The 125981-nt window shown below is 36.5% G+C and overlaps 10 protein-coding genes, 2 long non-coding RNA genes and 4 pseudogenes across 18 annotated transcripts in view; 8 read left to right on the top strand and 8 right to left on the bottom strand.

Annotated features, from left to right (window-relative positions):
- Positions 1 to 12403: 12403 nt before the first annotated feature.
- Positions 12404 to 15430, bottom strand: LOC143548989 (tRNA dimethylallyltransferase 2-like). Its single transcript, XM_077040010.1, has 9 exons — positions 15189 to 15430; positions 15043 to 15097; positions 14871 to 14951; positions 14528 to 14595; positions 14335 to 14407; positions 14145 to 14266; positions 13942 to 14016; positions 12633 to 13200; positions 12404 to 12565 (listed from the first exon to the last, which is right to left on the bottom strand). Exons 1-8 carry the CDS (start codon positions 15363 to 15365, stop codon positions 12715 to 12717), a joined length of 1137 nt encoding a protein of 378 aa, XP_076896125.1. The 5' UTR covers positions 15366 to 15430; the 3' UTR covers positions 12404 to 12565; positions 12633 to 12714.
- A 1112-nt stretch (positions 15431 to 16542) lies between these two features.
- On the top strand, positions 16543 to 23301 carry LOC143549006 (histone deacetylase 9-like). Its single transcript, XM_077040026.1, has 14 exons — positions 16543 to 16677; positions 16951 to 17063; positions 17277 to 17394; positions 17459 to 17533; positions 17632 to 17851; positions 18425 to 18488; positions 19023 to 19115; positions 19208 to 19316; positions 19418 to 19467; positions 19549 to 19639; positions 21379 to 21449; positions 21739 to 21837; positions 22029 to 22095; positions 22999 to 23301. Exons 1-14 carry the CDS (start codon positions 16641 to 16643, stop codon positions 23082 to 23084), a joined length of 1293 nt encoding a protein of 430 aa, XP_076896141.1. The 5' UTR covers positions 16543 to 16640; the 3' UTR covers positions 23085 to 23301.
- Positions 23302 to 24398: 1097 nt separating this feature from the next.
- On the bottom strand, positions 24399 to 25656 carry LOC143548988 (large ribosomal subunit protein P2-like). Of its 2 annotated transcripts, none has more exons than XM_077040009.1 (4): positions 25514 to 25575; positions 25330 to 25422; positions 24695 to 24918; positions 24399 to 24588 (listed from the first exon to the last, which is right to left on the bottom strand). In XM_077040009.1, exons 2-4 carry the CDS (start codon positions 25415 to 25417, stop codon positions 24562 to 24564), a joined length of 339 nt encoding a protein of 112 aa, XP_076896124.1. In that variant the 5' UTR covers positions 25418 to 25422; positions 25514 to 25575; the 3' UTR covers positions 24399 to 24561. The 2 variants fall into 2 exon arrangements, with proteins under 2 accessions (XP_076896124.1, XP_076896123.1); XM_077040008.1 differs by having other exon boundaries at positions 24400 to 24588; positions 25330 to 25418; positions 25513 to 25656.
- Positions 25657 to 31292: 5636 nt separating this feature from the next.
- LOC143548986 (putative arabinosyltransferase ARAD1) lies at positions 31293 to 32965 on the top strand. The gene has a single exon (XM_077040007.1). The coding sequence runs from the start codon at positions 31438 to 31440 to the stop codon at positions 32824 to 32826; it is 1389 nt and encodes a 462-aa protein (XP_076896122.1). The 5' UTR covers positions 31293 to 31437; the 3' UTR covers positions 32827 to 32965.
- An 848-nt stretch (positions 32966 to 33813) lies between these two features.
- LOC143549003 (protein SUPPRESSOR OF K(+) TRANSPORT GROWTH DEFECT 1) lies at positions 33814 to 40092 on the bottom strand. Its single transcript, XM_077040023.1, has 8 exons — positions 39463 to 40092; positions 37174 to 37279; positions 36380 to 36578; positions 35603 to 35671; positions 35452 to 35526; positions 34865 to 34963; positions 34205 to 34360; positions 33814 to 34079 (listed from the first exon to the last, which is right to left on the bottom strand). The coding sequence occupies exons 1-8, from the start codon at positions 39935 to 39937 to the stop codon at positions 33954 to 33956; spliced, it is 1305 nt and encodes a 434-aa protein (XP_076896138.1). The 5' UTR covers positions 39938 to 40092; the 3' UTR covers positions 33814 to 33953.
- A 5330-nt stretch (positions 40093 to 45422) lies between these two features.
- On the top strand, positions 45423 to 48323 carry LOC143549004 (patellin-3-like). Its single transcript, XM_077040024.1, has 4 exons — positions 45423 to 45965; positions 47024 to 47148; positions 47343 to 47493; positions 47559 to 48323. Exons 1-4 carry the CDS (start codon positions 45561 to 45563, stop codon positions 47811 to 47813), a joined length of 936 nt encoding a protein of 311 aa, XP_076896139.1. The 5' UTR covers positions 45423 to 45560; the 3' UTR covers positions 47814 to 48323.
- A 787-nt stretch (positions 48324 to 49110) lies between these two features.
- Positions 49111 to 51226, top strand: LOC143549005 (large ribosomal subunit protein uL1z-like). The gene is made up of 5 exons (XM_077040025.1): positions 49111 to 49130; positions 49517 to 49736; positions 49834 to 50016; positions 50673 to 50873; positions 50965 to 51226. Exons 1-5 carry the CDS (start codon positions 49126 to 49128, stop codon positions 51016 to 51018), a joined length of 663 nt encoding a protein of 220 aa, XP_076896140.1. The 5' UTR covers positions 49111 to 49125; the 3' UTR covers positions 51019 to 51226.
- A 4056-nt stretch (positions 51227 to 55282) lies between these two features.
- On the top strand, positions 55283 to 57385 carry LOC143548985 (ferredoxin, root R-B1 pseudogene; annotated as a pseudogene). The gene is made up of 2 exons (XR_013138058.1): positions 55283 to 55381; positions 56745 to 57385. The product of XR_013138058.1 is annotated as a ferredoxin, root R-B1 pseudogene (transcript).
- An 8901-nt stretch (positions 57386 to 66286) lies between these two features.
- On the top strand, positions 66287 to 68839 carry LOC143548965 (malonyl-coenzyme A:anthocyanin 3-O-glucoside-6''-O-malonyltransferase pseudogene; annotated as a pseudogene). The gene is made up of 2 exons (XR_013138049.1): positions 66287 to 67317; positions 68332 to 68839. The product of XR_013138049.1 is annotated as a malonyl-coenzyme A:anthocyanin 3-O-glucoside-6''-O-malonyltransferase pseudogene (transcript).
- A 21-nt stretch (positions 68840 to 68860) lies between these two features.
- Positions 68861 to 70960, top strand: LOC143548984 (uncharacterized). The gene is made up of 3 exons (XR_013138057.1): positions 68861 to 69121; positions 69219 to 69309; positions 70793 to 70960. It is a non-coding gene; the product is annotated as an uncharacterized LOC143548984 (long non-coding RNA).
- Positions 70961 to 77006: 6046 nt separating this feature from the next.
- LOC143548964 (uncharacterized) lies at positions 77007 to 89599 on the bottom strand. The gene is made up of 14 exons (XM_077039994.1): positions 88234 to 89599; positions 87119 to 87244; positions 86815 to 87008; positions 86519 to 86729; positions 86173 to 86410; positions 85944 to 86091; positions 85545 to 85856; positions 81086 to 82397; positions 79659 to 79784; positions 78575 to 78768; positions 78159 to 78369; positions 77841 to 78078; positions 77614 to 77761; positions 77007 to 77526 (listed from the first exon to the last, which is right to left on the bottom strand). Exons 1-14 carry the CDS (start codon positions 89525 to 89527, stop codon positions 77209 to 77211), a joined length of 5070 nt encoding a protein of 1689 aa, XP_076896109.1. The 5' UTR covers positions 89528 to 89599; the 3' UTR covers positions 77007 to 77208.
- Positions 89600 to 94352: 4753 nt separating this feature from the next.
- LOC143548963 (G-type lectin S-receptor-like serine/threonine-protein kinase RKS1) lies at positions 94353 to 99073 on the bottom strand. The gene is made up of 8 exons (XM_077039993.1): positions 98879 to 99073; positions 97325 to 98621; positions 96961 to 97089; positions 95901 to 96091; positions 95417 to 95627; positions 95084 to 95321; positions 94855 to 95005; positions 94353 to 94773 (listed from the first exon to the last, which is right to left on the bottom strand). Exons 1-8 carry the CDS (start codon positions 99071 to 99073, stop codon positions 94465 to 94467), a joined length of 2721 nt encoding a protein of 906 aa, XP_076896108.1. The 3' UTR covers positions 94353 to 94464.
- A 1616-nt stretch (positions 99074 to 100689) lies between these two features.
- On the bottom strand, positions 100690 to 106471 carry LOC143549002 (malonyl-coenzyme A:anthocyanin 3-O-glucoside-6''-O-malonyltransferase-like; annotated as a pseudogene).
- A 2373-nt stretch (positions 106472 to 108844) lies between these two features.
- Positions 108845 to 113763, bottom strand: LOC143549001 (G-type lectin S-receptor-like serine/threonine-protein kinase RKS1). Of its 3 annotated transcripts, XR_013138060.1 has the most exons (8): positions 112298 to 113763; positions 111020 to 111145; positions 110397 to 110590; positions 110101 to 110311; positions 109758 to 109995; positions 109526 to 109673; positions 108983 to 109437; positions 108845 to 108880 (listed from the first exon to the last, which is right to left on the bottom strand). XR_013138060.1 is itself a non-coding variant. In XM_077040021.1 (7 exons), exons 1-7 carry the CDS (start codon positions 113589 to 113591, stop codon positions 109123 to 109125), a joined length of 2526 nt encoding a protein of 841 aa, XP_076896136.1. In that variant the 5' UTR covers positions 113592 to 113763; the 3' UTR covers positions 108930 to 109122. The 3 variants fall into 3 exon arrangements, 2 of the variants coding, with proteins under 2 accessions (XP_076896136.1, XP_076896137.1); XM_077040021.1 differs by lacking the exon at positions 108845 to 108880 and having other exon boundaries at positions 108930 to 109437; XM_077040022.1 differs by lacking the exons at positions 108845 to 108880; positions 108983 to 109437 and having other exon boundaries at positions 109524 to 109673; positions 109754 to 109995.
- A 3991-nt stretch (positions 113764 to 117754) lies between these two features.
- Positions 117755 to 121372, bottom strand: LOC143548983 (G-type lectin S-receptor-like serine/threonine-protein kinase RKS1; annotated as a pseudogene). The gene is made up of 7 exons (XR_013138056.1): positions 120088 to 121372; positions 119669 to 119794; positions 119026 to 119219; positions 118726 to 118936; positions 118393 to 118630; positions 118160 to 118307; positions 117755 to 118069 (listed from the first exon to the last, which is right to left on the bottom strand). The product of XR_013138056.1 is annotated as a G-type lectin S-receptor-like serine/threonine-protein kinase RKS1 (transcript).
- A 4225-nt stretch (positions 121373 to 125597) lies between these two features.
- The window catches only part of LOC143548982 (uncharacterized), a 1212-nt gene continuing 828 nt past the window's right edge, over positions 125598 to 125981 (top strand). The window contains exon 1 of the long non-coding RNA XR_013138055.1: positions 125598 to 125981. This exon is cut by the window's right edge and continues 38 nt beyond it. This is a non-coding gene — a long non-coding RNA (uncharacterized LOC143548982).

The following is a 125981-nucleotide window of genomic DNA, read 5'->3' as shown; positions in this document are numbered from 1 at the left end:
ACATCAATTCTAGTTATCAAATCACAATCAATACATCATCTAATCAAACAAATCATATGAGCACCATATATGAAAATTTTCGGAACCTAGGGTTCACAATTAACCCATTAAAAATCGAAATTAAGAAAGAAGAATGCATAGGATAGTTGTTTATACCTTCCTAGCACCTTAATCTTCGATCAAACTTGAAAGATCTTGTGTATATGTGTGTGTGTGTGAGGCTGCCGATCGCGAGAGAGGGGAGGGGGAGGGCTGCCGTCGGGTAGAGTGAAAGGGAGAAGAGAGAGTTAGGGTTTATTGTTATTAATAATAATAACATGTTACACTTTAGTCCCTCAACTTCCAAATGTTACTTTTCTAGCTTAATTAACTAGTTCTAGCACATTGAGTTAACGTTTATAACAATGTTATCACATAACACATAAGTCTAACACATAATTATCACATAATTATTGTTTTGACGTTTTTCGTTTATTCACCAATCGTTTGCGTCAACTCGTTTGCGTTTCGGTGCAATTCCCTAAAGACTACACATGTAGTAATTGTTAAGCGTCATTTAAACCCTAGTTTAAATGTAATGAGGTGTGCGTTATAGATTCAGTGATCTTTAAGTTTGAATTGACGGAGTTGAGTTAACGGAGTTAACCTGAAATTGACGATTGTCACAGTTCAGTTGCTTATACTGTTGAAGCGACTGTTCCGGTTATGATGTCATCTGTCATGGCTGTTGTGCCGACGATGGCGTCCACTTTAGTTGCTGCGTTGAGCAGTTCAACTTCTCCGCCGGCCGTCAGTGCCATCTTTACTACATCATTCACCGGACCGGCGGTGACTTTTTCTGTGAGCTCATCCGCAGCGTCTACCACGGTTATGAGTTCATCTCAAATGAGTTCATCTCCGATGGTCTCTACCTCAGTGGCTTCTACAGTGTCACATTCGGCGTCAGTGACTACCTCGTCCTTGGCCGGTTCTTCAGGTATGTTTAGAGTTGGGACCTCTAGACTTACCTCTGTTGATGAGGGAGTCCAATTTTTGCCTCCTTCTCATCTCCTTGACCTCTTGGATGGATATCCTTTAGGTTCAGGTGATGGGTTTAGCGGCTATCGGCCTGTTATCGACCTTACAGGTGCGTGGGGTTATTTTGGCCTGTTATCCATCCTTGTCATTTTTTCCTAACTGTTTTCTGTTTTCGCAGTTTCGGATCCCAATGAGGTCTATGCCCCAAGGTGGAATATCCGGCGAGGGACAACTCTCAGGACGGCTGCAGACTGCGTCGACTGGGCGCGCCATGCCGCTCCAAGTGGTGCATTGGGGGAGGCCATGGTTAGTTACCAGGAAGGCCGGTTGTCCACCGAGCTCCGAATTCTACTCGCCCGGATGCAGCCGCGTGTCGAATTACTTTGTCGTGAAAACGATAAGTTAAAGACTGCGCGTAGCTTGGAGGGGGCTCAGGTGCGATCGCTGCGGGAGGAGAACAAGAAGCTTGCCGCCACCGCTGCTGAGAAAGAGAAGGCCTTCAAGGATCTTGAGGCCGAAATCCAAGCCAGGCATGAGGCCCGTTCCAAGGCTACTCAAGTTGTTAATGAACAGCTTAGGTTGGCTAAGGAAACTGCGCGCAATGCTACTGAAAGGGCCTCCAAAGCTGAAGCTGTTGTTGAGCCTCTACGCGCTGAAAATGAAGAACTGAAAGCTAAACTGGAGAAGCTTCAGCAGGCTTATGAGGCTTTGGCTCTGGAGGACGCCAAGAAGCTACAGGAGCTCTTGGATCAGAGGGGTGTGCTTGATCGCACTGAGCGCAAGCTTAAAGGCATTGAGGAGGCTGCCGCAAAGGAGGTGTTGCTAGCCAACCTTAGCAAGAATGAGGCCGAACGCGCCCGCGATCAAGCTCAAGCTACCCTTCAGGAGGCTCTGTCCAATAAGGATTGGCTTTTACGAGAAGCGTTGCCGCAGGTACGCATAGCTCCATTATCCTTTGCTTTTTGCTCTTTTTCTTTATACTTAGAAAAGTTTTTTTTTTTGTAGGTTGTGCATCGGATTTTCGCGAACACATCCTATGATGATGCCATGAGTGCAGCCCTCAACGCTTCTCATGAGGATGGAGAGAAAGCTGGTTTCATGCTTGGTCTAGGATTTGCAGAGAAAGGCATCCTGCCTTCCAAATTTCCTCTACACGATGTTGACACTGAAGCTGCCTATGACCAAGCTGTGAACCAGTATGCTGCTTTCTCTCATCCGGTTGTGGAGAAGGTTAATGAAGTTGCTGCTGCTGATGACGGGCTAGCTGTTCTCAAAGCTTTCCTCGAACCGCCGCAGCCGACTGATGGTGCGGGTTCAAGTGGGTTTGGAGGAAGTGGTCCCGAAGCATGAATCTTCAGAATCCTCCAAGTTGTTAGGATAAATTTGTACTTTTTGTAGGCGGGTAGATACCTAGCCATTTTGTAATGTTTGAACAGCTTTTAATGTGAATATAAATGTTTTGTTAACGCCTTGCCTTGTAAACATTATATGATTTGCTCATGCATATTTTAGTTTAACTTAGCAGTTTTCTAAGTGTTTTGAATAAGTTAACCTTTCGACGCGTGTCAGATAATAGGTTAATGTTCTGTTTCCTCTATCATGATTGTGCGGGTAGGACCGTCACTTTCACTTAGTAGGATGACCAAACTTCATCTATGTCTGGCCTGCGTGAAGGTTTTCCTCATCTTCCCCTTAGAAATTTTTACTGTTTTTTGTGTTTATGCGGGTTGTGCCGCTTTCCACACGCAACGACTTACTTCCTCCCTCACTTATTTATGCGGTGAATACCGGCATATCAGTGTGGTCAGTTCATAAGTATAAAGGTAAGGCTATCAACATCAATGTGATAAGGAGAATCATTTCCATTAGAAGTGGCTCTAGGCCTGTTCGTTACAAGTTTGGAATTGATCTACATGTAGCATCTGCGTAATTGAGCTCCATTCCATGTTCTTGGGATGGGGGTGCCATCGAGCCTTTCGAGCCGGTATGCGCCATTTCCCAGAACTTCTTTAATAATGTATGGCCCTTCCCAGATCGAGGCCAGCTTTCCTGGGCGCTCCTGGTTCGAAGCCTCGTTGTTACGCAGTATGTAGTCTCCGACATTGAAGTTGCAGAGTTTCACCCGCGTGTTGTAGTACTTTTGCATTTGTCGCTTGTAGTTCTCTTCACGCGCTGCGGCTAAGTCTCTGCGCTCTTCGGTTAGCATAAGGTCTAACCGTCTTTCCGCATCATTGTCTTCTGGTTGAGTTATGACTCTTGGTGAGGGTAGACCAATCTCGATTGGAACCATGGCTTCAGTGCCATAGGTGAGGCTGAACGGGGTTTCGCCCGTGCTTGCTTTTTTCAGCGTTCTGTTTGCCCAAAGGACATGTGGAATTTCGTCCACCCAGCCGGATCTATGCTCCAAGAGTCTTTTCTTTATGCCGTCGACGATGCTCTTGTTTGCTCTTTCCACCTCACCATTACCCTGCGGGTGTGCCACTGAGGCAAAGGTGTGGGTGATTTGAAGCTCTTTCAGCCACTTTTGTAGCTTCTGGTCAACAAAGTTGGTGCCGTTATCGCTCACCAAATTCTGTGTAAGTTCAAAACGACAAATAATAAATTCCCAAATAAATTTTTTGATATGTTTTGCGGTTGTTTGGGCTAAGGGTTTTGCTTCTATCCACTTGGTGAAGTAGTCGATGGCTACCACTAGGAACTGAACGTTCCCTGCTGCTGTGGGAAATGGGCCCGTCACATCGATGGCCCACTTCTGGAATGGTCATGAAGAAGTGACTGGAACAAGTTCGTTCTTCGGGCGATGCGTGTTGGGTGCGTAGAGCTGGCAGGACCTACATTTTCTGATGTAGGCCATCGCATTCGTGTGCATCCCCGACCAAAAGTATCCCGCGTTGTTTAGCTTAGCTACAACTGCGCGTGGACCTGCGTGTATCCCACAGATGCCTTCGTGTACTTCCCTTAGGAGGTAGTCGGCATCTTGGTCGTCAACGCATCTGAGGAGTGGGCCAAGAAAATTACGCCTGTAAAGTATGTCATCAACGAGTTGATAGTTTAGTGATTTACAGCGTATCTTTCTTGCCTGTGTCTTTGACTCTGGTAGTACACCCATCGCAAGGTAATTTATGATTGGCGTCATCCATGTTTCCGTACCGGTTTGGATGATACAAATTTCCTTGTGCGGGACTGATGGTGCTCCAAGGAGTTCAACGCGGATGTCCTTTCCCTAGTGGGTGAAGGCTAACGATGCAAGCTTGCTTAACGCATCTGCAGATTTGTTTTCGCTTCGCTTGATGTGCACAAATTTGCAATCGTTGAAATCGCGCATAAGGGTTTTGCTTGTGCGAGGTACAGGGCCATTGTGTCGTTCACGGCTGTGTACGTCCCGTTTATCTGGTTGGCTACTAGCATGGAATCCACGTGGGCTTCCAAGTTTTTCACCCCCATCTTACGCGCAATTCTTAATCCGGCCAAGAATGCTTCGTACTCCGCTTCATTATTTGTACTTGGGAAATCCAGCCGAATAGCGTAAGTGTATTCTTGGCCTGATGGGTTAGTTAGTTTCAACCCTGCGCCTGAACCTTCGTTGTTGGCTGCTCCATCAGTATAGAGTCGCCAGACATCGTTAATGTCTTGTGTTGGAGAGGGTTGAGCCTCTTCCTGGCACTCCTTTTCCCGCGAAGTGGGGACTTCTGCAATAAAGTCGGCCAAGACCTGGCCTTTTATGGCTGGTCTTGGCTTGTACTTTATCGCGTATTCTCCCAACTAAATTGCCCATTTGGCTAGGCGCCCTGACAACTCGGGTTTGCCTAGAACGTTTGCAAGTTTGAAGTTGGTGAGAATGGTGATTGGGTGGCCTTGGAAATATCGTCTTAGCCTGCGTGAAGCCTGTACAAGCGCTAAGACTAATTTCTCCAGGGTGGAGTACCGGGTTTCCACGTCTGTTAAGACGCGGCTTACATAGTAGATGGGCATCTGGATGCCTTTTCGTTCTACTAGTAAGACTGCCCCGGTTGCTCTGTCTGTGGCGGAGAGGTAGAGAATTAATTCCTCCCCCACTTCTGGTGCTGTGAGCGTTGGGAGTTCGATCAAGCGTGACCGAATCCCTTGAAAAGTTGCTTCCGCTTCTGGTGTCCAGCGGAAGTGCGTTTTCTTCAAGCAATTTCTCAATGTTGACACGAATGGGAAAGACCTATCCGCATGGTTTGCCAAAAAGCGGTTAAGTGCGACTAGTCGTCCATTCAGTGTCTGAGCCTGTTTGATGGTAGCAGGTGATTCCATTTTCATAATGGCTTCGACCTTTTCAAGGTTCGCTCTGAAGCCATCTTTGGTAACGATGACTCCTAAGAACTTCCATTCTTCCATCCCAAAGGAACACTTGCTCGGGTTGAGCTTCATGTTTATCTTTTTGAGCGTGTTGAAAGTTTCTTCGATGTCTTTCAACATCGCCTCTGGCTCGAGGCTTTTGATGACCAAGTCATCCATGTAAACTTCCAAGTTCCTCCCGATTTGGGCAAGAAACTCTTTGTCCATCAGGCGTTGGTATGTGGATCCGGCATTCTTTAGTCCGAATGGCATCATTTGGTAACAAAATGTGCCATCGGGCGTCCGAAATGCGGTTTTATCCTGATCGTCAACAGCCATGTGGATTTGATGGTACCCTTTATACGCATCAAGGAAACATTTAAGGCGAAACGGTGCTAATGAATCTACCTTAAGGTCAATTTCGGGTAACGGGTAACAATCATTGGGGCATGCTTTGTTTAGGTCTTTAAAATCTATGCACATGCGCCATTGTTTGTTGGATTTTGGTACCATGACGGGATTTGCAACCCATGTTTGATATTTACTAACGCGTACGATGCCTGCGTCAAGGAGTTCCTTGACTTGGGTTCTACACGCGTTAGCCTGCTCAGCACCCATTACGCGACGCTTTTGTATGACCGGTGTAAACGCCGGGTCACACTTGAGCTTATGCTCAGCCTTACTTCGAGGTACACCAGTCATGTCAGCTGGTGTCCACGCGAAGATGTCGGCATTTTTTTGCAACAAGCGTTTGAGTAAGGTGCGTGTGGGATTAGTGATCGTTGGGCCAATGGTAACAGCCTGGTCAGGGTATTTGCCATTGAAGGCCCATTCTTCTGGCTCAGAGATGGTTGGTTTAGCCATTTTTGGTTTGGGTTTAGATGAGACGGATGCGATGCATACCTGGGGAATGCCCGTGATCATCGCGACGCCCTCAGCTGTTGGCCATCCCATCATACCATGGACCGAAGACACCACGGCATTAAATCTTGCCATCCCGTCTCTCTCGAAGAGAATGTCGTATGTGTGGTGTGGCTTCCTCATTACAACGAAGTCCACGTCTTCCGTGCGGGAGTACTTCCCGTCCGTGAGAGTGACGGGGAAAGATAAGGTTCCCAAGGGGGTGTTTGTACTGCCGTCGAACCCTTCTATCGAGGCGTAAACTGTTTTTAGGCGTTCCTTGTCTTCGTCGTCTAGCTTGTCGAAGAACTGCCTATACATGACCGTTGAGGAAGCGCCATTATCAGCAAGGGTGCGGGAGGTGATGTAGTGCCCTAGCTGGCTTTTGATGACTATGGGGCCTTATTTGTTGGGCCCCCCTGGCACACGCGGGAAGCGCACTTCTGCTTCCTTCCACGCACTTGGCTTTGTTGTTCGTCGTTTTCTTCCGCTGATGTTGCCGTGAACCATGTGAATGCTGATGTCGACGGGCTTCCTTCCATTGCCCTTGTATCGATTGTCTTTCCTCCCTCCGTTCTTGATTGACGCCACGAGGTGTGTGAGTTTCCCATCCTTGACGAATGTTTCGACGACATCCTTCAAGGATGTGCATTCTTCAGTGGTGTGGCCTTTTGTCCCGTGGAAGTCACAGGATTTGCTCTGATCAGCGTTTTGACGTTGTCGGATTATTGGAGCCTTTGGCCATGGGAGCCTCTCGAAGGCAAATATCTCGGTGACGCTTTTGGTGAGTGGCGTCCATCTGGGATTCCGGTTCGACGAGTGCATGTTGTCTCTTCCGCCTAAGAGAGGGCGAGAGCTGGATGAGGTGTCAAAGTTTATCCTTGACTGCCAAATACCAAGCTTCCTCTTTTTATTTTGTCGGGCGGTACGGACGTTATTTTCTCTTGTTCTCTGCGTGTAGAGGTTTGTGCTCTGGGGAAGATTTCTACCCAGTTGCTTCTCCGTTTCGGCAAAGTGTTTAGCTGCCGTCATGATGGCATCCCACGTGGATGGCATGCCATCTTTACCTGTCAACGTGCGGATGAGCTCTAGGTACTCAGCGCCCTGGATGAAAGCGGCGCGAACAAGATCTTCGCTTATAGTGCCCAGACTTAGCTTCTTTGAGTTGAAGCGAGTGATGAAGTCTAGCAAAGATTCGTCTTCCTCTCGGATGCAGTTGAGGATCGTCCATTGCTCTTCAGTATATTTTCTTTGTTGACTGAAGTGCTGGCTGAACTTGTGCTGGAAGTCTGCCCAATAATAGATGTGGTGGACCGGTAGACGATCAAACCATGCTCTGGCTGCCCCGACGAGCGTCATCTGGAACATGTAACACCATGTGGGTTCTGTCCAATTACTGACGGTTGCCCCTGCTATAAATCTGTTCAAGTGGTCGTCCGGGTCAGATATGCCATCATAAGTGCCTATGTTGGAAATTTGTTTGGCACTCTTTGGAGCGATCGCTTCCGCAATGTCCCTTGCAAATTTGGACGTTCCCGCATTCGCAACAGTTGGTCTGAAAGTTTTGGAGAAGTCACGTGGGTTTCCCCCCGTGTTCTTTGGTTTGAATGTTTCCTCGAAATTTCTTCTCGAGTGGAAGTCTGCTTCTCTACGCTTCCCTTTCGCCTTATGACGAGGGTTTGCGTCACTGTCAGATTCTTCCCAATCTTCATCATCCACATACTCGCAATCATTGCTCATGTTGAGCTGTTGTCGAGTGCTTCCGAATTCGTCATTGGCCTGTTGGAGTGAACGTAAACGTTCGTCCAACTCGGCTTGGAATTCTTTCTGACGTGCTTCCGCCCAAGCTTTAACTTGTTCTGGTGTTTGTCGCGGAAGTCTCGTCTGTTGTTTCCCCAACTGGGTATCAATGAATCCCAGGAGGGGATTGTTTACTGCACTTGCCCCGGCTTGGGTAACCAGGGTTGTGTTTGTAACAATCGTGTATTCACCGGTGTTTCCCCCAGTAGCTGGGGTTGTGGTTACCGGAGTTTCTTGGTTACTCGGTGGTTTTGGCATCGGAGTAACCTTAACCATCTTTCCAGAAGTTTGAAAAAACTGAGAAAAAGAAGAGTAAGTTCTAGCTTAATGCACGGATGGCGCCAATGAAGAAACACTAAATGACCCCGGCAGATTGAGGATAATCTTAGGGTAAATAGATGTTTCCCACGAGGGTTAGGTCCGGCAAAGATGGTTATTCTTCTCAACCTGCAAAACAGACACCGTAAGCTCGTCACTGAGAAGGGGGGGTTCCTCCTTGTGACCACCCTCCGGCGTGAGAATCAGACTATGTTGCTCCGAATATAAGTGTATATAGAGAGAAATAGCCAGAGAGAAGATGATGATACCGTTCCAAGGTGTTGGAGTATTTATAGCCGAAGGTAGGTTTCCAAGCAGGTACGGCCAGCTGTATAATATTCCTTTTCCACCAACTACGGGCTACGTTCGTGCCACGATGGGAGTTGGTGGGTAGGCAGCGGCTGATAGTGACATTTTGTACTGGAGCGTGCTCCTCCTCGTACTATTGTCAGTGAGCTGTCACCCTGTGATTGGTTCATGGGCTGCTTTTGTCAGATCTTGTCTATTTGTCCATACCTTGGTAGGTATAGTACAAAAGATCTTCTGGAAGCGTACGGACTGGCTCTTTTGGGCGGGAATATTCCCGCCCTGCTCATTATTTCTTCAGGTGACATTGCTGAAGTATAAGAGTTAGTGCCTTATGCGTGTAGCCTTACTGTTAGTGCGGGTAGCCTTCCTTCTTGGCTTGTACCCACAGCTGCGGGGACAGGCAGGGTACTGTACCAAGGGAGGCTTTCCTACGGGAACAGCTGGCTTACTGCGTGTAAGGTCTTCATCTCTCTGAGCATGGTGGGTCCTGCGGATCCAGTTGGTCTTTGCGCAGACGTACCTCTTCAAGGTGAGTCTTGCGGGTCCAACTGGGCTTTGCGGGGACCTACCTCTTCATATACCGTGTATGTATGTATATATGTATGTATGTATGAAGATTGTTACATTTATTGTTGGAGAGAACATTTTGATCGTTGTTAGAAATATATGAAATTGCTCCCAAACGAGTCTACTCTAACTATTTTAGATGTCAAATTATTATTATTTACTTTCAATCTGTAGCCTATTAAATTTATTAAAATATCTAATGTGATACTAACTCTCCTGGTAGAGTCTTTTGCCCCAAGTTGAAGATTTTGGGTTCTAAATGAAATGAACTCAGATGGTCTTTTTGTAGTTGTATAATGTTTGTTTATTGAATTGTTACACCAAATGAAATGAACTCTGATATTCTTTTACACTTGTAAGAATTGGTATTTTAGATAGTTACTATTTAAATCTAGTCTGATAATTAATTTTTAATATAATGAAGACATAATTATAAATTTTGTCCTTTAAATATATACGATTTATGCATCAGGTCATTTAAAAAGTTTATTTGCGGTGGGTGTTCTTTAAATGACAAAATACATTCGTTTTTTGTCATTTACACTAACTGTCATCCAAAAACTCATTTAAATCCAAAAATGTCAAGATTTAACGAGTTTTGTTTAACATATTTTATTTAGTTTCTTTTTCTAAAAATATGTTTAATTTGCTTTTTAATTATAAATATTTAAATAGTATGCGTAAAAAGACTTAAATACCCTCACATGCCAAGACAAACAACGATTTTGTGTTTGTAATTTAAAATATGTAAAATCCCTAAATAGAAGTATTGTCTTTTGGGTTTTTATAATTTTAGCTAGGCTTAAATACATAAATTTTGTTCTACCACAAGTTTTATGTTTATTATTTAATAATGCACAACATCTTTTTTATATTTTTATCAAGAAAACGATAATTTGGACCATAATATTCAGTGAATGAGGCAGCTAACGTGGGAATGCGTTCTTGTCAATCTTTTCTTCATTTCTTCTTTTCGTTTACGTATTGCAGGTCCCAAAATTTAATATTATTGCAACTTTGAAAAGAAAAAGATTTTGTTTGCATAGTTATATTTTCTTATTATAAAAGAGAAAAATAAAATGTTAATAACATTAATTTGTCTACAATAGTCTTAGCTTGAAGTTTCATTATTAAGGGCGATCTCTATAGCATAATAGATTAATTGTTATTTAACTACATCTGGTTTTGCTTTGATCCACTCACAATGATGATTATGAACCAAATGAAGATAATATATGCAGGTGAAAATAAGGTGGAGATAATATATAAATCGATTGTAATTTTATGATTATTATGCTACTAAGATTGCTTTTTGCAACGAATATGCAAGTTAAAACTATAAGTGGTTAAACTGATAGTATGGTTTATTAAAATATAATTTCCTCTAAGAAAAAACGTATATTTGGTTTGTTTTTAGAAAATAAATACGATAATTTATTTTGTTTTAACGGTTACTCATACTAATATTTAACCAAACTTTTAAATCTATACATTTGTCCATCACAAAACTAAACCCCCGATCACGTAGATTCTAAAGAGTGAGGGTTAACATCTCGTAGGTAACAAAAACAAAATTTTTTTAAAAAATTATTTTGAAAGAAATAACGTTATGTACACATCTTGTCATATTGATGCCGCTAAACCACAAATCCTTTGACATTATACTTCACTATTATAGAGATCGTCCACCTTTATCTCTTAACAGGTCAATGAAATTATATATTGCTCACTATGACCGACTCACCCGCTTGGTGATTACAAAAATACTGCATATGACACAACCTTACGCTTTATTCAACCCGTGCTATACTCGATACTTTAAAAACATGTGAAGAAAGATGAAGTAACACGTATGATTACAAGCATAAACGTTTGTGTAACAATTTATGAAATATAAAACTTATTGTATACAAATATTATATAATGAATAAAATTGAATTATTGGGTGAACCTGCAAACGTATTCGTGCCATAATTTGAAATGGGGTCATCTCTGAATTCTAATTTATTCTGCCTCCCACAAACAAAAGTGAAAATCTTTGGAAGACCATTACCCATAGTTTCACTAGCGATGTGTTTTTATTTTTCTCTAGAAAACTTTTTACTAGTATCACTCCTTTGACATCTATACTTAATAGGTAAAAATTATTTTAACAACCAACAAATTTTTTAAATGGGCTATTGGCTAAATTCATCATATCGAGATACACTCGTCTTTCGATCTTATTTGTTTTTAATTCTAAATTTTTATTTTTAGGGTTTTTAAATAAAATTTTTAATTCAACGATAATTCGTAAAAATTCAAAGGCGAATTATCTGGTGGCCCTTCAAAAATTATATATCTGGTTATAATTTTGAAGGGCTAGATGTTATGGGGTGACCCTTCAAAAATTACATAATTCTAATAAACTATAGTTACTTGTACAAAATAACATATCCTGACATTTTTACCAACAATAAATACCAACTCTAAAATTTACCCATAACACACTTTCATTTTCTTTTAACACCTTAGCTTTGCTTCTTTTTCCTTTTCTTTTACCAAATATGTTGTTACATATAGGGATGTTTACGCTTCGGTTTAGACGGTTACTCATCCAAGCCGGAGACCCTTGACTTTCTTAACCGGCAAATTCTTTTGCGATGACTCCTCCCTTGTTTATGTTGTTCCCACTCGTACGCTCCTCTAAGCACCTTATTCCCGCATGCCTACAAGTAAATATTGGTTATCATGTAGTATCCACTCTGATTTTGATCCATTTAAATGAGTTCATTTTAATGTATATATGTGTGAACCCTCAGGTGGGCAAAAGTAAAATTGCACTAATTTTGACATTATTTTACTAATCTCATGAAAATAACGTTAAAAGTGGCGGAAGGTTAATCAGGCATCATGTGGTGGCGTTGATAGCCGAAAGACAAGGGCACATGCACCAATCAGCCGGTGTCCCGATGATTGAGTGCTATGTGCCTTATGTCCAAGGCTTGATGCAAAACTACTATCGAGCCGGGGGTCTCACCGGAAGCAGTCTCTATATCCCTATGGGATAGAGGTAAGGCTGTCTACATCTTACCCTTCTCAGACCCTACCATAGCATTGCTATTGGTGGGATATACTGAGTACGATGATGATGATGATGAAATGAGTTCATTTTAAAGAAAATAAACAGCTCAAGAGAGCATGAAACTAACCTTGCATATGTGTTGTGTCCATAAATCCCTTTCCATCAATTTTACGCCGTTACTAACATTTCTTGCATCAAAATCAAACTTTATATCTTTCTCAAAATGAGATTGGATTATTTGGATTGATGGTTTAACCACATTTTTTGTCCATGACTCTTCAGTGAAACCTGAAAATAAAATAAACACAATGTTATTTAAGTCAACACAATCAAACGAATATGATGACTATTTTACCCTTTTATTGAAAAGCGAAAGGACATACATGAGAGACATTCGGTTGCATCAACATAATGTATGTTCCAGCCAAACAATGTATCTAGCCGATTAAGCCTTCTTTTCTGGTAAATAATAATATTAGTATTTCTAAATTATATACAACGATTGCAAGAGCAAAACAAAATATATAAATAATTTGAATATTATTCACCTGTCGACGAACAAGCCTTCTGGTGTTCAATTTAACTTTATCAATAGCATCTTCAATAAGCTGTTTGAGCGGGTTCTCGCTAGACGAACACAATATTGTGTCCATGTTCTCTTTTAACTTTTCAATAGATGTAATTGTCAACTCTTGAGAATAATAAACTTTTAAAAAATCCTCAAACTCCCTAACACCAATGGCTTGCCTTAAACCTCGAGTGTAAACAGCATCAGGGTTAAAAATGTCATAAACTTCCTGAAGTAAACCTGAGTTGACCATCTGATCTACCCTTTGATCCACATATGTGTCTATAACAGGGAGTGAAGCGTCCACACATATAAAACAACAATTGTATCTCAGATTATCACCATCTCCCCAGTTCTGCTCAGCCAAATGTGAGATTATTATAACAGTTAAATAAATTTTACATAAAAAATGGGATTTTTCCGGTTCAGTGAAGGAAGTCAATGCCCGTTAGGAGTGTAAACAATATGAGCCGAGCGACAAGCACTAATTCTAAAGCTAGAGCACTGCTCGTGAGTAGTTTTTCAAGCTCGAGACCGACTCGTCTATTATTTATTAATTAATTTATATACATTTATTTTATTTTGGTTATATAAATTTTAATTATAACTTTTGTATATAACAATATATATTATTTAGCTATTTTTATTTAATACATTAAATAAAAATCACATATAAATAGGAGGCTTGGACCCGTTTAAGATCGGCTTGATTTGAGCCTTTAGCAAGCCGATTTCAAGTAGCTCACGAGCGTATTGGCTGGTTTACACCCTTAATTCCAATTATTCATGGTATGTAGAGCTGCCAATTACAGCCCATTTACTTATATATGGACTGATTTAGATTATCTTTTATCTCTGTCAGTCAGATGCGTATAAAGAGGAAAAAAAGATAAAGAAAATGGGTCAAACGGGTCGAAAGTCACATAGAGTGTGCTTCTAATGCATAAACCAATTACCAACTAAATCATTTTTTTTTTATTTTTAAATAATTAATTTATTATTGAAATTATATAACTGACTAACTATTTCAAAAATACAAAAACTTAGGACCTGAACCCATATTGACCCATTAAAATTATGCTTCAGAAGAATATACCTCCATAGTTTTCTCCTGAAGATATTTGCTAGGAAGAACACCACACGAAGTATATAACCGAAGGTATTGACTTATCTGCAGAAGATAATACATGATTAACGTGTATGCCTGATTTGCAAAATCAAGGATGTGTGAATAAAAATTTATTATACATAAATCATGAGCCACGATATTCAAACATTTTTAGGAACTTATCCACTTACCTTTCTATGGTCATTTGGATGAATTCTGTTTGCAGCAACTGGATCAATAGCCTTGAGACTTTCATAACTATAACTAAAATTCTGTTGATCTAACATAAGTTGCGTATGCGGTTCTTTATCTCCTGTTCACAATTCATGTCTACCTGTTAAAAGCAAGCATAAAAATTTTTAGTCAATAAATGCTGCTCACCATTAGTTTCATCAAAGCAACCGTCATCAGTATCTCCAAGTGACTCATCTAAAAGAAATCGGCTCACAAGTGCCTGAAAACAACAAAGGACAAAAAAAGCACAAATTTACAAGTTACACTAATATTAAAGAAGAAAATGCAAATCAAACAAACGCATAAATTGAAGTCACAAAAACCAATATATACAATTTACCTGAATATAGTAATTTGTGCCTCCAACAATGACTGGTAAGTGATTCCTGGATGTTATATCATTGATAAGCTGAAAATCATTTTAAGAAATGTTTTCATTATTAAACCAATAAAGAATGTTGCATCTGAGAATTAAAATCCCGCAGTATACAGTTCAAAACAGGTGCAATCATATTAATATCAATCATCAAACTGCAGAGCTGAATGGTTACACCAGTTGATTACTAGTAATACTAGAAGTAGTTTTATACTCTTTGTTATGAACACAAAGGCTGACAATAAATGGCAGTTTAAATCAAACACAAAAATATATATGTAGCATATACAGAGGCGAAAACTACTCCCAGGAACCGCGTAGTCCCTAAAATCCTTTGCAGTAAACTCGACTTCAGGGCTAATTGTACCCAAAAGATGATGTGGCACTCCTACATAGACATAGAATTCCAAAATCAATAACAGGCATTGATATTACACGCATAATATTAATATTAATAATAAAAATTAGGTCAAATTAACCTTTCTGATCATGAAGTGGAACTTTATTAGTGAGAACATCCAATCCTTCATAAACCTGATTGATTGATTGATTCAAAATTAGATTATGCAGCAATAAATGAAGCTTTAAACTGTTTTGTGTATAAATAATAATAATAATAATAAACCTGCATAGAATTGGCGTTGATGATTTCAATAGGGAGTTGTAATTGTAATTGTGAAGCTGCTAGGTCAATGGCGAGACGTAATTTGCCGGAACCAGTTGCTCCCATTATCACTACTACTGTTGGCTTTGAGTTTAAAGTGTTAGGGTTTATGAGACGATTACTACTGTCAGTTTCCATCTCTTACCACCACCGTCTTCCGATGCGGCGGCCGGAGATGAATACAACGATATTATTAAAAGAGGAGTCTCAGATTTTTTGGACTGCCCCTAAAGTTTCACTTTTTTGTATTCAAGGCTCTATACTTCTAAGTAGTTCTAAAACATCCGGTTATCGTTTTTTTAAAAATTGCTTGACGAAGTCGTCTCGTGTTACAACATCACATAACATATATCATTCCCTTTGTATCTAATTTATTTTTTGGCTTGAATTTCCACCAACCATGTTGAAATTACGATATTAACATACTGGTTGGACTTATGACTTTGAAAACTGGTTTGAATGTGATATAGCTTGGTCCCCCTCTTAGTTTTTGGTAAGAAACTTGAGCGAAGCATACATATATTTTACGCCTTTATGTCAACTTGAAACTACTGGAAACAAAGATCTTTGTTGCTCTTCACGGTTGCTTCGTCAACTAAACGGGCTCTATTTTGATCTTCTCTCTAGCAAATGTTTCTTTCAAAACACTTTGGGCTTATGAGTTATGACTCTAACTTGACAATTCTCCAAAGGCTTGAACCTGCTTTTATCCCATTTGTCACATGGCTCGTATATCAAAGACCCGCGTGATTCTTTCATACGGTGTTAGAGAACAAGCCATTTCATCTTGCTTATTGATACAACTCACTAGTTTTTGTCTTGCCATGTATTAATCAAAAGACTGACCAAAACCTCCAATCAATAGTACGCAAGAAGCGCAAGCACTTATATTGTACGACTTTCTTTAATCGTCAAAACTACTTCAAAGAATCTTATGAATAGCTATCCTGGTTAACCTAAACATCCAAACTCCCAAAGGAATGTTTGAGTAGCCGGTCAACTCTAACACAATTTTAACTTAATTAGAGGTTATCTCCGAACATTTGGTACTTCAAAACTAGCTTTACAACTAAAAGCCAATAATAAAGTTTAGAAAGATGTAATATTATATTATAGGAACCAAAAAACTCAACATACCGAAAGATATTATTAAGGGAGTGTTTGGGATTCCTTATTTTAACTCCTTGTAACTTTTTATTAAGTTAATAAGTTACAAAAGTTATTAAACTTTTTCTCAAGCAATCCTAAACATAAACACCTTATTATTTTTTTAAAAAGTTAATAAGTTATCCATAACTCCCTCGCGTCAGTCAGTATATGATAACAAATCGAACGACCGCCATTGTTACACAGCAACAGACCTCAGCTCCATTTTTTATATCTTACTGATTTATATCTGAAATTTTGGATAACATGCGTTCAAAAGACCGAATTTCATACTTTTACGATGGTACGTGTGTGTGTGTGTATCATATCCTCTTCCGATTATTCAATCTGTATATGTGCACACAAATGTTTACGAAACATCTCGCAATATCCTAACTTAATTCTACTGGATCCATCCTTTTTATTTGTTTTTGCCTAATAATATCAAACCCTAGAAACTATATGTTGTTAACTGTTGAGATAGGTTTACGTTTCGTGTAATAGATATAAATATATAATTGGTTGGCTTATAAAATTGAGAATGGATTGTGAAATTTAGGGTAATTGACTTGTGCAGGAGATGTTGGCAATGTTTACTTTGGGCCGAACCATCCAATGAAGCCGCACCGGTTATGCATGACTCATCATTTGGTGCTCTCGTACGATCTTCACAAAAAGATGGAAATTTATGTTAGTTTTATTGTTTTTTGGCCTTTCACTAGGTTTCTAGTAGGAGTGTAAATGAGCCGAGCCGCTTGCGAGCTACTTCGAGTTTGTAATGAGCTGATCTCGAGTGGCTCGCGAGCAGCTCGGCTGGTGTACACACCTAGTTTTTACTTTTTAGCCATATGGCTGATACTCTTCGTTAATAATATATAACATAATCTATGATTTTTATTTCAGAGGCCTCACAAGGCATATCCAGTTGAGCTAGCGCAGTTTCACTCAGCTGATTATGTGGAGTTCCTGCAGCGGATTAACCCCGACACGCAACATTTGTTTCCAGAAGAAATGGCAAAGTGTAAGTACCTTGTTTGAGGACACCTATGACTGATTTAAATTCTAACACTTAAATTTATGTTTAGTTAAACTTGGGGAAGATTGCCCTGTTTTTGATGACATGTTTGAATTTTGCCAAATATATGCTGGTGGAACAATTGGTAAGCTTTATCTTAAATAATTAGCTACATTTTATTAATTTATTTAAAATTCTGGTTTTGTACATACACCGTGTTTAACTATTTGTGATTGCTAATAGATGCTGCACGAAGATTAAATAATCAGCTTTGTGACATTGCCATAAATTGGGCTGGTGGATTGCATCATGCTAAAAAGTGTGAGGCGTCTGGATTTTGTTACATTAATGATTTGGTTTTGGGCATTTTGGAGCTTCTAAAGTATCATGCACGAGTTTTGTATATTGATATTGATGTGCATCATGGTGATGGTGTAGAAGAAGCCTTTTACTTCACCGACAGGTAAGTAAATAACAACAATATAAACGAACAGAGCGTGTTCGTGTATGTTCTTTTAACTTTTGCTGAACAAGCGATTGAACATAAACAAGTAAACAAACAGGGTTTTCTTGTTTGTGTTGGGCTAAAAAGTTATTAAAACTAGACTAAATTGTAATGCGTCCAAAAAATTTATTTGAATATATTAACACACGTAAACAAATGTTTAAGGGCTTTAACAAACGTAAATTAATTAACGTAAATGAACACAAAGGAGCGAGCATAAGCAAATTAAATGAATGAACTTAAACGAATGTTTACGAACATGATGAGCAAATTAGACACGTGTTCATGTTCGTTCGTTTAATAAATAAAAGAGCATAAACGAAGTAATGAACTTCCTGCCGAATGTTGGTTCGTTTACAGGCCTAAAATATCCCTTTTCATTTTTCAAACAATGTCTACAGAATTGTAGAATAGGTTTTTTGGTTTACTCTAGAAACACATTGGAAGTTTAGATGACTGACTATATGCTATGTAATTACTATTAAACGTATGTTGCACTCCTTTTGACCGTATGATGCTTTAACGTGTCAGGGTGATGACAGTTAGTTTTCACAAATATGGAAATCTGTTCTTTCCTGGATCAGGTGATGTTAAGGTATTTTACATTCGACACTTCTCTCTGTTTATCTGTATGACTGATAATTAGATTATAAACAGTTAAACGAACGGGCTTTTCTTGTTCGTTTCCGTCCATGAAAAAAGTGAACGTGTTCATGTTCGATTGTCAATAGTATAAACGAACGGTTCACAAACGAATATAAATGAACATAGATGAACAAATATGAACGAATAACTGAGCAAGCACTAATTAAAAGTAAAGGTGGATATCAATCTGTTGGGCTTAAAAAATTAATAAACTAGACTAATGGGCCTTAACACTTTAAATGAATACATAAATGAACAAGCTTAAATAAACGTGAACTAATGAACCTAAACTAACAGAAATGAATGAACTAGACTTGTGTTCATCTCCGTTCATTTTATGTAAATGAATGGACAGTTTTGCTCATGTTCCTTCATTTGTTAAATAAACAAACTTCCCAGGGAACGGTTGACTGGCCATTCGGTTCGTTTACAAGCTTAATTAGCATGATACTCGTGTATTTATTTGATACTTTTGATTTTGTAGGAAATTGGGGAACAAGAAGGAAAGTTTTATGCAATTAACGTCCCTTTGAAGGACGGCATAGACGACACCAGCTTTACACGATTGTTTAAAACAGTATGTTATAAAAGCTAAATGTCTTGTCTTTTTGATATATTTTATGGTGTGGGAACTGGTTTTATACTTGTATTCAATATTTCATTTTGCAGATAATATCAAAGGTTGTTGAAACATACCAACCGGGTGTAATAGTTCTTCAATGTGGGGCCGATTCTCTTGCTGGGGACCGCTTAGGCTGTTTCAATCTCTCTATAGATGGTGCTAATCTTATTGTAATCAACATGCGCTTGATTATTGTTTGAAATTCTTAATTTGTAAATAACAGATAATTGACTGATGCTGTAATAATGTCTTTACAGGGCATGCTGAATGTGTTAGAATTGTAAAAAGATTTGGTTTGCCCCTGCTGGTAGGTCTATTTTATTATTTTAAATAGTTTTTTTTTTTATATTATGTTTATTAGAAACTAATATTTGAGGGTTTTTTGAAGGTAACTGGTGGTGGAGGATATACAAAAGAGAACGTTGCTCGGTGTTGGACTGTTGAAACGGGAGTTCTTTTAGATACAGTGCTTCCTGATGGTATATATTTTTATTTTTGGAAAATTGGTTTTAAATAATCCAAACTATGTCCTCTTGGTAAATATCAATCCCAACTTTACACTTGTCTGCTGGCAGTACCAACTATTTGTGTATTTGTTTTTAACGGGCCGCGACTAACGGATGTTAACTCTGTTAGTCTTTGTCTGACGTGGCCATCCCAACTGTCAAAAATCATCTTACGTGGAACGTTACGTGGCGGCTGACTGTGTCATTTTGTTATCTACTTTCAACAACACCACTACCATCAGCTAAAACAATCCATAAAAGATCATTACATCTAACAAAACTTCAATTCCAATCAAGAATCACCAGACCCTCATCTTATGAATAAGTTCAATTAACACTAACATCAAACCCTAAACTTAAAAACGCCTATATCCCATTGCATACAATCACCAAACCCTAATCTTGAAACCGTCCAAATTAGGCAAAACAATTCGAAACCCTAATTCTGTTCGTTCAATACACGGCCCTGAATAATGACCAAAAGGGTATCCTAAATTCATAAAATTTAGGAAAAATATCCAGAATTGACTCCAACCCTCAACCGTTGGATCAAAATAACACCAGGAAAAAAACCCTAACTCGTCGTCTGTATTATCTTCTTTTCTTGGTTTGAATTGTATGATGGAAATTGGGCAAGAATGTGTGAATTAGATAGTACGTGTATACTGTGTGATTTTCGCCGTGTAAACAGCACCGGCGAGTATGTGACTGTGTGAATAATGATAAAGTCGTCGAATAAAAATGCTTTAAGAACATGATTCCTACCTTTTATGGGTTTGAAGATATGGGTGTGGGTTTGAAGATCTGGGTATGTTGAATGAAGCTGAAAGGTGTGTGGGTTTGAAGATATGGGTTTTGGTTTGAACATTTGGGTATGTTGAATGAAGTTGAAAGGTGTGTGAGTTTGAAGATCTGGGTTTTTGGTTTTGGTTTGAAGATATGAGTTTGTAATTGCCATGTAAGCTACCACATAAGACATAATTTGACAACAAAGCGTGCCATGTAATCAAGTTTTTGCCAACTAGACATGCCACATAAGCATAAGACTACCGGAGTTAACATCCGTTAGTCGCGGCCCGTTAAAAACAAATACACAAATAGTTGGTACTGCCAGCAGACAAGTGTAAAGTTGGGACTGATATATACCAATAGGGCATAGTTTGGATTATTTAAAACCAATTTTCCTTTATTTTTTGCAAAGTTGCTTGCTTGATTAAAAAGGCTTAATGTCTCGATAAATGTTCCAAACTGGTCATTTTTGGAAGAATAAAAAATGACCATAGTACATTAGTACCCTTAAAATGTTCCACCTAGGCCATTATAAGTATCATCATCTCAAGGGAATTAGGGATGTGTTTTTTTTACACTATACCTGCTGTTAAATTAACACATTATGCAAATTGGTAATTGTCTGAATCCAATTAAGTGATTTAAGGCTTATTTGCATTATCTTTAGGTGGTATTTTGTGGAAACTGATGCTTGATTCTCTTGTCAGTCACATATTTTGTTTGTATTACATATTTCTAAAACCTACATATCTTTTTTTTATAATTGCCTGAATCCAATTAAGTGATTAAATGCTTATCTGCATTATCTTTAGGTGGTATTTTGTGGAAACTGAAGTTTGATTCTCTTGTCAGTCACCTAATTTTGTTTGTTTACATATTTCTAAAACTTAAATATTATTTTTATAAATGTGTTAATGATGCAGAGATTCCAGATAATGATTATATCAAGTATTTTGCTCCAGAGTGTTCGTTAAGGATTCCAACAGCTCATATTGTATGCCATTTCTTCTGTATTATTTTTTTTGGTTATTTTGGTTTTAGCTAGAACTGGTAATTTCAACTCGTTTATTTATACTTAGGTTACTGGGCCAAATCAAAATTTTAGTTAAAAAAGAAAGTGGGTTGAAACTTGAAAGTTGTTCAAAGTGTATTTTATTGCATACAACTTTCGCAATTGATTTATGCAAAAAATTAGCATTATGGTTTTTTCTTTCTGTATATAACACTTTCAATCTCATATTGTGATATTTTTTAAATCATATTCTTTTTTGTTGGTTTGACAGGAAAATTTTAATAGCAAGTCATACTTGGGCACTATAAAGATGCAAGTTCTAGAAAATCTTCGATGCATTCAACATGCTCCAAGTGTGCAGATGCAAGAGGTAATAAGGATATTATAAAACTAACTATTTAAGTACTAAAAAAAACTTAATAATGATAGTTATTCTATAATTTCTTTATCTAAAGGGTGTTTTAGAATGTTGACCAATACTCAAGCATTTTCTTCAACAATGTGACTTATTTGAATTCACATTAAAGATTGAAATGAATCTTAATTCTCTAAATATTTCAGGTCCCACCTGATTTCTATATCCCTGATTTTGATGAAGATGAGAAGAACCCTGATGAACGAATCCATCGTAAGTCCAAAAATCCTTAAAAGAGCAATACAATAATAATTAGTTTAATACAATGATTTTTTATGGTTTTATATGCTTTGAATGCGATATTGGTGGCTCTCGGGTAGTTTCATTCATGCTAAGTTTTCTAAGTTCTTAGAGAAAAAATATACCCCAAGTGCGGAAGATGGAGGTAGCAGAAATGAGAATGCTACGTTGGATGTGTGGGCACACAAGGCTAGACCGAATAAGAAACGTTGTGTTTCGCGAGAGATTAGGGGTGGCGAACATAGCAGACAAGATAAGAGAGTGGAGATTGAGATGGTTTGGACATGTAAAGAGAAGACAGACGACGAATCCTGTTAGATCCGTAGAAAACATTACTATAGAGGGGAGGAGGGGTAGAGGACGACCGAAATTGACTTGGGATGAGAGGATTAGGCATGATTTGATAGACCTAAACCTCTCCGAGGACATGGTTGAGGATAGGAATTCGTGGAGAAGTAGAATTAAAGTTAAGGATTTTTAGAGAGATTTGAATACCTTAGGGCTTAGACTTAACTTATTTAGGTCACATACCATAATGGTATTTCCCTTACATATATTATTATTATTATTATAATTATTATTAGCTTATATAGCTGTTAAACTGTGATCTTATTATTAATATTATTATAATTAGTAGTAGTTTTTATATAACTGTTAAACTTTGATTTCCTTTATTTTGCTTCATACACATGTACTTAGAGCCGAGGGTCTCTCTGGAAGCCACCTCTTTATTCCTTTGGATAGAGGTACGGTGTGCCTACATCCCACCCTCCCCAGACCCTACTTATAGCTTTGCTGTCGGTGGGATTTTACTGGGCATGATTGATTGATTGATTGATTGATAGATGTTCATATAGTTCTCTTTCTTTCTTACAGAGCACACGAGGGACAAGCATATTCAACGTGATGATGAATACTATGAAGGAGACAACGACAACGATCATAACATGGATGATGTTTGACATTTGCGTGTTGTTTTAGAGTAGATATTAGAAAATTTAGGGTCCGTTTGAAGGGGATTGAGGTTACAAAGGAGCCAACAATAGAAATTCTAATTTATGTTGTTTTTTTCGTAGTTGTAAATGTAGTTGTTTGCAGACTTCTTGTCATGTGTTGAGGACTTGCACAACAAAGCGTGAAAGATGATGAAATTCTCATTTTCTGTTTTTTGTTTCCAGTTTTGTTAGAAAGAAACCCAAAAGACAACTAAAGCCTTGAATAGAGGTTTACTTGTTTAAATAGATGTAATATTAAGATAATATATTAAGAAACAGTTTTAATAGATAAAAATATTGTAGTTTATAAACAGAGTACTTACTGAAGTCATTTTTATTTTTTAAAAAACTAGACTTCTATTATAACATCAAATTACTTGTTGAATACTTGAATGAATCTTGGCCTTTCTACCATTTAATGACATTTGTATATAAGACCGGTTTTATCTTATTTAGCAACAACATATTAGTTACACAATGTTAATATACCTTTGTTATTATGTTCTCTCTTTGGGGCTATCGAATCCTGCTTAAAAGGTATTTGAAAGTGCGATTATCGAAACATGTAAGAATCATAATCAAATAATGTCAGTAAATCTGAGCACAGTTGGTTAGAGCTCCATTACATATGAAGATACGGCAAATTTTAAAGACAAAAACTGACATTTTAAGCGGGTGACAGACAAGACAACTTCATCTTTATCAGTTTATCTAAATCAAGAGCTAAGCATATGTTTAGTAGGAACTGGAATTTTGTGACTGAAATGAGAAATTGGCTTCAGTCTATTACTAGGTGATGAAAGCCAATGATTACGATGCTGATTAGACATGCACAAACAAGTTAACCGTTATTCAAAAACCGGTTAATTATATAACTGGTTAGTGGTCAACGGTTAATTAACCGGTTAGACTAGTTAATAAGGTCGACTACTAACCGGTTTTCAATCACAAAAACTCTAATAATAACTGGAAAGAAAAAAAAAGACCCCAGTCTTAAAAAATATATGTAAAACCTAAAATCGGTTTCAGTACCGATTAGAGAAAGACCGGCTACTAACCACCAGAAAATCAATTAGAAACCAATCACAAACCGGTTAACATGTTTGCATGTGCATTAGAGCCAATTATTCCCCGGTAAAAACCCTTTATAAAGGGACCAGTTACTATGCTGTTAAGATGTGCACCTCTATTGCTGATTACCATAATAACATGTAACGAAGTTTTGTTTGGTTCAAGTTAAAAACATCTTGGAATGTGATAGAACGCATGAAAGGAAGTTATAGGCTTATAGCACACAAAAAGTATGTGTATTCATCACATCTAACTAATAAAAGTTAAAACTCCATAATTTCTGCATTGTCTAAAAGATAATTGATGACAAAACAAAGTGAAAAATACATAAACATCATAACAAAATAGAAGCCTGCTTCTCACAAAACCCGCCTTAGTCGAATAAACTGAATCCCATGTCCTGAAAAAGATAAAAAAAATAAATAATAAACATAAGCAAATAATCATAAAAACAACTAAAAACTGAATCATGAATTCATAATAATTCATAATAAAGAGTATCTTACATCATCGGATTCCTCTTTCTCTTCAACCTTCTCCTCCTTCGTCTCAGCTGCAGCAGCAGCCGGTGCAGCACCACCACCAGTTGCAGCGGCCACAGCAACACCACCACCGCCAGATGGAACTGAAGCAAGTTTCTCCCTTCCGGAAGCAATTAGTTCTGTGATATCTTTACCCTTCACTTCCTTCAGTAGCAACTCAATTTTATCTTCATCTGCATCGGCTCCAACTGCAATTTATAACACAAAAGTTACTTCAAATTTCACATAAACAAAACACACATTATTACGACTTGTATCTATCATGGTTTAGTCTCTTAGTTGTTAGAAAATCTTACAAGCGCCTATAGCTAGGCAGTCAATTGGAAATAGAGCACATTCAATACAATTAAAGCTAAACAATAAATAGATTAGTTAACCTTAATCGTCACAAACATGATCCATTGACAAGCTAGTTAAATACTTACAAGTTTTCCTAACTAAGAATCTAATCCGAAACAGAACAATACAGTCATTACAATCAACAGCAAGTAAAGTTTATGAAAAATTAATACCAAATAACAATGAAAACACTTATATTCCATCACTTTCATATAGTAACAATTTGATAAGCATTGAATATATGTTGATATAAATCATACCTGAAGCGAGAATGTTCTTCAAATCCTCAGCGGATGGAGAGGTGTTACCGCCCAAAAGAGCCAACAAATACGCAGCAATAACCTTCATTCTGCAGCAAATATTCTATTAAGCACATCAATTAATATAATGAAGCTGGATCTGGTAATAACACGAGCAATGGATTGAATGAAAAAAGACAATACCTGTGTTGTGTTAAAGACGATCGATCTGTATGTGCTGTGTTGCCTCCGTTAAGTTTTGTTGTTGAATGAAACCCTAGTCTTATTTATGCGACTGTTAGTGGGCTTGCATTCTAAATGGGCCAAGCTAGTATTTTGTTTCGTTTTGAGTCTATTTTATAGACCTTGTAACGAGAGTCTTCCAAACTGCCGGTCGCTCACTCGGATATTGCTTGAAAAATATTTGTTTGTTTTTTCGCTTGATTATAAACGAGTCGCTCTGCTTGGTTCGGTTTATAAATGAGCCAAGCAACGAGCAAAAGTCTGCTCGATTCGGTTCAGTTCGGCTTTAATATTTTTAATTTATTTTTATATAATTATATATGAACAGTTATATTTATATAAATATATAGACAACACACAAAAAATATTAGTATAAAATTGTTTAAACCTTTTTAAAAAATTTCTGTTCCGGTAATTTCATAGTTTTATTAGTTCGATTCAATTTTTAGAATACTAGAAATTTGTTTACATGTTTATTATATCTCACTTCAAACTTTTTCTCCTAAAAATTTACAACATTACACGTTCGTCTAAAAACAGCTAATTTGTTTACAAAATATATTATTTACAACATTCAAACTTGTTTCTTATTGAAATTTATGTAGTGAAAAAGAAATATATAATGCTCGAAAATCGCTCGATGTTCGATCGAAAAATGCTCGATTCGATTTTGGCTTGTTTTGAATATCAGTCGTTGGGTTGGTTCGGTTATAAACGAGCCAAGCAACGACCAAGCCTTTGCTCGGCTCGTGAACAACCCTACTTGTAGGCCCATGACCACCACTATTATTGCCCCACCCCGACCACCGCCACTGCCACCTGGAAGTGGAAGGGGGTCCAACTGTGACATTCGTCAAAATTCGGATATCGATTTGTATTCGTGTTGCAAACCTTTATTATACAAACCCGACTCAACATCATTTTGTTTCTTTATTTATTTATCATATAATATTATTATATATCTCGATCACCAATAAATCGGTGTTAGTCATATTATAGAGTCGTCAAAAAAAACATAAGTGGTTCAAACTAATTTTCGTTAAGTTGTTATAAGCTTTTAAAACCTTTAAACTTGTTTTAAACATTTATTGAAACTTGAGGGGCTGTTATGAAAATATGCATACATGTATCCCAACCCAAAACCCTAACCCTACCCACATTAACATACAACCTCCATCATCTTCTTCCTCCCTTTGTTTTCCGGCCGCCGCCGCCACAGCCACAGCCGACGCCACCCCTCCGGCTACCACCTCCAACACACACACAAACATCCAACCGCACCCCACCACCTCCTGCCGTTTTCCGGGAACCTCCCTTTCCGGCGAAAAGCCGCCTCCGGCCACCACACCCGCACCACCACTTCCCTTCGTCTCTCCCTCTGGTCCGAAACCTGACACCACCGAACCCTCTCTTCCTCTCACGCACTCCTGGAAGCACCCCCTTTCCCCCGCGTTTTTCCGGCGACCAGAAATCCGGCCTCTGTATGATCGTTCAAGCTCTCTCGGCTCTCCTCGTTTTTCCGGCGACTTTTGGCCGTCGTGACCCTCACCGTCTATCTCTCTCTTTATCTCTATGCTCTCTCTCCGTCTTTCTCCCTCCTCGTATCTCTCTCTATCTCTCTATCTCTCTCGCGATGTCTCTCTCTCTCTCTTACTCCATCTCTCTCTCGACTCTGCTGGAATTTGGCTCCGGCAACTCTCCGTTTCTTCATCTCTGACGACTCGTGTTCACTAATAGGTACAATTTAATTGGGTTTTGTTATTATTAATCTTTCATATATCGAGTGTCGGATTTAAATTGTTAATAATCGGGTTATATATATATATATATCTAACATATCTTTTTTTAGAATTATTATTATCATTACTATCATTATCATTAATAATATTATTATAAACTTTATTATCTATTCATTTTCATAAAACCGAACTCTTGATTTAAACCCGTCTTATTTCTTTTAATATTGGTTTAACTATTTAAAAGCCCAATAAAATAATATTATTTTATTTTAATTTTCATTTAAGTACGAGTCCCTAACCATTAACAAATTAACCGATAATTCGATTTACAACCGAACCATCCCATTAATATAGTTTCATTATGGTTTCAAGTTCATTAATATGTATTAAATTATTTATTTTAGCTAAGGTGTTTATCGTTTCAAGTCGGATTTGTTCGTTTACCGTTCGAGCTTCATTTATTTATCTATTTATTTCTCGGTTCATCAGTCGAGGTGAGTACTTTCATACCCCTTTTTCCACCTTTCGTTTTGGGGTGACATTTCATACCTATCAAACTAAATGCTTTATTTACTTGAATCTTAAACCCACAAACGTGATTTGTATACTTTACTTGAATAATTGCTTGATTTGGTGTTCTATGCTTACATGCTATGTGCCTATGTGTTTACCGCTTTCAGTCATGGGAAAGTCTATAAATCCGTGATCTATCTGGTATTCTCTTATAGCACGGTGCCGTTAACGTAATGCAATTAACGATATTCTATTAAATCCTAGACTACTTGGCAACCCCTTGTGGCTAGGTGGTGCTAACGTAATTCTATTAGCGATTGTCAATTTATCCAAGCTGTTGCTTTTATTTATTATTTTGTATACAAGTTTTGTGACTTTTTATTACTATATACTTATATGCTCAAACTTATGAATTGTTCACCAACCTTTGTGTTGACAAACTTTATTTTATGAAATGTTACAGGTTTGACTTTTGTTGACTCGAGGACTTGACGAAAAAACGTTACCAAGACTATTAGGTAATTAGTAAAACGAACAATATAATTGTTACTTGTATTCAACTTGTTTGTGTAGACGAGATGTGTTGTTTATCGATTTGTTGAAATAAAATGAGTTAAATAAATATTGTCACTTTAAATAGTGTCTTGTGTATTTGTCAAATCACATTGCACCCCGGCATGTTATGCCGCCTTTGGTCGGGGTGTGACACCAACGGTGGCAGAGGTGTTCGGTGATGACAACGACGTGGTGAGGCTGGGATAGCGTTCATCAGTGATACGTTCGTATTCTTTTATAATTGTTTTTTTGTCAGTTCTATATATTATTACAAAATTTAAATTTCTTTAATTTTTTTAAAACAACCAGATATAATAACTACAAATCACCCTAAGTTTAGTAGGGATCGAATCCGTGACCACCATTTTAAAAGTAAGCATAAAATTTCTTTTGGTTCCTTTTAGATTCTAAAATCAGAAACTTTTTTATTAAATTTCAAATGGAATTCCTTTGAATTTCGGTTCTATATTTAGCTCCTTCAAAGCTTAATTCCTGAGAAAACATTTTATAAAAACAAATGCAACTTATAAACTACATATTATAACACCTAATGATTTATTCCCCGTATCTTCCTTCTAAAGTTCTCTCTTTTTATTTCTTTGACAAAAATGTTTACCAACCAACCAAACATCTAACCTTTCCCAAAATTGATGATGGTCATCAAAGTCTACAACATTATAATTCTTAGACAATAGACATGATAAGTGTATCACTTTACATTAAGGTACAAAAGTGTATAAATTATCAAAGCATAAATTTGCACTTCATCAAAATTGTGTCACGGTTTACTTTGTGTTCATCTCAACAACATATTATTTTCCTACTTATCTCTTTACTTCATATTCTCCTCCAAAACTTTCTCCATTGAAGTTTTCACCTTTCACATCATAGCGAATAATTTGCTTCACTTTCACTCTCTTTATCTCAATTTGTCGATGTCATACGTGCATCCAAGTATTTGAGAAAGGGCATGCTTAAAGAAACCAAATTTTATACAGCTGAGTTAAGAACATATAGATGCGTCCCTATGAAATGCCATCTTTAATTTAATAAAACTAAAAGGATAAACATGTGTCACAAATGCTAAATATAATTATCTATGTTTATCTCATATGTTTCCTAGTCATCAACAAGGATGCCCGAAGTATGAAAATTCGGTGTATCCTGTATATTCTTCCCCATTTCTTTTACATGACACTCACCTATGAGTCGTTTGTCCATTGTCTTCGATAAGTTCATCAATTCTTGTTAGGCTGTAATTGTTCATCGAAATTTTCCTTTGTTTTTGATATGTTCATCATAGTCAACAACATGCATCGATTTGTTCATTGGCGTTGAGTTTTCTTACTTCCTGTTTAACACCCATGAAATTTGTATTGGTTTTTTCAATAACACAATATACTAGATAAACTATTCATCATTTTAAACACTAACCATTTAGATTCCATAAGATGAACTTAGACTTGCAATTGGAAAGGATAAATAGAAACAGGTTTATTCAAACAGCTCCATGACAAGCCACCTTTACAATGTGCTCTATACTTTTAAATTAAAAGTAGCTACACACTTTATTGCTTCTTTATTTTCTCTTTATTTTGTTTTCAATCTTTTCATATGAAAAGTTGTGGTATCATCAACCACACATTTTATTGAATGTGTCAAGTGGTCCACTACACAATTACTTCTGTTAGATTAAAGATTATTACTTGTTTAACCTAACTTTAAGTTCCTTGTGCTCTTCTATACAAGTGTATACGCCTTGGTGTGTAACTTCAGGAATAAGAAATAGACACTAGCAAGTAGCAATTCATGGTCACTTAAAAGGAGTATGCATAGGCCTGACCTACCAGTTACCATTTTCAAACTAATTGACTTAGATGAATTGTATTACTGCATTTTTAGACCATGAGTTGTATTGGTCTTGTCATGAAAAAGAAATGGGAAGACCACAAGCACTAGCCGCAACAAACCATTGGAAATGGGAAAGATGTGTAGCCTCACTTTCATGTGAGAGCAAACAACCACCCATGTTCACCAACCCCTTTAACGGTGTTGGGTGTTTCAAGCTGAGGTGGCAGGTCCGTTGCTCCATTAAAAATTAACTTACAGCAATGTGTCTAACTTGTTGCTTGATTATAGGCACACCTAGGAGAGTGCAAGAAACCGAAAAAATCATTCCGAAACCCAAAAACCGAAACAAAAACGACGGTTTGATTTTATGTTTTTGTAAATACCGAAATAATGGTTCGGTTTTGGTTTTCCATGTAATAAAAAACTGAAAAACCGAGCCGAACTGAATTCCTAAATATTATTTTTTTATTTTAAGTAATTTATAAGAATTTAATAATATGTAACTCAAATATTTTTGGTCAAATGTATAATAGTCTATTAGTGGTTAACAAAGAACAAAATTATTTATACTTAAATTCATTACTTTTTGCTAACTTTTTTTTCGATCTCAAATTTTCAAGCTCAAATGGCAAAAACCGAAAAAACCGAAACCGAACCGAAACCAAAATGAAAACCGAAAAACCGAAACCGAACGGTTTCAAAAAATCCAAAAACCGAAGTTTTAATTTTCGGTTTGGTTTTAGCCTAAAACCGAACCACACAGGCAAACTATATAGCAACGTGGCATACAAAAAAAATCTATATTTTATTTCTTCTATCCTAAAATACATAAATCACTTCCTAAACTTTTTGTATATAAAAATCATTTACCATAAGAAGTTAAAACATGCATGTGATGTGCATATATATAATTCCATCAGATTCACATGGAAAATAAAATAAAAAGCAAATTGAAAAGCAATGGATCCCCCCAATTTCAGGCTTCTTAAATCTTTGCCAGTTTTGTTTGGAGGATGAGAACAACAAACACTCACATTCATCAAACACATACACCTCCATTGATTTCATCCTTCATTGTTGCCATTCATCCGGATTTTGCTTGATTTCAATCCAATTCCAATCAGGGTTTATCTTCATTCCAATCACCCTTCATCATCATCCCAAGGTTTTAATCTCTTCCCATCAAATTCCACCATGAAATAACATTGCCCACCACCTGTTCGACGTAATGGCTGACAGAAATGGGGGTTCTTATTATTCAGTTGCCTTACTTTCCTGGAAATCATTAATCATCTTGTTCTCACTTGCATTAACATTGTTTGTGTTATCTTTATCCTTACTCTTGAACTCGGGTACCCGGTCTCAATTCATTGATCAAAACCTCTTCCCGCATTCGAAACATTACAACCCGCAATTAACCGATCATAAACAACAAGAACAGCCTCTTAAAGTGTTTATGTATGATTTACCGCCCGAGTTTCATTTTCAGCTCTTGGGTTGGGACCCAGACGGGCACACTCCGTGGCCAGACCTTCGGTTAAAAGTACCCGAATACCCCGGTGGGTTAAACTTGCAGCATAGTGTAGCATACTTTCTTACCTTAGACCTTTTAGCCTCGGATATTAACAGTCAAACCAGTGGTCAAACCGCTATACGTGTTCACAACTCGAGTGAAGCCGATGTAGTATTCGTCCCGTTTTTCTCTTCCTTATGTTTCAACCGGTTTTCAAGAATAAACCCGTATCAAAAAACGAACAAAAACAAAGTGCTGCAAAAGAAGCTAGTCGAATACTTAACGCGTCAACCTGAATGGAACCGGTCCGGTGGGATAGACCATGTAATCGTGGCGCACCATCCAAACAGTTTACTCGATGCACGAATGCAGCTATGGCCTGCAATGTTTATACTTTCGGATTTCGGTAGGTATCCACCGACAATAGCAAACATTGACAAAGATGTTATTGCGCCTTATAAACATATAATCAAAAGCTATGTTAACGACTCGTCTGGGTTCGATTCGCGCCCGAACTTGTTGTTTTTTCAAGGCGCGATATACAGAAAAGACGGAGGCTTTGTTCGTCAAGAGATTTTTTATCTTTTACAGAAAGAAAAAGACGTTCGGTTTTCGTTTGGAAGTGTTCAAAAGCAAGGTATACCTTCTGCTACTAAAGGGATGCAATCGTCGAAATTTTGTCTTAATATAGCCGGTGATACACCGTCTTCAAATCGATTGTTTGATGCGATTGTTAGCCACTGTGTTCCTGTTATTATTAGTGATGATATTGAACTACCCTTTGAAGATGTTCTTGATTACTCTGAGTTTTGTATCTTTGTTAAAACATCCGACGCGTTAAAAGACAAGTTTCTTATAAACTTTATGCGGAATGTTAGTAAAGCCGAGTGGACTCGGAAATGGGAAAAGCTTAAGGAAGTTGAGCATTTGTTTGAGTATCAGTATCCTTCTAAGAAGGGTGATGCGGTGGAGATAATATGGCGGTCGGTGGCAAAAAAGGTTCCGGTTATAAAGAGGAGATTACACGCGGGTAGACGGTTTTCACAATTTGGAAAACCCGAAAGTAAGTTGAGTTTTCCATTGCCAAGAAATTTGGTACCTTGATAGGAGTTGATGGTAGGAGATAGAATGTACAAGGGAATAGGGTTTTTAGATGGAAATTTGTTCACTAATACATGATCATCAACAGTTTTGTAATGTGATGTGATGTTTAGCTCATGGTTTAAAATCTTGTTAGATTGGTTGACAATAGCTTAAAATGTGAGACCAAAATGGGTTATTGAACGCCCAAGCGGTTTGGTTTTGTACTCTGAAACCACTTTCGTGAGCCGACTGGTTATGATGCCGATCAGTTGAACCGGATTGATGGTTTTGGCCTTTTGAAATCTATTGTATTATCCATAGCTCCTTCCAAATCGAACAACCGAGAATATATTAAATGAAAGCAAAACGAGAACAAAGTCGACATATAATCCATCAAACCGTGTTAGGTGTCAGAAATCGATTAGAAAAGTCGGATACAAATTGAACGAAATAAAATACAAGAACGGTAAAAACATTTAAATAAGTTCAAATCAAAAGCACAATATAGTGCAATCAAGTAATCAACAATGGATACACTATACTAAAAGTGTCTATGTAATGTATGCAGGCATGCAACAATATATATTAATATATCATCAGCAATACATACAGTGTATTCAACAATCAATAAGACATTGTAACCACCAAATGCATACATTGCATTCTTAATATCACTTATTTACAATAATGCTACTACTTAAAATTTCCATATTATGCAGTGTATTTAACGTTGCATACTACTGTTAATGGCGACCGTGTTTTCGAATTAGTCACAGCGCTGCTTTTGTGTTTCCTATAATGCTTCACTTAATTATAAAAATATCACTTGGCTTTGTTTTAGCCGAAATTACAGACACTACAATGTGTTTCCAATGACTCAAGTTTCGCATGGTTTGATAATTGAAACAAGGGTAGATAAAACTAAAGTGAAAGCAAAATACACTAACGCCAGCAATCAATGACTCCGGCAATTTCACGAAAATCATATTACATGGACAACACAAACAATTTAAAAAGTTAATCACACCATTTTTCATTAGTTCAGAAGAAGAAAAACATGTAGAAAAACTTGTATAATAATAGCAGTAATCCATAAACACAAAGTAGCATGATACATTTAACAAGAACCGGTGCGACTCACCATTCTTTTAACCTTCTTCCCCAAACTCTTTTGTGAACCGCTCATGAACCTCAAGGTCACTTTTGCTAACAGTCGGCCTCTGTCTTGCAAGAACCTTGTCAAAATCTGTCCGCATAATCGGTGGTGGACTTATCTGCAATAAAATATCATTTTCAAATAATCAGAATGCTTATAATGTGACTCTATCAATAACATAACTTGAATTGACCCGTCGATGAAAATGGTCAACTAATTGATCCTGAAAAATGTAATCATTACCTTTGCCGCCAACCCTTTTGCTGCAAGCTCCTGCATAGTGGTTTGGACAGCCCCAGGTTGTTTTGGACCACACGGGACCCACAAACCGTCATTCGTGTTGACAAAAAACATGGCATCCTGAGTCTTACGTACGGGTTCAAATAAAACGTCCTTAACCTATAGAAGTCAAAAATAATAAACTTAGTTACTAGCATATATATATATATATATTACATACTCAAATGTGCAGAGCTAAACAAGCACCACAGACACCATCGAGACACCACTGACGGATCATGCGCGCCGTGTGACTGACAAAATAGTCATATGGGCCGATTGACAGGAAGAAAATGATTATATGGGTCGTACAAGGGGCAAATCGAGGGGCAAATCTTATGGCCCATATGATGTTCTTGACTAACAAAGATGGTCATATGTCCCAAAATGGTCATATGATGTGCCCACTCACAAATACATAAAGCCTGTATGATCATTTTCAACCAGTCATACGGCCCATATGATGTGACGGATTCTGGTGTGCAGAGTTGATTTGACATCATACAGCCCGTATGATATGACAAGCAAGCCGGTGCTGTGCACACTTTTGGGGGTGGTGTTCGTATAGCAGAACCCTTAATGTTATTTTAAAATCCGTGCAGTAAATGTAAGAACCGAACTTACACAGACAGCAATGTCAGAACCAGAAAATCCTTCTGTCTTACGTGCCAAGGCTTCAAAGTCGCTTTCAGTTAAGTTATTAGGAGTATCACCTAAATGCACCTGTGTATCAAGCCACATGTTATGCAATGTTTTTATATATTTGCAAACACGCGTGCCAATTGGCCTATTTTTAATAAATAGGTAGACATTTATGTTCTACCTCTTAACGGGTCAAATGGATAAGGGACATAAAACAAAGAAAAATGTTAAGCTACAGAGGAAACAAATCAACTGGGTTAAACGGGTCAAAAAAAACCCAAATTGATTTTTAATGCGTACAAAAATCACATTTGTAGTAATTATACTACACGCTAATTGCTTCAAAAAAAATCAAAAAAGTTAAAAAGTCAATTAAAATTACTAATTTTGACACAAACCCATGTTGACTTGTACCCAACTGGTCTGACCAGCTAAATATGCGACCCTTACTTGCAAATAATTAAAAATGTTAAAATAAAAATTTCAAAGAAGCATCATATTTTATATCAGACGATAATTGAATAGAAATAGCAGCAAAAATATTGAATATTTGGAGAGGGCCACATTACTTTGAACATGTGTTGCCGTGCCTTCAAATCTGGTAGTGGAATGTATATACGCTTGTCAAAACGCCGACGGATAGCCTGACCCAATTATTTAAAGAATAATAACTTAGGAGAGTATTAATATTTAGCAAGTATTATTAATTTTCTAAAAGACCTGATCCAAGGAGTAGGGTGTATTTGTTGCTGCAAGTACAAGAACTTTATCATCATTGTGTCCAACTCCCTGAAAGAATTAAAAGGTGATAAGTGGTCATAAAACGAACTGAACGTTAAGTGGACCGTTCGGCTGAAAGTTCGTTTATTTAATAAATGAATGAACATGAAAATAACATTTTGTTCGTTTAGTTAAATGAACGAATATGAACACATGTCTCGTTTGTTCATTTATGTTCAAGAACTTTCGTTCATTTATGTTCGAAACAATTTTTCATATACGCTCGTTTATGTACTTAACCAATGAACATAAATAAACGTAAATGAACAAAACAATTCTTAAGTTCGTTTGTTTGTATGATCATTTTAACTTTTATTGCCCCATTACCTTTTAGTGTAATTTTATGAAATCAAAATATCACCCGTTGCAGTTTAGTCTAGTTTAATCTTTTTAAGGCCCAACAGGCTGATGCTCATATTTACTAACCGGTGTTCCCTGATTACGTTTGTTCATCTATGTTCAGCTATGTTTGTTTGCGTTCATGAGCCATTCATTTATACTATTAACCAGAACGAACACGAACACACTCGTTTTCTTAACGAACATACATGAACAAGAAAACCCCGTTTGTTAGTTGTTCGTGTTGGATAGCTTCTTCAGTTAAAGTAAAAACGACGTTGGGTTCGTTTACAAAGTCTAAGTGGTCATAACATTTCTGATTGGTTAATATCAATTTATTATTTATCTTTCTGGGTTTTAAAAAATTAATAATATCACCTGCATCTGAACAAGAATTTCGGTTTTAATACGCCTTGAAGCTTCACTTTCATTGCCTTCGCCACGTTGACCACTCAAAGAGTCAATCTCATCAATAAAGATAATGGAGGGTGCACTTTCACGAGCCATTTGAAACAGATTTGATACCAGTTTTTCACTTTCACCCATCCACTTTGAGACAAGGTCTGAAGAAGAAACACTGCACCAAACCACCAGTTGGCACTTGCCAACTCATTGGCATAAGTTCATGAAAACAAAAAAAAAACAAAAATTTAAAAAGAAAAAAAATATACAAAAACCATAATCAAATGTTCTTTTTAGTCAGAAATATAAATATTGTTAACTTGAAAATTGGAAGTTCCTTTCATTAGAGGTTGCAGGTGAGTCGGACAAGTTGTGTAAAAGTTATTCAATTCATTAATTATACCTACGAAAAAAAAACCATTACAATATCGATCACATCTTTGACACCCATTTGACACGTTCAAAAATACATGATTTGGATAAATCACAACCCAAATTAGTCCACAGTGTGATGTATGTATGCAAGTGTCGATGTCAATCAGCTCAAACATGAAATCAGTTGAAATGTGACAAACTTATCAATTTCAATTTTTATTTAAATAAGAGGATCTTCTTAATAGAGACGCGACATTAGACTGATATCACTAACCACAGTTGTCAGAATTTTGTATGTACAAACTAGACACAAACCTAACAAAGAGAGTTCCATTGTATGTAGAATGAAAAACAAGAATACACAGAATTAATCTATATTTATTAAGATTTAACACCTGAAAAATGTAGAGTCTGCTTCGGTAGCAACAGCCTTTGCCAGGTATGACTTTCCTGTCCCGGGTGGACCGTATAAAAGAAAAGCTCTCCAAGGTCGCCTTTTACCTACCACAAAAACAAACTATCAAGTCGTTGAGAAAAACATAATACAGCTCCACAAAAACATGTATTTGTCAAGCATTCTTAAGAACTTATGTTATAACTGAACCCAATGATAATAAGCCATCTGTATCTAATTATCCTCCCCTACACATTAGCCAGTAATCCACTATACCAAATAAAGAGCTTTTCCATGAGAAATAAAATTAAGAACCACATATTACTTAGACGAATGAGTTATTCAACTCATAGAACATTCTTACAAGTTCTAAACGCATTTGTTTCATTTATATATCTTTATTCTATCAATCCAAAAAATCCTATATAAATGGTACATTTCATGTGAATTTAGATAATAGAATAAACATTGTTCAGCACCACCATTAATAGTTGGTAAGAGCTGAGGATTATGGTAATGAAGCATTTACTGATATCACAAGCTTAAAAACATAATGATCATAAGTCATTCAGCTCACTAATTTAGGATTAAGAGAACAAATAGGACAATAATAATCTATGTTGCAAGAAGCAAGAACCTTTGAGCGAGTCAAATTCCGACCAAATCCTAAAACTTCTCTGAAATATTCTAAAATAGCCTGGAACCAGCCCAAAACATGCCATGCGCCTTTGCTAATCTCGGGCCCTTTGAACCAATTATTTCTAATAAACTAACAGACAAATCATGAATTAGCCACTGATATTTAGTCAAAATCAGTCAAATTGATAACTTATATATAAAATTTGGTATAAGTATGTATATTTTAAAAACTACATGTAAAACTCCTATCCGATTAATCCCTAATAAACCTGATTAATCGTTAGTCGGTACCCCCCACTGGTCGCGCCTAGCGAGTTCTACAACACCGACTGAAACGTTCAAAAATGGCCTTGAACCAACCTAAACCCTAAAAAAGCCTAAAATATGTCCAAAACCCCAAATAATGGCATGTTCATGCTATGCAGTATGCACCTTTCCTAATCTCAAGCCCAAGGCTCACCCGTTGCGTCTTTGACAACTGTAGTAAAACTAAAAAGACACCACCTTGAACCAGCTCATTCCAACCACTGATCTTCATAATCTCAAACAACCCTAATCCCGGGCCCAAGGCTCACCTATTGCCCCTTTGGCAACTATGGTAATACTAAAAAGACAAGACCTTCAAACCTATTAATTCCAAAAACAATTATCATACAAATCATGAACTAACCACCAATCTCCATAACCTCAAACACCCCTCATCAAAAACCTGAACTAAAAACCCAAATACAGCAAATATACCAGTAAAAAACTGAAGAAAATTAACCGGCAGAAACCTTAAAAATGACCAAATCCTAAACTAGCCCTAAAAAGCCTAAAATATGTCTAAACCCCCAAATAATGATATGTTTATGCTATGCGCCTTTGCTAATCTCGGTCCTCGCTTATGCTAATACAATAAAAATGACACCTTTAAACCAGCTAATCCCATAAACAATTATCACACAAGTCAAAAACCTAACCTAAAGCCCCAAACACAGTACCATACCGGTAAAAAACTGCGGAAACTTAACACGCGGAATAAAACCCCAAACACAGTACCAACAGTAATAGTTTATATGTATGTAGTCATTCCCCGCTATATAAAAGATAAAGGTTTTCTCATTCCTACAAGTTCTAAACACATATGTATCTTCATCGCATCAATCCAAAAGGTTCTATAAAAAAAATGGTCCATTTAATGCAAATTAGACAATATTAATACATGTTTTAACAACACTCTTAAAATGTGACAAAAATCAAGGATTATGTCAATGAAACACTAAATCGTTGCAGAGCTTTTACTAATATCAGTATATCACAAGCTCAGCACATAATAACGAAAATAATAAGCCATTTAGCTCAAAAATAACACCTTTAAACCAGTTAATGCAAATTAGACAATATTAACACATGTTCTAACAACACTCTTAAAACTTGACAAGAATTGAGGATTATGGTAATAAAACACTACATTTTTGCAGAGCTTTTACTAATATCACAAGCTAAGCAAATAATGATGATAATAATAATAACAACAACAACAACAATAAACCATTTAGCTCAAAGATCACACCTTTAAACCAGTTAATTCTACTAAACTAGCAGCTAAATCATGAATTAACCACTGATCATCATAACCTATTAAAAAGCCCCAAACACAGTACCATACCAGTAAAGAACTGCGGGAACTTAACGGGCAGAATAACCGCCTCCTGCAACGCCTGCTTCGCACTCTCCAACCCCGCCACATCACTCCACTTAACATTCGGCTTCTCCCGCACAATTGCCGAGTTCAGTCCCGCCCTCAGCTTCGAATTCTCCTCCCCATCTCCACCTCCACCTTCCCCATCCTTCGGTTTGGTCTTCGGCTTCGCCGCGACCGCAGAATCCCCACCAGTAGCAGCCGGGCCGGTCCCGCCTTCATCTAACACAGCCCTAATCTCTTCCGCACGGCGTAAATACTCGGTGAATTTCTGGGTAATAGCTTCTCGAATCTTGGGGTTTTTCTCGTACTTTAAGTGGGTTTTGAAATACTCTAAGGCGTTCATGTATAAAGGGAAGGCTTTGGCGTAGTTTCCGGCATTGTCTTCTTGTACGGCTTGCTTCACGTACTCGATTGCTTGTTCTTTGAAATTGCTGTACATCGAATTGGATTTGATTTGATTTGATTGTGAGGTGAAACCCTAGATGGATGGATTGATTGATTTGGGGGTTTTTTTGATCGGGGGGGAAAGGAGAAGACGATGGTGATCAGGTGATGCAGGATCGAAGAAATGTATACTAATTGTATGTCACGCGATTTATTATTATTATTATTATTATTATTATTATTATTATCTTTTTTACTCGATCTCACTAATTTCGTTAAGTCTGGTCGTTAAATCATCAATGTGCCTCTCACGTCATTTTTCTCCCCAAATAAACCCCAACTCTAATTCGCAAGTCCCCTTCACGGGAGGGTTGGCGTGTACTTGGGGGAAAAAAGGACAAAATTGTCCCTCAAGAGAGGGGACACTGATGGGTTTAACGATCAGACTTAACGGTATTAGAGTGGTTGGATTTAATTGCAAGTGAAATGAAACCACATGGACGAAAATCACAAATTTGAAACAATTAGACTAAAACTGCATGTTTAGACAAACCACAGTAACAAAAGCCACGTTTACTTTAAAATAAATAAATTTAGAATCGAACTTAATTTAATTAGAATCAAGATCCAATAATGTTATACGGTCAAACTGTACATTTAAAATCATATATTATTTCTATTATCAAAAATTTGTCTAGAGTCAAGAGTGAATAAACATGTTGACCAGGAAGGAGCTACACATCACCAAGTAGAGTCCATGAATCTATCCTTGTTACCAACTGTCCCCTTGGAAACGAGAGTATGCTTGTTAAATATCTTGTTATTCCTTGTTTAACACAAAGTCCACCTTGTGATTACAACTATGGTCAATACACAATAAAGGCTTTTTGTTAAGGTTCAAGATGTGGTTATAACTAGAGGGTAACTTCATAAATTGTTGAAAATAAGTGGAGTGGAGAGCGGCGCCATGCTCCAATTTTCACACGTATTAGTTTAACCATGTTACATGAGGTTACTAGTTGGCTAACTATTTCATGTTCTAAATCCACTGTTCAAGCGTAAAGCAGAGTTGGTCGTAACGCCTCTTGATGCAAGTTCCACCTTTGTAGGAACCCGTTGGATTGTTGTCCTCCAAACAAACAAGTTAACCAATTGTGCTACTGATGAGAATGCCTGACTTAACAACCGCATGTACAATCAGTTGGTTGTCTTAGGGGCTGTTTGGTTCATTCAGATCTCAATGAGTCAGATCTGAATGAGCCTCTGTCCCATTCAGCAACAACAATAAGTCTGAATGATTCAGACATAATTTTAACTATTCAGATGTTTTTCTGTTTGAAACCAAACAGTCTGAAGTCTGAATGAATCAGATGTTTACATCTGAATGGTTCCATTCAGATGTAAACAAACAGCCCCTTAGTCGACCTACCTAATACTTATACAACATCTTGATATGGCTATTGCACTTCAAGGTTAGAAGATATAGTCCACTTCCATTGCCAACCCCACCTGATCATGTTGCCTTCATCATTCGTCAATGTACATATAAAGTTATCAACAATCTTGCAGTCCATCTCCACCACTAGCTTGAATAAAGCAGGGAATCTTGTATACAATATAAGTTGGATCCGTCATGGATTTTATCAAAATATGTTTCAACTTTGACTGGTCTTTATAGTCACTATTGGACTCGTATAGTTTAAATCCCAATAGTGTTTTAAGAGCTACTTTTGACTCGTATGCATGACAAGTTCTTCATCTACGACTTTTAACCTGATGGTTTTTTAACTAATCATGTGTAAAATGATTAGGACCTTTACATGTGATGCTTGCACTATGGATTTGTGAAAAAGTTGGTATTTTTTGGGTTTGGGAAATTGGATTCGGCTACGCATCGTCATCGTACGAGTCAAAAGGTTGAGCTTCATTCGCATAATTATTAAGCGGGATATGATTTGTATTTGATTGTCTGGAGTTATCTGAGAAGATATATACTGACACACTGTTTGTCTTGAATAAGTTTAAGTTTCTTCTTGTTGTTACACATAAATGACATCTTTTGAATACCTGTTATTAGTGGTTATTGGATGGTAAAGGAATTTAAAAATGTTGGAAGTGACATTTGATTTGAAGAATTCATGTTTCTTGTTGAAGATTTTTTTAACTTTTAAGTTTCCTTTTGTTGTTATACATAAATGACATGTTATTAATACCTGTTATTAGTGGTTATCGGATAATAAAGGAATTTAAAAGGAAAATTGGTTTTAAATAATCCCAACTATGGCCTATTGGTAAATATACATCCCAACTTTACACTTGCCTGCTGGCAGTACCAACTACCTGTGCATTTGTTTTTAATGGGCGGTGACTAACGGATGTTAACTCCGTTGGTCTTTGTCTGACGTGGCCATCCCGGTTGGCAAAATATTGATTACGTGGAACGCGACGTGGCGGCTGACTGTGTATTCTTCTTCTTCTTCTTCTTGGTCCAGTACCCCACCCCTACCCCTCGTTTCCCAGCGAGCCACCACAACCACCCCTCTCGGCGAGCCACCACCACAACCACCCTATCAGACACAATCTCTTCATTCTCTCAATTATCAGACACCAAACCAAACAAAACATCTTCACCTTCAACATTTCCCCCAAATCCACCCGATACGAAACCAATGACTCGACCGGCTTCGGGTGACCAAACTCAGTAACCCTAACATCTACCCGCTTTAAAATCGCAATGTAATCAACCCACGACGTTAATTTCACTCCAGTTTTCAAATCATGAGTCATAATCGAAACATTGCTAACCCTAGAAGACGAAATTGTGCATAAATTTGAACCAAACTCGACATTAACGAACTGGGTTTCATCCAATTGTTCAAAAGATACGTTTTTAGCTAATTTGGAAGCAAACCCAGATGGGATTATTACCAGTGAGATACGATTACCGATCTTGAACGTGAAGTTGGTTGAAAACGACGTCGTTGTGGTGGTGGCTCGCCAGGAGGGGTGGTTGTGGTGGCTCGCCGGGAAACGAGGGGTGGTAATAATAATAATAATAATAATAATACACAGTCAGCCGCCACGTCGCGTTCCACGTAATCAAGTTTTTGCCAACTGGGATTGCCACGTCAGACAAAGACTAACGGAGTTAACATCCGTTAGTCGCGGCCCGTTAAAAACAAATGCACAGGTAGTTGGTACTGCCAGCAGGCAAGTGTAAAGTTGAGATGAATATTCACCAATAGGTCATAGTTGGGATTATTTAAAACCAATTTTCCAATTTAAAAATGTTGGAAGTGATGTTTGATTCGAAGAATTCATGTTTCTTGTTGAAGTTTTTTGTTTAGGGATTGTGCTATGCCTTATAGATCTGGCCATTGGTGCGCTACTAAATGGCAAGATGGGATTTCATGGGAAAGTATCCCAATTATTATTCTTATTCATCTTTTGAGTTCATCCATATGTTGTCTTTGTTAGTTAGATAAGTTAAACCAAGAGATATATGTTCTATGTGTACTTTGAGCCCGATATTTTCAACATGTCTTGAAATATACAAAGTTAAAAACCTGATAAGTGATCGTCGTTTTACCTTTAATACGCTAATTATTCGTGGCGTGCATAAAGTATTTCATTTTATGTTAAAATGGATATATAAATCTCATGAGTTATCATTGTAGTCTATAGAGAGAGAATATTGTCAACACTCAAATCCTCATACAAGAAATATGATCCTTGTGGTTGTTGAGTTCGGAATTGGGCCAAGTGGGTTTGTAAACAATATTATCATTTTAATTTTCAAGTTTGGGCCAAGGTTGTTTTTTTGTTTTTTTTTTCTTGATAGCCAACAAAACTATATTAAACCAATAGGGACAAAAGTGCAAAACAAGTCAAACAAAGCAACGCCACCATTCCACCAATAAAGAAGAAAAAGCCAAACCACCATCATGGAACTAGAATTAAGTTTTTGATCAACATGAGTTCTACTTCTGGCCTTCTGGGGTCTAATAAAAATTTATATTTTAAAAAATGATTTTTTAACTACAGGCCAAATTTGAGTGATGTGTATAGTCAGTCTTTTCTGAATTTATTGCCTAAATTTAAATTTTGAACCAAATAGAAGGTCTTTGTACAGTCACAATCTTGATTACTTTATCAGTTATCTTATCATATCAGTAGATCTCGATTGCTAGTACAACTTTGTTCATAGTTCATACACATTTTTTCACACATTCAAAAAGTATATATTAGCATTACATTTCCCCCAACTAGTTTTTTTTTCGGGGTCCACAACTTATATAAAGAAAAAAAATATATATCTTAACAAGTTTGATTTAGTGATTAGTTTTAAAATATTTAATATATGTTAAACGTAAAAAAAAAAGGTTGTTAACTAAATATTAAGATTGACGACGTTATTAGGGATATCAAGATTGAAGACGTTATTGGGGATATAAAGTCTCTCGGCTTTTTGTTGGTCAAATATAGATAAAAAAAATAGGTTCTTAGATTAGTCAGGTTGGTGTAATTTTAAGCTTATGTAGGTTGTTTTGCTGTTTGATTGCTTTCCTCTGGGGTGTGGAGGTGGTCTTGTTGTCGCTTCCTTGTTTATAAAATACACAATTAATAAAAAAAACTATATAATAAGATGCATAATAAAGCGCCATTTATACAAAAAGGGTTTAAATTCTAAAGAAATGTATATAGTAGGAGTATTAGGAAAACCTTGTACATAGAAACTGTGCTTGGAGAAAGATAGTTTTGAATAATTTAGCAATTTAAATATAAAAAGTTAATGATCAAAAATGTTCATTTAACCGATCAATGTTGATAAAATATCTTTTAATTCAGAAATTTGGTTTTAAATAACTATAACCATGCTCTATTGATAAATAACAGTCTCAACATTACACTTGGTTGATGGTAATCCCAACTAAAGATGTATTTGTTTCTAACGATCCGCGATTAACAAATAACTAACTCCGCTAGTCAGTCTCTAACATGGGTATTTAAAGAGTTAATGACCAAAATGCTCATTTGATTAGTCAATGGTCAATATCAATAAACCATCTTTTAATCAATCAATTTTCAAAATATCCATCATAAATATTGTCGATTCAATCACTTTTTATTCATTCGTTAACGAAACTTTTAACCAACCAGATTATATCACACGCCATAAAACAATCAAATATATATATTTTTTAATTTCCCTAATCCAAAATTAATTACTTTTTGAGTCAAAAGAAAGAGACCCCACTGGCCCACCCCCACCTCACCTCGTAGTACATAGATTCTCCCCACTTCTACTACTTACTACTGTAGAATATAGATTACAAAGCTTCAGAATAAAAACACATACACACACCGTTACTTTCACTTCCACTTTTCCTTTTTACACATTCTTCAATATCTCAATGGCCCACGGATCTCCCACCACCACCATAGGCGAAGTTATAGACCACCCAGAAAACAAACACCTTTCACCTGCCGAAACAAAATCACTCCAAGACTTCAAAACCTTAATCCAACAATCCATAACCAACCAACACTTCACCTTTTTACAAAACCAATCACACATCTCCATCTGGGGCATACCCATATTACAAGACGACCGAACCGACGTCGTTTTACTCAAGTTCCTACAAGCACGAGACTTCAAACTCCAAGACTCATTCACCATGCTCAAAGACACCCTCCAATGGCGCCAAACATTCGACATTGAATCCTTAATACAACAAGACTTAAAGAATGATCTTGATCTTGAAAAAGTTGTGTTTAATCATGGGGTTGATAAGCAAGGACACCCGGTGTGTTATAACGTGTATGGTGAGTTTGAGAATAAAGAGTTGTATGAGAAATGGTTTTCTGATGGTGAGAAGAGGTTGAGGTTTTTGAGGTGGAGGATTCAGTTTCTTGAGAAGAGTATTAGGATGTTGGATTTTGGGCCTGGTGGGGTCAATACTGTTTTTCAGATTAATGATTTGAAGAACTCGCCCGGGCTAGCGAAGCGAGAGCTTCGGGTAGCCACTAGGCAAGCTTTGCAGATATTGCAGGATAATTACCCGGAGTTTGTGGAAAAACAAGTGAGTTTTAGTTTGGTTGTTTGATGTAGATGGTTTGGTTAGGCGGGTTTGATGAAAAAGAACCGGATCGGGTTGGTTGGGTTGACTGAACCGGTTGGTTGACGGTTCAGTTTTAACAGTTTTAATGGTTGTGGGTGAAAGAAAGTTATTTTTTTTTCAAAACCATATTTTTGAAGTTAATATATGTTTGTTTCAATTGAACAATTGGTTATTCTAAATTTCAAAACACCAAAAATGAATCATAATCATTCATTTTGTTTTGAGTAAACTGAAGTTTTCGTCCTAGTGGTTTGTCTAATTTTGCGGTTTTAGTCGGATAGTTTTAGATTTGTGATTTTTGTCCATGTGGTTTCATTTCACTTGCAATTAAACCCAAGTACACTAAACCCGTTAAGCCCATCACGTGAGGGGTTGTTTTGTCTTTTTTCTTCCCAAAAAATCTCTAGTCCTAATTTGCAAGCCCCTCACATGAGGGGTTGGGGTGTATTTGGAAAAAAAGACAAAGTTACCCCTAACGTGAGGGGCACGCTGATGGGTTTAATGACCAGACTTAACAGGGTTAGTGGGGTCGGGTTCAATTGCAAGTGAAATGAAATCACAAGGACGAAAATCACAAATTTGAAACTATTGAAATAAACCGCAGATTTAAACAAACCATATGGATAAAAACCACGCTTTTCTCTTTTGTTAAATAAAGTAAAACTATTTACTTGCAATTAAACACAAAAAATTTTGTTTTTACTTGCAATTAAACATGACCACACTGACCCGTTAACTCTGGGCGTTAAACCCATAAGCATGTGACTATATTCAGTGAATAAACTAATAGAAGAACACTAAAAGGACAATGAGTCAAATTGGGTTGAAAGATCCAAGATATACTTTTAATAACATTCTAACAATCTAGGAGTTTTTGTAACGATATTTAACATGTTAGTTATATATAATATAATATACAAACGAATTACCTTTTTAATACGTTAGACAACCCGTCCATTTTGCCACATCTACCATGTGCAATAAGTGTGTATGATTAATAATGTTTTTAACCTTTGAAGGTCTTCATCAATGCTCCTTGGTGGTATCTAGCTTTCTACACAATGATTAGCCCATTCATGACTCAAAGGACTAAGAGCAAGTTTGTATTCGCTAGCACCGCCAAGACACCCGAAACCCTTTTCAAGTAAGCTCTTATTTTTTATATATACATCTCGTTCATTCCTTAAAAATTAGAGATGGCAATTTTGACCCTGATTCGGGTGATATTTTATCTCTAATATGCCAAATAGGTAACAACATTACATAGTTAAAGAATTAACTAAAAAGAAAATGGGTCAATTCGGGTTATGTTAGATTCTTTTCTTTTCTTTTTAATAGATATGTGAATCCCGAGCATGTACCAGTTCAATATGGCGGGTTTAGTGTAGATTACTGTAATTGCAATCCAGAATTCACAATCAACGATCCAGCTTCAGTGATTACTATTAAACCAGCTACCAAACAGACCGTGGAGATTATAGTAAACGAGGTACGTTTTACATAAAAATGTTGTTTTGGATCCTTATGGTTGGTTAAATGGTCAATGTATAACAGAAATGCTTATTAGTATGGGAGCTACGCGTACTCGGTTGGGAGGTGAGTTATAGTGCTGAATTCGTGCCCAGCAACGAAAGCCATTACACCATAATTATTCAAAAGGCTAGAAAGATGAGTCCAGCTGACGAGCCGGTGATCAGTCATAGTTTCAAGATCAGTGAGCTTGGTAAGATACTTCTTAATGTTGACAACCCGACCTCGAAGAAGAAAACACTGCTTTATAGGTTCAAGGTGTGCCCTCTTGCTGAATAGAACAACTTACATCAAGGATCGATGGATAGATGATCGTGTGTTCGGGTTCTTTCTTTTTTTATTTATGGTTTTATTTGTTCTTTGTTGTAATTTGTATGGTATGACTTTGGCTACATGATGCTCTGTTTATGTTCAAGAGGCGTGTGATTTTTGTATTGATGTCTTTTGACATTCATGAAATTGTTGCTGATCAGTTTGATTACTTGTATGTCCCAATTCTTGTTTTTAATTGAATAGTATGTGATTCTAAGAATTGGAGTGTGAAGATTAAAGGGTCGTACGAGAGTTTCCTGTAGAGGAAACCATGAGACGCCGACCCATGTCCCAATGACCAATAATTGATTTACCGCGTTTTGGATCATAATGAACGACCATGAATCCATGATCCATCGCACTATGGACTCTTATCTCCGGTAAATATTTGGGGAGTGAACAAACATGTAAGGAAGTCTGCCTTTTCATGCATATTGATAAAGAAGTAATGTAACAAACAAGTATGTGAAGGACTTGGCTTATGCTTTTAATGCAAAGTTGTAAACTTAGTGACAAAAATACATTTATATACCTCTGTAAAGAGTAGGTTACAACAACCTTTGAACCTTGTAATAGAGGTGCACAAAAAACTCCTACCCGGAATAGGAAAAAAAATTGGAGCCGGTTTTTTTATACCCAAATCCGTACCCGACCCTACCCGTAGGGTACGGATAGGGTATGCATTTTAGTACCAAAACCTATACTCGACCGAACCTGATTCACAGGGTATTTGAAAAACTCGATTTGTGGAGTCATTACCCAGACCCGAACCGGGCCGGGTATTTGAAAAACTCGATTTGTGCACCTCCTGACCTCCACCTTATGACAAATAAAACTATTTTTAAAGAAAGTAACCCAACCCAATCCAAAGTATCCCAACCCAACCAATTTGTTTCTGGGTCAAAGTAATCACGATTCAGGCCCAATTAGGGTTTCACCTTCCTCTTATTAGATCAGTCATATAACAGCCCACTCTTTCTTCTGGAACTTGGTCGGCGCAGCTCTTAGGGTTCTACCGGAGGTAACGATCTTCGTTAGCCTCAATCTTACTGTTACGTTATCTGCATATATATCATCTTTCAATCGTTTAATCGGATCTGTACGCTTCATCTCTTCGTTAGATTCGAAGCAGATGACGATAAAATACAACTACATTCCATTTTTTTTGTATTGCTAGACATTTAATTTGCAATAAGTTAGCTACGTTAGTGTGTTTAATCTGATTATTCGTTATTGCTTCTGCAGAAGAGAGGTTTAAGGAAGGAAAACCTAACGGAAAATGAGGTATGTGTTTATATTCAGCTATTAGAGTTTTGATTTGTATTTAAATTGATATGTTATATGTATTTTATCTGATTTGTATGCATTTTGTTCCAGTTTTTATGATTTTTAATTTTAATTAATTGATTTTAACATGTATAATTATGCTTAGTAGTTAGTATATATATTAATAAGTTAGTATATATATTAATAAAATTATCTATAGCTATATGTATTTGTTAATTAGTTGATGAATCTGGTCTATTTTGGCAAACTAGGCTTGTAAATTGTAAAACATGAATGTGCTGAAATGGTTTATAAATTTTTACTTCAACTATTTTGTTTTTGTGACCGCTTATCGTTGTGGATGTGATTCATTTTATCTGAAGTTTGAGTATTTGATTTGGCAGTAAGCTTCAGAGTGAAGCTCTTTGGGAAGCCATTACCCAAATCACTACCGACGCTAAGGAGAAGAAGCGTAACTTCACTGAGACCATTGAGCTACAAATCGGGCTTAAGAACTACGACCCACAAAAGGACAAACGCTTCAGCGGTACCGTAAAGTTGCCTCACATTCCTCGTCCCAAATTGAAGGTTTGCATGCTTGGAGATGCTCAGCATGTGGAAGAGGTCATCACTTGACTACGTTTCGTTACGTGCAGATGTTTAGTTAATCAGGTATATATGTTTTGGGTTATAACAGATTTGTGTATGTTAATGCTTACAGGCTCAAAAGATTGGTCTTGAGTACATGGATGTTGAAGGGCTCAAGAAGCTCAACAAGAACAAGAAGCTTGTGAAGAAGCTTGCTAAGAAACACCAGGCTTTTTTGGCTTCTGAGTCTGTTATCAAGCAAATTCCCCGTTTGTTGGGCCCCGGTCTTAACAAGGCAGGTTTGTATCTGTACTCTGTAAGCTTGCAAACTTGTTGAATGTTTAACTTTAACCAGGCAAATGAGTGGACATGAACAGTTAAGCGACCAATGTTTTCTTGTTCATGTTCGTTTGTTTAGAAAATGAAAAGTTGTGTTTTTATATGTTGGTTCGTTAACGGTTTACAAACATAAACGGACAAACGTAATTGCACATTTACGAAGGAGCCTAACTGAGCTATCCAGTCAAAAATACTGGGAAGAACAATGTGTAGGCCTATAAAGTCTTAAATCAGACTAAATATTAATGGGCCAAAAAAATAAAATGAATATCATAACGAAGGTAAACAAACCAACTTAAACAAACGTTAGCGAATTTAAATGAACGGACGTAAATCAATGTACATGAACCTACATGAACGGATGACACATATGTTCATGGTCTATTGTTTATCTAAATGAACAAAATTTGTCACATTTGTTTTATAAATAAATGGAATATAAACGAACATTGCGCCAAACTGTTTTGCGCCAAACTGTTTATTCAGTGACTTGGTTTGTTTACAAGTCTATGTATTGGTGTATCAGTTAAACCCAACCCAAGTTTGGCTGAGTTAGTAAAATAACATGTTTTTACAACTTATTTCGTTAAAACGCGAGTTTAATTGTTTTGTTCATGCCACATTCTATGAAAGTTCCCAACACTTGTTAGCCACCAGGAATCCCTCGAGGCTAAGGTGAATGAAACCAAGGCGACAGTTAAGTTTCAACTGAAAAAGGTTTTGTGCATGGGAGTTGCCGTTGGTAACTGCAGCATGGAGGAGAAACAGATTTTCCAAAACGTGCAGATGAGCGTTAACTTTCTTGTTTCATTGTTGAAGAAGAACTGGCAGAATGTGAGTTATATTTTAATCAAATTTGGGTTAGTTTTCTTGATACCGCATTATGGTCCATGGATTGATGTTTGTGTTTATATTGTGTTTTCAGGTGAGATGCCTGTACTTGAAGACAACAATGGGAAAGCCGGTGCGCATCTTTTAGGTGTTGTCTGTTTTAAATTTGTTGTGAGGTTGATACTTGGAAGCATTTTTCTTTGACAGTGGGTGTCGGTTTTGACTTATGGTGGCTTGTTATCTTCTCGTATTAGTTGATGCTATGAACTTTATGTTTAATGGTTACTGGGATTTATTTGCGTTTTCTATTCTGTTTAGGATGTTACATGCCTTAAAAGGGTTTTTGCAATCAAAAATCTAAATTTTGAAAGCCATACCAGATCGGAAATTGGTTGCTGTATTGGTTCATTAGTAGGATCAGTCAGTATTGAAAGTTGTATATCGTTGTAATTACATGTAGGAATGTAAATAAGCAGTTAAGAATATATTAGAAAATGTAGGCTAAGATGTCAAACGTTAGGCTATGTGTTGTGGAGGGGCTACAAAATGGGGTGATTTGTAGACGTGCACAATTCGGGTTCACCTTGAAAACCCGAACCGGTTCGGAACCGGTTTTTTTCACCCCGGGTAGAGGTGCACAAACCGGTTTTTTTAAAAAAACCGGCTCGGTTATTAACCGGACCGGTTTTTTTTGGCCCGGAAAAAAACCGGTTCGGTTAATAACCGGACCGGTTAATAACCGGTTTTTTGCTGTCAAAACCCTAACCGGTTAGGACCGGTTTAGAAACCGGTTAGAACCGGTTAATAAACCGGTTTTTTTTTATTAACCGGTTTTTTTTTTTTTTTTTTTTTTTAAATTTCGCGGTTTCAAATACGAATATTTGTTTTTTATATTTTGTATTTAATGAAGACCATTATTTTTTCACAGTATAAACAAACCGGTAACTACAAGGCAAAACGGTAACTACAACCGAAAGACGTTATAACCGGTTAATATAGCCGGTTAATATAGCCGGTTTAGAATTTACCGGTTTAGAAACCGGTTAGAACCGGTTAATATAGCCATTATAAACCGTTTTTTTTATAAACCGGTTAACCGGTTTTTCCATAACCGGTTAATAAAAAAAACCGGTTTTTCCATTAACCGGTTCGTTAACCGGTTTTGGATCTAGAACTTGTAACCGAAAGACGAACCGGCGGTTTCTAAACCGGTCAAACCGGTTTTTAAAAAACCGGTTTTCGTAAAAACCGGTTTCCGGTTTAAACCGGTAAACCGGTTCCCCAACCGGTTTTTTTGGCCATCTCTAACCCCGGGTACAAAATGACACCGGTTCCAGTCAGGAACCGGTTCGGTTCCCGACCCGAACCGATGCCCAGAAATGCAAACTTTTAGGAACCGGGTAGGGTGAAACCGGAACCGGTTTTTACGTAAAAACCGGTTCCACCGGTTTTTTTTGAAATTTAAACATTATAGCCGTTAGGAACCGGTTCCAACGGCTATATAGCCGTTTTTGACCGTTGGAACCGGTTTTTTAACTATAAATAGGTTATCTTCTTTCTATAAATAGCAAGGTTTGTTTGTGTACTTGTTAAACCACTCCCAAAACTATAAAACACACTCCAAACCACAATTAACCTTAAACCGACAACAAATGGCAACCAATGATGACGTTGTTATGGTGATCGAAACAACAAGATGCCCCGATGTTTGGGTTCATTACGATTTGTGTCTCATGACCGACTCACATGAGTTGGCACGTTGCAAATATTGCTCGAAGTTTCTTAAAGCAGCGTCCAACTCGACATTATGAAAACATACGAATAAGTATTGTCGAGAGAAAAGAAGATTGGAAGCTAAAAAAACGGAAGTGGGAGAGTCGTCCGGCTAATTGGTGTCTAAAAAAACCGGTTCCAACGGCTATATTACCGTTGGAACCGGTTCCAACGGCTAGTTTGACTTTTGTTTGACCCTTCAAAAAAACCCGTCGGAACCGGTTATTCCGGGTACGAACCAAACCGGTTCCAATTAAGAACCGGGTAGGAACCGGGTTGGAACTGGTACTGACATACAAATAGGAGAACCGGGTACGATTTTCGGGTACAAAAATACCCAAACCGGGTATTGTTCCAACCGGGTTGGAACTGGAACCGGTTCCGGTTCGGTTCCACCAGTTAGGTTCCGGAACCGGTTTTTTTGTGCACGTCTAGTGATTTGCGTAATAGTGTTGTAGCTCTCTATATATATATCCATAATATATATTACACAAACGCACATCCTATTATAATAATAATTAACTAACAAACACATCTGGCGACCAAAACTAGTCCCCCCCTCCTAATAAAAATCTCCCTAATATCGCATGGGGGGCGGTGTTCTATATTTTTGTCGCCTCTTTTCGCCTTCATTTGTCGCCCATTACACCTCACCTTATAATTGTTAAAAAATTACAAGAACTGGTTGGTTCAAACGGGGTTGTTAAGCTATAAAAACAAAATCCAATGATAATCAGGTGGTGTTAAGCTATAAAACCAAAATCAAATAACAATCAAGTTGTTTTGTAACATACGACCGAAACTGAATCGTACTTTAAGCAAAAGAAGAAAACAAAATCAAATCGGCGTTTACCAAATCACATTGGTTATATTGTTTTGTTTTTCTCGGTTAATTTGGTTTAGTTTGATCAACTGGCTTTTCCTCGACCCTAATAAAGAGTATCCGAAAGTAAAAAACGATCCTAAAAATACTTTATTTATTTATTTAGGTTGAGTAGTGGTCGACTATTTGACCCACTTGCAAAACACTAGCAACGATCGCAAAGCAAATTGAAAACTTTATTGACAAAAGACATAACTATTGGTCAAGGTTAAGAGGCACTTAATCATCTGTAGTTGTTTTTTTCAGACCGAAAAGTCAAAATACATGGTTTTTGGTTTATAATTCAATCAACATTTTAACTATTTTTATTATATACAAATTATTTTAATCAGAGAAAAACAAAAGAAAGGTTGCATTTATTGAAAAGGGTACTTTTTGCTAGATTAAAAATATACAAAACAAAAATATAAATGCTTATTATAATAAGCACCAGAATGTTGAAACCGATAGCATGTACCAAAGATTATCTTGTACGGTTCCAATTGTATCACAAGCTTAATGTGAATGATCATTGAATATTTAGCATGTTACTTATGAGCAACGTCTACTGCTTGATCGCCTTATTATATGTTTCTTTTAACGGCTAGTTTGGGTCACCGAGTGGCCACTGGCCTATCCAATCATCTTCATTTTCCGAGTACAGATTCTTGGAGTTCTAGGATGGCACGTCCCTGAATCTCATACATCATTTGTCTTGACTGGGAGACCACCCTTAGTAGAAAATTTATCATAGATGAGAAAACCCTCTGATCCAATCTAAAACTCTTATTTTGTTACAAATGTGATTTAAATTTTAAACCTTTTAATGAGGTCTTTAGATTCCTTATTCCAACCACTTAGACCGGAGACTTGTTTATACAAATTATTTTGCTTCAAAATGTATTTTTTAATAATAAGTAAATTATACATTATAATAATATCATTTGGTAGAAACAATAGTTTTATCATAAACGTGAATGTAAAAGTGTGCAATGATACGTAAACATATGAAAGTTTATTGGTAAAACTTTAAATTGATAGATGGCTAGACGTGTTTGAGTATTTTAAGTTTTGAAAACTATTTGTTGTGGGGCTTCTTTGGCTCCGGATTCATCCTCCAATATTACGTCAAATCGTGCTGATTGAACGCTGATAGGCTTCGGATAAAGCCCTCGCTTGCGAGCCATAAATAACAAAACCTTCACCTTTTCTCCTTTTGCTGGCGCTAGTGGGCTCGCGGGAGGCCATTGTGCCACCTTTAGCTCCGAGGTGTTGTAGTGTTTGTACCCGATGAGCCGCGCCACCCTCGCTCGTGCCCTCACCTGCCTACCACAACAAATAGTCTAAAACTCAACTTCGTTTACTAGCATTAATGTCACGAGGCCATCCTCCTAGACTCCATGCAGCGCCCGAAGGCCAGCCAATCGGCCCGTTCATGATCATGGTCTGCTGGTTTCGTCCTGCCTTGGACTCATCAGGTGAGCGACAACAGCTCGCAACCAGCGATGCGTTCGTCGTGCAAGCACTTCTTTCCCGCTGAGGCTGTGCCCGATGAAGTCCGGGACAAGCCAACAAACCTAAACGTTTCAACACAAATCAAGTATCTCGATCTTCAAATATTTGGGCCGTGAATTTAATTTTTTTTAGTTTTTTTTTTAAATGAAAAAGAAAGAAAGCTTGAGTTTGTTTTGAGTAAGGGTATCATTAGCCTAACATCGTTTCCAGATTCCAAACGCCACCTTCCCAACTACCCCAACTCTGTTTATAAATATTAATAATAATAATAATAATAATAATAATAATAATCATAAACCCACCACACTCCAATTATCCCATCCCTTGATTACTCCGCTCGTTGCATTTCACCTCCGTAACCGTAAGTTCAACCAGATCCTTCAGTTTCATCTTTTCCTTTAATCTATCTGTTCTTTTAGGTGATCACTGATTGATTTTGTGCCTGTTTGAGTTTTAGATGCAATTTTATTAGGTTTTATTTCGTTATGAAATTAGTCGACGTATACCGTTTTTAGGTTAAATCATGTTAATCGTTACTTGTATCCGCGAAATCGAGGAATATTTATTATTTTGCTGCCGTAGATGCTTACATGCATGTCAAAATAATTGCAAAATTGTGATGTATTTAGATTTTTAGGTAAAACAGAAGATTTTGGTGTAGAGTAAGTGTGTTGAAATGGCTTTGTGATCTATTGTGGCAAGTTGTTTGTATAGAAGGTTAAGAGTGTTGGCTGATCCTCCTGCTAACTTATGTTGACCGATTTTACTTTGAAAAATATCGAGTTTTATTTAGGAATACTTATATAGGATGTTGAAAATTAACATCTGCGAAGAAGAAATTGAAACTGAAATTAAAATTAAAAATTATAGCCTGTGAAAAGATAGTGTGCTAGGTAGAGTGTTACTGAACTTCACAAATAAGAAAAAAAAACTTTGATGATGCCTACAACTTTTCATTTTCACACTCTGGTTAAGCGGATTTAATTCATTTTGGTGATTACAATGGCTGATTTTTCATGTTATTAGTAGGCCATACGTAGTGGGCGAACTTTTGGGGCAAACTCCGGCGATTTGGGGCGCGAACACCGCCCTTCTGGGCGAATTGTGGGGGGCACGAGGTTTTTATCACCTGTGTTGTCTGTGTGTATATTATTATTATATATGTGTGTGTGAGATATATATACATAGGCATATATATATGGGGCTACAACACCATTACACCCCAAAAACAAAAACCCACCCTTTGCTGACTGGGCGCCATATGGCGCAAAACGCCCCATTTTGTAGCCCCTCCACTACACATAGCCTTAGGTTCTTTTCAGTTTAATATCTTTGCAATGTATGAGCCCTGTGGTTGCTGCACTTTGGATTTATGAATATGGATTTGCTCACAGTTATTAAACCATTGCCTTAATTTTTATTCTTCATAATCATATTCTAGCTGGATTTTCGGTATGAGTTTGATTTATGGTTTTTGATGTTGATGTTCTGCACATGTTACTTGTTTGATCATAACCATGAATCTTTAATTGTCTCCAAATGCCTAAATTTGATAGAAAAACACACCCACCTTTATGTTAGGTATCATCTTCATATTCATGGTTTCGAATGTGAACAACATTACTGTATTAGTGTATCACATCAATTCATTCGGTGTAGGTTAGTTATCAATCATTCAGATGGTTCATTCTGATTATTAATGCTTTATTTTCATTTATATCCAGGTCAGCATGTCGTCCTTCACACTTCCAACTCAAACCATGCTCCAAACCGCACCCCAAACCATGGTCAAAACCGCTCCCCAAACTATGGCCAGCTCTTTCCTGAAGTACCCATCCACTCTTTCAACAGTTAACAGCATCTCGAAAACATTTGGGTTAAAAACTGGCTCATCCTATAGAACAACTGCAATGGCTACATACAAGGTTAAGCTAGTGGGACCCGAAGGTGAAGAACACGAGTTTGATGCACCCGATGATTGTTACATTCTTGACTCAGCCGAGAGTGCTGGAGTCGAGCTGCCATACTCTTGCAGGGCGGGCGCGTGCTCAACATGTGCGGGAAAGTTGGTCACTGGTGGTGTTGACCAATCGGATGGGTCGTTTCTTGATGATAACCAAATGAAAGAGGGTTACTTGTTGACTTGTATTTCATACCCGACTTCCGATTGTGTTGTTCACACACACAAAGAAGGTGATCTTTACTAAGTTTGATATGTGAACGGTTCGACAATTTGTTCTTTAGATTCTCTTGGTAACAATAAGGAATTTGAATCTTGTGAGTTGTGACATGATCTTGATATTCAGATGAAGAAATTCTAAACATTGTTATTTTAAAAACTCTATATGCATTGATAAGATACAAAGCAAGTTACAAATGTATACTTGAAAATAAGATGTGTTTGGGTGGTACTAAAATTACTAAACTAGAATAAAAAAATATTTGCTTTTGTAATTACTAAACCAAAATTACTAAAACCTATTTTACTTACAGAATTTGATTGCAACTTTCAATATATTTTTTGGGAATTTATATATTTCCCTTTCGTAAAGTTTATTAATAAAATATTTCCTCAAGCTCAAAAATCAATTACATATTTTCACTCTCATAAGTCATATTTATTACATATTAATCCATTTCATTTAAGTTAACTTATGAAATAACTATTATACCCTTGTGACCTTGTCCATTTCACCATTACCTAAACCTTCTTAACCTCAACGGCTCAACCCATCTTCAATCACTATCACCAAAAACAGACTCCTTAAAAAGTTAAAATCCATGAACACAGAATTAACCCAAAGGTATGCCACTGATAAAATCTCAAATTGAACCCTCAGAATTTGGACAAAGTGGAAATCAAATAAGCAATCAAAGGATAAAGAAGTCACCAGAATCTAAGTTTGAAAGAAAATGAGATCAATTGGCAGAGATATGTTTCAGTAATAAGTTGGATTTTTGGTCTCCATCTTCACAATCTGCTCTATAAAACAAACACATAAAATCCTCTCTCCTTGTTTTCTCTAAACCACAAGCACTGTTGTCGCCTGTCGTATACTGATCATCCCAAAACCCACCAAAACACCACACAAATCGAAAACTAAATTGAATCTCGATTTCCTATACAGCCTTTGAGATCCATAGCTAACCAGAGATAAATAAATGAAAGATTATCGTTCCTGGAATTTTGATGCAAAAATTAAAGACTTTGGTGCGTCAAAGAACTTAGTTCGGTTTAGTTCTTAGGATCAATAAAAAGAAGAAGTCGTTTGATATTAAAAGAGGTTAGCTGAATAAGGGTAAATGGGTAATTTTATATGAAAACAGAAAATATGTAATTACTTTTTAGGTTTGAAAAATATGTAATTACCTTTTAGGTTTGGAAAAATATGTAAACTAACAGAAAATATGTAAAAATCCCATTTTGTTATGAAAAGCAAATGATGAAGAGATGAAAATATGTCACCATATTAACAAATCCATTTTTCGAGTTGTCTTAGTGGGTCGAGATAATAATATATGCAAACCCAAATATTCATAAAAGAGAGATATATAGGCTACCTAAGTATTGGAAAACAACACATACCCAAATTTGAAATCAACAAACATTGTATTATTTCCAAGAGAAATATACCGAACTTTACAAATTGGCTGCTTTTTTGGTGTTTCTTTCCTAATCACATTTTCTTTCCTATTTACATCATCCTCATCACCACTCTAATGAACACCGTAATCTTACCGTTACCGAATTTTATCATCCTGCTAAGCTTCCATGTCGTCATCAAACCGAACAAACCGCAACATTAATCGGCCGTCCTCTCTATACGCATGCAATATATTCCGTGTTAGGATCTTTTCCGCATTAATAACAAGCCTCCCATTATGCCGATACGATTTAAAACATACCCTCTTCCCTAAAGAAGAAATCGGTGGCGGCATTTCCTTGCCAATAATATTATTCCTAGACCTAATCTTTGGTTTAACCGGGATCTTGGTTCTTGATTGTTTTATAATACTTTCGTGTCTTTCTGTCTCGAAAGTATGATCTAGGGAGAGAATATTAATATTGGAATCGGTTATCTCGTTAAGATTGATTAATCCTGACAAGACATCGACGGGTGAATCATCGAGCAGCCTCATGGGGATGTTGTGCTTGCATGGTGAGCTAGCGGCTAATGGGTTATCAAAGATTTGTTGAAGGGTTCCACATGCAGCCATGTATTATTATTCTCTTGTATTTGTTGTGTTCTTTTTTTATGAAGAAAACAATTGCAAAACAACAAGAGGTTGAAGAGAGAAAATGTACCTTTAGAAAGAGAGTAGTTAGAATTAAGACAAATTCGTAAAGTTAACGATCATAAGGGACGGGTGATGCTAATAAATAGTTTCTGGAAAATCTTGTTACAATTTGGTGGTTGAGGATTTATGTGTCAAGTAGATATTTGTTTCATGGGGCAAATTTGTTAATTGTAATATTTGAAACATAATTAATTTCAAGATATATAATAATTTATAGTAGTAATTGGACTAATGAAAGTCATAACTTTTAAATTTGTTGTTAACGAAATCCTAATTATAAAGGTAGGGTAATACCCATGAGATAATACTCGTGGATTGCTCTGGACTTTCTCAGAAGACATCCGCGGGTCATCCGCAATACCCACATAATATACGGAGGGCAAACACCAAAGGAACACAAGTTCAAATAATTACCTTAAAAGGTAAAGAACCTCCCACATGTGTGGAAGCCTCCCAAATACGGAAGAAAGGTTGGATGACGTCAGCAAAACAATTGTAACCAACTTCATTCTAGAAGACTAATTCAAATATTCCCTTTCAGGGACATTCCCCCCTTTGTGAAGAGTACGTGACAATGCAGCCAATCAGAAGAGGACGACTGGACAATTTGTTATAACCGTGCGCATGGCTAGCCGTCACTTACTATCAGACTCCGCCACATGTTCATTCAGGTAGAAAGAGTATCTTTTAGATAATGACAGCTGCACCAATAATATTCCATTAACCACCGGCTTATAAATACTTAACTCATCATCATTGGGTATGAACACACATTTCACATATTACATCAATCACTTAAGTACTTTCTCTCACTAAAAGAACATACAACATACCGGCATGGATACATAAAAGAACTTCACGGGCATCAAAAGAATCTCCAAAAACGGGTCAACAACCGTCAACGCTTTGTCTTGTTTCCACAACTCCCAAACCTAAATATGATGTTTATTATGATAACTCATAACCGTCAACTTTCATTGTCACACCCCGACCAAAGGCGGCGGAACATGCCGAGGTGCAACGGATTTCCCATGAACACAAGACACTATTAAAGTGACAATATTTAAACAACTCATTAATTTCATTCAGTCACAAAAATAGCACAACTCGTTGATACATATAAACACCAAATACAAGAAATAAATATTGTTCATTCTTCTAATAACCTAGCGGTATCAAATAAAATGACGTCTTCAAACTACAAATCAAGTAATAATCAAACCTGTAACAATACATAAAATAATTAATATGTGTCAACACGTATGTTGGTGAGCAATTTCATAGTTTTGAGTATATATAATATGAACAAAATCCACAAACGAATATGAGACTATAAATAAAAGTATCAATCGTGGTATATAAAACATATGTAAATGAGGATCCTTTCTAATCGGTAGCAACCAACATACTCAGATAATGATGCCCTATGCTACTTGCACAAGGCTAAGTAGTTAGGGGTGCGTATGATCATACTTATTGCGTTCCACAACAATATAAAATAAACACTTGTGCACATAAAGCATATGAAACATATAACACACAATATAGCAAGTATTCTAAGTATCATACACCCTAAAGTTTGTGGTTTGAAGATAGAGTATTATAAAATCGTTCTTGTTTTGGATAAGTATGCATGTTACTCCCAAAGTATAAAAATGAAAACGGGGGATGAAATGTACTCACGTGAAATAAGTAACTTGAAGGATGGTTTGCGATAAAACGGGGGAAAGGTAAGTTCAACGGGCAAAACCTAGATTAAAAAGGTCTTGAGTTAGTAGATTGTTTTAAAAGCCTTAAAATAAAATAACTTGACAAGTAGAATATATAATTAAAGTTTGAAGGTTAAAATATAAATACATAAGAATTAAAGTAATGATTTTTGAAAAGTAAGTTTACTCGAAGTCGGGTCTCGGTATTCTATTTATTAGTTTTTACTTAACCTTTGTTAATTAAGTAAATATTTGGCTATAATTGCAATATTGCAAAGTTAAATAGATACCAAAACGAGATCTTACGAGTGTTCGGATTTGTCGGTTCGAGTCTTGATAACTGGTCAAGCTCGAAGCCGAGATTCCAAAATATTATGAGATAACTTAATGAAATCAAAAGAAGCTTAACAAAGTGTGTAGTTTTATTAAGAAGAACCTCGACGTCCGTTAAACGAGTGTTTAGTTTTATCGGTCCAAACTTGTTATAAGATCAAGTTAGATACAACGTACAAAGTGTTTTGAGAAAACAATATAAAATAAGTTTATAAAATAGTTTTGGGGAAAATACGAGTTTCGGTGGCTCAAAACACACTAGTACGCTTAAGCGAGTGAACTCGGTTTAGTTCGGTCTTGGTTCGGTCCTTGACTCGGAATAAAACCGAGGATGGTTACAACATACCCAATACTATGGAACTTTATTAAAATAACTTAGAAATGATAGTTCTCAAGTTTACATACAACATGTTAAAATAAAGTGTTTAAACAAGAGTTCGGTTTCGGTTCGGTCCTTGACTCGGAATGAAACCGAGGATGGTTACCACATACCCAATACCATGGAACTTTATTAAAATAACTTAGAAATGATAGTTCTCAAGTTTTTCATACAATATGTTAACAATAAAGTATTAAACAAAAGTTCGGTTTTGGTTCAGCTCTTGACTCGGGATGTCACACCCCGAGTTACGGCCTAGGCGTGTGACCAACAGTTGGTACCGGTTATGTAAATGTATCAGAGTTTAGCAGAAGTCTTTAAAAATTATATTTTAAAATAAAGCTTTATTTATAATAAAATATTAATATACCTTTTACCAGAGTTTGTTTTTAACGGAAGACTTTTAAAAAAATATTTATTATAAATTATTTATAAAATTTTGAAATCATTATTAATAAAATATAATTTCTTTTATTTAAAAAAAGCTTCTCGGGTAATAAATACTATTTGTTTTATAAATCTTTGTTTAAATCCTGTTGTTTTAATAATTTAAAACAATGAGCCATCTCTACCTTGCGAACATCCACTTCATGAATGACTCCAATTCTTGATACTGTAATTTCATGAAATGTTAGAAAATACGTCAACGATATGCTGGTGAATACGTTGACGCTAAAAATATTTTCTTTTACTTTATTACCCCTCGAGGGTTACGCAAGCCTCGACCCATCTTGGCTTAGGAATAACAAAGTTAAAACATCATTATAAACTCGAGTCTCTACACTAGGTCACCCCAGCAAAACACCGCAGCGTTTCGACATACTTAGGTACCATATATATACACATGGTCAGTCTCACTCGAACATACTTAGGTCCGGCCCATCGTGCCTGGAGGTCGTGACCAAGCGTGGTGCGATGTGCCCACCGCATTTTACCACATATGTAATGATCCAGACAAACATATACTACAGCCTGAGGGCTAGGCTTTTACTCTTATTCATAATGTTTTTAGAGATACTTAGTCTCATGTAAAGTTTTCATATAACAAGTTGACTCGTTTGAAAACAAGTTTTGTAAAAGTTGGGGCGTAATCACCTTTTCGATTTGGATCGGCTTTAATACACCGTCCGGGGGTCTTTCCCGTTACTACCTCGCACCTATAGTACGAGTATAGCCTTTTCTTTTGGATCAGCTTCAATACACTGTCCGAGGGTCTTTCCCTCTTCTTTGTTATCTCGCACCTATAGTACGAGTATAACATTTTGTTAGTCGAATATACAATCCGGCTTAAGACCTCTAGTCTCTTTTGTAAAATCTTTACCTCGATTTTAATTTCTTTATGAACCTTTAGTTCAAAACATCTTTTCTTTATATTTAAACCTTTAGTTTAAAATATTATTTATTTTCTTTCTTTTTCAAGTTAAAACTCTTTCTTTCACAAGATAAACCTCTTGTTTAACTTGTTTTCTTTTTCTTAAACTCTACGTTTCTTCTTCATTAAGAAACATATATTTTTCTTTTACATATTATTTAAGAATAATAAACTTAAATAATATTATCAACTATAAATATGTTTGAAACTATAGTCCAAATCATATATCTCTTATTCTTTAGCTCGATATGCTTTCCTTTCTAAAATATACGTTTCCAAAACGTATACTTATATATATAACATTTATATAAATAATATAAACAATATATATATTTTCACTTACTTAATATATCTTTAAATAATATCTTTATCTTTATTTAATAAAGATTATATTATTTTATTTGTTTCTTTATTATTTCTCTCTTTATTATAACATATATTATCTTTATCTTTATACTTTCTTTGCTTTTTTTTTTCTTTTTGTTTATTCGAGTTATTGACTATACCCTTGACTAGGGTCTAAGCCTTTATTATTTTATTAATATTTTATTCGGGCATTATGCCTACCTTGTTTGGCTTATTAATCTCTAAACACACGGGCAGCACTTCGACGCTGGCACGTATATCGAGAATCTTGATCAGCACCTCCTTGGCACGCAAATCGAGGCACACCGGTCTTCAAGTCTCATCGGCACGCATTTCGAGGTAGGTTGTCGGGTCATCGTCCCGGGTCGGCCTGTACTTCGAGGCGGAACGTCGGGTCGTCTCAGATGGAACGTCGGGTTGTCTCGGGTCGGCACGTACTTCGAGGTGGAACGTCGGGTCGTACTGGGTCGGCACGTACTTCGAGGTGGAACGTCATGTCGTAGCGGGTCGGCACGTACTTCGAGGTAGAATGTCGGAGTTTTATGGTCACAGAAAACGAGGTGGTCGGTACACGTTTATCGAGTTATTTTTAGAGAGATGTTAGAGAGAGAGGGTGTGTGAAAATTGGTGTGAAAAATGAGAAGCCATAACTTGCTATTTATAGACAATTTATGGAGACCCGTCGCGATACGCGATGGGTCTACACATAGCCGTCGCGTATCGCGACGTAGCTATGATGAGTCACGCGGTAGGCTAGCCACGTGGTGAAAGCGGTGCCACGTGGCGGACTTTATGCCACATGGTGACACGTGGCATGACACGTGTCACCTTGTCGTGACTTTTTGCCACGTGGTGACACGTGGCAGGACACGTGTCACCGTGTCAGACCTCGTCATCGCGATACGCGATGACGTTTGGTCTACGGCCGTCGCGTATCGTGATCGGGTCTGGTGACAAATTTTTCATTTTTGATTTTTAAGTTTAAAATTTTGTCATTTTTGGTCATTTATCTTTTTGAACTTGGTATTTTTGACCCGTTATTTTCGTGATGTTACACGGGATGAAACCGAAAATGGTGGCCACATACCCAATTAAAAATGATTTGGAAACTAAAGTAATTAGAACTAAACAACAATAGTAAACTTTCATAAATTAAAGCATAAGTTAAAGTATATATCAAGGACTATAATAGTCCTCCATGTAGCCTTGCCTTGTAGCACGACACTTCAACCGACCGTGACCAATGAAGTGAAAGCCGGAGCAAACAAGGGGTGCATATTATATATATGCAACATAAAACTTTAAGTAATAAGAATTAGTTAGAAACAAAGATTTGCTTTAGTTTGACATTAGGTAGTCAAAATAATAAGAGGTCGAAGATGAATACTTGGATTTTAGATTGAGAGAGAGTTTAGAGAGAATACTTAGATCTGGATTGGATAGAGTTTGAGGTGAATGAGCAAACCCAAAAGGGGTGCATTGGCCTTGTTTATATAGGGAAAGAGTGAAGAGTTGGCCATAGTGTTGCTTTTAAGAAGTTTCATGCATTTGGATGGTTTAAGTTGGTCAAACAAGGTGTAAACAAACAAATATAAGTTAAACCCAATATTTCATTAATAACGATGGATTCGAAAGATCAAAACGGGTCGGTTTTTGATACAAATATAAATATAAGTTAAACCGAAAATGGCGAATGCTACAGTCTTCCCTACTTTAGTAAATTTCGTCCCGAAATTAAGAAGAATCTGTAATAAACAAGTGCGGGTACGAGTAGATTAGACGGTAAACATTAGTAAGAACGAATGTTTGAACCAAACTTGTCGCTCCGAAAACTATTTAAGAAATAGTATGCTCACCATGGATTACTCGGCTCGACGATATCTAGGCTCTCAAACAAGTCGACACAATTTATCTTTGTGACAAAGTTTTCGTGCCGGGTTAATTATGCAAACAAAATTCGTATTTACGAAATTTGTAGCGTCTATGTGTTTAGTAACATACTCGTCCATTGACAAGAATAGAAATCTACTCGTCCATGACGAAAGCATGGTTGCAGTCGGCGGCGGCGACGAGGCTTTCAATGTCTCAGTTTGTTTGTTAGGCTATGTGTAGTGATGGACTACAAAATAGGGCGATTTGCGTAATGTGACGCTCCGTCAGCAAATGACAGGTTTTTGGTTTTGGGGTGCAATGGTGTTGTAGCCCTATACATATACATATATATATATAAATATATCACATACACACATATATAATAATATACACACACAAACAGACGAGGAAAACTAATCACCCCCTATCGCACCGTTTATCGCCCGCCTGGGGGGGTGTTGAAAATGAAAATCGCCCCAAAATGGGTTGTTTCTCGCCCACTATTGGCGAGCAGCCTTAGGGGCGAGTATATTGCTTTTTAATATGCTCGGCTCCTCTGGTTTACCGTCTTCATTTAAGTGGTTCAGGAAATTACTTGTCGGGTTATGTCTCTTGCTAGTCCTAGTAGTTTGTGGTGGCTATTTTGAAATATTTTGCAAATTGTGGTCAAAGTCGAATCCACTTTTGAAAATGGATATTTTCATAATTTACCATATATTTTATGTACTACGATTATCACATGATTCATGATAATATGGCAACATCACATGTTTTTTTTTATTAAGTCCGCCACTTGTCTTTACGATAATGATATGATAATGATATGGCAACATCACACGCTTTTTTTTATTATGCTGCCACTAACTATACGATAATGATAATGATAATGATAATGATATGCCAACATCATATGTTTTTTTTATTAAGTCAACTTGCCAAAATCACATAACCTATGTACCACATGTGTCCATGAACAAGCACGATTGTTTAATAGTAAAACATATATTTTGATGATTTTTCCCTGGTAGCCATGCTATAAAATTCTTCATAAAATAGTTCACAAGCATCAAATCAACTAAATGTCTTCCCTAATTCCCATCTTGAGTGTTGTTGAACAATCCCAAGTATCACCACCTCCGGCCAAAGTAAGCAATACGTCGTTGCCACTCACATTCTTTGATCTCATACATCTTACCCAGACTCCTATTCATTTTCTATTCTTCTATGATCTTCCCATCAATACGCTTCAATTCACTAAAACTATCGTTCCCAATCTTAAACACTCGTTATCAATCACCCTTCAACTCGTTTCCTGATCGTTCCAAAAAACCCGAAATTCGTTACGTGGAAGGTGATTCTGTCAAGGTTACATTTGCGGAATGCAATCTTGATTTCCAACACCTTACGGGATACCATCCTCGAAATTGCGATAACTTTCACCATCTTATTCCTTCACTAGGAGACTCATGTCCTAAAATCTCCGATTTCGTTAAGATCCCCGTCTTCTCCCTTCAAGTTACCATGTTTCCAAATTGCGGTATATCTATTGGAACGAGTGTTCACCATAGCCTCGTTGATGCCGTCACTGATTTTAGCTTCTGGAAGGCGTGGGCATCGATTAATAAATGCGGTACTGATGAGTCGTTTTTAGCTAATGGTACTTTGCCTATTTATGATAGGCTGATCAAATACCCTAAACTGGATGAAGCATTTCTTGAACGCACCGAGCTTGAAGCTTTCAATCAAGATTACCAACTACCAAAACTTCCGAGTCCAAGCGATAAAGTTCGTGCTACGTTTGTCTTGAAACGAATGTTCATCAACGAGTTAAAGACATGGGTTTTGACCAAACTACCAACATTGCCGCAGGCTTCATCTTTTGTGGTTGCATGTGCTTATATATGGTGTTGCCTCGCACACTCGCGCAATGACCAGCACCTTGTGTTTTATATCCCCACCGATTGTAGGTAAGGCTGTGCATGGTTCGGTTTGGTTCAGTTTTTAGGTGAAACCAAAACCGAAACAGAAGTCATCGGTTTTTTGAATATAGAAACCTATCAGTTCTTCGGTTATTTTCGGTTTCGGTTCGGTTCAGGTCAGTTTTTAGGTGAAACCGAAACCGAAGTCATCGGTTTTTTTGAATATAGAAACCGTTTGGTTTTTCGGTTTCGGTTGGTTATAGTCGGATTTTTTTTCCAATTATGTGTAGACATTGCAAAAAAGAATTTAAACATGAAGATGGTGATTTTAAAATTTGTAAGAGCGTATGGAGTGCCACAATATATTAAATACAAAAACAAAAATAGACGCATATTGGGTATGTTTGGCAAAATTAGCTGGTAGCTGTTAGCTGTACCTGGTAGCTGATAGCTGTAGTTTTTTAAATATATTTAGATGTTTGGTAGAGTAGCTGAAACCTTTAATAAAATGTATAAAATGACCAAAATGAGCATAACTAAAACAAATAATAGTAAATGCATTTATTTTGGAATGTTATTTAAGTAATTTAAAGTACTAAAAACTTGTAGTTTCTTAAACGCTACTAATAGAAGCTTCAAGCTGTAAACTTTTCTCTTAACCTAAAAGCTTTAAGCTTCTTGAACCAAACAAGATTTTTAATTGAGTACGAGTTTTTCCTTAAAAGCTTGAAGCTAGAAGTTCTTAAAAGTTCCTAAGAGCTATCAACCAAGCATATCCATTATGTGAAACCATACGAATACAAAGTTACTATAGTGGTAGAGTTTAAAATTCCATAAAGTTTAGTCATAGTCTTCATTCATCATCTTGTTCATTTTCGAAGTTTAGTTTTCAAAGTTTAGTTCTAGTATACATCATCTTTGTAATCTTCATCATCATCAATCGGTTCGGTTTTTTTGGGTTTTTAAAACTAGACCAAAATATTAACTGTCGGTTAATGCTTTGGTTCAGTTTTTTCGGTTTCGATTAGGTTAATTCGATTTTCTGCTCACCCCTAATTGTAGAACGCGCATGGATCCACCCATTCCAGCAGCCTACTTTGGCAACTGCGTCAGGGGGTGTGGAGTCATCGCATATACAACTCTTGTAACGGGAAATGATGGATTGATTACCGCAGCTAAGTTAATAGGCGAGAATCTACACAAATTTCTCATTAATAAAGATGAAATATTGAACGACAAACACCCGTCGCAAGGCGTGTTATCTGACGGGATACCAACAACAGTGATATCAGTCGCAGGAACACCAAAGCTCAAGCTTTACGGCATCGATTTCGGATGGGGGAAACCCAAAAAGCATGAACTGCTTTCGCTCGATTATGGTGCATCCATATCTATTGGTGCTGGCAAAGAATCCGACCAAGATTTCGAGATAGGCGTTTGCCTAAAGGAGACACAGATGCAAGCTTTTATTCGTGTCTTCAACCTTACATTTAGATTTTCATTTCCGGTTTTGCTTTATGTATATTTCTTGTTCAATAATGTGACTTGTTATGATAATCTACTATTATAATAAAATAGGGTTTTTGGACACCTGTTAATCATACACTAGCCTCTCCTGTTATTTTTACTATCCTACAATTTGGACACCTGGCTTCACCACGTTACAGATCGATAATTTAGGAACAAAACTGTTTCAAACCCTGATGGCAGCCACTTCATAAACCTTCTTCCAATTCCTTCATGCTGCTGAGCCTACAATTTCCATACGTATTTCTATTTCAACAAATTCTTCAATCTAAAAGCCTTCCATTCGCGTATTCACAATCTGGAATAAATTCAAAATCACTATGTGGTATGAAATTACACTTTTAATTCGATTTTAGTATTGCGAACGATGTTTCGTGTATTTAGGTTCTTATATTCGATTTTGATTTCATATATGTATACAGTCTATCAAATTTCATTTCATCGGCGGTTAACTAATTCTCATCAGCGATCACTTCAATTTTCAGGACTTCCATTATCTTAATTCAATATCTGGTACTTTATTCTTTTTCCAAATCCAGTATATATTTTGTTAGTTACCTTGTGTTACATTGGACTTTCATTTTGTAATTAGTCAATCAAAAATTGCACCACCAGATTACCTATCCTTAGAGGTGGGCAAACAAACCGGTTATGTAGAAACCGGTTTGGAACCCATTGAAACCGTAAGTTCAGAACTGGTTTGTAATTTTTTCCACCAAAACCGGTTAATCGAACCGAAAACTGGTCAAAACCCGAACCAAAACCGATTGTAACTTGTCAAGAAACCAGTTTTAACCTGAACTGAAAGCGATTATAAACCGGTTTTGACTTTTGTTGACCAAACCGAACCGGTTTATAGTTTTAAACTGAACCGATATAACTACACTAGAATTAGCATTACACACAATTCTGACCCGTATCGAATGGCCATTATCTGAACCAATTTGTTTATGTTGCATTTAATATTTCTATATTCTTATGTTTTGAATCTTACCAAATTAGCTGAACTAACCAAACTCAAGTAAAATCAACTAAATCTTACCAGATTACATATCCAACTCAATACAACAACCTGAACTAACCAAACTTGATTAAACATTAGACCCAACTCCAACCAGTATCCAATGCCTAATGTAACCCAACCCTATTAAACATTATTAATAGAACCAATGATAAATTCATCAAACCCGCACATCACAACATAGACCCATGCCTAATGACCAGGTATTGTAAACCGTTTAGATTTTATAAACACTAATTCTAATATATTAATACTTATGTGTCTTTAAAAACCACAAAATGTTAAAAAAATAAATTTGGACTACAGATCCCACCCTTAGTTTTTTAATCATTTTAGCATTATTCCAATAATACCCTTTTAACAAGATTTTACCGGTAATCTCTTTTGAGTTCAAACAACAAACAGCTTTAGGAATGGCATGAAGCATGTATAGCTTTTGCATGTAGCACATAGTAATGTAATCTAAATTTCAATGTTACAGCTAAATAGCAATATATGACCTTATTTGTTAATTGAGGTGATAATTAGCTTACAGGATCCATTGTGGTGTCTAATGCAACATCACCTGGCCTCTCAAGTCTCATTTGTTAGTTTTCCAAGTCTCATTTGTTAGTTTTCCAACTTTCAAAATTAGTAAGTTTTTTTATATATGATCTCTTAAAATTATTAAGTCTTTCCTACACTAATTATGATTATATATTACTTATGAAGGTTTATAGAGTTTTTATATAAAAATCAAAATTAAATTATAGTCAATCTTTCGGATTTGCCTTTAAGGTAGACACAAATTTTTAATTTCAGTCCATTCCTATATTGTAGGTAGATTGATTGGTTTCTTATTTGTTGAAAAATGTTTCACTCAGATTGTGCTCTAGAACCTCGCCCATGTTTAAAGTTAATTTTCTCATATGTTAATTTAATATAATTGTCAAAAAAATGTGTTGATTGCAACAAATATCTTTTTTTTTTATTAAGGATAATATATCAGGCACAAGTGAGAATGACACCCCGTTATCTATTAAGACAACAGATCATGGGGAGAGTATCTTAACCGACGAAGCTGATGTTCAAAAAATCTCTTATTCTGAACTGAAGCATAACTTGGTCGATGTTTACGATGTTGATGAACCTCCAATTGAATCTTCAAGTGTGTCAGCCTATTAATGTCTGAAAGTAGTCGTCAAGAAACTCATGAGTAGAAAGCTGTAAAAATAAGTTTATTTTGTCAGATTTGATTTCCTTTTATTATCATCATTATTTTGCAAGTACCGTTTAGTTTGTTTCATGTTTTGAATTTACTATCTTTGTGTTTTACCATGTTGCTGTTTATATTTTCAAGTGTTTTTATCAAGTAGGTAAGGTTTATTTCTAGTTTATATTATGTTTGGAGTTTATTAGTGATAAATTGTTGTCAACTGAATATGAAAGTAATTTCATTATTATAAATTCAGATTTTTTTTATGTAACATCATGTCTATGTAATGATAACTCTGAAATCAAAATCAATATAACTATTAACTATAAAACTGTTACGTAAATAGTTTAACATGTTTTGTCATTTAAGTTCTTGAATACAATCAATTTGGTATATATCTATATTAAAAAGTGTTTACCCTTATACAAATATATTAAAATCTTATTTCGTTGTCACAAGCTTACTTTCATTTTACAACATCCTACTGTTTTTCAACTAAATTATGCCTAAACCCTATTAAGTAGCCCTATGTATTATGGTTCTTTTAGTTCATCTTGTCACAATGTTTTGGGGGATGTCAGTTTGGAACATTTATGACTAATTCTGGTGGCAATGTTTGGAACATCTATCAATAATTCTCGTGTATATTTTACAATTTCTACAACTTACCCCATTGAATCTTAATCGATATTGTTATAAAAGTGAACTAATGCTACAAATAGAACAATATCAATGAACTTTTAGTATTGGTTTTGCAATAAAGTGTTATTATGGATGTTGTGTAAATATTGACTCTGGCGTAAAACGTGATTCATAACGGTTCAAACATGTAATTCTTTAATGTGTGAATGTAAATAAAACATTGCTAAATATAATTATTTTGTATTTATTATAAACTGTTATTGATTTTAAATTGTTTGGTACCCAACCCCGTGTAATACACGGGTTATAACCTAGTTGTTTTCATATTATGTTGTTTTATTAAAAAAAGTTTATTATTGATCTTCGTTATCAACAGTCAGCACGATTTAAAAATTATAACGAAACAATGTAAATAAACCATATATATACACAAACAACCATTACAACAAGTTTGTACAAATAATAACAAAATTTAAAAATCTATCTAAATGGTAGCGTCATCAACGTCGTCGTCGTCACTATCAATCATGCGTATGAAGCCCGGTCTATCGTTGTCGTCCTCGCGGCCGTGCCCGACGTTCGGTGTGCTTGTTTCATGGTTAGAACGTGGTGGTGGTTTGTTTGGGTTTTTTTATATTTTTTATTGTCACGTAAATCCTAAGATTTAATCATCGTATGTTACACGCCGGTGACGCTACCTTTTAGATAGATTTAAACATTTTGCTATTATTTGTACAAACTCGTTGTAATGGTGGTGGTTTGTTGTGTTTTTATTGTACAATGTCTTCATCGTCCTCGCGGCCGCGCCTGACGCCCGTTGTGCTCACTTCATGGTCTGAACGTGATGGTTTTTTGTGTTTTTTTTATTGTTACGTAAATATATCCCAAGTTTAATCATCGCCTATTAGTACGCTGGTGACTTTGCCATTTAGAAAGATTTATACATTTGGTATTATTTGTACTAACTTGTTGTAATAGTTGTATATATATCTATTTATATATATAGTTTATTTCCATTGTTTTGTTATAAGTTTTAAATCAGGCTGATTGTTGATAACGAAAATCAATAACAAACAATTTTTTAATATAACAACAAAACAAAAGTAATAATTAAAATATATAAAATTAAATTACAACTAAAATAATATTAAACATAAATGACAAGGAAAAAAGTATTTTTATAGAACACCCCGACTGATTCTTGTGTTACTGGTGCACGTTAGAAGAGTAGTGGGCCAATCTTACCGGATCTTTGGGTAGGGTAGAATTAGTTTTTTATTGTTGTTCTCTTTATTCCTGATATCTTTTATTATCATTATTATTTTTATAAAATCTTTTTTTTTTTGTTTTTGTTAACAATTTTTTAATTTACCATTTTGGCTTTTTATATATATTTAAAAGCCTTTAAAAAAACATATATTTTCTTACTTACAAAAACGTTTTTGTCTTATCTAAAAAAACGTTGTTTTTCTTATTTTAAAAAAATGATTTTTTTTTTCTGTATACTTGTTTTAATAAATTTAAGAGCTTTTTTTGTTTTAAATTAAGAGATAGTTTACATTTTTTTTTATAAAAAATCATATTATTTTTTATAAATAAAAGGGTAAAATAACATACAAATTGATAAACAAATCTGGATCTTTTCTTAAATAATATTAATCTCATGCATCCAAACTTAACAAAAAAAAATCAAATTATTTTGAATACGTACAAAACTTTTTAATACATGTAAAACTCCTCGGGGGAGCCATTAGCCGGGATGTCGGGTTCATCAGTGAACTTGCTATGAAAAGGGCTTCGCGAGCTGTGGAGTTGATGAGCTATCTCCCGCATTTGCGGGACTCTCAATGCGAGCTCCTTTTGCTCCGCTCATGTATGGGAGTTGGAAAGTTGTTGCTTGGTCTCAGAACATGCCAACCTGTGTATGTAGGGGAAACAGTTTCTGTGTTTGACAATGGCCTTCGGGGGGCGATTGAGGACATTGTGGTTTGTGGTGGTCCCTTCTTTGGAGATTTTCAATGGAGGTTGGCATCACTTCCGACTCGTTTTGGAGGTTTGGGTTTATGTTTAGCTTCAGACGTTTCTACTTATGCGTTTGTGGCCTCGAGGGCGCAATCTTGGGAATTACAAGACCACATTCTTCGAGGTTGTGGTATTGATGGGTTTGACTCCGATTATGGGAGTGCGATAGATCGGTTGCACATTTCACTTCCCGATTTTGACATTAGCGGTTTCTCTAATAAAGACACTGCCCCCCCTAAAGCCCAACATGCTTTGGCGAGTGCCCTTTATAATGGAATCATCAAGAGTTTGAAAATGAAGTTTGATTTATCCCCTCGTCAGAAAGCGGTGTTTGAGTGTCTTCAGGCTCCTTGGGCTCAAGATTTCTTAAGTGTTCTCCCTATTGAAGGATTGGGCCAACATATGTCGGCTTTGGAGTACCGGGCCATCCTGAAGTATCGGTTAATGATCTCTTTGTTTCCGGTAGATGAGCCGTGCCCGGTTTGCCGTAAGGTTTGTTTGGATTCTTTTAGTGAGCATGCGGTTCACTGTAAAGAGTTGCCTGGGTTTAAGTACAGGCATGATTTGGTGAGGGATGTTCTATGTGATGTTCTTAAACGAGCCGGAATTTCGGCTAAAAAGGAAGCCCCCGTAAACTTTCTTACCGATCCTCAAGAAGGAAGATCTACATTACGACCGGCCGATATACTTGTTTTTGGATGGGTAGGGGGAAAACACGCTTGTGTCGACCTCACAGGAGTGTCCCCTCTTGTTGGGATTAGGGACACTGGATTTGTAGCAGGCCAGACAACATTGAAGGCGGCATCGGGCAAGGTTGCTAAACACGAGAGAGCTTGTTTGGAGAATCAACATGTGTTTATCCCATTCGCCTTTGACACTTTTGGTTTCTTAGCTCCAGATGCCGTGGACCTTTTGAATATGGTTCAGAAAGTTGTGTATAGTAACGTATCAACCCATAAGAATCAAAACTTTGTTTTTAGTCGGATTGGGTTTGCTATCCAAAAGGGGGTTGCGGCGCAGCTTGTTGCCCGTTTACCTGCCACTTCATTGTAAATCGTTTGGATGTTTCTATGAAATGTAAAAATATAAACAAACATTTAATAAGATCTTAAAGAAATAAAATAATAAAATCAATAACAAAAATATATAAAAAAAACTGTAAAACAAAAATAAAAACTTAATAGTTTTTTATCTGATATTTTGAGAGAATTATAAAATAAAATAAGAGAGACTAACATGTTAATTAAAAATGTTAAGAGAAAATAAAAGTTTAAGGAGAATGTATGATTAACAAGGAAGGACGGCATGTTTAGCCTGATCTTTATTAAAACGGGTTGTAAAAGGCTATAAAAAAGCCTCATTGTTTAATGATAAAAGTACCTTCTATTTTTTCTCTCTCAACATATTTATGGGAAAATGCCCGCTATGACCCAAATCATATGAAAGATTCTAGTAATATCACATTTTTATGATATTCTTAAAATGACCTGTCTCAAATAATTCGTCAGGATAGAATTGATGTATGTCAAAATGTGTTTCAGTGTCCAATGAGAAGCTTACGCGTAGCATGAAATCAATCGTCACGACGATTTCTAAGAGGAAACTCATCGTGAACCCACCTTTTAAAAACCATAAGCAAGATTAGTTTCTGAGAGTCAACACATTGAATTCATACAATAAAGTCCAACTAATTACATAATAAATATGGGATAAATATTCGGATTTTCTATGCACACCGCCCAATACGTCTCGGATAGGGAAGGTGTTTCTAAAGAGATGTTTTTTTTTTGTTTCTTTGATGTTAAATTTTATTTTAATTTTAATCTTATTTTATTTAGATACAAACAAATGTTTAGAATTTTTTCATCTCAATATCAAGATTGTGTCACAACTCAGAAGACATAAGTTTAGATCACACATCAAACTTAGTAAAGATCACCTTCTTTGTGTGTCTGAACAACACAATCGGAAGTCGGGTACGAAATGCAAGTCAACAAGTAACCCTCTTTCATTTGGCTATCATCAAGAAACGACCCATCTGATTTAAAAAGAAGTGAATTGAATATGGGTAAAAGGTTAATTTTATATGAAAAAGATAAATATTTAATTAATTTTTAGGCTTGAGTAAATATATAGATGATGGAATTCTAAGTGCAAATACTTAAAAATCCCATTTTATTATGAAAAGAAAGCGATGAGCCGATGAAGAGATGAAAAGATGTCACAATATTAACAAATCCTTTTTTCTAGTTGTCTTAGTGGGTCGAGATAATAATAATACGCAAACCCAAATATTCATAAAAGAGAGAATATAGGCTAAGAGCATCTGCAACGGGCAACATTCCTTGATGTCTGGATCTACATGGCAATCAAACGGACTCGGGGTAAATGACAATTAACCACCGTTATGGGCCTGAAGTCTGATTGTACAATTCGTGAAGGCAGACAACTGACAAACTTGATGGGTGGGCCATAGCCCATAGTCATCTTCCTTTCATCCAAAATCATCAAACTCGAAATCAAAATACCATCGCAAACTTGATGTGGCTTGTTGTTTGTGAATGCTTGTTGTTGTAGATGCTCTAAGTATTAAAACATAACACAAACCCAAATTTGAAATCAACAATGTATCTTTAGAGAGAGAAACTGTAGTAGAAAGAGTAATTCGTAAAGTTAACGATCATAAGGAACGGGTGATGCTATTAAATAGTTTCTGGAATATATTGTTACAATTTGGTGGTCGAGGATTTATGTGTCATGTAGCTAGATATTTGTTTCCAACTTTCATTATATATATCATGGATCAAATTTGTTAGTTGTAATATTTGAAACTGACTTAATTTCATGAAATATAATAATTATATAGTACTATAGTAGTAACTGGACTAATGAAAGTCATAACTTTTAATTTTGTTAACTGAATTCTAAATTCTAATTTAATGGAAAAGTAAATTGGACGGCTCTAATGAACGTTTAAGCTGATTTTATTTCAAATCAAAACATTATAAATTGTTCATCGATCACCAATTTAGATTGTGCTATTTGCTTATAGGAGTTATAGGTAATTTTTTGATGCAAAATTTCTTTCTTTAGTCATCGATGATGCATTGGTGAAACTTAAACATTTAATAGAAGAGGGCCCATGGGTTAGTTTACACTTCTAAGCAAAAAAAATGGGTGGGGCTGGAAAGACCCCTTTGACCCATGTCTATATAAGTTATAGTTACTCAAAAGGATAGTTGATTTTGATATACAAGTGCATTGTATTTATAGTTACTCAAAAATCTTTGATAAGTTATACATGCCAATCTAATAAAATTACCACCATCAAGTTTACCAATTTGTATGGTGATGGTATGACCGGAGCTTGACAGTATGCATCTTACAAGTGTGATTGTAAAGACATTTTTGGAGCAATGTCACATTACTTTATAATAAGTTGCAACCTATTACATACATGTTTAAAATTTATAGAAAAACTACTTACATAGTACACAAATTCATTCATTTTAATAGTCAAGAGAATATGAAACTACCGAGCATGAACAATGGTGATGGTCTCATCAAAAACGGAGCCACCACCACCACCACTAGCAGATGCTGATGTTGAGTCTTTACCATGATTCAACTGTCTAAAGATGAATGCTGGTTGATTAGGAGACGCAAGCATTGTTTCATGATTACTCAACATAAAAGTTACGTCAGTCATTGTAGGCCGATCACTAGCCAATTCTTGAACACACAACATACCGACATGGATACATAAAATAACTTCACGGGCATCAAATGAATCTCCTAAAGATGGGTCAACAACCGTCAACGCTTTGTCTTGTTTCCACAACTCCCAAACCTAAACATGGTGTTTATTATGATAACTTTAGTTTGGTGGGATAAACAATCAACAAACAAAGATGTAAAAAAAACTTTAACTACTTACATGACCGATCAAATTAACAGAATTTTCCTTATAGTAGCTGTTGTTTTTCCTGCCACTGACTATCTCTAGAACGAGAATTCCAAAGCTAAAAACATCGGATTTTACTGAAAAAAGTCCTTCCATTGCATACTCTGGAGACATATATCCGCTGCAATCGTATCACATCATTGTTAGACAAGCGAAACAAATTAAAATTGTTCAGTTATAGAGATAAGAACGACCCATACTATGTTCCAACAACTCTACGCGTTTTGGCTTCGTCTTCATCCCCTCCAAAGATTTTAGCCATTCCAAAATCTGAAATTTTAGGGTTTAATTTTGTATCTAGCAAAACATTGCTTGCTTTTAGATCCCTATGAATGATTTTGAGCCTAGAATCATGATGAAGATATAAAAGTCCACGAGCAATTCCCTGAATAATCTGGAACCGTTTCTTCCAGTCTAAAAGAGATGCCTTTTCTTTATCTAATACATCACATCATTGAATATTTCAGAATTTATGGAACTTTTGGAAATATATTTTGGAGTTGGATTTAAGAACTAACCGAAGATGAAAGAATCCAAGCCTTTGTTTGGTAAGTATTCGTAAACTAACATCTTTTCTTCCTTGAGGAAACAATATCCCAAAAGTCGAACTAGATTCTTGTGTTGAAGCTTCGCTATCAACGTTACTTCGTTCTTGAATTCTTGCATTCCTTGACCTGAACTTTGTGATAGTCTTTTGACGGCAATTTCTTGCCCATTTAGTAGCTTACCCTGAGTAATTCGTTCTTTATTAATTGACACCATACTAGAAACAGGGACATTTCATACGCAAGAATAGGTTGGAAATGTATAGGAAACTCCGTTTTCCGGAAAAAAAGAAATTTATATCGTCGGGGAAAACTTTCATAGGAATAACTTACTAAAAGTTTTCCTATGCATTTCAACCATTTTTTTAATTTATTGTTCATTTTCCTACCTTATAAACAGAGCCGAAGCCACCTTCTCCGAGCTTGTTTGAAAAAGAAAAACTATCAGTTGCTGTGGTTATTATGCTCAAATCAAACACATGTAGATCAACATTTTCACCAATATCGTTTTTCCTGAAAGACCCTTCCAAGGATTTCAAGCTATTCTTGAAACTGAGCCCAACTCCGCCTTCATTTTGTTTGGCTGTTTGAAACAATTAAGAGGTCTTAAAAACTAGTTTACTAATGCATTTATGTTAGTTTCATTCTTCTAGCTAGGATCCACCCTGATCCATGGCGGCATGGCCCATGGGCCGGTATCGAGTCAACAATGCAAACCAAAAAACATATCAATTTGGTTTATGTAGTTATAGGTGTAGTATGAACTATGAATTGTTCCTCAAAAATAATTGGTTTTCTTAATTCATGTTTTCCGGGCAGATTTATTACAACTTAAGTTGTATACAAAAAGAATAACATTCAGGAGATTGTGATTATATATGATGTGTTCTAGTCAGAAGTCAAAATTTTTTTTATTTATGTTTAGAGTTTGAAAATTGGTTTAAACCAAAAAAACCAAATCGAATAGCACTTTGTGATTTTCGTTCCAACGCTAATTTCATGATTCATACCCTCCAAGAAATATTTGAACACTCAGGTGGATTAGTTTTTGATTTGTCAGAATCTAATCAAACTAAACCATTAAGTGTTCTTCATTCCACATATTCTTTATGGGTTCCTGTATTTGTTTATCCTATCTTCAATCTTCATTTTATTTTTGGTAAAGGGGACGATACCGGGCAAGTTCTAATAATAAAAAGAATAAAAAGATAAAAAGACATTTTCCAAGGGTCTAATAATGCCGGAGAAAGGAAATCTAATATCAGACCAAGTGTTGTGGAGGTGGTGGGGGGGGGGGGGGGGGATCTTGGTTAACTAGCCCCAGGCCTCAATTACACCTGTCTTTTGAGTTGGTTAGTTAAAGTCAACTGCCTACGTGGCAATGGAGTGACACCTGGTGACGCTTTAACTAACCAAACAACAATACATAGTCTCATGAGTACGCATATGTCAACTAAATGATCTTAGACATACCTTTTTTCTGCCATAGGTAACAACAAACTAAAGTAAACAAGAAAAACCCTGCTGCAATCACTGACGTGCCGATAACCAGAAATCGGTTTGTATGCGTTCTCTTTAGCCTCTGTGATGAGTACTTGGCTGTTATGCATTCACAATAAGTAACATTAGGCCAACATATACATAATCCTTAAAAGACGTAGAACTCGTAATTAATCATGTAATGATCATGAACACATCATATATCCATGGTAGTTAACGGAAGATGATGAGGATTAACTAATGAATTCATGATATCTAGGTTATCATCCAAAATATTGAAGCACTTGTTAATCCCTATTGCTACCATTTTGCGACCGCATCGCAAAACCTAGTTTTCTAGCAGTGAACTTTTACTATACACATTTAGCAATAGAGATCTACACAACTAAAGAGCATAATAATTAATTAATTAGAGTTAAGTCCGATAGTTCTGAGATATTAATAATTCGAGCTATAATTAAACAAGCAACTTACCGACAGAATAAGGTAGGATTGTTAATAAGAGTATCCTCATTAACATCTTGTTGGGCTGGCCATCTGGTGGTCCATTTGGTCATTAAAAAAACATCTCTATTTACACGCTATCTTTAAAATTTAGAGGAGTAAGCTAAATTACTAGGTACTCTATCAGGATCTCAAAAATTAGAAACAGTTTCAAAGAAATTAAAGTAGTTCTCTAAATACATAGATTCATAATTTTTTGGGAATGGTAGATATATATATTTTTAAAATTTTTCAAAATGAATTAAATTTTAAATAAATGTGTTTTTAGCTAAATTACAAGAATAAGACAGAAAAGTGCCATGGCCTTTTGATCTAGTATTAGGTTTATCTTCATCAAACTAGTGTGGTTTGAATCCTACAAAGTGAATATTATATGAATTTCAGGATTATACAACACTTGAGTATTAAGTTGTTAAAACTTGGTTATTATTCTATGATATTTTTCTTTTATTTTATCAACAATTTTAATTCGGATAAACCTTAAATCACAAATAATCAAGTTATCAACTCTCGATAGAACTCTAATTTATTTTCAATAGATTTTAAGTTTTTTTTGATGTGAAATATCATGACGTGAATAGGATTGAATTAAATGCGCGAAAATAAAGCTAGTTAGTACTGTGACAACTAGAAAGATTTTTTTATAGCCATAAAACGAACCCTTCATAATAAATGTACCTGCACCGATTAAATACTACATTTCGTGTTGTGTTACTTATCATTGCCAGCTTTTTTATATTATGTATTTATTTAATAACCAATATACTAGCTCTGATCATTTTTAAGTTTGTTTGGTATCGAAAAACTAACGTGACGTGATGTCTGATGATGAGAATAACAAACTTAAAAGTTACTGAGAAAATAAGATTTGAGAAACACGTTAATGACGTACACACCTAACGCGGATGCATCTACCCGGATGTAAAAAGATTGGCCCCCGTCTGAAAACGTCCTTGCATCCATCATGTCCCCGTACCACGTAACACAACCTCCACCACTGGCTCCTTTACTAACATCACTAGTTGCGTACCCCATGCATGTGCAATTTCTCAAGCACAACTCTTTACACGCTTCTAACCCCAAACTCATGTTCACACGTGACGTTGATGTGTCGGGTACCTTAACACGACCCAACTCAATGAACCCGTCTCCGGACTTGCACATCTGTGTCCCAACCTTTCTCTTACACCCTTTGGAACCGTCCCTCAGGTACCAGTCCTGTGGTGCCTGTGGCTCGTATCCAGGAAGGCAATCACACTCAAAAGTGCCTGACCTATATGGATCACAAATGCCAAAAGGACCACAATGGTTATAGCCATCACATTGTTCTTTTGGAGCGGACCAGAACCCGATCCACTTATGAGCCACCTCGTGCCAAGTTAACCTCTCCACGGTTCCAGACTCGTTAACCACTAGTCTAGAAAAAATGGACGAGTTGCGTATAAGGTAAATGACCTCCACCTCATCGTTGTTGTTTATGTAAGTCACATTAAAGATGTAATTCGGCGTCATATCAGGTACGCCACTCCATCCGTGACCCGTCCATGACCCTGTCCGCCATACTCGTGTCGTATTTTTATACAAGAACAACTGAGTTGACCCACCAAACTCCATTTTATATGAATACTCCCCAACACCCGGATTCCCACTAGACTTCCAAGATGTAAACACCCGGTTCAAACCCGTTTTCCTATCCAACCCGAACTTCATCCCCGGAAGATATGTATTTGATGGGTGATCAAAGCTTTGCCATGAATAGGCCTCTTTGTTTAGGCCTTGAAACAACACCAAATTCCCCGAATCCAACAATTTAGCCGCAAACCCATCATTCACCACTCTGGAAACATTGGTCGACCAAAACACAAAGCTTTGATCTTTTTCGTGCAGGACGAGGTTCCCGGTTTTATCAATGGATAGGATACCGGACGTGTTGGTGATTGGACTGTCTCTATTGGCAACCCAAACTACAGTTTGCTCCGAAATCTTGTTGTACCAGATACCCACGTATCTATCGCTGGAGCCTGCGGGGCTAAAAAATCCAAGAGCAAAGGTTTCTCCATTAGAGACCAAAATATCCCCGTCCTTAACAGGTTGAGTGAGTGTGATGGTGTCTATACAAGTGCAAAACCGGAAAACCAGAAAGATTAACACAGATACTAGAATAATATCTCTTTGTTCATACATGCTTTCTTTTTCTTTTTTTTTTCCCTATCAGATGTTTGTTGTGTGTTTAATAGTTTCAAAAGAAGCAAGATATGAGGATCGTGATCAGCATATAAAATATCAAAGAAAGTAGATGGTTCTGGGAGCCATCACTTTCATGACTTTGTGTAAAAAATCACATGTAAAATGATTTGACGTTCCTAATCCAAGGACGTGTTTTTATGTTTTTATTAAAAGTATGGATAAGTTCGGTACCAAACCGGTAACGATCCCAAATTTCTAGATCTCCAATTTTTGTTAAAAACTTGGTGCCGGCACCAGTACCAAAATGTTTGTTTCAGTAGCGGTCAGGCCTGGCCTTAGGGTCAGCCAAGTGAGACATTGGCTTTGGGCCTCCCATGTTCTTGTACCAAAATGTTTGTTTCAGTAGCGGTCATGACTGTCGTTTGAGTCAATCAAAAACCTAATTATTCTAAATAGTTAGAGCAAGTAGGGTATCGTATCACAAGAAGTATGTGGTCAATGCAATTCGTGTAAACACTTTCAATATTATGAAGTAACAAGTTTTAGTGCTGATCACACAAGCAATAGTTTAAATTAAAAGAACTAAGCAACGAACAAGTAAACGAGTATTAAGCAGTTAACAAAGCAAATCACACCCGGGAATTCAAGTAAGCAACCAAACAGTATCTCATGCAACCTAACAGATTTATTATTAATGATTAACTGAAAACTGATCAACCAGACAAAACCTTAGACGTCAACAATTACTTTACACACGGCACTGGTTATCAAACGGTCCTTGCCAGTGTGACTCAGTTAAGGGTAATTGTACGTTTTATCGTATTCAATATAACAAAACAGTTATATGACTAATTATCTAGCAACTGGTAACAGATCGTTCAGACAAACGTAAACCTAAACCGATCTAATACATAGAAATACCAAACATCAATAATCATATATCAATCATCAATAACAATATACAAGTGTTCTTAATCACATGAGAAAAACTATAAAGATTACAAACTATACATCCTGGGTGCGATTCTAGGAGATTAGCCGAGCCGAGACATCATCATATCTTCAATACGGGTGATATAGATCATGCGGAGGATCTTGACACGAGCTAGGATGGTGGAAATCGCCTTCTTGGACTGCTGGAATCGCCTCTTGGTCGTCAAAAACGAAGTTAGGGTTCTTGAGAATGAAAAATAACATATAAACCTAAAATTCCCGTCTGCACTCCCGTCGCGGTACGCGATGGCCATATGACCATCCCATCGCGTACCGCGACCTAAGAAAACCTCATTTTTAGATTCCTCTCATCGAGAAACCCAAAATTCATATATTATAGCTCTCGTAACTCATTTTCTAGCTCAGGATATGCTCGTTTTACTTCAAGGTCGCATTTCGTCAACCCATCTTGTTCAGTTTTAGCATTGGCTTATGATCACTCATCTATACTCTTCCCGAATCCTTGAAACACTTCCCAAGACATCAAATAATGCTTCGGTTTTCCCGAGATATCATTCCATGCTCGTACAGGTCTCCCATTTAGCATCTTTAATGATCAATTACCTGAAATACAAAAGCACGTATGAAGTACCAAAGTTCTAACAATATACTCAATAAAGCTACATAACTAATACACTAAAATACATACAAAATACCCGACCATCAGGCCTCCAAGTTCGACTAATAATCTAATATGTCATTTGCCTATATCTTTTTTCTACATACTGTTAGAAAATTTAGTTGCACTAGTCTACAAATATGTAATATGTAAATAAAATTACACTAAGATATATAGTAAGAAACATGGGAAATTATGAGAATCATCACATTTATTATGTTGTGGTATAATGTTCGCAAGTATAAAGAAATTGTCATTCATTTACAATTTTTATATGAAAAAAAGGCCTCAACTCCTGAATTTGCTTTAGGCCTCCGAGAGGCTTGAGCCGGCCTTGGTAGCGGTACTGGCGTACCATTTGTTCATCCCAACTTTTAATACATATTATGTTTAAATATTTAAGACCCATGAAGTCTCATCGATAATTAAGATAACAATTTAACAATGGACAAAAAAACATAAAGGTTCTGGTGAGGAGTAAAGAATGCATTGAAGTAAATAGCTAGAGTTCAAGGTTTTTAGTTACTTCTCTCTTTTCGATAATGTAAATTCAAATGCCACTTAAATAGTGATATGAATAAATAGAAATCAACACAACACTACCCTTGAAATTCCAAAGGTGGTTATAACACACTAGCTTTGTGATCTTAAGTTCTAGAATCGGTATATCATAAAACATAAATTGGATAATTAACTCCTAAATTTTTAATCTAAGCAGGAAGAATTGTCTTTGCTATTCAAAAAAGGGGTTGTGGTGCAACTTGTTACCCGTTTGCGTGACATTTTATTATAATCGTTTTGAGTTTAGTTTTTATTAAGCAAGAAAATAATTCAAAACTTGATTACAATGGATATATATACAAACTCGTATTTATAATATAATCTAAATTGTTAGACACAATCATATCGCAATAAAATTCGAATTAATTGAAATTATTTAGGACTCTAACCGTCTTGTTTGAGTTCCCATCTAATTCTACACCTCCTTGTGACTTATTCGAAATTAGCCGACAACATTCACCCCCTTGATTTATGAATTGAACTAATTAAGAAGGTCTTCACCTCAAGAAGTTCCCGCATCTCCTTGAACTTGACACTCGTGAGAGTTGCTGTTTACGTGTCAGCACGTTGCTCGTCACCGCTAGCTTACATGTTCGACTGTTACTTGATTTCTTTCAACACATTCCCAAATAAAGTGGTACTGGGTACTGGTTATCGCCCACCATTAACAATACCTTTTTTGAAATAAGTTATGTTGGTAAAATAGTTGATAATCAAGACTGTGAACTGAAAATTGAAAGCAATCATTAACTTATTAAAACACAAACTAACTTGACCCTTTAAAGCAAGACCCATGCACGAACTCCGCTTCATAAGCTGACTTTAACCCATCAAGATTAACCTTCAAGTTTTAGCCCATTAGATTTGTACTGTTCATACTTTTGGAAATGCTACCAACAGACAAGTTCATACAAGATGTTCAGAAGTAGTCACATACTAATTGTTTTACATGCCTCATTTATGGCTCAAGAATGAAATAAGATATTATGAAATTATCGGGCATGAAGGATAGTAATGGTCTCATCATCGACAGAGCTAACACCACCACTTGGTGATGTAGAGAGTAAGTTCCTTCCATAATTCAAGTGTCTAAATATGAATGCTGGCTGCTTAGGAGAAGGAAGCATTGTTTCATGATTACTCAACATAAAAGCCACGTCAGTCATTGTAGGCCGATCACTAGCCAATTCTTCAACACACAAGATCCCGACCTGGATGCATAAAAGAACTTCACGGGCATCAAATGAATCTCCTAAATATGAGTCAACAATCGTCAATGCTTTGCCTTGTTTCCACAACTCCCAAGCCTAACAACAATGTTGAGTATGAGAAAACTTGTTTGGTGGGTTGAATAATAACAAAAAATATGCGATAAAAAATTGTCATGTACTTACATGCCCGATCAAATTAAGTGATTTCTCTTTATTATAGCTGCTACATTTCCTACCACTGATTATCTCCATAACTAGAACTCCAAAGCTAAAAACATCGGATTTGACGGAAAAAACGCCTTCCATTGCATACTCCGGAGACATATAGCCACTACAATCATATTATGTCATCATCAGATAAATGAAACAAAGTAAAGTTGAGTTGTGTTATAGAATGGAGAACTACACATACTATGTTCCGACAACTCTTCGTGTTTTAGCTTCATCCTCATCCCCTCCAAAGATTTTCGCCAATCCAAAATCAGAAATTTTAGGGTTTAAATTTGTGTCTAACAAAACATTGCTTGCTTTTAGATCCCTATGGATTATCTTGAGCCTGGAATCGTGATGAAGATATAAAATTCCACGAACAATCCCCTGAATAATTTGGAACCGTTTATTCCAATCTAAAAGAGATGCCCTTTCTTGATCTAATGATGGACCATTCCATTAAAATATTTCAGACTTTTCAATAAAAAATATTTTAGAAATTAAAGTAGTTGGAGTTTAAGAACTTTATTATAGGTTAGAGGACAAACCGAAGATAAATGAATCCAGGCCTTTGTTTGGTAAGTATTCATAAACTAGCATCTTTTCTTCATTATGAAAACAATATCCCAAAAGCCGGACAAGGTTTCTGTGTTGTAGTTTCGCTATCAACGTTACTTCATTTTTGAATTCTTGTATCCCTTGACCTGAACTTTGCGATAGTCTTTTGATAGCAACTTCTTGCCCGTTTAATAGCTTACCCTAAATAAATCATTGTTTATTAGTTGATAACAATTATAACTAACCCCAAAGGCCATAATCGTTACCGAGATAGACAGGACACTACCTTATAAACAGGGCCAAATCCACCTTCTCCAAGCTTGTTTAAATAAGAAAAGTTATCAGTTGCTACAACTATTGTGCTCAAATCAAACACTTCTAAATCAACATTTTTGCTAATATCCTTTTCCATGTTAGACCCTTCCAAGGTTTTGAAGTTTTTCTTGAAATCGAACCCAACTTCACCTTCATTTCGGTTGGCTGCATCAATCCATTAGGAGGTAGTGAAAACTGGTATACTAATGCATTTATGTGAGATTCATTTTTTTTTCTTTTTTCCAAAGATAATACATGAATAAATTTTGACATACCATTTTTCTTCCTTACGTAACAGTAAATGGAGATGCACAAGACAAACCCTGCTGCAATCACGGGCATCCCAAATATGAGAAATCGGGTTTTGTGCGATCTATTTGGCCTCTCTGATGAATACTTGGCTAAATATAATATCATGAAATTATATGAGCTTATTTGTTAACGACAAATCTTTAAAAATAACCTTTGGAAATGCATTATGTTTCAAAGTTCCTGTCACTTGGTCGTTAGTACATCCATGGTAATTAACGACAAATATCCATGATGACTTGAATTCATGACAACGTACAAATTGTCATTTTAAATATAGAAGTTAGTTACACGGATGGTTCTTGTGATTTGGGCAAAATAACGAGCTTAACAAACTCGTGATCTTTAGGCGGCTTTAGCCAGTTAATGAAGATCAACATGCGACTACAAGTCTTAGTGGCATGGTCGCATAATGATATATGAATTGGTATGCTAAATTTAGCCTACTAGTGACACGTGTTACTTCATTATTAGTAAAATGTGGGTCTCAATGTACCTTTTATAACTTTCAGTGTCAAAAAGCGCGAGCTAATTCTAAGCGGCCGTAGTCTACTAGTTTGATGTGGCGAGCTTTGATCGGCCTAGAAAAGAAATGACTAAAAAGAAGTGGGCTAATTTTTAATGACTATTTTGGAAATGAGTTGTATATGCTAGGGCTACACCACCCCATTTGACACTCCATCAAACGGCCGTTCACAAAACATTTAGACAGCTATTTTGACAAAAAAGAATGTTAAACTTGAAAATATTGGTCATGATGGTCGCTTGAACGGTATGCAAACAAAAATCTGGCCATATATAGGAAAGAAGGGGGGGGGGGTGTTAAACTTTTAAAATTATTGGTAAGAATAGCCATTTGTCTAATATATAACGGGCCATTCTAGCCATAGATGGTCAAAATTTGATAATTTTTTGTCACGGTCATCCGATCTCTATCCAGACGGCTATTTGAAACGTGTTGTGGGATTAGATGTTAGACCACCTTTGATTGGTGGTCAAGTTGAGTATTCTGGTAACTTTCCTTGAAAACAATGATTCGCAGTTCAAAAGAAAAAAAAACCATAAATAGTTGGTGGCGTACCTAATTCATTGGCATCAACACGAATATAAAAAGACTGCCCCCCATCTGTAAACGTCCTTGTATCATTCATGTCCTCATACCATGTAAGACAACCTCCACCCTCGGTCCCTTTACTAATATCAGCAATTGCATACCCCATGCACGTGCAATTCCTCAGGCACAACTCTTCACATGCTTTTAATCCCAAAGTCATGTTTACACCTGCTGTCGATGTATCCGGTACCTTAACATGAGCTAACTCAACGAACCCGTCTCCGTCCTTGCATAACTGTGTTCCAACCTTTCTCTTACACCCTTTCGAACCGGCCCCTATGTACTGGTCCCGTAGTGACTGTGGCTCGTATCCAGGAAGGCAATCACAGTTAGAAGTGATCCATTTATTTGGATCACAAAAGCCAAAAGGACCACAATAGTTATAGTTATCACACGGGTCTTTTGGAGCCGACCAGATTACATTCCACTTACAATCTGCCTCGATCCACATTAACCTCTCCAAGGTTCCAGTTTCAGTAACAACATATCTAGTATACATGGACGAGTTCAAGTTGATCATATGGTAAGTCGCCACCTCCTCATCGTCATTGCTTATGTACGTAACTTCAACGACGATATCTTTCCCCATCAACGGTACGCCGCTGAATCCAAGACCCGTCCATGAGCCAGCTCGCCAAATTTTTGTCATGCCTGCTTTAACCAAGAACATCTGAGATTTTTCAGCTAACAGTATTCGAGTAGAATAATCCCCGACTCCAGGATTCCCAGGAGACTTCCAAGATGTACTCACCCTATTCAAACCTGTTTTTTTATCTAAACCGAGCTTCATACCCGGAAGAAACGTATTTGAAGGGTAATCAAAGCTTTGCCATGAATAAACGCCTTTGTTTAAGCTTTGAAACAACACTAAATTCCCCGAATCCAGCAACTGAGCTGCAGAACCATCATTCACCAGACCGGAAACATTGGTTGACCAGAACACAAAACTTTGATTTATTTCGTGCAGGACAAGGTTCCCGGTTCGATCTACAGATAGGATACCAGAGGAGTTTGTGATGGGGCGGTCTGCATTGGCGACCCATACGACTGTTAGATTCGAAATCTTGTTATACCAGATACCCACGTATCTGTCACTGGAGTCTGCGGGACTAAAAAAACCAAGTGCGAAAGTTTCTCCATTAGAGACCAAAATATCACCATCTTTAATTGGTTGAGTGAGTGTGATGGTGTCGATACAAGTGCAAAACCCGAAAACTAGAAAGATTAACACAGATACTAGAATTCCTCTTTCGTGTAACATGTTCTCTTTCGTTTTCTTCGGATATGCTTTTTGTCTGTTTGATGTTCAAAAGAAACAATGCATGAGAATCTTGATTTATGTAGATAGATGTGTCTGGAGCTGTTTTTCACTTTCATGTATTTTTATTTTTCTAATAATTAATGTGTTTAGATGCCGGTCATAAAAGGGTATTTGGCTTAAGAATGGTTTGTGTATACTTGGCCAGCTGGGTCAATGGAAGTCGCTGAATTCAATCAAAACCTTATCTCTATAGTATAAATCGATCACAGATATAGCTTTCAAATACTCTGGCCCAAATTACCCACTAAAGCATAACACTTGCCATATATAGTTAACATACTCAAAATGATCATTAACTTTTTAAGTACTCCTTCAGAATAAAATGTACTTTTAGTGCATCAATGTCGGACAACTGTCACTGATTTTCCATACCCGTCTCACACGTTCAGCCACCCCCGATCGACCCATATTGGAAGCTTATGGAGATGGAGAGGCTACTGTGAATGCTTTTATGCATACTTTTTTCTGACAAATATAATTTATTTTATCTGTATCACTACAAGGTTTTTGGTTTATAGAGACAACATTTTTGGCCTACAGCAGGACATGCCATTGCTAGAATTAAGCTTTGTCTCTATAGGCTCGTTGCTATATGTGACTAGTCATCGCCAAGAAGTGTGGCCGCTATATGTTACTAAGTAGCGACAACTTGTCTTCTCTATGAGTTCGTGAAAACATTTATTAAAAATAAATCAAAAACATATATTTTATTTTATTAATAATTACAAAATTTTAAAATTATGTATATATATTAAATTATTTTTGTTATAGCAACAACTTGTGGAGACAACATCGCTACAGGTGTGTGGAGACATGTCGTTGGTTTAGATAAACGTTTATGGAGACAACATGTTATTGCTATAGATAAAAGCTTATGGAAACAATAAATCGTCGCTATTAGTCAACCTTTTTTTATTTTTTATTTTTCCTAAAAATTTATTTCCAGCTGTTTAAACCTTAAAAATGTTATAATCAAATAAAAAAACTGCTGAAACATATCAAACCAAACTAGAAGCCAAAATATCACTACATTAATAGTGCGTTACAAACCAAAATATCACCAAGCTAACAGTGTATTACAAACCAAAATATCTCGAATTAGTCGAACTACAAACCAATAAAAAAGTAAACAAGACCATTAAATATCTTCATCACCACTACGATCACCAAGACGATCACCACGACGCTTACCACCTCAATATTGCTTTCAAAGTCTTTGCGAATTTGTTCAAGTTGTTCCATTCGCTGTTGAAACTATCGCTCCATGTCTTGTTGCATTCTTTCCCAATGATTGCTCGTTAACTTTTTCTTCGAGTTCTGTTGCAATTTGTTCTTTCATTTGCTCACTAACGGTGTCTTGCCAATGATGTTGTGTGGTGGGGAACATACTCGAGGACACATTAGGGGACGTCTTTCTCACAACACGACCAACACCCCGAATATGGCTAAGCATTTCTCCTAAGGCACGTTTCATGACCTCAAACAACCCACGCATATGAGCAACGTTTAAACTACGCGTGCATGCTAGCGTTGAAACAATAAATATGGGATATATATATATATCTTCCGCTTGCTCATATGTTCTAATCCTAGCCTCAATCCACGCTACGTGTAACCAATTTAAAATAATCAATCGGGATTACTCCATAAAATAGTAACCAACTTTGAAAGTTGTTCCAATAAGGTCATTGAACTTTCATTTTTATTCCAATCATAGATATTTTACCTAGATAGTAGGTAATCTAGGTTATTTTTAAAAAATTTTCAATGTTTTTATTTTGCATAATAACTTTTAAAGGTTGCGAAAATAAATAAAAGTGCGAAATATAATTTTAAAATTCCGAGAATTTGCAAAAAAAAGTTCGAAAAATTGCAATAAATTACAAAAAATGAAAAAAAAATGGAAAAATGTTCAAATTTTCTTTTTTGGAAAATTGCAATAAATTACAATCATTTTAGTTATATTGTTATTAGAGGTGGCAAATGGGTTGGGTTGGGTCAAAACGGGTCATGGGTCGGAACGGATTAGGGTTGAAACGGGTTAGGGTCGAAACGGGTCACTTAAAAAATGGTTGTTTTGGTTCGGGTCGGAACGAGTTAAGGTCAACAGGTTCGGATTAAAACGGGTCAAGGTCGGAACGGGTCAAAACGGGTTTCGGGCCAGGTTTTTTTTTAGCAACGAATCAGCACGTTTTAAACACGTTACAGCTCGTTTTAACAACAAAAGCTCGTTTAAGCGATTTTTTTGGTTCGTTTCAGCACTTAACAGCTCATTTAAGCGATTTTTAGTTTGTTTCAGCACCAAATAGCTCGTTTAAGCGATTTTTCAGTTTGTTTCAGCACCTAACAGCTCGTTTAAGGATTTTTCAGTTCGTTTAAGCACCTAAAAACTCCTTAAGCGAGTTTTCAGTCCGTTTCAGCACCTAACAGCTCGTTTAAGCGATTTTTCTGTTCGTTTCAGCACCTAACAGCTCGTTTAAGCAATTTTTCAGTCCGTTTTAACACCTAAAAGCTCGTTTAAGCTATTTTTCAGTTCGTTTTAGCACTTAACAACTCGTTTAAAGCGTATTTTCAGTTCGTTTTAGCACCTGTTTAAACGATTTTTCAGTTCGTTTCAGCACATAACATCTCATTTAAGCGATTTTTTAGTTCGTTTCAGCACCTAACAGCTCGTTTAAGCGATTTTTCAGTTCGTTTCAGCACTTAATAGCTCGTTTAAGCGTATTTTCAGTTCGTTTCAGCACCTAACAGCTCGTTTAAGCGATTTTTCAGTTCGTTTCAGCACCTAACAGCTCGTTTAAGCGATTTTTTAGTTCGTTTCAGCACCTAACAGATTATTCAGTTCGTTTCAGCACCTAACAGCTAGTTTAAGCGATTTATTAGTTCGTTTCAGCATCTAACAGCTCTTTTAAGCGATTTTTTAGTTTGTTTCAACACCTAACAGCTCGTTTAAGCGATTTTTCAGTTCGTTTCAGCACTTAACAGCTTGTTTCAGCACGTTTTGACCAAAATGGGTTGTTTTGGTTCGGGTCGGAACGGGTTAGGGTCAACAGGTTCGGGTTAGAACGGGTCCGGGTTAGGTCAGAAAGGTCAAAATGGGTTTCGGGTCGGTTTTTTTTTTGTTTTTTTGTTTGTTGAACGAGGACAACAGACAAAACGTTTTAGTTTTATTTTTTACTTCTTTTGTTTTTGTTTTTATATTTTGAAATATGGTTTTTTATTAATTTTTTTGAATTTTGTTTTGGGTTTTTTTTAAAAAAAAGCCTAGATTACCTGCTATTCAGGTAAACTATCTAGGATTAGAACAAAAATTAAAAGTTCAATGACCTAATTGGAACAAAAGTTTTTATCAGTTCCTGATTGGAACAAATTTCAAAGTTGGTTACTATTTTATGGAGTAATCCCCAATCAAAAATAATAATTTAACTTGTAGCAACGACATGTCGTGGATCTACCAAGTCAAAAATATTTTTAAGTTATTTAATATTCCATAAAGTAAATAAATAAATAAATAACTTAACTTGTACGGCAACACAGTCGTTGCTAAAGGGATTGACCGGTCAATAATCTTTTTAAGTTTTTATTATATACTATTTTATAATTAAAAAAAATCAAAAGAATATATTTTTAACTTGCTACAAAGTTTGACCGGTCAAATAAAATTTTAGTTAATGAATATTTGTTATTCTATAATTTAAAAAATTTCTAAAAGAAAACAATTTTGCTTGTAACGACGACTTGTCGTCTCTATAGGGTCTAACTGGTCAAAAACTACAATATCTTTATATCAACGACATGTAATATCTTTATATCAACGACATGTCGTCGCTATAAGTTAATATATAGCGACGAAGTTTGTTGTCGCTATGTGTTGTCTCTATAGGGTCAAATTCTTGTAGTGATATATCCAGACATGATGCGTTCTTCAATACCATCTTTATATCAACACTTACCCCTTTAGTAAATTGAGCAGGTTGTTTTTCAATACCATTTTTTTCCAATATTTAACATACCAGGCATCACCTTCACTCTTATTTAGTTTTGTATGTGCAGGTGATGGGAGCTTAAACGATTGACGTGGAGCTAATATGATGAAGAATAATCAAAACCCAAGAGGAAGGATGCACATGGAAGTCCTGTATGGTTCACAGGATAAACAAACGTAGAAAAACGAAAAGTTTGAACATGAAAAAGGCTGGCGTAAGGTGGATTTGCATAGCATAAGGCTACGCTAGAAGGGGGCGTAAGGCGGTAAGGCTAAGCTAGGCCCGATGCAGCCTACGGCTTCTCGAGTTTCTTATGGAATGTTCGTTTTTATATTCCCTATTTAATGGAACCAACCCTAGGTCAAAATATTTCTTCCCTCGGGCCGTTTTTCATGACTTTCAGAGCTATTCCATCAACTACAACTCATTCTAATCAAGATTTCATCCATGACTAATCAGTTCAACCCTAGTTTTGTAACATCCAGTTTTGTGGATAAAAATAAAATACAAAACTTATATATTAAAACGACCAACTAACGAGTAAAATAGTTATTAGAAATATGAAGCACCTAAACGAGCGTTAATACGATCGCATATCAATTAATATAAAATAAATACGATAAAATCACTTTTCGCATGAACATAAGCCTACACACACATATTTTGAAATCACGTTACATAGTTCATCTAATGGCTTGGAGCAATATGGCGTTAATCCGGAATAGGTTGTAACACATTTTATACTAGTGTTCAAACCATCATAAAAAAGGACTAACATTCAACACTACATTTATAATGTTCAAGCATATGTCACATAATCCAGTTATTTTACATTTCTCGGTTTTAAAAGTGCAAGTTCAAGAGGATAGTACGTTACGCGGTATTACGAAATTACCGAGGATGAGGGATGGTGATGGTCTCATCGTCCACAGAGCCACCACCACTAGTCGATGCTAATGTTGAGTTCTGACGATTTGATTGTCCAAAGATGAATGCCGGTTGACTAGGAGAAGGAAGCTTCGTTTCATGACTACTTAACATAGTAGCTACTTCTGTCATTGTAGGTCGGTCCGCAGGCAATTCTTGAACACACAAAATACTGATATGAATACATAAAAGAACCTCACGGGCATCAAATGAATCTCCTAAAGATGGGTCAACTACTTGCAACACGTTTCCTTGTTTCCACAAGTCCCAAACCTGAATTTGTATTGAAGTTTGTTTGGTGGGAAGGACAATTAACAAAAAAAAAAACAAATCAAAACAAAAAAAATTAGTTACATGCCGAGTCAAATTAATTACAGTGTCCTCCTTGTAATAGCTGTTGTTTTTCCTACCACTTATTATCTCCAGAACTAAAATTCCAAAGCTATAAACATCAGATTTTACTGAAAAAAGGCCTTGCATTGCATACTCCGGAGACATATAGCCACTACGATCAAATTATGTCATCATTAAATAAACAATGTATTAAAATTGAGTTGATTATAGAGCTAAGAATGATATATACTATGTTCCAACAACTCTACGTGTTTTAGCTTCGCCTTCATCTCCTCCAAAGATTTTTGCCATTCCAAAATCAGAAATTTTAGGGTTTAAATCTGCATCTAGCAGAACATTGCTTGCTTTTAGATCCCTATGGATGATCCTAAGCCTAGAATCATGATGAAGATATAGTAGGCCACGAACAATTCCTCGGATGATTTGGTACCGTTTCTTCCAATCTAATAGAGATGCCTTTTCTTGATCTAGGAACCATTCCAATGAGTATTTAAGAATATATAGAAATTTAGGAAATTATCTAGTTGAATTAGAGAATTAAGTTATAGGTTAGGATGCAAACCAAAGATGAAAGAATCCAAGCCTTTATTTGGCAAATTTTCGTAGACTAACATCTTTTCTTCCTTACAGAAACAATATCCCAAAAGTCGGACAAGGTTTCTATGTTGAAGTTTTGCTATCAACATGACTTCATTCTTGAATTCTTGCATTCCTTGACCTGAGCTTTGCGATAATCTTTTGACAGCAATTTCAAGCCCATTTAGTAGCTTACCCTGAGCAATCCATTCTTCATTAGCTAATACACACACACATACATATATTGGAAAAAATGAACGTGTTCTTATTATTTTATCGTAATTACCCAATTCATTTAAGCCGGTTTTATAAAAGAAATTTATTACAATCCAAATCTTAACCAAATAAGTCCATACAAAAATTTGATCGATTGCTTAAACCCAATAAAAAACCCATTTTACTTAAGGACCAAACTTTTCTCGCCTTCAACCCAAAAAATTTAACAATTTTTGAGGACAGCGTGACACTACCTTATAAACGGAGCCAAATCCGCCTTCTCCAAGCTTGCTTGAATGAGAAAAATTATCGGTTGCTGCAACTATTGTGCTAAAATCAAACACATCTAAATCAACATTTTTACCAATATCCTTTTCCATAGACCCCTCCAAGGATTTTAAACTATTCATGAAACTGAATCCAACTTTGCCTTCATCTTGTTTGGCTGCATCAAATAAATAAGTGGATCAATGAACATTAGTTTATAAAGAACGCATTTGTGTTAGTTTCATTCCTCTTCTACCTAAAAAATTAAGTCCGAACCCTGAACCATGAAATTTGATCACTGGCCCAAGCGGAATAAAAAAAAAAGTCTCTGTTTGGTTTGATCCCAACTTTCTTAATTTTTAGATGAACTAGCTAGTACTGCTGGATGGATGTTTCAGGGGTAGAATGCTTTTAAGATCCTTGTATAATGTTGTATTCGAAACATATAATTAAAGTAAAAAATATTAGTCCTGTGTGTATATTTTGAAAATGGTTTAAATTAAAAAAAAAACAAATCAACAGGAACAAAATGATTTGTTAATTCTAGCTTCGTTTCACGTCTTTTATGATACATGCGTATTCTCCTAGAATAATTAACAATCAACAAGAATAACTAACTGCTATTGATATAAACAGCCCCTAATATATAGATAACTAATATGTCCCCTCAAGCAAAATAGGTGCGAAAACGTGAAGCTTGGGCTAAAGAGTGTCAAAACGTCAAGATGACAACCCTTTGGTCAATACATCCGCTAGCTGAACAGAAGTAGACGTATAACAAATCATGATGCACCGAGTTAGAAACATATCATGAATAAAATGCAAATCAATCTTAAGGTGTTTTCGTGCGCTGATGAAACAAAGGATTGAGTCAGTTAAGGTTCATAAGTTGATAGTTTAGCTCAGGTAACTTAGTTAAACTGCTCTCAAGTCTCAGCTCTGATACAATGGGAACTATAAAGCATGCAACTAAATATCAACAAGAATAACTAACTGCCACTAATATATAGATATACTATCTGATAATATACATGAACTTTGACATACCTTTTTTCTTTCTTACGTAACAACAAATGAAGGCAGACAAGATCAGAAACCCTGCTATAATCATTGGCATCCCGATGATCAGAAATCGGTTTTTATTGGATCTATTTCGCCTCTTTGATGAGTACATTGCTGAAATACGATCACAGGAAACATTAGGCTAACTGGTATTTCTTGTTCAGATGGTTAATTATCATTTTCAGCTTTAATAAGACTATAATCATCTTTGTGTGGTAGTAATGTTACTGATTTGGATCAATATTTGTTAAGTAAATAAATAGACAAATATTTCTTTATCCTTATATAAATATAAGTTTTCAAAGAATGAAGACAATAACAAACAGAAATATAACTGATAGTGTAATACCTAATTCAGCTGCATCAACCCGTATATAAAAAGATTGGCCCCCATCAGAAAATGTCCTCGTATCGATCATGTCCCCATACCACGTAATACAACCTCCACCCTCAGCTCCTTTACTAGTATCAGCAAGTGCATACCCCACGCACGTGCAATTCCTCAAGCACAAATCTTCGCACACTTTTAATCCCAAACTCATGTTCACACGTGCCGTAGATGTGTCCGGCACCTTAACATGTGCCAATTCAGCAAACCCATCACCTGCCTCGCAAATCTGTGTCCCGGCCTTTATCTTACACCCTTTGGAACCGTCCCTTAGGTCCCAGCCCTGTGGTGACTGTGGCTCATATCCGGGAAAGCATTCACACTCAAAAGCGCCTAATCTAAACGGATCACAAAGGCCAAAAGGACCACAATGATTATAGCCATCACACTGGTCTTTTGGAGCCGACCAGTAGTTAACCCACTTATGATCTGCCTCCTGCCAAGTTAGCCTGTCCATGGTTCTAGACTCCGTAACCACTAATCTAGAAAAAATAGACGAGTTGATCATTTGGTAAACGATTGTCACCTCTTCGTCGTTGTTTGTGTAAGTAACGTTAAAAAGATAATTTGCACTCATCTCAGGTATACCACTCCACCCGTGACCCGTCCATGACCCAGTCCTCCAAACCTTTGTCTTACCTTGAAACAGGAACAACTGAGGGGACCCAACAAGCTCCATTTTATGTGAATAATCCCCAAAACCGGGATTTCCACTAGACTTCCAAGATGTAAATACTCTGTTCAAACCCGTTCTTTTATCAACCCCAATTTTCATACCCGGTAGAATCGTATTTGAAGGGTGATCAAAGCTTTTCCATATATAGACTTCTTTGTTTAGGCCTTGAAACAACACCAAATTCCCGGAATCCAACAACTGAGCTGAAGAAACATTATTCACCACGCCGGAAACATTGGTCGACCAAAACACAAAGCTTTGATCTTTTACTTGAAGGGCGAGGTTCCCGGTTTCATCAATGGATAGGATACCGGATGAGTTGGTGATAGGGCGGTCTCTATTGGCAACCCAAACCACAGTTTTCTCAGAAACCTTGTTATACCAGATACCCACGTATCTGTCGGTGGAGTTTGCGGGGCTAAAAAATCCAAGAGCAAAAGTTTCTTCATTTGAGACCAAAATATCACCATCCTTAAGTGGTCGAGTTAGTGTGATGGTGTCAATACAACTGCAAGACCGAAAAATCAGAAAGATTATTACACATACTAGAATGCATCTTTTTGATACATGGTTTCTATTTTCCTATCGGATGCCCTTATTCGGTATGATGTTGCAAATATATTAGAAATCCAAAAAAGAATTATTCGAGTCGTTATAATAGGTCACATTTTCAATGATTTTGACGTTTGCTTAAATAATTAATAGGAAAATACCAAAATAAGCGAGTTTTTTTTTTCAATTGAAAAAGACAAAAAAAAATTGGCTTATAAAAATAGTCATTATCAATAACTGATAGTCACATAATTAACTCGTTCAATTTGGTTCACTTTAGGGTATACATTTGTGATCTGTAACTCGTTCGCGGTGGTACTTGTTGGTCTAGACATTCCGATTTGCTCCAACTTTTGTGCAGATAGTGGATCAGGAGGTGGTCGCCGATGGTGGCAAGTAGAGGCGGAAGAAAGTGGTAGAGACGATGAGTTGAAGATGGTGTAAGTTCTTAGCAGTTTACTCTTTATTATTTGTTTTAACATTTAAAAAAAATTTAACTGATCGAGCTAGTATTTAGAACCAATGTGTTGCGACAGGACTACTAAAAAAATAGACATTAAAACGTTAACCACACATACACGTTAACTTGAAAAAATTAGACCAAAACCTAAAATTATATAGAAAAGTACACTAAGTTGAAACGGTAAGAACGTAAAAGGAAGAAAATGATTTTTGAGACTACTTTGACAATGGAAATAGCAATGAAATTTATTTTTAATTCTAAAAATATTTAGTGATTTTTATATAATAATATTTTAAACAAAAAGATTACAATAATAAACAAAATAAAATAGCAGTTTGTCCATCATTTAACATTAAATTCAATGAAGGTGACGAAATGAACAAACCTCAAATAAGGCTATTAAAAGAAAATTACACTCAATAATTTTTTTCGATGAGTTTCCATCTTTTCAGAGAATGACTTATTACAAGTTCTTATCTCCATCATTAATGTTACAATACAGATTTTCATACGCAATTCAAGTTGTCAAATTATGAAATATTATCACACATGCTCTCCTCGTACACATAAAGTTACCAAGTTTAAAGTTTGTTTGTTTACACAAAAATTATATGTTGACGCATGCCTAGCTTGTTGTTTATTGTTGTTCCCAACTTTTCCACGATAATATCACCCTCGTTTTTCACAAGATGACCTATAGTGGAGGCCAAATTTAATTAGTCACTCAAGATGACCTATGGCGGAGGTCAGATTGATTTAACTATTCAATATGCATGACCTATGGTGGAGGTAAGGTTTAATTAAGATCGAGCTTTGGATGATAGGAACTCCAATTGATTTATACCCGATCATACCAGAATCAGGTTTCACACCCGGAACCGATTGTTAGAAAAACCCGATTTATGTACTTCTATTATGTAGCGTCTAGTTATCAAAATTAGGTGGGGCGTTTGGGATTCCTTATTTTACCTCCTTATAACATATTTAATGCATAAGTTATAACTTATACCTTATACACTCACAAAACCTAACTTTCTCAAACACCTTATAACTTATAACACATAAGTTATAAGCTATAAGGAGTTAAAATAAGGAATCCCAAACACCCCCTTAGACAGTCGAACTGAGAGGAGCCAACAAATGGCCGTAAATGCAAGTGGATCAGAAGATGACTTAGGTTCCGAGCCCAATATACTAGAACTGGTTTGTGGGCCTGAAGAATGTGAATAAGTTGGGCTATGACAATCTGAAAATGGGGCTGCTGGACAGGAGGGTGACATCGGCTAATTTCTAGACACCTGATTTTCTTCCTTCGCTGGCTTCCTTCATTACATGGTCCTTTAGCAGTTCCCTCTTTGGGTCCAATGATCTTTCGCATTTAGGACTTGCAAATAATTGCGTTAGGATTCTATTAGTCGCGGACTATTAGGAACAAACATGTTAAAAGTTGAGACCGTCAGCAGCCAATTCTTTAGTTAGGACCGGCAACAATATATCAAAAGATAATATGCTGGGATTAATAAAAACAACACACCCTTTTTTTCTTTTTTCTTTTTTTTTTGGCTTATTTAAACCCACAATATTGAACAAGCTAGAAAAATACATAAATCAAAACGAAAACATTTTAATGAAAGTTTAAATGTAGGGTTCTAGTCCAAGGTTGAAGATACGCACAATCAAGAACGATTTGATAACGGAAACACAAACGAGTACACAATATTTAGGGTAAACTCACGTATTATTATAATCAAGAAATTACACAAAACTTGAATACAATAATCCTTCTCACTTATACAATAACCCTAACATGGCTATGTATTTATAGGGATACCCTAGCTTGGTTAACAAGTAGTTACCAAATATAAAAGCCCAATTGTAACCCCATAAACCCATTACATCATTAATGAGTTCCGTAGGCCCAATAGGTCCAAACCGGTCACCGACATGTGACGGGCCTAGTAATATGAAAATTACCAACAATCATCCCCTAATTTCCGACTCGAAACTAGGAGATCTTTAACACCGAGCAGTCTTCTCATCTCGTCAAACTTGATTCTTGCAAGTGCTTTCGTAAGAATATCAGCTCGTTGTTCCTTGCCACTAATGTGCTCCACCGCTAACTCCTTCCGCTCCACGCATTCCCGTATATAGTGAAATCGGGACTTTATGTGCTTGCTCCGACTATGAAAAACGGGATTTTTAACCAAGGCAATCGCCGATGTGTTATCAATCTTTAACACCACTTCTTTAAATTTCCTTCCGGTCAATTCCGCCAACAATTCACCTAACCATTCGGCTTGTCCCGCAGCTGAGCTCGCCGCCATGTATTCCGCCTCACATGATGAAAGCGCTACGGTGCATTGCTTCTGTGAGCACCAAGAAATCGGGGCTCCCCCATAATAAAACACATGACCGGTTGTGCTTCTTCCATCATCTTCATCAATGTTATGGCTACTATCACTGTATCCAATCAACTCCTTTGATCCACCTCGTTTATACCTGATCCCCATCCAACAGTTCCTTGAATAAACTGAAGAATTTGTTTAATTACTGCCAAGTGAGACTTCTTTGGAGTTTGCATATATCTACTAACCATGCCAACCGAAAATGCCAAATCAGGTCGAGTGTTTAACAAGTAACGAAGACACCCAACCAACTTTCGGTACTCCGTTGCATCTGCATCAACATCATCCTCGGCTTTAGACAATTTAACATGAGGATCTATGGGTACACTTTTAGGATAACAATCCTCCATCCCGGCTTCTTTCAATAACCTTCGAGCATAAGCACTTTGATGGATTTGAATCTCATTCTCCAACTGTGAGACTTCGATTCCGAGATAGTAAGTGAGCATTCCCAAATCAGACATTTCAAACTTCTTGGACATCGCAAGTTTGAACTAACTAATGTGATCGTTGTTCGAACCTGTAACGACCAAATCATCGACATACACGCCGACAATAATAATATCGGTTCCAATCAATCTCCGATACACCGCTTGTTCATTCGAACACCTCACAAATTTCAAATCTGTAAGAATTCCGTCAAGCTTGGTATTCCACGCTCGTGGTGCTTGCCTCAAACCGTATAAAGCCTTGGTTAGCTTATAGACCTTGTTTTCCTCCCCGGGTTGAACGAACCCATCTGGTTGAGAAACAAAGACCTCTTCTTGTAGCTCCCCATGTAAAAATGCCGACTTTACATCCAAATGATGTAATTCCCATCCCTCGGTAGCTGCAATGGCAATGAGCATGCGTACAGTTTCAAGTCTCGCCACCGGAGCAAAGACTTCGTCAAAATCAACTCCGGGTTGTTGCACATAACCCTTTGTCACGAGTCTTGCTTTATATTTATTAATCGAACCATCTGCATTTCTTTTCACTTTGAAAACCCACTTCAATCCGATAGCTTTAGCCCCTCTCGGTAACTCGGTCAACTTCCATGTTTTGTTTCGTTTAATGGATTCAAGTTTCGTTTGAATAGCCTTTATCCATTCCGGTTTGGATTTTGCTTCACCAAATTTCCTCGGTTCACCTTCTCCTAACAAAAGAAGTTCAATGTCCTCCACTTCCGAACATAGGACATAATCATTGAACTTAACCGGTGCGATCGGAACACGTGTAGATCTTCTCAGGTTACTTTCTGGTTCAATAAGTGCTGCTGTCGCTAAACCATTTGCTGCTGGTGTCGCTAAACTGGATGCTGATGTCGCTAAACTTGTTGCTGAGTTGGAATTAGCGACCAGAGTGTCAGATGCTGTCGCTAAAGGTGCTGATGGGCTGTCTGAATTAGCGACAGAAGTGGTCGCTGATTCTGTTGCTGAATTTGGCGACAAAGCTGAATTTTCGTCGCTAATGATGTTGCTTCCCATAGGCTCGGTTACAACTTGCCCAACTCCGGTATCAATAACCCCATTCCAATCAACCCAAAATAAACCCGGTGCTAGCTCCGTTTCTTCATTGGTTTGACCCGAATTAGACCAAACCCATGTCTTCTTCTCGTCAAAAACCACATCACGAGCTATCACAACCTTCTGGGTCTTCGGATCGAACAACCGGTAAGCTTTGGACCCGGTCTCGACTCCGATATGCACTAAAATTCTCGAACGATCATCGAGCTTTTTCAAGTGAGTGCCCATTATCTTTGCATACACCACACAACCGAATACTTTTAAATGAGCAATATTCGGTTTCTTTTCTTTCAACATCTCATATGGCGTCTTCTCTTTTAGGGCACGAGTAGGAATCCGATTCTCGATGTACGTGGCATGTCGGATTGCCTCACCCCATAAGTAATTCGGAACACCCATTGCTTTTAACATACTCCGTGTCATCTCCAATAAGGTTCGGTTCCGTCTTTCAACCACCCCGTTTTGTTGAGGTGTGCATGGTGTCGTTAGATGTCTTTGAATGCCTTCCATGTCAGAAAACTGATTGAACTCATGTGAGGTAAACTCACCACCTCGGTCGGTACGAAACGTCTTGATCTTTTTCCCGACATCACTTTCAACCAATTCCTTAAACTTCTTGAAAGCTTCAAACGCCTCATCTTTAGCCTTCAACAAATACGTCCAAACAAATCGTGAGTAATCATCGATTAAAACAAAAACGTACCTGTTACCCGCTATTGTCGGAGGGGTAATCGGTCCACACAAATCACCGTGCACAAGTTCTAGGGCTCGAGTTGCCCTAAACGCCGTCGAATTAGGAAAGGATTGCCTCGTTTGCATCCCGACCAAACAAGATTCACATAACTTGTTTTCATGGGAAACGCCACGCATCCCTTCAACCATCTCCCTCCTAGCCATTAGTTTTATTGACTCAAAGTTCAAGTGGCCAAGCCTAGCATGCCACAACCAACTTGTTTCTTCAATTCGGCTAAGTAAACTAACCGGTTTACCAATATTTAATTATATCCGGTATAGCCGATTAGGGGAACGAGTCACCTTCATCAATAACCTACCTTGCCCATCATGCATCGTAAGGTAGTTATCTTTTATATGAATATCACACCCGTGTTCCGAGGCTTGACCGAGACTAATGATATTGCTACGAAGACTCGGTATAAAATAAACATCCGTAAGCAAACGATGTTCACCACTTTTAGCCTCAAATAAAATCGACCATTTACCGCTTATATCAACATAAGAGTCATCCCCAAACTTAACCTTTCCCTTGACACGATTGTTAAGTTCAGAAAAGAAAGACTTGTTACCCGTCATATGGTTACTTGCGCCGTTGTCTAAGTACCATTCATCAACATCTTTGGACTCGTAGTTTTCGGGTATAACCTTCTTTTCATTCAAGAACACCGTTTCCTGAACACTCTTAATCATAAACAATGATGGATCCCTTGTCTCGGACGCTTCAGCTAACTTTTCTTCGCCTTTAACTTTCTGTTTTCGGTTGGGCACTTATGGACAAAGTGTCCAAACTCATCACATCGATAACATTGACCTTTGAGAGGTCCCGGGTTTTGCCCTTATGCTCACGGTTTTCCCGGTTCATGGCGTTTTATTGATGACCGCGGTTTTGACTCGACCCGCGGCCACCATGTCCTCGCCCTCCTCCACGTCCACGACCTCCACGAGTGGACTCACGATCATTGTATCGACTACTTGAGGATTCAGACCTTTGAAACATAAGCTTACCTTGGGTTTCGGAATGCATGTCTTCTTCCCGAATCCGCTCCTCGTATGCTTTTAAAGTCCCACCATGTCTTCAAACCCAACAGTTTTGAGATCCAAAGTTTGTTCAAGAGACGCGACAATTTGAATAAACTTACTTCGGGGTAGACTTGAAATGAACTTCTTTCAAGTCTTGAATACAACAATATTTAGGGTAAACTCACGTATTATTATAATCAAGAAACCACACAAAACTCGAATACAATAATCCCTCTCACTTATACAATAACCCTAACATGACTATGTATTTATAGGGATACCCTAGCTTGGTTAACAAGTAGTTACCAAATATAAAAGCCCAATTGTAACCCCATAAACCCATTACATCATTAATGAGTTCCATAGGCCCAATAGGTCCAACCCGGTCACCGACATGTGACGTGCCTAGTAATATGGAAATTACCAACACACAAAAGCGTCCATCTGTGTATCCTTAAGGCAAATGCCTATCTCGAAATCTTGGTCGGATTCTTTGCCGGCATCAATAGATATGGATGCACCATAATCGAGCGAAATACTTTCAAACGTTTTGGGTTTCCCCCATCCGAAATCGATGTCATAAAGCTTGAGCTTTGGTATTCCAGCGATCGCTATCAGTGTTGTTGGTATGCCGTCAGAGAACAAATCTTGCAACGGGAGTTTATCGTTTATAATTGCATCTTTATCTGTTAGAAATTTGTGTAGGTTCTCTCCGATTAACTTAGCAGCAGTTATTAATCCTTCGTTTCCCGTTAAAAAAGTTGTATTTGCGACCAGTATACATCCACTGATACAGTTGCCAAAGTAGGCCGATGGAATGGGTGGATCCATACGTGTCCTACAATTGATGGGAACACCAAGTGCATGGCGCTCATCGTTGCGTGCGTGTGCGAGACAACATCATATATAAGCACATGTAACCGTAAAAGATGAAACACGTGGTAATGTTGGTAGTTTGGTCAAAACCCATGTCTTTAACTTGTCAATGAAGGTTCGTGTCATGACAAACGTAGCTCGAACTTTATCGCTTGGACCGAAAAGTTTTGGTAGTTGGTAATCTTGATTGAAAGCTTCAAGCTTAATGTCATCCAGATATGATTCATCTTGTTTAGGATATTTAATCAGCCTTTCATAAATAGGCAAAGTTCCATTAGCTAAAAATGACTCATCTGTGCCGCAACGAGCAATGGATGTCCACGCCTTCAAGAAACTAAACTGAGTGGTAGCATCAACAAGGCTATGGTGAATATTCATTCCAATAGATATACCACAGTTTGGAAACAAGGTAACTTGAAGGGAGAACACGGGGATCTTAACGAAATCAGATATTTTAGGACAGGAGTCTCCGAGTAAAGGTATAAGATGGTAAAACTCATCGCAATTTCGAGGATGGAATCCCGTAAGATGATTGAAATCAAGATTGCATTCCGCAAACGTAACCCTGACAGAATCACCTTCCACATATCGAATTTTGGGTTTTTTGGAACGATCAGGAAACACGATTAAATTACCCGCGTAAGGGTAGAAATGTTTAAGGGTGATTGATATCGAGTGTTTAAGATTGGGAACGATAGTTTTAGTGAATTGAAGTGTATTGATGGGAAGATCATAGAAGAATAGAAAATGAATAGGCGACCGCTGAAGGTATAAGATATCAAAGAACATCAGTGGCAGCTACGCATTGCTTACTGTGGCCGGAGGTGGTGATACTCGGGACTCTTGGACAACACTCAAGATGGGAAGGGAAGCCATCTAGTTGAAGCTAATGTCGTTAATTGAGTGAAGTAATTATAAGCTTAAATGTTTTTTATAGGACTAGATCAAAGTAGTTCTACTGTTCAATTCAATTTAGGTGAACAATTTAAAGTAAGAAACGTGCAAGGACTTTGTCGATTAATAGACTAGAAGGTTTTGGAGGTTTATAATCATAGTTGAAATTTGAATTTTCGTTTGGAGAGACGGGTACGTAAGTGGTGAACTTAATGCTCAACATTTATAACAAAATTTGCGTTTTCAGATGATTTATGATTTTATAAATATTACTTCATCTAATTCCCGATGCTCATGCCATTTCCTCATATTTTTAGGCACTGCCGTTTGCGGCTGCGACTGATGCTCGGTTGAAGATCACGACTCCGACTTTGATGGTTTAGGTGTGGAGGAGTATCGGTGAATCTATGTTTTTAATGCATGTATTATGGCTTTAATGTACTCTATCCGTCCCGGTCAAAATGTCTTAGTTTGAAAATCAAAAAGCTTAAGGTAGAATAAATTATTGTTTTCTTTGCTTACAAAATGACAATAATGCCCTTAGAAATTGGGTACATCAATATTGTTTATTAATGTTAGTTGTGTGTTTAAGGGTAAACTTGGAAATTGACTAATAATTTTTGAAAGTGGACATTTGTAGTGAGACAAATAAAAAAGGAAATGTAGACACTTTTAATGGGACGGAGAGAGTATGTTTTATGGTTTGTTATGAATTTAGGGATTTAATGTATGTTTCATATATGGTTTGTGATGAAAGATGCCTTTTTTATATTAATCAACTTTTAAGTTTTAATTGTAAAAATACCTTTTTTCTTGTTTGCTCATATCCTTCTTGGCTTAAAATAAATAAAATAAAATAAAAGCAAAGAAAGTTAACACTTTAATTAACATTAACAATTTGCGAGTACTAACACGAATTTTTAATAAAATAATGCCAACCCCCTCCCCCCGTCTAATTATATTGGACTTTCTAACATAATTAAAAAGATGTGTGTATTGTTTTGTTTCTTGCTAAATTAAAAATAATAACATAATCTGTTTTATAAAAAAATATTAAAAAGATGCATACATCTAAAATAACTAGATGGTTCGGTGTAACAAATGCGTACATCTTTATTCGTTGAATTACTAATGTGTTCTTTAAACAATTTAGTACATGAATGCATTTATTTTTCTCAACCTAAAAATCTAACTCATTCATTCATCTTTAAACCACCCATGATAATAGTAACTTGAAAGAACCCATAGGGTAAAAGAAAACTGATGTGACTATGCTTTTTCATAACTTTCCATTGATAATTGCAACTTAATTCTCTTATATTTCCATCGTTAAGGGAAACTTGTCAGAAAATTCCATTGTTAAAGGAAACTTGTTAGAAATTTCCATTGATAATGACAACTTGGGCATAAATTTCCGTTACTAATGGCAACTTCACAAAATCTTGGCTGAATTACGGTGACTTAAACATTCTTAATAATTAGAGTCTTACATTCTCTGACCAACCCTATGGGTTCCTTCAAGTTACTATTATTAATGGAGATTGTATTATTTTTGAAAACTTTTCAACCCTAAACATAGTTGTGAAAATAATTTCTCAAATAACATTACTTCTGAAAAAAAAAAAAAAACTCCTTCAACCAATTACAACCGAAAACATGAGACCCCAACATTAAACAACCTCCAATTGGTCTCCTATGGCCCGATTAATAATTAGAACGAAGACGAAGTAGTTGTTGATTCATGTCGCCGGCTTCCTCTTCTCCAGCCGTTGTCGTTACACTCGTTATGTTCTCAATAACATGTTCTAATAAAAAAATATTTACGTTCGGTCCTTGTGGTGTATCTCCTTTCGTGTTGGCCCCAAAGTATCGCGGTTAGACTTTTCACAATGACAATTGGGTCCTTAATTCTAACTCTTTAAACGCGGCAACGCCATGTCATAAACAAAAACCCGTCAATAATATTCGTTAAGTAACTTAATGTCAAGAATCGGGATGTTACATATCGGTTGTGATTAAAGCTAAATTACGATTTTAGGTGGTGAAGAACGACCCAACAAACTCGACATAACCATGCACCTTGAAGCACCATAACAGTGTTCCAACCCTAGCCATATGGATCTGTGTAGCAACAATATAGTGGGATGCATTTTGTCCTATGTAAATCTAAAGCAGTTTTTTATTGAGAATCAAAAGATGCTATTTACAGACAAGGATTTATGATAAAAGTATAAAACTATATATACCATGACTCTTTTCTTGTCTTTAATTCATAGCTTCAGATACATTACTTAAAAACTTAATACGAAAGAGCTATATTAAATCTATGCTAGCTTAAAGAATACGAAATATATGAAAGATTGTAAACTGGAAACTGAAAGCAGCCATTAACTTAATAAGACACAGAATAACTTGACCAGCTAAAAACAAAAGCCACTAACTTAGCTCCACGACCTGGCTTTAGCCCATCAAGATTAACCTACCATTTCTAACCAATTACAGACATATTGTACAAACTATTGGAAAAGCTACTTACAGACAACTTCATTCAAGATGCTCAGCGGACATGACATATTAATTGTTTTACATGCCTCGTTTATCGCTCAAGAAATTGATTATAAGATACTTTGAAATTATCGGGCATGGAGGATGGTGATGGTCTCATTGTCAACTGAGCCAACACCACAACTACCTGATGCTGATGGCAAGTCCCTACCATAATTCAATTGTCTAAAGATGAATGCTGGCTGATTAGGAGAAGGAAGCATTGCTTCACGATTACTCAACATAAAAGCTACGTCGGTCATTGTAGGTCGATCACTAGCCAGTTCTTGAACACACAATATTCCGACATGGATGCATAAAAGAACCTCATGAGCATCAAATGAATCTCCTAACGATGAGTCGACTACTTCCAAAGCTTTATCTTGCTTCCACAAATCCCAAACCTAACAACAATGCTAGTTATGATAAAGTTTGTTTGGTTGGTTGAATAATCAACAAAATACATGTGACAAAAGTTAGTTATTTACTCACATGCCCGATCAAATTTAGTGATTTCTCCTTGTAGAAACTGTTGTTTTTCCTACCACCAATTATCTCCATAACTAGAACTCCAAAGCTAAAAACATCAGACTTGACTGAAAAAAGGCCTTCCATTGCATACTCCGGAGACATATAGCCACTAAAATCATATTAATATACCATCGTTAGATAAATGGAACAAGTTAAGCTTAAGTTGTGTTATAGATATAAGAATTACACCTACTATGTTCCAACAACTCTGCGTGTTTTTGCTTCGTCCTCATCCGCTCCAAAGATATTTGCCAATCCGAAATCAGAAATTTTAGGGTTTAAATTTGTATCTAGCAAAACATTGCTTGCCTTTAGATCCCTGTGGATAATCTTTAGCCTAGAATCATGATGAAGATACAACAGTCCACGAGCAATCCCTTGAATGATTTGGAATCGTTTCTTCCAATCTAAAAGAAAAGCCCTTTCTTGATCTAAAGTTGGACCATTTCATTATAATATATTAGAGTTTGAGAAAAATAATTCAGAAATTGAAGTAGTTGGCATTTAAGAACTTAATTGTAGGTTAGAGAACAAACCGAAGATAAAAGAATCCAAGCCTTTGTTTGGTAAGTATTCGTAAACTAACATCTTTTCTTCCTTATGGAAACAATATCCCAAAAGCCGAACTAGGTTTCTATGTTGAAGTTTCGCTATCAACTTTACTTCATTTTTGAATTCTTGCATCCCTTGATCTGAACTTTGCGATAATCTTTTGATAGCAATTTCTTGCCCGTTTAGTAGTGTACCCTAAGTAAATCATTCTTTATTAGCTAACAACAATTATAAATAACCACATAGGCCATGATCATTACCGAGATTGACAAGACACTACCTTATAAACGGAGCCAAATCCACCTTCTCCAAGCTTGTTTAAGGGAGAAAAGTTATCGGTTGCTACAACTATTGTGCCCAAATCAAACACATCCAAATCAACATTTTTGCCAATATCCTTCTCCATGTTAGGCTCTTCCAAGGTTTTCAAGTTATTCTTGAAATTGAACCCAGTTTCGCCTTCATTTCGGTTGGCTGCATCAACCCATAGTAGTGAAAACTAGTATATTAATGCTTATATGTGAGTTTCATTCTTTTTCTTGGAGCATAAGTCCAAACTATAATTAACCATTAAACTGGACTGACCCAGAAAACAGGCCAGACCGGGGAAAACAAGCTATCTCGTTTTCGGTATATTATAGTTTGATCAGAATTTACTCCTTTTTAGGTGCACCAGTACTGCTTGATTCATGTTTTGTGGACAGAATGCTACCAACTTAAGTTTTCATACAACAAAATGTAGCGTTCAAGTGCTATATATGTTTTATGCTGTATTCAAATCATTAGATATTTGATTATCTGTGCTTCCAGTTTAAGATTGGTTTAAACCAATTATAAAGAACTATATGAGCAGAATGTAATCAAACTAAACGAGAAAGGTAGCATAAATAAAATTTGACATACCATTTTTCTTCCTTACGTAATAGTAAATGAAGATGCACAAAACAAACCCTGCTGCAATCATTGGCATCCCAAATTCCAGAAATCGGGTTTTATGAGATTTATTTGGCCTCTTTGATGAATACTTGGCTGAAATATAATATCATGAATTCTTGATAAGAGCTTATTTTACTTCCAAATAATATCGTCACAGATTATTATAATGTGATTACGTATCCTTAGCAACAACTCTTTATGTTAAAATAACTCTTGAAAATATTTCACGTTATCGTCACTTGGTCATAATTAGTGCATCCATGGTAGTTAACCAGAAAATTAAAGATGACATGAACTCATGACGACCAAGTTATCATTAAAGAATTAGGAGTAAATTACATAGATCGTCTTTGTGTTTTGAGCAATATAATAGGTTTAGCTGGCTTTAGGGCTTAGGCTTGGCTTAGCCGGCTAACGAAGATCCTCAGACGTTACCTAAGCCGGCATTTATTAGGTGGCTACAATCTATGTGACATGGCCGACAAACTATGTGGATTGGTAGGCTAAATTTAGCCTGACATGCATGTGTCGCTCAATGATTGATCAGGTGTCTCCCACAATACGTTTTATGACTTTCAGGCTAAATTTAGCCTCACACACTGCCTAAGCCTATTAGAGGGGACGGGGTGGAGCGTGGTGGCATCCCATCTAGCGTGATGGCCTCACAAACACCGCCGCCGGTGCCCCCATCTAGCGTGATGGGGGTTTTTGCGTGATGGCCATCACGCGGTGATTTCTCACAAAACCCAACGCGCACACACACAGGGACGATCATTGAGTGATGGAATTTAGTGGGGGTGGTGTTAGTGTGATGGATTTTGGTATACATACATACATAGTTACATATATATATACACACACATATATATATATATATATATATATATATATATATATATATATATATATATATATGTAACTATGTATGTATGTATACCAAAATCCATCACACTAACACCACCCCCACTAAATTCCATCACTAGTGATGAAATGTGGTGGGGTGAGGTGTCACCATACCATTGGGTGTGGTGGATGATGGATTTGAAACCACCCCCTTCCCCTTAGTCTTGGCGTGGTGAGCTCTGATCGGCCTAGAAAGGAAATTCTAGAAAGAAGTGGGTTAAATTTCAACAGCTATTTTGAAAACTTTAGAGTCAAAGTTGACTACTTTGGTAATTTGTCCTAAAAGCAATGGTCCGTCATTAAAATAAAATAATAATAATTATAAAAACATCGATGGCGTACCTAATTCATTAGCATCAACCCGAATATAAAAAGACTGGCCCCCATTTGAAAATGTCATTGTATCGTTCATGTCCCCATGCCACTTAATACAACCTCCATCGTTGGGCCCTTTACTAATATCGGCAAGTGCATATCCCATGCACGTACAATCCCTCAAGCACAACCCTTCACACGCTTTTAATCCCAAAGTCATGTTCACGCGTGCTGTGGATGTATCTGGTAACTTAGCATTGGCTAACTCAACGAACCCGTCTCCAGTCTTGCATATCTGTGTTCCAACCTTTCTTTTACACCCTTTGTAAGCGTCCCCTATGTACCAGTCTTGTCGGGACTGTAGTGATTGTGGCTCGTATCCAGGAAGGCAATCACACTCAAAAGTAGCCGATTTATTCGGATCACAAAACCCAAAAGGGCCACAATGGTTATAGCCATCACACTGGTCTTTTGGAGCCGACCAGAACCCGATCCACTTATTATCTGCCTCATTCCAAATTAGCCTCAAAAAGGTTCCAGAATCTGTAACGACAAATCTAGTTAATATAGATGAGTTGCTCACATGGTAAAAAAGCACAACCTCCTTATCATTGTTTATGAAAGCAGGATGCATGATAGGATCATTCACCATTAGCGGTATGCCACTGAATCCAAGACCCGTCCATGAGCCGGCACGCCAAATAGCTGTCATACCTTTAACCAAGATCATCTGAGGTGAACTATCAAACACTATTTTCAAGGAATAATCACCCACGCTGGGATTCCCAGTAGATTTCCAAGATGTAATCACCCTGTTCAAACCTGTTTTCCTATCTAACCCAATCTTCATGCCTGGAATAAACGTATTTGAAGGGTGATCAAAGCTTTGCCATGAATAAGCGTTTTTGTTGAAGCTTTGAAACAACACCAAATTCCCTGAATCCAGCAACTGAGCTGCGGAAACAGCATTCGCCACACCGGAAATGTTGGTTGACCAGAACACAAAACTTTGATTTATTTCGTGTAGGATGAGGTTCCCGGTTTCATCAACAGATAGGATACCGGACGAGTTGGTGATTGGACGGTCTCTATTGGCAACCCAAACTACATTTTGCTCTGAAATCTTGTTATACCAGATACCCACGTATCTGTCGCTGGAATTTACGGGGCTAAAAAAACCAAGAGCAAAAGTTTCTCCAATAGAGACCAAAATATCTCCATCCTTAACTGGTCGGGTGAGTGTGATGGTGTCGATACAAGCGCAAAACCCGAAGACCAGAAAGATTAACAAAGATACCAGAATTCTTCTTTCTTGAAACATGTTCTCTTTCGTTTTCTTATCAGATGCTTTTATGTCTGTTTGATGTTCAAAAGAAACAATGTATGGGAACCGTGATTAAATATCAAAGAATGTGCTTGGATGCTGGTCATAAAAAGGTGTTAGGCTTAATAATGGTTAGCGTATAGCTGGCTGGGTCAATGGACCAATCTCTGAATGCAATTAGTTAAAATCTTATCTCCATATTATATATATAAGTTGGTTGTGGCTCATTGGTAAAGCACTCACTTTACAAGTGAGAGGTAGGGGATCAAATCTTACTACCACCAACTTATATGGGAGATATGAGGGATGACCCTGGCTTGCCAAGGTTCGAGTCCTGATCTCACCCGGTTTTACCGGCTCCTCGCTGTCGTGCCGTTTGGCGGGCGTGAGGGTCGGGTTTTATCCGGTGAATCCCTCAACAGGTGGACCGCTAGGGGCTCCGTCCATCCGAACTAGTGGCCGGCTCGGCTACCTTTAGCCAGTGGGGGCGCGTACGGCGTACCCGGCGTTACTTAGTTGGCCGTTCAAATAAAAATTATACATATATATAGCTTTCAAACAATGTGGCCCAAATTATTCACTAACTTAGGAAAAACACATCCAATAAATAAAACGGAGAATTATTAAAGTGAACATATGAGTATGAATAGTTAACTTACTAAAAATGATCATTAACTTTTCAAGTACTCCTTCATAATAACTTGTACTTTAACTCTTTAAGTGCATCAATGTCGGACAACTGTAATTGTTTTTTCATACACGCTGAACCCGACCTCCACGTGTCTAACCACCGTTGGAAACATGAGTGGCGACATAGCACCCATGGCACAAATGCTTCGCCATGTTTGTCAGTCAATGTGCAAACATCGGTATGGTCATTAGCTTATGTTTTTACTCATTTTCGGTTTTGGTATTTTTGATACGAGTACCGGTACCATACCGAGTAAGGAACTGACACCTACCAAAAAACATCGACATTGATGCCGATCGAATAACATTCGTACTGACACTGATAGTTAAGCACATGTATCGGTAGCAGTACTATTTATTTTATAGTTTTTCGGTTTAAGTATAAGTCGGTTTCAGTATATATTGTTTCACTACCATTTCCAAACCAGTACCATAATGCAATAATCTATACAATACGTACTCGGTTTGTGTTTTTATTATTTTTTGTTTCGGTATCTATATCATTTCTATTCCCTTTAATGTATCTTCAACAATATTTTTAGCATTTATAATTATTTTTATATTTGTTTACGTATAATTAAATATGTAGAATACCTTTTGTCTAATAATGTAACTTTATGCCATTTAGTTACTTCATATATACCAAGAAATGAAACACATATATCCTCCACATAAGTTGGTACATACCCTTGAAATTTTGTAGAGGTCGCAAACATTCAACTATTCAAGCAATTCCACTATAAATTGAAATCTTCAAGAAGTGGACTGATTCTTGTTGAGTGTTATTACCCGTGCTATTGAGACTAGATAAAGTCGTCAAATTATTGTAGAGTGTCATGCCATCAGTTTGTTGCATCAATGTCATTAAGACTGGATTTGATCGCTAGCTATTAATATGGATAGCGAGCCTTAATAGAAATAGACTTTTTCTCCACTCTATAAATTGAAAACCTTTAATGCTGTCTAAATCTTGTTGAGTGTCATCATCAATGTTATTAAGATTCTTAGACTAGATTTTTGAACAGTTAGTCGAATCAAATTAGACAGGGAGCTGAACCCATATGAATTGAACTTCCACGAGTTGGACCGCCCCGTTTTTTGTGAGTGGCAGTTGAACCACTGACTAGGTTTTGTGTTTTTTGCGAGTGGCTGTTGTATTACTCGAAACCCATTATTCACCTGCCTTCTTTCATTTTTCTCTTGCGGCGAACACTAGCCTCTAAGAAAACTCTTAGAAACCCCGGTTGTCGCTAGGGTGCAAATGGTGCCGGGTACCAATACTGAAACAAGCATTTCGCTACTCGTATAGCCGAATAGGTACCAAGTTTTTAAGAAATTCGAGATCGGTACATGTATTTACCGAATTTTGTCTATGGGACCCGTATTTAAGAAAGTCGTGATCGGGAAATTCTGGATCGGTATCGATATGGTATCAAACTCATTCCTAGCTTCACACACCATCATGATCTCTAAATTCCTTCTGCCACAAAAGCCCTCTTTCGACTTTTTATCCCCAGCCTCCGTAGGTTTAATCCCACGTTTTTCCTTTTTTTCAGCCCACAAAAGCCCACACACACTTTCAGCCCATGTTTCCAGCTCAAACTCTCAAAGTGGCCACCGCCTTTTGATGATGCGTTGTGGGCTTTTCATTTTACTTCTGGGCTGTCAAATAAATCGACCAAAACTAAAAACAAACAATTGCTTAATCCATATTGGTTAATTCACTTTTAGCAAATTCAATTGTTGTTAATTGCTTGTATTTTACTTATCTCGATGATTTCTGCTAAACATCAAAATCAAATTATGGTACAATAATATAAGATTACAATCACATACATATTGTTCAAACTATTGGAAAAGCAAATTACAAACAACTTTCATTCAAGATGTTCAATAGACGTGACATATTATTAATTGTGTTACAAGGATCGAGAAATTAATTATAGGATATTATGATATTATCGGACATAGAGGATAGTAATGGTCTTATCATCGACGGAGTTAACACCGCTACTTGCTGATGTAGATGGTAAGTGTACCATAGTTATGTTGTTTAAAGATGAATGCTCGCTTATTCAGAGTAGGAAGTATTGTTTCATGATTATTTAATATAAAAGCTATGCCAAACATTGTAGGTCGATCACTAGCTGATTCTTGAATACACAAGAACCCGACATGGATGCATAAAAGAACTTCACGAGCATTAAATAAATCTCCTAAAGATGGGTTGACCACTTCCAAAGCTTTGTCTTATTCCCATAAATCCCAAACCTAACAACGATCTTGATTATGATAAAGTTTATCTGATGGGTTGAATAATCAAAAAAAATGTGATAGAAATGAGTCATCTACTTATATAGTTACATGCCCAATCAAATTAAGTGATTTGTCCTTATAGAACTTGTTTTTCCAACCACTAATTATCTCCGTAACTAGAACTCCAAATCTAAAAACATCATATTTAATTGAAAAAAGGGCCTTCCAATGCATACTTCGGAGACAAATAGCCACTACAGTCATATTATGTCATCATTAGATAAATGAACAAATTAAAGTTGAGTTATAGAATGATGAACTACACATACTATGTTCCAACAACTATACGTGTTCTTTCATTATGGTACAGAAATAAAGCTAAATAATAAACTCGTTAAATTGACGTGTTTAAAATGAAAACTAATAAAATAATAGAAAGTATTACAGAAATAACACATAAAATCTTCAAATAGTCGAGGCTCAGTCTAAAGTCTACACCACTCCATCGATGGGTTTTAAACTTGCAACCTCAATTTGTTTAACATCAAAATGAAAGCATAACATAACAAAACTAATAAAATATTATGGCACTAACCCATGAAAATTTATCAATATACATAAGTATGAGATATTCTGAAATTAGCGAGCATGAAGGATGATGATGGGTTCATTATCGAGGGAACCCCCTGATGGTGAGTTCCTGCTATAATTTAGGGATTGTTGATCAGGAGAAAGAAGCGTTGTTTCATGATTACTCAACATAAAATCTAGCCATTCATTGTACATTGTAGACCGATCACTAGCCAATTCTTCAACACACAAGATACCAACATAGATACATAAACTAAAAGAACTATACGGGCATCAAATGAGTCTCCTAAAGATAATTTAACTATTAGCAAAGCTTTGTTTTATTTCCACGTATACCCAACCTAAAAATGATGTGGATGATGATAAAAAAAGATATTTAGGGGATGAATAGTCATATACACACATATATATAACATTAATTTAGTTACATGCCCTGCCAAATTGAGTTCGATCTCCACGTATAAACTGGTTTTCCTTCCACTGATTAGGTACAACGTTGCAACCAATTACATTGATATTGTACAAACTATTAGACAAACATGATACGATACACCTGTTTTTCGTGCTACACGGCTTTAATACTAGTGTCTTGTTCAAGAGATTAATTATGTGATCTTGTGAAATTATCGAGCATGAGGTATGGTGATGGTCTCATCGTCAACGGAGCCAACACCACAACTACATGATGCTGATGGTAAGTCCTTACCACAATTCAATTGTCTAAAGATGAATGTTGGCTGATTACGAGAAGGAAGCATTGCTTCACGATTACTCAACATAAAAGCTACGTCGGTCATTGTAGGTCGATCATTAGCTAATTCTTGAATACATAAGATCCCGACATGGATACATAAAAGAACTTCACGAGCATCAAAAGAATCTCCTAAAGAGGAGTCAACTACCATCAAAGCTTTATCTTGTTCCCACAAATCCCAAACCTAGAAATGATGCTGACTATGAAAACTATGTTTGGTGGGATGAATAATAAAAAAAAAAAAAAGAATACATGACAAAATGTAGTTACTTACGTGGCCGATCAAGTTAACTGACTTCTCCTTATAGTAACTAGTGTTTTTCCTACTACTGATTATCTCTAGGACAAGAATTCCGAAGCTAAAAACATCATATTTCACTGAAAACAAGCCTTGCATTGCGTACTCCGGGGACATATAACCGCTACAATCATATTATGGCATAGTTAGTTAAGTGAAACAAATGAAAACTTATCTATGTTTCATATAAAGCAAAGAGCTATGCATACTATGTTCCGACAACTCTACAAGTTTTAGCTTCTTCTTCATCCCCTCCAAAGATTTTTGCCATTCCAAAATCAGAAATTTTTGGGTTTAAATTTGTATCTAGCAAAACATTGCTTGCTTTTAGATCCCTATGGATTATCCTGAGCCTAGAGTCGTGATGAAGATATAGTAGTCCACGAACAATCCCTTGTATGATCTGGAACCGTTTCTTCCCATCTAAAAGAGAAGCCTTTTCTTGATCTAAGACACCATTCAATTGGATATTTAGAATTCATAAACTTCAGTAAATTAATTAGTTGAATTTTGAGAACTTAATTGTCGGTGAGAAAACAAACCGAAGATGAACGAATCCAAGCCTTTGTTAGGTAAGTATTCGTAAACTAACATCTTTTCTTCATTAAGGAAACAATATCCCAAAAGCCGGACAAGATTCCTGTGTTGAAGTTTCGCAATCAATGTGACTTCGTTCTTGAATTCCTGCATTCCTTGACCTGAACTTTGTGATAATCTTTTGATAGCGATTTCTTGCCCATTTAGTAACTTACCCTATGTAATTTCATTTTGTTAGTAAAAAAAGCAAATATATTTAAACGCAAATTAAGGCCACAATCATTGCCAAGATCGATGAACACTACCTTATAAACTGAGCCAAATCCACCCTCTCCAAGCTTGTTTAAAGGAGAAAAGTTATTCGTGGCTGCAGCTATTGTATTCAAATCAAACACATCTAAATCCACTGTTTTGCCAATATCCTTCTCTATGGGAGACGCTTCCAAGGTTTTCAAGCTATTTGTTAAACTAGGCCCAACTCCACCTTCATTTCGCTTAGCTATATCAAACAATTATATGAGCAAAAACTAGTTTATTATACATTTATGTGACTTTCATTCTTCTTATTGGAGCATAAGTTGGAGACCTAAACCATGAAACTGGACTCACCCAGCCAACAATTCAAACCAAAAAAAAACCTTTTATTGGTTTATGTGGTTTTAGGTATAGTATGGTCTGATCACAAATAACTATGAAACACATAGGAAAATGTTAATTTGTATCGCAAATGCGTAAGAAAAGTTTTTGCCATACAAGTTTAGGAAAGATTTATCCAAATAAGTTTTCCACTACAGATTATCCAATGAAATCATTTTTGTCGAAAGTATGTCGCCATTGAAATTTTCTACGCATTTTCAACGAATAGAAACGACTTAATCTTCAAGTTGTGGAATAAACGCTTTGTAAGCCAAATATGACTTGATTAATAGTAGACAGATTTTGACATACCATTTTGCTTCCTTCTGTAACAAATCATCAAGGTACACAAGAGTAACCCAGTTGCTACTATTATTGGCATCCCGAGTACAAGAAATAGGTTATGCGTTTTATTTAGCCCCTTTGATGAGTACTTGGCTGAAATACAGTCACAGGAAAGATTATGCCAACTGATATAAGCGTATCTTACTTCTAGATAATATCGTCATTGGAAAAAAAAATGGGAATCTTGTAAGTTATGAAGTTCGTATTACTTGCATTTGATTCACCTCACTTACAACCAGTCGACCCATTGATTCACCTAGGCAAAACGGGTTAAACTGGTAGTGTATGGGTAGACACAAACTTATGTCAGTGTATCCGAGTTAGTGTTGAAATCTTTGATGCATTTTAAAATAAAACGATTCAAAACCAAAATATAGGTTACGCACCTAATTCAGCTGCATCAACCCGTACATAAAAAGACTGCCCCCTATCTGAAAACTTCCTCGTATCAAACATGTCCCCATACCATGTAATACAACCTCCATCCCCGTCATCTTTACTAATATCAGCTAGTGCATACCCGACGCATGTGCAATTCCTCAAGCACAACTCTTCGCACGCTTTTAATCCCAAACTCATATTCACACGTGCCGTAGATGTGTCTGGCACCTTAACATGTGTCAACTCAACGAACCCCTCTCCGGTCTTGCAAATCTGTGCTCCAACCTTTCTCTTACACCCTTTGGAACCATCCCTTATGTACCAGTCCTCTGGTGATAGTGGCTCGTATCCAGGAAGGCAATCACACTCAAAAGTTATTGATGCGTATGGATCACAAAAGCCAAAAGGACCACAATGGTTATAGCCATCACATTGGTCTTTTGGGGCTGACCAGAACCCAATCCACTTACGGTCTGCCTCGTTCCAAGTAAGCCTCTCCGCGGTTCCATAATCAGTAATGACCAATCTAGTGAAAATGGACGAGTTGCGGGCATAGTAAACGATAGTCACCTCATCGTTGTTGTTTACATAAGTCACATTAAAAATGTAATCTGGCGGCAACCCAGGAACACCGCTCCACCCGTGACCTGTCCATGACCCGGCCCGCCAAATTCTTGTCATACCTCTAGACAGGAATAACTGAGGTGACCCAACAAACTCCATTTTATATGAATACTCTCCAACACCAGGATTCCCACTAGACTTCCAAGATGTAACCCCCGATTCAAACCTATTTTCCTATCTAAACCTAGCTTCATACTCGGAAGATACATATTTGAAGGGTGATGAAAGCTTTGCCATGAATAACCCTCTTTGTTTAGACCTTGAAACAACATCAAATTCCCTGTATCCAACAGCTGAGCCGAAGAGACATTATTCACCCCTCCGGAAACGTTGGTTGACCAATACACAAAACTTTGATCTTCTTCATGAAGGATGAGGTTCCCGGTTTGATCAACGGATAGGATACCGGATGAGTTGGTGATGGGACGGTCTCTATTGGCAACCCAAACTACAGTTTGCTCAGAAACCTTGTTATACCAAATACCCACGTATCTGTCGGTGGAGTTTGCAGGGCTAAAAAATCCAAGAGCAAAATTTTCTCCATTTGAGACCAAAATATCCCCATCCTTAACTGGTCGAGTGAGTGTGATGGTGTCGAAAGAAGCGCAGAATGGGAATATCAGACAAATTAGCATAGATACTAGAATGCCTCTTTCTCGATGCATGTTCGATTAATTCTCTTTGGTTTTTCCTATCGGATGCTTTTTTTCTCCCCTACATACATACTATATATAAAAATCTCACCTACCCATAAATTGAATGAATTAGGATGTGACATTGTGAAAGATGAAGCGCAAAGAGTAGAAAGGGAGGTGTATTTATGAAGAGGAGAAAAGATTAGAGAGTTAACCAAGGGAATGAAGGGACAAGCTTTTTTTTTTTACTGCAAACTAATCTACTTCTAAATACACCTATAAACAACCTATACCAGCGTCTCGTCGGATTTAAACCCATCAGCTCTTGGATAATCTTAAAAACACATCAGTCTCTATATATATCAACCCAAATCTTATATTATTTTCCACATAAATCTTAAATATATCTTTCTCTTAGTTTTATATATTTCTCAATGGATTCAACTCCTTGCAGTTCTTGCAAGCCGGTTCAAGCTGAAACAAGCGCCAAGATCAACCCCGACTCAACCCGCAAAATCAACCACAATTATTTCCATAATTCCATGGCTGCACACAAATTCAACCCCAATTTCAACATTCTTTACCAACTTAATAAATATTGCACAATAACTTCCGTCAAAAGTCTAGACATTAATTCGTAGTACTCTAGATAAATTGTACAAACAACTCAATAATTAGCACCAAACAAACACTGACATATCGATAACTAAACGAAAACGAACCAACTTTGTTCTTTGGGCGGGTGACTTAAACGATAACGAAAATGAACCAGCATTTTGTTTGGTAATTAGAAAGAGTTGGACATAATCAATTAATTTAAAAGCATCCAAACGACTTACAATTCAGTGGGAGGTAAGATTGCAACAAGCTGCGCCACAACCCTCTTTTGGATAGTAAACTATATGTAAATTGTTATCAAACCACGGAAGTCCATTGGAAACTAAATAAAACAAAACCTAAACCAATTATGTCAAGTTAACTATTTACGAAAGGCTGGGGTGTCGAAATACATTGTCTCCGATGAATTAGCTGTCAGTAACTAGGTCGGACAAACAATTGGAATCAAACATGAAAAACTTTGGCATGAGACATTAATGGGTCCCTAATCACTGACCTATCATTGACGGACATTAGACCCACTACTAGAAAAAGAGATGTTTTTCAACAACTGAATTCGTAGGAAATTTGTTGGAAAATCCAGTTTCTAACAATTTTCCAACAAAAAAGTTAAAAAAGTTACGTTGGAAAAACACATGCTTGAAAATCGTTTTCAACCATTTTCCAACATTTTTTCTTACAAAATTGCTACAAAACATGTGGTTGTAAACTTCTTACAACTTTCCTACAAAAACTATTTTGACTTAACATAATGTTTATTAGATAATATTGTAGCAAAGTTGGAGCATAATTATTTTATTGGAAATCTGTTGGAACTACTTGTCGTAGGAAATTTATAGGAATGTTTTGTGGGAAAATGACTTGTTTTCTAGTAGTGACCATTTTCGACGATTATGACATCTTGTTATTTTCACAAGATGACCTCTAATGGAGGTCAAATTTATTTAGTCATTCAAGATGACCTATGTCGGAGGTCAAGTTGATTTAACCATTCTATATGCATGACCTATGGTGGAGATAAAGTTTAATTTAGATCGACCTTTGGAGTTGTAGAGAAACCAAGCTAAACTAGTTACCGGTACAAACTAATATGTAGGCAGTATGCTAGTATTTAACCACACATGGAAGAGTTTTTTAATGGGAATACTAAAACCAACAAAAAAAAAACGGTTACCTAAACCGGGCCCGGTTTTACCCGAGCCCGAAACCAGTTTCTAACCGATTCCCAAGAAACCTGTTACTACCCGGTTCAACCCAGCAGTTACAAACCGCTTTGTAGTGTTGAGCACCAAATCTTTAACAACCTAAAAATGGGCCTGCTGGACAGGAGGGTAGAGGTGAACAAACGGTTTAAAACTCAAAGCCGGTTTGGGTTGAAACCGGTTCGGTTTTGGTCAACAAAAGTCAAAACCAGTTTATGATCGGTTTTGATTCAGGTTGACTGGTTTCTTGACCAGGTTACATCGGTTTTGGTTCGGGCCGTTAAATACATTTTTGAAATCATTTGAAATTTTAATTACTTGATTTGGTTTCGTAAAATATATTTTTAATAGTAGTAGTTGATTTATTGAAATAATTAAAGTTTTATATTTAAATTAGTTAATGCTAATATATCAAATCCTTTGTTTAATTTGATGTTATTGAATCAATAATTTCAGAAATTTATAACTAAATAAATTCAATTTTTGTTTTGATTTAAATAAAGATAAAAGTAACAAAAAAAAAAGAAATGAACATTGTTAAATGAAGTAATCTATTATTCTTCAATTCTGTAGGTATTGATCTATATTAATTTTGCGTATACACTCGTTCTGTTTCTCTACATGTTTGTTTTGAGTTCGCTTTAAATTTGATTATACAAGAATATATATATATAAACATGTAATTAATATTCGGTCACAAACCGATTTAACAATGCAAGGAATGTTCACCAGTACTTGACCGGCTCGTTACAAAAAGTTAACGATGTTTACGGCTGATGTAAAACACTTTAAGTGATAAATTTACGACGGATTTTACGGTCATTGTAGTCATCTTGTGGTGGTGCATTTATATTTATTCATGAGGGTTTGGTAAATATATTTACAAATTTATTGTAAGTTTCAGTGTGGGATGCAAATCATAACTATCTCGTATCAATGACAAGAGCATCACAGCAAGTGGGACCCTCTAGTAGAGCTTCCTCAGAAGACAGTTGAGAGCACCGGCATTGATGAATAAGATATCAAAGATCTCAAGATAACCCTCCATAAGTTATTATAGGTTTTTATTTTTATATTACACGCACATGCATATATGTTACAGGTATATTACAGATAATAATATTTTTTATGTGGATTTATTACATATATAGATTAGTTGTATGCTTCATAGACATGATGTACATATCATGATACTAGGATTTTGTATTTTTGTTTTCGAAGATCAATGTAATTACAAGTTGGTATGCATATTTGTGTACATAAAGCTTTCTAATTAAGGGTTCTTTAGATTTTAACTAAACATGTAGAGAGCCCATGCATCATGAATTGAAATTGAATTAGTGATCAATTAAGTTTGTTTATATCATTTGTATTTGTGTTAACTCGACCTAGCTACTGGTGATTCAAGCGAGACTTTTAAAACAAGAAATATTAACATCATATATATTACTAAGATTTTTTAGATAAACAGTGCAAAGTTCAAAGGGTTTTTGAGTTTTCGAAAGTAGTTCGATTTTGGTGAATGATTCGGTTCTTTTAGTTTCTGAAAATCGTTCGGTTTCCGTTTGTGAGTTTTTAAAAAATGTTTTCGCTTGGATTCGGTTCGTTTGCAGTTTGTTGTCATGTGAGCTTGAAAAATCTGGGCTAGAGAAAAAATAGTCGGCCAAAATTAATGATTTGAGGCCTAAATTGTTATGTTAGTATTTTATTGGTTATAATAATTTACTTAAAATTCAAGATAAAAAATGAAAATCTATAGGTGCGGTTTGACTTTTTCGGTTTTAAAAACACGCAAAGCGAAAACCACCGAACCAAAAGTTTTTAGTTCGGCTTTTATGAAAACATAAAACTAAAACATCGGTTTGGTAATTTCGATGTAATTTTTCGGTTTCATTCATACACTAAAGTTTATACATTTTTAGACCTCATGTATAAAACTCATGAATTCTGGTGGTAACTATATTTAAGCTGCTTGAATATGTGAGACAGGTACACTCAAGTCAAGATATCATATCACAGAGTTAATGCTAATTTCATATCGGTCGCTATTTTTTTCAGAATATTCATAACTCTCACTAACCTAATTAATCATTTTTGCACCGAGGGTCCCATGATTATATGGCTAGCCTGTAATTTCATATCTAAAGAATTATCTTGATAATCATACAACATAGTATTTTTTTTAAAGGTTGTCTGTCGCAGCGGCAATGATGTTTCTCACAAAAAATCATTACATGTTACCCATTTAAGTTTGAATCCTTTTTATAACGGTGTTCATATTTCAAAACGCGCACATGAGGAGGGAACCAGCCTGCTCAGAATGAAATTCAAAAGAAAACATCCTAACCATCCCACTAAAGTGATGATGACATTATACAACATAGTATACAAATTTATATTTACTTTACGGAGTTCCACAAACAATAGACATATCGCAACATAGTATACCTTCTTGATCTTCATCTATTTTTAATTTTTACTATATTTTAAAACATAAATTTAATCTTTATTTTTCAAAAATGTTGTTGGTTCTATAGTTAATTAACTTACTATACATATTTATAAATCCAACTGCCCTTGTTGGTCTTGGGTCCCTTTTTATTTATTATGATCACATCTTTTCCCTTATAAATATATGCACCCCTTATTATCTATTTTCTATAGTTACATCTCATACTACTATTTGGCTTTATATAATTTATTTGTGTGCTTTGGTTAAGTTATCATGGCTGCAAAGATGATCATAAATCGATTGATCGTGTGTGCATTGGCTCTTTCAATGATCGAGTTTTCAATGTGTCATCTCCTGAAAAGCTCTGT

The sequence above is a fragment of the Bidens hawaiensis genome, unplaced genomic scaffold (genome assembly GCF_021521415.1).
Source record: "Bidens hawaiensis isolate Kalapana, Puna unplaced genomic scaffold, B.hawaiensis_p1.1 tig00015346_1, whole genome shotgun sequence".
Taxonomy (NCBI): domain Eukaryota; kingdom Viridiplantae; phylum Streptophyta; class Magnoliopsida; order Asterales; family Asteraceae; genus Bidens; species Bidens hawaiensis.
Note: the sequence above shows the minus strand (reverse complement) of the source record. Positions and strands in the feature narration are given on the sequence as shown.

What these genes read in the sequence shown, in the direction of transcription:
- LOC143549004 (XM_077040024.1), top strand. Translation starts at nt 45,561, where the DNA reads ATGCTCAAAGACACCCTCCAATGGCGCCAAACATTCGACATTGAATCC. An exon ending in ACACCCGAAACCCTTTTCAA is followed by an intron (nt 47,149 to 47,342) that starts GTAAGCTCTTAT and finishes TCTTTTTAATAG; the next exon opens with ATATGTGAATCCCGAGCATG. An exon ending in TGGAGATTATAGTAAACGAG is followed by an intron (nt 47,494 to 47,558) that starts GTACGTTTTACA and finishes AATGTATAACAG; the next exon opens with AAATGCTTATTAGTATGGGA.
- LOC143549001 (XM_077040021.1), bottom strand. Translation starts at nt 113,591, where the DNA reads ATGTTTCAAGAAAGAAGAATTCTGGTATCTTTGTTAATCTTTCTGGTC. An exon ending in CTTGGATTCTTTTATCTTCG is followed by an intron (nt 109,996 to 110,100) that starts GTTTGTTCTCTA and finishes GTCCAACTTTAG; the next exon opens with ATCAAGAAAGGGCTTTTCTT. An exon ending in CACTAAATTTGATCGGGCAT is followed by an intron (nt 109,438 to 109,525) that starts GTGAGTAAATAA and finishes CATTGTTGTTAG; the next exon opens with GTTTGGGATTTGTGGAAGCA.
- LOC143548964 (XM_077039994.1), bottom strand. Translation starts at nt 89,527, where the DNA reads ATGTTACACGAAAGAGGAATTCTAGTATCTGTGTTAATCTTTCTAGTT. An exon ending in TGTTGATGCCAATGAATTAG is followed by an intron (nt 87,245 to 88,233) that starts GTACGCCACCAA and finishes TATTATATTTAG; the next exon opens with CCAAGTATTCATCAGAGAGG. An exon ending in TTACGTAAGGAAGAAAAATG is followed by an intron (nt 87,009 to 87,118) that starts GTATGTCAAAAT and finishes GGATTGATGCAG; the next exon opens with CCAACCGAAATGAAGGTGAA.
- LOC143548989 (XM_077040010.1), bottom strand. Translation starts at nt 15,365, where the DNA reads ATGGAAACTGACAGTAGTAATCGTCTCATAAACCCTAACACTTTAAAC. An exon ending in TCCACTTCATGATCAGAAAG is followed by an intron (nt 14,952 to 15,042) that starts GTTAATTTGACC and finishes ATGTCTATGTAG; the next exon opens with GAGTGCCACATCATCTTTTG. An exon ending in TAGGGACTACGCGGTTCCTG is followed by an intron (nt 14,596 to 14,870) that starts GGAGTAGTTTTC and finishes ATGATTTTCAGC; the next exon opens with TTATCAATGATATAACATCC.
- LOC143549005 (XM_077040025.1), top strand. An exon ending in CAGGTTTGTATCTGTACTCT is followed by an intron (nt 50,017 to 50,672) that starts GTAAGCTTGCAA and finishes ATTCTATGAAAG; the next exon opens with TTCCCAACACTTGTTAGCCA. An exon ending in TGAAGAAGAACTGGCAGAAT is followed by an intron (nt 50,874 to 50,964) that starts GTGAGTTATATT and finishes TTGTGTTTTCAG; the next exon opens with GTGAGATGCCTGTACTTGAA.
- LOC143548986 (XM_077040007.1), top strand. Translation starts at nt 31,438, where the DNA reads ATGGCTGACAGAAATGGGGGTTCTTATTATTCAGTTGCCTTACTTTCC.
- LOC143549003 (XM_077040023.1), bottom strand. Translation starts at nt 39,937, where the DNA reads ATGTACAGCAATTTCAAAGAACAAGCAATCGAGTACGTGAAGCAAGCC. An exon ending in GTTCCCGCAGTTCTTTACTG is followed by an intron (nt 37,280 to 39,462) that starts GTATGGTACTGT and finishes TTTTTGTGGTAG; the next exon opens with GTAAAAGGCGACCTTGGAGA. An exon ending in CAAAAGGGTTGGCGGCAAAG is followed by an intron (nt 34,080 to 34,204) that starts GTAATGATTACA and finishes ATTTTATTGCAG; the next exon opens with ATAAGTCCACCACCGATTAT.
- LOC143548988 (XM_077040008.1), bottom strand. Translation starts at nt 25,417, where the DNA reads ATGAAGGTTATTGCTGCGTATTTGTTGGCTCTTTTGGGCGGTAACACC. An exon ending in GAAGAACATTCTCGCTTCAG is followed by an intron (nt 24,919 to 25,329) that starts GTATGATTTATA and finishes TATAAATTGCAG; the next exon opens with TTGGAGCCGATGCAGATGAA. An exon ending in AGAAAGAGGAATCCGATGAT is followed by an intron (nt 24,589 to 24,694) that starts GTAAGATACTCT and finishes TATCTTTTTCAG; the next exon opens with GACATGGGATTCAGTTTATT.
- LOC143549006 (XM_077040026.1), top strand. Translation starts at nt 16,641, where the DNA reads ATGCGTTCAAAAGACCGAATTTCATACTTTTACGATG. An exon ending in ATATGCTGGTGGAACAATTG is followed by an intron (nt 17,534 to 17,631) that starts GTAAGCTTTATC and finishes GATTGCTAATAG; the next exon opens with ATGCTGCACGAAGATTAAAT. An exon ending in AGATACAGTGCTTCCTGATG is followed by an intron (nt 19,640 to 21,378) that starts GTATATATTTTT and finishes TTAATGATGCAG; the next exon opens with AGATTCCAGATAATGATTAT.
- LOC143548963 (XM_077039993.1), bottom strand. Translation starts at nt 99,073, where the DNA reads ATGTTAAAACAAATAATAAAGAGTAAACTGCTAAGAACTTACACCATC. An exon ending in CTTGGATTCTTTCATCTTTG is followed by an intron (nt 95,322 to 95,416) that starts GTTTGCATCCTA and finishes AATGGTTCCTAG; the next exon opens with ATCAAGAAAAGGCATCTCTA. An exon ending in TAATTAATTTGACTCGGCAT is followed by an intron (nt 94,774 to 94,854) that starts GTAACTAATTTT and finishes ATACAAATTCAG; the next exon opens with GTTTGGGACTTGTGGAAACA.